Raw genomic sequence first — 144,179 nt, 5'->3', positions numbered from 1 at the left:
AACAAGACAATAGGAATCAACGATGTAACAAGACAATAGGAATCTACGACGTAACAAGACAATAGGAATCAACGATGTAACAAGACAATAGGAATAAACAGTGTAACAAGACAATAGGAATCTACGACGTAACAAGACAATAGGAATCTACGACGTAACAAGACAATAGGAATCAACGATGAAACAAGACAATAGGAATCTACGATAAATGAAAATATTATAATAAAAAACGGCATTTCAACTTCTTTTTCTTATTGATCAATAATATAAATCTTCATCCTGAACAGATTTTCTTTTGCTTTGCCTTTAACCATATCCCTGTTTATCTATATTCACGAGTCTAATCACGCAATGATTTTTTTTTTTTTTGAAGCGCTGTCTTCTAAACTAACTTTTATTGTTTTACTTTGACAAGGACGTGGCAGCCAGTCAGTAACGATTGTGTTACTTGACAGTGATATATCACGTAGACAATTCCGTGAAACACCACAGCAAATTCTTATGACAGTTTTACTGCTTTCTTAAGTGACACGTTGATTTTCTGGTATTCTGATCTATTTGTTGTGATTTTTCTATCTGATGGTATCATTAGATGGTGATGACTAATTTTTCCACCGATTGCTTATTGGGAATTATTTTATTTCCCTTTGGGAATGAAATGCTCGATGTTCGTTGTCATGCCGCCTGGTGATGCCAGTTTTTATTTATTCACTTTTCGTTTTTCTTTATTTTAATGTCCGTCATTACTATCGTCTGTGGTGCACGAACATGAAAAAGATCATTATTTAACACGCCGTCACAAGTTTAAACATGTTTGAGTTGCAAATGCAAAGTACCTTAAGTCTTAGTTATAAATTGTTTCATTGATGTGATTAATTTATGTCGTTAATATTTTATATTTATTGATCTTAGTGTAAATGCTTTTCTTGCATATTTAATTGTTTATACTTTTATTGGTTAGTCCGCCTTATTGTATCTAATTCCTAATCATGAAATACAAAAAAGGCGTAAAACAGACATTAAGGATAACTTAAAGACAAACAACTGTATCTGTTGTCTGGTTGACAATATATCAGGAACGATGACTTATTTGTATTCAACTCATCAAAACTTGAGAATTTATTTTTAGACAAATAAACTATTAAGTAATAAATGTATATCGCATAATTCAGTACTAATGCATATGCAGAGTCATTATAGCATCATCACGAGAATTTCTACTTATAAATCAACAGTGTTATTAATGAGGAAACTTATAGATTTTATAGACATATATATATATTTTACCCAAGGTATAGTTGTAAATAAATATACAAATACTTACTAGTTCATTTTGTTGCTGTTCACAATGATATACATTACACTGTGGAATCTATAAATTTCCTCTTGTCATCGGACGGTGCACTATACAAGTCAATACAGACAGATACCAAGTGAGTCTACCTGAACACAGTGAAAGAGTGGACGCAAGTGTGAAGCTTCTGCTTTTCTCACGAGTCGAGGGCCAACTATCGATCGAACGGTTGCATTGCTTCTCAAGCTCTCCGAAAGCAGGCGACGAATCAAATTTGTATCCAACTGCTCAAAAACGTAAATTGAATGTCTGCATTGAGCCATTGTGATGAGTGGGAACCGCGTTGTACTCTACTAGTGACGGACTAGATGCGCCGAGGTTTACAAGCTCGACGTTTCAGAAAGAAAACTTTCAAAAAATTAAAGCAGGAAGTGAAAAAACAAATGCCCCGACAATACAGCTGATGACAGATTTACTATCTCTAACGAATGTAATGCCACTTTACTCTTTTACAACGGAAGGTGGATGTACTTAATCTCACAACTTTGTTTCATTGTAATGTTCCTCGGGTGACAATTAAATAATACAGGACGACTGATGTGTTAACGGATTTATTTTAATGCACCATGATCATTTTAATTTCAACAATAGATGTACCACATATATTCTGTATAAACAGTTGTAATTATACACCGCGTGAGTTGGTTTCGGGTAAAGTACTGCTATATATTAACTGAGTTAGATTGGGGAGTCTGTTGTCTACCCATGGGGGTGGGGAGGGATGGAGGGAGGTCGGAGGAGAAAATAAGAAAAGTTCTACTGACTTCTCTATACTGCCACTTAAATTTGTATTAGAAACAAAAACAATGATAAGCAATGATAATGTAACCGGAGTGAATTGAACTCATATTTGATACACTGACACTACGCTACAACCACAATGTAAATTACCTCCTGGGTGTTGTTTCTTTCTTTAATTGCGATTAGGATATATTTTGTACATAATTACATTCTTTCATATCCTGTAACCCTTGGTACCAATTGGCGTTTAATCATAACATTATGTCTCAAAGGGATATCAAAATCAGATGATGCCATTTAATGTTACCCATGTGCAATGATTGTACAAAAGACACACAAGTGAATGACTTCCAAAACATATGAAAAGTGAAACTGTGAAGTTTAGACAATTAATACCAGAAAAGACATCGCATATATATATATATGTGTGTGTATATATATATATGGTCTCAGCTCCCTGGAGTGGAAGGGACGAAGTCAAAAAGGGCAAATAGGACGGATTATCTGAAATCCTACTTTTCCTGTAAGAATGATTAAATTCTGTCCCAAATTTGGTCCAGGGCAATCTTGGGTTACGGGGAATCGATTTTGAATTAATGATTGGTTTCCTTCTCCTACTTCGTCTGTAGGAATACCTGAATGTTGTCCCGATGTGGTCTGACGCATCCTTGGATGAAAGGAAATCAATTCTATATAAACTATTGATCTCAATTCCATCAGTTGTGAGCGGGTTGGACCCAACAGGGGAAATTAAGCAAATTCTTTAGAATTATTCTTTTTCTGTCGAAATACCTAGATAGTGCCCCAATTTGATCCGATACATTCTTGAATGAATGGAAGAATTATTATTAATAATAATTATTGTAATGAACAGTGGATTTATGCTCCCCAGGGATGGAGTGGGTAGTAATAGTGGAAATAAAGCCAATTCTGCGATCCATAATTCTGTTGAAATGACTTAATTTTGTTCAGATTTGATCTGAAGCATCCTTGGTGTAGATTACCAAGTTTTATATACAAAATATTCACCTAACCACCTTGGGGAGGAGGCGTTGTTTTTTTCCTTTATCTTAAATTGATTAATTTTAGATAGCTAAACCATGAGAGTGGTACAGGCCTTCTGGATCTCTTTTTATCATTACAATCAATAATCTGTACAGTGTTGTTTGTGTTTGTTTTCGGTATTACTGTTGTGATTGTGATATGACGAACTGACTGTCCGCTAGTAAAATGGTTCATGTCAACTTGTCCAGAAGTTGTTACAGACGGGGTGTCATGACATCGCCTGTCTTCACTTTTTTTTCTATATTACGATATTACTAGCGTTTACAGTATTGTAATATATACAATACCGTAAACTTAGTTTTGATAATGTATACTGTGTTGATGGTATTACCAGTATTAGCGATGTTTACAGTGCTTTTTTTATTATCATCATTAACAATTTGTATATCATTTTCATTTTCAGTAATAATGATGTGTACAATGTTGCTTTGTATAATCTGTATCAATGATGTGTACAATGTTGCTTTGTATAATCTGTATTAATGATGTGTACAATGTTGCTTTGTATAATCTGTATTAATGGTGTGTACAATGTTGCTTTGTATAATCTCTATCAATGATGGTGTACAATGTTGCTTTGTATAATTTCTATCAATGGTGTGTACAATGTTGCTTTGTATAATCTCTATCAATGATGTATACAATGTTGTTTTGCATTATCTGTATCAATGATGTGTACAATGTCGTTTGTTTTTTGTGTTATTAGTATCACCAATAGAAAAAATATCTGCGGCGCCGTTTGTGTTATTACACACTCCACTGTGTTATGCTATATAGGCAAATATGCAGGTTAGCTACAGGATTTAACAACATACACGGGAGTAATTGCTGTATCTTTAGTTATTTCTTTATATCATACATCATTCGTGCATTCTATTCATGAAATTCTCATCAATGTGATATATAACTGTCCTCTACCACTTTTCACCTTTCTTTGAATATAAGCCTGAGAATAAAGCATTAGTTTACAGAATGTAACTTCAAAATACCTACATATATAGAGTATATTCATTGAACTTGGATATCTTGTGTTTGCACAAGTGGATGATTTGGATTTCTGTGAAGCTCGTCAAGATACATATGTTTCTTGGGTATACACATTGAACTTTACACTTCGCACTAAATACAGATGGATTTTTTTTTTTAAATGTATCCACTTGAATCACTGAATTTGATTATACATTGCTATTAACACCAGACCACTGACTCCATATGTGCGAGATGTCACATAATGACGACTAGCAAGTAAACGTACCTCAAAGCTATCTGGGAGAAAACCTTACAGTCGCTGTCTTCAACTTATTGAAAAACATTTAGTTGTGTGCAATAAAGTTTAACATTTGTGAAGCGCGTTTGTACTGCATGATGGTTTCTTTGTTGTTATGTTTTATTATCATTAATAAACGTGACATTACTTACTTGGATTGACCTACATTTACATGGCGTGTGTCGTAAATGATGCAAAATACGTTAACCTTTCCGGAATGCTTGTGTGTGTGGTGAGTTTTGTTAACTTGTCAACTTGCATTTATTCTATCACGCATATGTAACTAGCAAATACAGCATTTAGTGCTAAAAGATATTGAAATTGAAATTTTAGCTTCACCAGTTCATCTGTTCAAATTTAAGACTGGTATGTGTAGATGGGTTTTTTTATATGCTCTAAAATGTTTTAACAAACGTCTATCAATAGTGTTTGTCGTAAAAGCAACTTCATATCTATATATTTTTAAAGAAGTAATGCCTAAACAGATTTCCTGCAATGGGTCCCTAATAATCGCAATCTCATTCAAAGTTCAAAGACATGCGATTTCTTCCGTGTTCTTTCACGCACATGGAAAACCATAAAGAAAAAAAATCTAGATTTTAATATGCACTGGTGTGAAATTGCCATAAGATATACACTGTACTAAATGTATTCTGTATAAGCACATTTCCTTGACTGAGTGATTTAATCCCGTAACCTTACAAATCAGTACCCTCTCGGTAACTTGGCAGTAGTTCGAATGTAGCTTATGTATCCTTCCTACTACTTTGTCTCTCAAACTTTATAACAGTGTTAGCATCATTTTAAAATGGGAAAACTATCTATATTATCTATTTTCATTTTCTGTAACCTGTGGGTGTTCAAATAGCGTTATCAACATTTTTGTAAATATGACCTTATGCAAACGTAACATAAAGTTTGTGGCCACGCATCCGACAGGTTCGGTGTAAAGGTGGGGTTTGCAGCAATGTTCATTTTCAATTGAGGTCGACCTAAAGATTGTTTCATCCTTTGAGGTCACTCATCTATACGTTGCTTTGTGTCATCAAAGTTCGTTCCCTTGGCTTTACATTTCATTGTAGGTAATCGATGACGCACTTGCCTAATTAAGTAATTACATAACTAAATTACTAAACTTTGAACGCCGATTGTCACTATATAGGAAACTTTGAACAATAGACTAAATACCAAAATGCTAAAATAGTAAGTATACCGCCGATACTATTGGTTAAAAAAGTACGAGAAAAACATAATTTTTTAGTATAAATGACATTTTGTCTTTTATATTCAGTCAATTCAAAATTAATTGGTATGTAGATAGCCTTATCTCTTACCCTAGCCCAGCCCAAAGATCAAAACTTCACCATTTGTGCAAAGTTTTGATTTTTGCCTTTGATGTGCATCACCCCAAAAACTTGTTGAACGATAGTGGACATAGGAGACCACCCTGTTACACTCCAAACCTTTATGTAAACATGTGCCTTTTCTAATATATAACAACCCCTAACACGCAAACAAACAATGCCCACATGTCCTTGAATGACTATATATGTTAATTATAATTACAACGTTAAATGTCATATATCGTAAGACCGATCGTTCTCATACAAATCTTCCAACAACATATTATATACCCAATTAACACAATATCATCAACTGTTCTTTTGACATTACTTTCAACATTTTCTACTAAGACGGAGACTTTTAACACTTAATACAGAACCGTTCTCACAATGAGAGGATGATGTGTAAGTGCGGGTTGTAAAGTTGGTTTTTTAAAGAGACATAAAAACCAAGAAATCTGTTAGAAATATATGACTTTCCCCAGCAAAATTGGTTGTGTGATGGCAATAGCTATGCTGGTGATTAACAGATTGATATGTGTGCTAAGTATTTTAAGAATCAGCAAGAAAGTCAGAACCTGGAGGTCAAAACGTTGGTGTTGATGATGAAACGTGGCGAAACATCCCACTAGTACCCATAGAGGATCTTAATTATGGCTAGTCTTCCTACGCAATGAATAATTTCAATCACAACTGGATCACATTGCCCAAAACGCCTACTCATTTATCACCACAAGCTGTGTTGTCCTTGGTCCTCAAGTATTTGTTCCCACCATCTCATAGGGAAAGATATTAACTCTTACGGTGAAATCTGCATTGATGACTGAGAAATATTGACTTTACAGTTACTTCCAGAGCAAAGGAAACCTATTATCTTTTGGCATTATCATATACGCTATCAAAGTAGGACTCTTCTTTTACTCTGTGTTTCTCCTCTCTGGATGATGCAGATTGTAAAGCCTGGACTGTTGGACAAAAACATAATTTCTAAAGATTCTTTCTTATTGTTTTTCCTTTATTGGCACTGGGATTTACACTCCAAACCACGAGAATGCACTTCTGTTCTGGGAAAAAGTGAAGGCGGACATATCATGGAAACAGTTTTTAACTCGTTTTGATATGTCAATTTCCAGTATATCAAAAACATTTCATTCAATAGTAAAATCATTAGAAATAACCATTATCCCTTTGTTTCTTGGACGTGAACATTTTACAAGAGAAAATATTATGAAGAAAAACACTGTGTTATCAGAAGCATTACTGGCCGGCGGGCGACTGTCATATTTGACGGTACATATATCTTTATTTCGAAGAGTTCTTATCACAAGCTCTAGAAAATCTCCTACTGTGGCCAGAAGAACAGGAACTATTTGAAGTTCATGAGCATATGGTTATATTCTGGACACAGTTGGATTCTTTTTCCGGAAGCGACAATGATGCGAAGATTACCAATGCCATCATGGATGGTCATGTGGTTTGATAACAAATACGCCGTCTTATTTAAAACCTGGGCAAACTCCACATGACGACCTACAAGCTAACCTAGAAAGATCCGTAACTTAATCCGGATAGGTAGTGGAGTCATTTCACGGACGATTCAAGCAAAGCCTGGAAAACACAACTTTCCTCCAACTATTTCCTTGATGTCATTGAGACCCTCGTTAGAATAATTACAGCCTATCTCAATGGAATGCGAGGACTAATATATCTTAGAACACAGAACACTTGAGCGAGACGAAAAGGGCAGGCAGGCAGCCAACTCACTATTTGTCAAACTAGATGCTACTGCAGATAATTGTGACTTTCCAAAATAAGACATGGAATACCTTCAGAAAATATCCTGTGACACATACCAAATATCATCGTCAGCTGGCTATATAATTGAGCACCTCGGTGATGATGGTGACTTCGATATCTGGATGTATAGGCACTTACAAGACATTATACGGTGTCAGATCCATTCGAGGCATACAAGCAGTGTAAAGTACATCGTTTGAATCTGAATTCAGGATGATAGCTCCGACGCCATTTATCCAATAAAATTTATCATTGCTGGCGTACAACAGGACAGAGAACAATGAGGGTATGAACCAACGTAGCCAGTAACCTGTACCATTTAGGATAAATACATACATGTGGAAATTAGTAAGCCTTGGGATTCAAAAGTCAAAATGTTTAGTTATGGTTGACTTGGACAATAAGAACTGTATTACTGCATAATGAAGACCATCACTGACATGGCCAACCAGATTCTTGGACGAAAAAAAAAGTGTATATATAAGAATACTATGGATAAAACAGGCGACCGGTATCAGTTATGAATCTCTGAACCAAATCAAGAATAGATTTATTTATATTTGCATCAAGTGTATGAGATCCTTTAAGAAATGTATCAGTGGTAAGAGGTATAGAATCACTAAGAGTAGAAAGAGAATTAAGGGACAATGGAAAAAGAAGTGAGTGGAATCTTCAACTGGGTGGCTACAAGTACAGGCAGGGTTGTCTTTAAGGTGGGAATTAAATTAGTCAAAATTTAGATTACTTGCAGAGTTTCTTAGTTGACACAAGATTATGTTTGCCTTTCTGTTACCGTAATATTTAAAAGTATCGGTGCATTGTAAAAGAGGATTGATAACAGGTTGTGACAAAAATGTTTTTTTTTATTGCATAAATGGATGTCATTGAGGGAAACAGACAGGATGGGTCGTCCCATTCAGTCATGAGTTTTGGAAAGAAACTAGTGCTATATTGACGAGTTCTTGCAAGGGGCACATCAAACAACCGATTGTGTCGAAGAGAATAATGAGCAGTATTATTGTTGATAAAAGGCTGGATAGAATCAGTTACATGAGGAGGGCATCTGTTATTTAAAATATTTAAAAAATGGATATTTTGATGTAGGTGTCTTCGTTTAGCTAATGGTATTAATCTAGACTCATTGTAAAGGATAGCATGACTGGTGCCCCGTCTCAGACCAGTAATAATGTGTATTGCCTCTAATTGAACTGATTCTAAGATGTTGCATTCCCTTTTTGTGCAGTTAGACCAACAATATCAGCATATTCTAAAATAGGACGAATAAATGTAATATATATTAATTCAAGTGACTTTCTGTCAATTTTGTACGTTAACATTCTAAGAATATTTATTCGTTTATAAGCTTTCTCATACATAAAGCTTATGTGGTTTAATGTGTAAACCAACTCCAATCTATCATTTAGCATTCATGTTAGAATATTGATTTAGCAGTTGTAAGAACATTAAATGTTTTGTGGTTATAAGAAACAGGATTGCCATTTTGAAAATTGAAATTTCGTTTTAGTGGATTATTAGTGTAGGTAACAGTCCCTTAGTTCTAATAAAACCAAGTGTTAACATTTTATTGCAGTTCACTTAACAATACTTCAATTCAATTGCTCGTATTTTCCTTAGCAATTTTGTCAATCTCTTTTAATTACTTTGCACAAAATTCCTAATTACTATTTTTGAGCAATTTATTCCATGCCGTCTGAAGATGATGTTAAGAACATAATTACAAATGGACACCAATAGGATGTTGTATTTTTCACCAACAGAAAAACTCGTATAATGTAAAAAGAATATGTTCTTTCTCAAAATCTGTCACCTTTTTTATCTTCTGTTCCCAATGTATACAAAACTTTGACTTCTTGCTTTGCATATATGATATCTAACATGTTATTGATTGCATGTTTATATTTAGCTTTCTTAACAAAAGGAAGAAATGATATTGTAGCATTTTCCCCAAAAACCATACATTTTGTTCCATTTTTGGCACGAAAAGGTTGCCATATTCTTGCGGATGTACATGTTTGGCCTAAAATATATATTTGTAAACATACGGCCACAGAGGCTACCAATAAAATGTGAAAGTTGTTGTAGTTGGTTCTTATGCCTTTTTGAAATCCCACCTTTGATATAATCAACATCGTGTCAACCAATAATCCAGACAAGTAAATTCTATTTAAGATGCTGATCTTACCTACTAAGATTCATATTGTAACATCAGTTTTGTTTTGTCTTCTATAATTCCTTAAAGTGACTTGAAAGTGCCTTAGATTTGTTGTTGCTATCCTTAGAATCTATCGTAAATGGAGGGTAAAGAGTGGGGAGTTATTTGCCCTTTGCACCGGAAATGTGACACTTTATTACCTATTTGTGTATTCTGACTTCCACATTGTTCATTGTACTTAGGTAATCTGTATGAGAGTGACAGACTGAAGGTAAATTTATCATTGTAAAGCAAAAACACTTTACCGTTGATCGTCTATGTTAATGGCAAATGGGTCTGCGCAGTAAGGTAAAGCGTAAGACAACGTCCTCACAGAATTGCCGTTTGTAGCCGACACTTAGATTATTTTCTAATCATGGGTCAGTGCTAAGTTATAAAGGTCATCATCCCCCACATCGTCTCCTTTCTGGGGATAATAAGACCATTGATTCTAATCACAGGAGGCGTAATTTGATACCCATTTTTGTTGCCCTGGGTATATAGTTCAGGTATACGTTATTGGATAGCATGAGATACAGTTGATCACTGTACAATTAATTTACAAGCAATTGTAATTTTGATATTTGCTATCATCATTGGTTACTTCCATGACTTGCATACTTCAATTTCTATCAGAGTCTGGGTTTTTTGTATGCATGTTTATACCACCCTGGCTACAGAAAAAAAATCTCTTTTATTCGTGGTAGCACTAAATTATGTATCTGCAATGTCATTGGGAACAGCAATTGTAATATTCCTTTTGTTATAGAACGAAAAGTAAGTGGATTACTTAAAGATGAATCATGCATATAGAATAACCCCAAGTCTAAAACTGCTCAGAACAAAGACTGCCTCAATACTGATGTGGCCACCCGTTAAATATAGCTAACTTCATGTAGTAAAATGCTCCTTGCCTCTCGAGCAGCTAACAAGATGCTAGCAATTATTAGGAGAGAACACGGTAATGCCTTCACTGCGTCGATTTTCAAATTTTTACGAAAAAAAATTAATTTACACAACAAATTACGTTGACGACATTTTATCATAAAAATCTCTCTAATTTCGAGTTTTCGAACCCAATTTTTTTTTAATTTTTGAAGAAAGTTTTCATACAAGCTATCGGAGCAAGATTGTGCTCCAATGAAAGCTGTATGTGAGAACTGGTGAATATTTTGAGCTGGTCGATACGTTGTGTACGGAGCTGTCCCGACATAAACGTTGCTGCTGCTACACTAATACATGGTAAAACAGTAAGACCTAATATTGATTTATCTCATTTAGATAATTACTGTACCTCACGATGTTCATTAAGTCAAGAAAATATTTGTTTATGAATCGAAGTCACCACGATAATAGCTATACCCGGACATTAGACAATCTTGATACGATATCATTGACCATAGTGCGATATGAGGTTAGCCTCCTGCAAATCGCAAAGTTCTGTGGTTTTATAACGACCATAAATGCCATAACAAGACCGTACACATATTAAATTTCCTACCAATGTTGCTGTCTTATGGAGATTAAAGTCTGATTTAGGTTTTTTTCATTATCGACAGTGTTAACACATAAACGGAACCGTCATTCTGACAATATGCTGCCTACATACATGCTTTGAATGGTGGTTAGTTTAAGTATAAGCGGGGGAGAGGAAGCACGACAATTACAATTAACAACATTGCAGTCATGTGGTGTATAATTTCATTATTTTATTTTGGGTATATAATAAATCATGATATTGTTGACATTGTAAATATGTTGATACAGCATTGTTGACATTGTTATTAAGATGTCTGTCATGTATTTTGTGATTAAATAAAATGTCGTCACTGAATATATTTCTTCCTTGTTCCTGATATTAGATATACTAAAAAAACGTGCTTATCGGGATGGAGATTGTAAAAAGACATACAATGGAATAGGAATATTAATGTCAGATTTAAAAGTCAATACCTGCAAAAAGCAATTATCAATTGGATTTCTCCAAGTTTTTATGTAATTCTCCATTTTTTTTACTAAACAACACCCGATGTGTTTTCGAGGTGAGTGGGTAATATCGACATGTCTGATTGGGTTGGTAGGGTAGAAAAAGTATGTGTAACAAATGATCGGTTAATGCAATTTATCTTATCTTGTCTTGTATATCGTCTGATGAAACTTTCATACTTAATATCTAATAAGTCCATCGTTATCATCAACATCCTTCTAACTACACATATTAGTTTGGATCGTACTCTCATCTGGTGGACAGTTTAAGCTCACTCCATGTGATAAACCAGTGTATCTAGGGGTAGCGTTATACACCACAATCATAATGCTTTATTTGTATCAAGGTCAGAAATTTAAGGAGAGAGAATATTATTTACTTTTTAAACATTTTTTAATGGAAAAGTGGATCCTATTTCTTTTCTTTTTTATATTCTTTATTATTTTACATTTGCTACAAGTAAGCACTCGTAAAGTTATCAAAGATACAAGCTGGAACTTTTGTATAGCTTAGGTAAATCTGTCGTGTTCTTCTTTGTAATTTGATATATTTTATTACGACTAAAGCAGCGAAGTCAAATTAATTTTCTTCTCTCTACAGAAAAATCAATCTTTTCCTCTGAAGAACAAATGCGTTATAGCCGTGGTTTCTATTTCAATGATGGAATGGGATGTGTATTTTGAGAAAGGGCTCTTACGTTGGTTATTTTCCAATGAGCAAGTAATAACTAGTGAACTGATGTAGACGTAGCGATGATCAAATTATCTCAATATTCCGCGGTTTAGTTGAAGTAGTGAGTACTAATCTAGACAACCTATGGTTATTTCATGACATGTGGTGGGGTGCTCAGTAGAACTGCTTATTACCTCAGCTTAATGGCAAACTTTTAGAATCTAATGAACGTGCAAGGAAAGATAAAAGTACTGCAGTTAAATGGACATCAATGGCGAACAAATTTATAAATATCTTTTAACCCTTTTTATGATTTTTTTTATGAGAAATTGAATTGACTTAAGCGGCAATATTACTGCTCCTGTTGGGAGCAACACAAAATCTTAAGCAAAAATGCATTGCGTTTAATGGAGGAAGTAACTAACAGATACTCATCAATGTAAATTATAGGAAAATGTAACGGTAATCATAGTGATAGCATTGAAAAATCATCTATTTCTCTAGGGAATTTGTAGCTGGACGTGTTTGATGCTTGTTGCTTTCCCTGTCGATTCTGTTCTTGTATTCCTGATATTAATGCTTAGGTTAATCAAGATTTATATTGCCGATTACATCAATGAAACAGACGGTTGTTTCTCTTCCTTAATTAATATTTCTTTTGTTCATAATTTACTTTATATTTTATTGAATTCGAGTTTGGATTATGATTCTGTTGACGTGTTTTGGTGATTGTGTTTTTTGTTTTTTGTTGTTGTTTTTTTTTTTTTTTTTGTTGTTTTTTTAAGGATTGTACAAACGCTCAAGAGAGTAGCAACATAAAATGAGAAACATGTAAAGAAGACTAATCAATAAAACTGTTTTATACAGCTGGTTCCTCCTCCTAGAACACGTCGGTGATGATATCGGACAAAACTATTGAAACCGTAAGATGACATGGCAGCATTAAAAATTGAAAAACAATACCTAGATCAAAAGGAACCCAAAACTAATAATTTTCAATTTTCAGACGATTTCATGATATTATCAAGATCATGTGCATTGTAACCGTTCCATTATTAAGACGAATATCTAAAAATGTCCTAGTATGAAATAGATATAAAATTAATGAATAACTAGAAGCAGCTGCTCATAAATATCAGACAAATGATTATTTATGAGTCCCATTACAGCGCACTATAACGCAAAGTAGTTGGAGAATTTCAAGTTGTTGACAACATTTCCTACCGAAGTAATTAAGAACCACATATTCGGTTTGGAGTTATACGCCATAGTTTAATTGAGATCAGAAGTTTTCTATGATTCCATTTTTTGTTTTGTCAAAGCTCAAAGGACCTCGTACAGTAAAAGCCTATTTCAGCCCTCTCACTTGGTCATCTTTATTCCTTTTACAGGAACGCAACATGCTATCCCTCTTTTCTTTATAGCGATAAATTTTCCTCATAAAAATCAATAAATTCTGTGTGTAGGAAGTCCAGAGCAGAGCTTGGGTAGACAAAATCATCATTTAGGACAATCTTTTTACACTTCCGTTGGTTAACATATCATCTCACACACAAACACGTAGATGATAATGGTAAATGTTATATACAACATACGTAACTGTCCTGGTCATTGGATGAAGCGTTAACCAAAGTAGTAAAAGATAAAAGTAATTGTCAGGAATTCAGAAATATTTGTAAAATTGTTGTTTTTTACTTTCAGAAAAAAATGCAATCTTCATTAAGATGTTAGTTACTTGGTTGCATATTTTAGGACACTTAAAGAGCACAGATGTACGTTGAAAAAAACTGTTACTTGTAATGAACCATTGTTAGTTTAGATCTTCAGGCCCAACATGCCTTAATTCCACTTCTGGAGTAAACGGTATAACAGTTTTATAATTAGACTGTAACCGTAATTTGGTAGTATTAATAAAGCCAGGTTCTGATGCTATGATTGCCGAATAAGTATATGTTAGATCATTTTCAATATGATTCCATGAAATTTTGTGTATGAAATGAAATAGGGTTCATTGACAAACGCTAGAGATTAATACTTTTAGAGCTATGCCAGTTGATTTATGATATTTTGAATACGAGGTCATGGACTCCAAATCTAATTGTATTCTAGAGTTTGGAATACATGGTACTATAATTGTGTAAAGCTTGGCATGAATTGAAACTAGACCTATTTTGGCCCTTCAAACAATTGTAATAAACAGGAAATGTGTTGTCATACTGTTTTCACCAACAGGTTGCGTGGTAGCAGTGAGATAACTAAAAATTGTAGATTAGAAAGATGAATGGGAAAAGAACAGCATGGACAAGCACGTGAAGGATATAATGGTCATGATATTTATAAACACATTAATGATAAAGTAAAGGCCCACGCGTCACTTAATCTCCTCCAACTCCTATACCATTAGTTCGCTGTATGAACCTCGTGGAGGAAAACGTGTACGTAGGCGTTCTATATATAACTTGTGGTTTTCAGGCAACCTACTCACTTTCTAATTCCTTGAACGTTTTGTAGAATGACTCCCGGAAACCTTTCTATCACATGTCTGGGCACGTGTTGAGGTTAATGGTAAGTTCGCCTACAGACGAACCCCCTGTACCCCTCGAGTCCCTACATCGTACCACAAGTCTTTCACGTGATAAAACACGTGAGCGTGCACTGCTCCATTCACGTTTTCAGCCCACGTATAGAGGTAGATTTGAAAAGGTAGATGATATAATGGTGGATGATGTGGTATGATTTATCTATACAAAAATACGAAATAAGAAAAACAGTATGAAAATAAACAATGGAAAAAAAATTCCTGACACCTGTTTGATCATTCGACCCAGTAATAATGCATTACTGTAGTATGAACACATGCATGATTAATACTTTCCATAGATATTGTATTTTAAGAACTTAAGAAATTTAAGACTTCGGTTGATCCCTTTCTTAAGTGAAACATGAATATTTAAGGTCGTACTTGTCAAAGTGATATATTCCATAGAGTTTCGTACTTGATTTCAAAACTCATGTGTTTCCTGTTCGAACAATCTATCGTAATTTTGCAGTTAATTAGATAACGATAAAGATATCACTGCTATCCATATTAAGCTGAATTTTTTTCTTAACGAGGGGAACTTGTTGTATTGGTTTGTGTAGAATAAACACACGTCAAACTCCCACACGCTCCCTGCGGTCCAATATACATCAAATATCTTGACAGAAAAAGACCGCAGCTCACCAGTATATAAAATGTCTGTATTATCAAACATTGGCTTGGAGTGTGTCTTTCTAAGGTCTTTTAATATGTCTGTTCTATTCATTAATGATTAAAATACAACAAAGACATAAACGTAAGTGAAAATATAAAAATGCATTGTTTGTCGATTTCAGTGTCGTGTCTGTTAATACTACTTTGCGTAGAAACGTGTTTTTAGAAGAATATTCTTTCACTGAATGTCAGTTGTATAATTCACTGGCTATTGGAGTAGTTGGTTAACACTGTATGTGAACAAAGCTTTTACTCTCCGTGTAGTTACATCAGATACAGGATTTAACGTGATGACACTGACACAATACTATGTAATGGATACATCAAATCTTTACCAAAACCGACATCCGATTTTGATACCAAAATATAACTTGCAAAAGTTCATTTTATAAGATCAATAGAGAGAAACAAATAATATCAAATGTACTTTTCAACAAACTGTTAATTTTTTGATTGTTTGGTTCTGGGTTGAGGTGATTTTACTTTGACAATTATAATCTTTCGACAATTTGTGCGATAACTAATCTATTCAAGTGAACGAAGAAATGTTTGGTATAGAGATTATCCTAATTTGAGTGAAAGTCGTGAAAACATAATGTTTATTATAGTGAAAGTCCTGCAGATATCAAGTTTATTTGAGTGAAAGTCGTGAAAACATAATGTTTATTTGAGTGAAAGTCGTGAAGATATCAAGTTTATTTGAGTGAAAGTCGTGAAAACATAATGTTTATTTGAGTGAAAGTCGTGAAGATATCAAGTTTATTTGAGTGAAAGTCGTGAAGATATCAAGTTTATTTGAGTGAAAGTCGTGAAGATATCAAGTTTATTTGAGTGAAAGTCGTTAATGTTTATTTGAGTGAAAGTCCTGCAGATATCAAGTTTATTTGAGTGAAAGTCGTGAAGATATCAAGTTTATTTGAGTGAAAGTCGTGAAAACATAATGTTTATTTGAGTGAAAGTCGTGAAGATATCAAGTTTATTTGAGTGAAAGTCGTGAAGATATCAAGTTTATTTGAGTGAAAGTCGTGAAAACATAATGTTTATTTGAGTGAAAGTCGTGAAGATATCAAGTTTATTTGAGTGAAAGTCGTGAAAACATAATGTTTATTTGAGTGAAAGTCGTGAAAACATAATGTTTATTTGAGTGAAAGTCGTGAAAACATAATGTTTATTTGAGTGAAAGTCGTGAAGATATCAAGTTTATTTGAGTGAAAGTCGTGAAGATATCAAGTTTATTTGAGTGAAAGTCGTGAAAACATAATGTTTATTTGAGTGAAAGTCGTGAAGATATCAAGTTTATTTGAGTGAAAGTCGTGAAAACATAATGTTTATTTGAGTGAAAGTCGTGAAGATATCAAGTTTATTTGAGTGAAAGTCGTGAAAACATAATGTTTATTTGAGTGAAAGTCGTGAAGATATCAAGTTTATTTGAGTGAAAGTCCTGCAGATATCAAGTTTATTTGAGTGAAAGTCGTGAAAACATAATGTTTATTTGAGTGAAAGTCGTGAAAACATAATGTTTATTTGAGTGAAAGTCGTGAAAACATAATGTTTATTTGAGTGAAAGTCGTGAAAACATAATGTTTATTTGAGTGAAAGTCGTGAAAACATAATGTTTATTTGAGTGAAAGTCGTGAAGATATAATGTTGATTTGAGTCAATGACGTAAATGTCTCATGTTTATTTGAGTGAAAGTCGTGAAGATATAATGTTGATTTGAGTCAATGACGTAAATGTCTCATGTTTATTTGAGTGAAAGTCGTGAAGATATAATGTTGATTTGAGTCAATGACGTAAATGTCTCATGTTTATTTGAGTGAAAGTCCTGCAGATATCAAGTTTATTTGAGTGAAAGTCGTGGGAATAACATGTTTAGTTGAGCGAAAGTCGTGAAGATATAATGTTGATTTGAGTCAATGACGTAAATGTCTCATGTTTATTTGAGTGAAAGTCGTGATGATTTCATGTGTATTTCGAATTTTTAACAAATTACTGGTTACTATATTGCTCTAGCGAAAATGTATATATATGTATATTATATTTATGTATATTTCTAGTTTTTAGTGTATTTTTGAAGGATTGCTTTAACTGTTAATTTCTCTGTTTTGTTTTACGATAATATGTGTAAGAAATCATATAGAATCGATCTTATCCACGGCATGGTCTGTAAGCATAAGGTTACATTTCTGTGTATACTATTAGCACATATGTAGTAGTCAGACAAACGATTGCTTTGTCATCCTACATCTATAAAAACAGCTTTAACGATTGCTGTAATTATTAAAGAATATCAATCTGGTCTAAATACAGAAAAAACGAATGAAGGCAGAGGTTTAATTAAAGTATTTTACACATATTTGAAAATAATATAATGTAGAGATAAAAAGAGATTCATGATAATCAAAAATCCGTGGGCAAGTGAAGAAAAGTAATGTACTGCCGTTTATTGCTTTAATACAGCTATTGAATAATATCCTATAAAACATGGAGTATCCAAGTTCAAATCCCGTTTTGCGGGCAATACACATATTTTCAGGCAGAGAAAAATAAGCTAGTATCATCATATAAACTTAAATCCTATGCTTAAATATTGGAACAGGCGTCCATTGAAACATAACAATTAAACAGTACTAAAAATGTTACGAGCTTTTCGCTTTTAATTCCTTGCCATCTCAATTACGAGGCAGAGCAGAGTCTCTTATAACATGCTTCTAATTATAGTCATCACGTTCTTGTTCTGCAAGAAGGACATAACATCGGTTTAGATTTATATTTATCAACATCCTATCAACATCCAGGGTCAATCTAGGTAGGTCGTCTAATATATGCAACGTCAGTTCATGTGTATAGTGAGAGTGGTTTTGGGAAGCTGCGATATGTGTGCGTGAGATTTTCTGTGGTTGCACGGAAATGAAGCTGTTTTTATAGTGCTAACACACTGAAGCATACTGCCGTTCGCCGCGTGCCGGACATCCCATAGATTACATTATACTGGCAAAGGGCGTAAGATTGTTAGCTGCTTTCCCAGTATCATTTATCGTAAATTAAAAAAATTGAAACTTACTATTCCCCATTTGACTTTCAACTCATTCAGGAAGGCCTGTTTACCCTTTTGATGGTATAATGTGTTTTAGGACTTTAAGTGATAGCACTATAAAAACTTGCACTTGATTGACCCAATTATTTATGGACAATGGTTTTTATTTTATTTCGAAAAATGATAATAATACTCTTCGAGACGACTTTTATTTCCAATGCACATCCAATTTATAAGAAAAGATACCCAAAAATCATCAATTCTTTAAAATAGTTGACATACTTGTACTTACTTACATCGTATATCTATACCGCTGTCTGTTATCAGCAAGTATTGATATGTAAGTACGTACAGGTATCATTATTCAAATTCTTTAAGTTCAATAATAAAAGTAAGAATCGAATTATCATCATTTTGATCAAATATCAAGTTGATCATACCAAGATGTGTCGACATTAGTATAAGTGACATGTATGGACAGACATTAACATAAATGACATGTATGGTACATGGACAGACATTAACATAAATGACACGTATGGTACATGGACAGACATTAACATAAATGACATGTACGGTACATGGACAGACATTAACATAAATGACACGTATGGTACATGGACAGACATTAACATAAATGACACGTATGGTACATGGACAGACATTAACATAAATAACATGTATGGTACATGGACAGACATTAACATAAATGACACGTATGGTACATGGACAGACATTAACATAAATTACATGTATGGTACATGGATAGACATGTAAGTGACATTACGGTGATATTTTCTTCACACAATAAAGTCAATTAAACCAATTCGTCATTCGCACCATTATTAAATTTACAAATTTATGAATGAAATGGTTTGACAAATAGTCTGAATCTGATTTTGAAGATAATGCGCACCTGCTTTTTGTTTATGTATAATTCGCCATTTGACCATTTTAATCATCATACATAAATATCGCACTGTAAAATAAATCACATGATGAATATGCTTATTTTGTGGGCACCAAGGAAAAACGAAAATCTCATTTGCCTTAATTTCCTAAAAAATAATTGGATAATGTTATTGGCACGCGAAAAGACAACTCAACTGATAACAGGTTATCTCTCTAAAGAAATATCATTTGTGGTTCTTTATACTGATTTGATTTTAAGGAGGACTAGAGAGAGATTTTATTTATCACTTTGAGTAAATTCTTCAAGGTAAAAACTTAACTGACATTGCCGCTTTACATTACGACAATCCGCAATGGTTTGTTGCTATGAAGACCATATCATTTCAAGTAATTTACGTGATGCTAAATTTTACTGAAATCTATATTTAAGATAAATTGTATCATATTTAATAAGAAAATAATTTAAAAGTATCGTCTTTTTATGTCAGCAGAAGTGGAAAGGGTTGTCAATATTTCTTCCCTGGATTACTGTCATCACGAGTGAGTTTGAGTAAGGAACCATAAAGTAAATGCTCATTCCCAGTCTTCAACCAAGAGAAGGCCAGAAGTAATGCTATCAGTAAATCATGTTATGTAGACAATCTGAACGAAGGTTTTGTAAAAACAGAAATCACGAAAATAGAGCTCATAATCCAAACGTATCCATTGATTTAAACCAAGGGCATTCCTTCATGTCTACAAGATAAACAACTTTTTAACGGAATTTTTTGCGTTGGTGCATTCGCAGAGCGTAAATTGTTCTTTATCACCGACGAAATTAATAATTTAGAAGGCGATAAGACAAAACAAATGTTGATGGTAACTTATGAGTGACTTTCCCGTTTCGATTTTTCATTTTTTAATGTTATGATAGAAAAAAGACAAGATTTTGTAATAAATAAATGCATCACGTTATTATGAATAAACGTATGTTTTAAAGGAGGACTCCTGACTCTACCCTAAAGAACGTTGTCGGAAAAGGTTTATTCACAACAAAAATACAACTGGATCTGAAAACAAATGGGGGAAGTGTCGAATTTGTTCAGTAATGTGTACTTTTACAAATACATTGGACAAAGGTTTAAGCTTTTATCAGTTGAAGTTAATGCAAAATGTGGCGATTTGAGTGATTCTATTGTTGGTGCCGGTGATGATGGAAAAAGTGAAATTATTGTCAATAATATTAATATAACTATCATTGTATCGATTGTGGATTTTGTATATAGTAAATAGTAGAATTTTGTATGGTTAAAAGTAGAATTTTTATAGTAAATTGTAGAATTTTGTACAGTAGATAGTAAAGTACATAGTATTCTTATAGTTTATAGTAGAATTTTGTTAAGTAAATAGTAGAATTTTGTTTAGTAAATAGTAGAATTTTAAAAGTAAATAGTAGAAGTTTGTATATACTTTTGTAGAGTGAATAGTCGAAAGGGTACTCGAGACTACATATATCCATACACGAGGGAAGTCAGTGGTAGTTTTATTATGATCGCACATAAAATATAAAAAATACAGAAGATTTTAAAGTTTACCTGGTGTCTATTTTATGTGAAACATTGATAAAGAGGAAGATCCGGAGGCGCAGTGTTAACGCACTCGCCTTTCACCAAGCCGACCGGGGTTCGATTCCCGGAACGGACGTGAAAAGGTATACCAGAATTTTGTATTAAAACCCCTCGCGCGCTTATCCAACAAGAGTGATAACATAACTTGTTTCGCAATTGTTGTAAAATAAATAAAGTTTATTTAAAGAGGAAGAGAAGAGGGCTTATCCGACCACTTATAAGAATTTTGTATTAAAATCCAATTCACACTTAAGAAAATAACTCACAAGCCAGACAGGCCGTTTTTTTTTTTTTTTTTTTGTTTTTTGTTTTTTGTTTTTGTTTTTTGTTTTTTGTTTTTTGTTTTTTTTTTGTTTTTAAAACAATCGTAATTTGTCTGACGATTTTTTTTAAAAATTATGACAATGGGTTATTGTCTATATTGTCTATATCGAGTTTGAAGTATAACATCATATAGATACTGCTTATGAACATTTCCTGTCACTGATTAGGGATGAAATGGAAACCATACGTAACGGCCATAGCAATAATTGTCTAAGGTCGAACACAAAATTCACATGGAGTAAACATCATTTGACTTATATATAGTGTTTGTGTTATCCATCCGCTCTAAAAGAGAGGGAGTGACTTTATTTTCATGGTCTGTCAATATGAACATTGTGATGAATGTCACTCTCCTTTTTTAACAAAGAAAGAGGTGTAGAAAATGCCGTGCAAAACTCAATAAAGCTTCAGGTATTGGTAATTACGTTACCAAACATGTGTGGTTCATTGATTTCGTTGATACCTATCCCATTGCTAATATTTAGACCAAAGTTTATCCAAATGACTAATGATTTTCTAGCAGACAAAAATGCAATGATGCCTTGATCACTAATGTTTTATATTCCATTTGAAAACAAATGGAAAAAAACGTACGTGAACTTTTAAGGATAATAATGGAGCACTTTGGTATCCATAGCAATTCTTTAAAAGCCATCAAATTTGTGCCATGCCCAATCAAGCGTGAAAATCAATAGCGGCCTACAGAAGCCTTTAATGTAGAACAAGGTCTAAGACAGGGCTGGTAAATCGAAACTTTTCCTTGCCTCAGACAAAAAGTGGAATTTCTATATCAACCAAGAGAAATCTAATATTTTATATTTTAGAAATCCACCTGTACCTCTAACAAATTTTTATGTTAGACATGTAAAGTTAAACAATATTTGGGTTTATTTTTCAAAAAAAAAGTTTCTATGGTTACTTGGTCACAAGTTTTCCGTCTTCATGATTCCAACTGTGTCCAGGTATCGTCTCACCAACGAACGTCAGTGTTCTGGCGACATGAGGGGGCGACCTGTATCCTCCTCAGTGGGATGGAAACGTGATCGTGAGAAAATACTAGTTGTGGAAGACGACTTCAGGGCCTAATATTGCTCTATCCTAATGTTTAACTCAAGTCAACTCATGTCCAGAAGCTGAAAGGAAGAGTTTGGAGGGGGGCTATCTAGATTTGGTTTGTTTGTGTTAGGGTGATTTTGAAGTCCGTCTATTGCCTTTAAAAATAATTTTACAGTCTGACCCTATCCCTAGACCACTGAGCCGGCGTTATCAAGCCAAATCTTTTACGAAAAGCCACGGAGGGATCTTTTGCGTTCGAGAGTGGATAATCCTTACATGGGCTATCATTTAAAGTCCTGACATTGACTAAGCTACTGTATCACTTTACAAATGCCTATTGCTTTCTGTGATTCCACTCCATTCCTTCTGCATACATCTGTTCACTATACTTTTTATAATTATGTATGTGATTTGTATGAATGTTCTGACTTAGAAGACTATGAGAGGTTTCGGCATAAGTTACGTTGAAGTAGAAAGTGTAATGATAGGCTGATAGAATCTAAGGCAAATGTAAGTTTTTGAAAGGAGAAAGCTTCCTTGCGCATGCACAGGAAGGATGGTTGAATTATTTTATCCCATTCCCCTATCTAACATATACCACAAGCCAGAGTAGGAGACCCGAATCCGACAGCACACCGGTCAATAACCGGAAGTTTATTTTGTATTTAATCAATTCTGGACGTAGGGGTTTAAATGTGGTGAATCATATCAAATAAAATTGTGTAGTATTTGTAGCACCTTGAATGAAAAAGAATTAATTAAAAATGGTCCTTATCAAATTATTTGGCTCATTATCTGAAGTGCATACATTGAAAATATCAGAAAAATTGAGAACCGGTAAAATTGCCATTTAAAGGCTCGAGCAAAGTTACTATATTTCAAGAAATTGGAATGAAGTATTTTTATGGTGCTGAAATATGGGGACTTAATGAATCTAGGATAATAACCATCCTTCATATTTTTACAAACGACAGGCAAGTGAATAACATTTTCAACATGAATTTAGAATTCGTCTTTCTAGGGCTCGTCAGTAATAATGAGGGCTTAATGTTGCAGACGATCGAAAGAAAAGGTCAAAATCTTGTCGCAGAGGTACAGCAGCTACGCAATTGAATACATATCTAAATTTTTATATGCAATATAATTTTAGAATACGTCAAGTGCATGTGTATATTCTGAAGCGTGTCACTATTGGAATGAATCGAACCTGGTGTGCTGGTTACGGCACACCTCGGGGACTAAAAATCCGCCAAGACTTTCTACCACCTATTATTTCAAATATTGTACAAAAGACACACAAGTGAATAGCACCAATCACTTCAATAGGTACAACAGAACCAAACAATTAAGTAAATTTAATTAAATAACTTTTGTCTATTTCATATATAATATAATAGTACAATGTCAAGTAAGGCGTGTAGTTATTTCGGGGTTCCTCGAAGCTGCCAGAAATGCAAGTACTTTTCCTCTTCTAGGCGACAATGGGATGGAATCCATATGAAGTTTGTCAGTTGACAGAGGTCTTTCGATTATTTATATATATTTAGAATTGTGATGGTGGTAGATCGCTCCATTCAATTCAAAGATGTAACATTAAAAAGTCGCAGATAAAAGATTAAATAATGTAGTAAATGAGAATGTATCTCTCTATCGCCAACTGACTGACAGACCAGTAACACATGGTTTCAAAAGATGCATGGCGATGAAAATTATGGAAGATTTTTACAGTCGTCAAAGTGATATCATGAAGAAATATTCTGTTTCTTTGTGTGATATGACGTTGTTTTTGGTGCTCATTAGTTTGCCTGTTTGTTTCATTGTTGTATCGCTTGTTCTCATTTGAGAACGTGGCATTCTTTACTCAGATTGGCTAATATTTTACACTATTATTTATTTTGATTTTGGATTTGATTATGTTGACATATTGGTATTTTCTTGCAGTTTTGAATAATTAATATATAGAAAACTAGAGCACCTTTTGCAAACCAGTTTAGCCTTATGCGGAGAAGAACGATGTTCTTTCAAGAGTGTTTAGCTATAGATACATGTATAAATTCAGCTTTAGATATTCCAACAACTAAACCTTTTTTTCACGAATAAGGTGTTTCTTGAAAATGTTAACAATTCATATGCCATATCTTATAGCATGATAAAGTGTCTGGTTAGCCATTTTTGCCTGGCAAATTATATGATTTTATGATAAATACAAATGTATATTATATGATAAACATTCCTATAAAACAATTTGAGCATGAACTTGTACTTACAGGGACTGCGCGCGAATACTGCAACACCACAAATACTTAATGATTGTATCTAAATACGTGTTTGTTAATGTGGGAAATGCGGAGACTGCAATACGACAAATACTTAATGATTGCATCTAATTACGTGTTTGTTAATGTGGGAAATGCGGAGACTGCAATACCACAAACACTTAGTAAATATATTTATTTACTGGTTTGTTTATCTAGACGATGCGAAGACCGATTTGCAAGCGAAATATAGAGCAACATCTCATTGATAAAGTGTTATTTTCCACTTGTAATAAAAGTAACACATTTTGCAGACTTGTACCCATGCTAAGAGCAAACAAAAACCATCTTTAAAGATTGACAAACCATAAAGCCTGGTACAAAAACACAAAACCAGAAACCTGAAATGGTTGTTTACCATCAACACGACCTTCAATGTCATGGTAAAATATTTTATTTCTATGAAACTCAGCAAGCAATGCAACGCAAATTATTTTATCAGAGAGCAAACTCAATCCCAAATCGAATGTCTTGAATGTGGAGCTAACACGTTAGACGTTTCAAGAGAATTCATGTCATCAACAGCGACAGTTATAATTGCAGCCATATTTTCAACAGCGTAGTTACTTGTCAAAGGTTAAACTCTCCCTGAACGTTTTACAGCAAGTTTTGGCTGTTAGTGACGTTTATAAGTTATATATGAATAATATATATATGAATGTCTGCAAAGTTATAATAAGTAGGCGTGTGTCTATCTTTTTTTTTTTCGTAGCACTCGCACTGGTTGAAAAAATATTAGAAATACTTCTGAATTTTTTTATTGCTAAAGATAATTTTAAATATACTCTATATATTAAATTGGTTTGTTTATTTGGACGATGTGGAGACTGCAATGTAACAAAGGTATAATGACACCATGCAATTATTTGTTTATTTATGGACTAATATTCAACATCAATTACGTTGTACAATGGTGGTAAACAATGGTAGGTGACTAGTGAAAAAAAAACCGACATACCATTTGTAGTTTATGACAGGAAATGATGGACAAAACCTTCTCTACCATGAATAATGACTTGTATCTCTATAGTTAGACCAAAGCATCGACATTATTCACAAAGTCATAAGAAGAATTTTTGTCTTTTTATATACATCATAGACCATGAAGGGTTACGTAGAAATATGGGATAATCAACAGGTATATCGATTTCAAAGGGAATTCATTGGAAACGAAAAAAACATTGGAAAAGCAGAATCAACGAGTGTCATAAGGCCTGATTATATTTCAAACTTATTCTGATCCATGTCTTTTCATCATTCATCCTTTTGAAGTGATAATATTCCAAGAATGCGCTGATACAGACAAAGTTCCAAGGACGTTCCGCTAGTTGTCTTATTCAAATGTAAGTCTATGTCGAAAAAGTTTACAATACATATGCACGCATATATTTTCATATTAAATACGATTTATTCGCCTGTGAAAACAAACGAACGGACAAACTCGTAACACGAGGTTTCAAAATATACAGGTTGATAAAAATTATAGGAATTTTTTTTCTCCATACTGATTTCCTTAAGAATTATTCTAATTCCTTGCGCTATATGAGCCGGACATGTTTGATGTTCGCATGTTAGCATGTTGGTTCTGTTCTTAAATATTTTGTTTTCATCTATGAATATTACATCACTTACTTGAATCGACCAAAAATTACATGGCGGGTGCCTTCGATGAAGCAGAAGACGCTTACTCTTCCAGAACACCTGATCTTATTCTCCTTGAGATTTTTCAGAGTCTACGTTTTCATCTTTCTTTTGTTCATACCCTGCTTTAGTTTCCTTGAAGGGGGGATTTGAATTAACATTATGTTGACATGTTGATATTTTCTTTAATGCTGTATATAATATGTCATTAGTTAAAATTATAACCATACCGGTAGCGGCACGTTCAAAAGAAAGTTCAGTCATTTTTTACTTTTAAGTTTAACACTGATGAATTATCTTATCGTATTTTGTACTCAATTGCTGGATCAGCCAATACAATGGTTTGATTTTCAAAACGGTAATACATATCAAGACAATATGTCAGATAATTCACAGGTTGGATAATAACTCAATACTAAAAAATCGTTTATTATTTCAAACACCTGTTTCCACATTTGTAAGTTAAAAGGTACAATAAGCAAAAGGCTTCAAAATATTGCAATACTATTTACAGCGCTGCCTTATAAAACAGTAAAAGTTTTTTTTTCAACTGAAGTAGAATGTGTATCCGTTCAAAATTGAGTTTGGTAACAGTCTCCATTTCGCGAAATGAGACATTCTGGTTTTTAAATCACTAAAATGGTGTGGCCATTGTCACGGGAGTGTCACAGATGTTCAAATGTGGTTAAACTAGCCTTCCTGACAACGTATGATAGATAATGCTTGTCTTAATTTTGTAGTTGTGCACAATTTCTCCTCATTTATGGTAAGGTTTTGGATGATTTGAATTTATGTTCATGCTTGTATTTGATTTGACGTACATCAAACCTACAGTTGCTCGTATCGACCCACCGCTGTAAGTACGTGTAAGCATAGAAACTGCAACAACAGCGGTATTTGCCTTTTAAAAAAAGTGAAAATTAGTCGGTAAGATAAAAAAAAGCATTCCCAAACAGGACCATGGGGAAAGAATACTATGCGCGTACGGCTCAGCGTTCAGTGTACAAATGTTTATTTTGCTTATCTTCTTTATATATATTCATAAAAGTATCATTGTCCATACCAAGTCAAATACAACAACAAAAACGTTTTATAATGCTAATGCAAACCCGTCGAGCAGAGAAATTAGTATTATAACTAAGATTAAAGTATCAATGTGCCGGCATTTCTATAGTTATATGGTCACTCTAACCGAAACAAGACACACACACACACACACACACACACACACACACACACACACACACACACACACACACACACACACACACACACACACACACACACACACAACACACACACAAACACACACGCACGCACGCACACGCACACGCACTCACACACATATATATATATATGAAAAATAAAAACAATATACTGAATTTGTATCTTTTTGAGAGAAGGTTTCAAACGAAACAGATGAAAAAAATTATTACAATTTTTAAAATATACTAAAGATTCGTTAAACATCATACACGATTCGAGATTGACAGAAAAGTGTCATTTTTTTAAATTGGAAACAAAATGAGAAGTGTTGTCATGGTAAAAATGGAGATAGAAAAAAGAATTCATTTAAAAGCGATTCGACGGACTGCAAGTTATTTTCCCCTTGATCTGTCTTTGATGAATGTTTTCTCTGAAAGAGATGCAATAAAGTTACAAACTTACAATAAACTTGCCATAGAACCAAAATAAATTTACCATGATTCTTTTTTCGTAAACCGATATCAGACCTCCCAGCAGGACAATATCATTCTAGCGTGACAGAATTTAAGTTCTGTGGCAACATCGCAGTCACCAACTCATTGCGAATGAAGTAAGCGCTGAACAAATTTTGTATCTATTTAATGCATACACTAAATTAGCAGTGCCTTCAACAATAATTGCTAGCATTGGGAAACTTTTATTTCACCTAGTACTTACACAGAAAGGTGTCGTAGGAACAATAAACAGCGGCACATTTGAGCTATAAGTATAGAATTAACGTTTTTAGCAATATCAAATGTGTCCCGTAAAAATATTACAAGACAATTCACTCTAAATTTTAAACATACAGGGCCAGAGCCATTTGTTGTTTTAAATGTATTTCCATCATTCACTTTGATCAACAGCAAATGGTACGACATTTTTACAAGAACATTGCTGTGACATTCTTTAAACAACTTGCTTTTAACCGCTACGTGATATTGGCAACGGAGTTTTGTGGTTGAATTTGTTTCAGTAGTTGGTTTTAACATTCTTCTTATCTGATTCAATCAGGTTTGCAAGGACTCGTAGACACTTTTTCAAGACCCGCGTTATTTTGAAAGCACCAACATCTCAATCTATGAAATTTAACATCCCTTGTCAACATATTTTATTGATACATTACGACGAATACCTTTTCTCATCCAATTTATTTAGATATCTTCTTATCATCTTTGGGATTTTTAGCTAGACATATTGCTTTAATGTTCGTCTGACTCCAGCTGAGTTTGAATGGCTGCATTGTCATTTCCATTGATACCTAGTATTTGATGTAAACATTTCCATAGTTTCAGACAAAAATGTTCATCCTAAATAAAGCTGTTACTAATTATATGGATGTTTAGGATTCAGTTTTGTAGGTAGAAAAAGTAATTACTTTATTCCTCAAATGGGTTCAATTCTTCATGACATGAAATGTTTTTCTGCAAAACTACATATATATCAAAATTCTGATAAGGCCAATAGTTTTGTTTATATCAGTAGTAAGTGTATCTCGCATAAGATCGTACCTGATATCTAATGGAACCTTTCGTAATGTTTGCTATTTTGTGTAATTTTCTAGATAACAGTGGTAAACATTGTGTATACAAATAGCAGGTATTTACAAAACTCAACTGTTTGTAGTATCAAAGAGGGCGCTGCTCATTAACAATAGCAACTCCACAACATCCGCACATGAAATAGCCGATTTCATTAAAGCGTTCAACTCGGCTACCAAAACACTTCCCAGCATATAGATCCTCCTTGACAGATCATTGGAGAGAGAGAGAGAGAGAGAGAGAGAGAGAGAGAGAGAGAGAGAGAGAGAGAGAGAGAGAGAGAGAGAGAGAGAGAGAGAGAGAGAGAGAGAGAGAGAGAGAGAGAGAGAGAGAGAGAGAGAGAGAGAGAGAGAGGGGAGGGAGGGAGGGAGGGAGAGAGAGAGAGAGAGAGAGAGAGAGAGAGAGAGAGAGAGAGAGAGAGAGAGAGAGAGAGAGAGAGAGAGAGAGAGAGAGAGAGAGAGAGAGAGAGAGATCTAATCCGGCGAATATACTGGCCAATCCATTCGTTAATAGTCATCATGTAGATACTACCCACTCATCCTTGTTCTATGTGGCTTAGAGTAATATTCCATAGGGATTAAGTCAGGAACAATAGCATCAGTATTGGGCCTGACATAGGTATCAGGGATTTCATTACTGTAAATCAGGGTTGTAAGGGTACCATTCTGTACGAAATGGAGGTCAGGCTTATGTTTCTCAAAAACACCTCTGGCATAAAGACCATATTACAAACTTTACCTGGCTGGGACCACCTTACAGCTTGTATCCATACTCTGAAGCGGCTATTGATGAAGTCGAGAGAGAAAGGTAAAAAGAATCGGTTCTTATTCTTGAAGAGTTCAAATGCTGTGAGCTTAGAACCAAAGTAAAAGGTCTCTAACCTGGCGGGCAATTAAGGCCTTAAACCAGCATTATGAAGACGGTTCCGAACTGTTTGACTGGCTATCTATATACAAGAAGTGTTTAGGAGGTCATGTCCTAATGCTGTGGCAGTCAGAAAGCTGTGACGTTGTGACCATATGAGGGAAAATTGTTGTTGGCGCTGCTATGTAATCAATGCAAGACCTCCAGCTTGACGTCTAGGAAGGTTTGTTGTGACCTGATGTCAAGACAAACCAACTTGCAGCATCCTTCTACTCCTATTCATTTCACCATTATTTAACATTGGTCTGGTTCTTTTTTGGCAATATCAAAAACCCGCAAAGAATATGCATGAAATTAATTTTCTGTACAACACCTTACTTAGAGTACCTCAGGTTTGGAAAGTAGCGTGCCCGTGCCTTCATTGTTGTCAAATTTAGACAGCTAACATCTTCGGAAGTATTGAAACTTGTGTGTCTTTTGTACTATTTTCATTATTGAATTTTGAATGCATCGGCATTACATATCAACATATAGGGCAATGAGCTCATAAATATACGTAATATCATTACTGTGAAGACCAGAGAACTAACATCTTGTGACTCTTTTATCTAATTATATGTTATTTAACACTTAAATTAAGCACTTCATTGATTCAAAGTCTGGAATGTTCTGTACCTTTCAGCTTTACCCATAGATACTATCATTCCACACAACCTATGCGTGTGTAGGACTGAAACGTTTGAAGTCTTTCTTTTCTCTCGTTTTCCCAAATTATTGATCAATTTAGAATGTTGCAATTGCATACATACCTTACATTTTAGTAAAATGTATTACTTAAAGCAATATGAAATTGAAACTAAGCATGAACTACCTATGATATTTCATACTATAAAGTAAACAAAATACAGAATAGTTAATCGGGAACGAATAAGCAATTTAATGAATCAGTAATTTTAGGAAACCTAATATCCTCTTTTAATGTTGTAAATAGTCAGGGGGCTGTATCGTAAAAAGGCCGCCCTAGAAGTCTCCAATTAGAGTAAAACAAAAGAAGACGAATAACTAGTGGTGGCGAGTGACATAGGGTAGGAGACATTATTTTCTGCTCATACAAAACGTCACTATGCATGGTCAACATGCTTGAAAACAAATTTGCAAATTTGAAAAACCAATCAAACTGTTATCTTACAATTGATATAAACTGTATATACTATATACCCTTGTGTCTTTTGTACAAACTTCTAAATACATGATGTACGCCATCAATTAAAATGACTGCAAAGCTGAATTTCGACTACCTAAACACAAGTCACTCTTCCATTTGTTGGAATGTCAATGCTAAAACAATGATGTATTTTACTTTCAGAGTGTATTCAATCCATTCGGTCCATCGTTCTAAAAAGGATCTTAACTGCTTGAAGTCTTAAATAAAACAAACGCATATCTATACCCTTAATCCTGATCTCAAGACAACACTTGCATAAACCATAAATGACCATTTATTGCTCTTAACTATTTGCATAAACCATACATGATCATTTTCTGCATACACTCTCTGTGGTGAAAGTAAATGTTAATAATAAGGATACGAACCTTCCTCGATGACTGTGACCTCTACATCCAAGATAACGTATACCGAAGATAAAGTTTTGAGATTGACTAGTCTCTCGTTATCCGTTGATTCTGTTGATCTTTCGTCGACGGACAATTCCTTTTCACAATGGGAATTAAATTTTATCTCTCTTTGGTTGAGGTACTTTATTTTAGCCGATGCTAAACTTGTCTTAAAGCAAATCAAAAGACGTGATCAGACCTTGTGGACCCTTCTATTTCACTTTTACGTCCTCGTATCATTTTGAAGTACACCAATTGTATATTACGTACATGTTACTGTCAGTTTAAGGATTTTGTGTTACATTACCAGATACTGAACTTTCTTCATTTCCATTAACAGGTATAAAGATGCGTAGTAATCGTACCGATTTTTTACCATGCCTTAAATGGACTGAGTATGTTCATGTCTTTGTTTATATCGTTCAGTTTCCTTATTTGATATCTGAGATCTGAGTGCTGAAAGGTGTATAAAAATGGAGTTCAACATCTTATAGGCAGGGGGCTCATGAACAAAGCTTTATTGCTATGCACAGTAATGCTGTTTTAAAAAGTCTTGTAATCCTCGAAAGGGTGAGCAGCAGATGCAATCCCTGCTGTTCTATTGAAATTTCGATTCGATTGTCGTCATTTTACGCAAGTTGAAAGAATACATAAACAAAGTATTTCTGTTAATATACTATCTCCAAGCATCATAAATAAACCATGTCTCGTCTTTCTGCTTTTTCCTTATTATCTTATTTTCAAAGGTTTAAGTGTCGTGCACTTTATATTATCAAACAGAGCATTACTGAAGAGTTTACTGTGGCTTCGATAGTTCATAGTTGTGACGTCATTCGATCTACGTTTGACCAACAAATTATGAAATGTAGTGTCAGTGAGCCATATTCGTATTATAAGTATTAGGAAAAATTATCCAGGGATATGTTACAGACCGTCTAAGTTGCTATTTTAAGCAATATACTCTAAAACATGTGGGTTCCCCGTCTTCAAATGTTCATCGAGACCAAAACAGGAACATGCTCTGACAATTTGGAATCACCCTTTTCAAATAAAGTTCCGACAAGGTAAAAAATACCAAGTACACAAAACACTTGCCATTTGGTAGTATAAAATTGACATCGTTGTCCTTTGATTTCTACAATCATTTTCCTCTTTCATGATATACAACATGTAGGTTTTATATCCATTTTAAGTGTTAACGTAGCACTTCAGACGTTCTTGACTTGACTGTGCGGGTACATAACCTATAAAACAATACAAAGAATAATAGTAGGAATACGTAATAATTCAGCTCAAAACATCTGGCGGATCTCAACCTGTATCTTTTAAACTTTTCTTTCATAAGTACTAAATAAATCAAATGGATTTATCTTGGTTATAGAATTTCCGTTTCATTTCAAAGTATGTTCATAAAACCAAGAAAAAAGTATCATGTCAACATATTCATATTCCAAACTCAGTTCCAATAAAACTAAATAAATGAGCAAAAGAAACATTTAACGCGGAGACCCTATTAAGTACAAGGGGAATAATATCAGCTGTTCTGGAAGAGAAAGCGTCACTTGCTTCATCAACGACACCTACCATGTAACGTTTGGTGAACCTAAGAAAGCAATGCCTCGTTCTCAAATGAAAACAAAGTAGACAACAACACAACTAACAGCCAAACGAGTATCAAACACGTTCAATTTACAGTTGATCATATTAATATGTATATACCTCCTTTAAAAACGAAACAATTACCCCGAAAAGAATGAATTACGGGACACCCTATCAGCAAAACCTATCGAATATATTCACATGTGTTAGTGGTAGTTCGTCGTTGATAATACTCTTACATGCATTATCATTAATCATACTTAACCATAGCAAACTGAGATTTATTTCCTTTTATCACAGATTAGAGCCTAGTAACCTTGGAATCGGACCTAACACAAGATAATGGCATTCGTGAATACCTTAAATCATATTATAATAGAGAAAACACTTCCCGGGAGTCCCTGACACGTAGCAAATTCGAAAGTGTCTTGGTATTTTACGACTGTCGGATTAAATTTCACACACATCCGAAAATATAATATAATATGGCCCCTATTCTTCGCTGGAGCGTAAGACTATTCCCCTCTTGAGTATAAGATCATTCTCTACTTGAGCGTAAGACTATTCCCCATTCGAGTGTAAGACTATTCCCTTCTTGAGTGTAAAATTATTCCCTACTTGAGCGTAAAACTATTCCCTACTTCAGTTTAAGACTATTCCCTACTTGAGCGTAAGACTATTCTCTACTTGAGTGTAAGACTATTCCCTACTTGAGCATAAGACTACTCCTTACTTGTGCGTAAGACTATTCCCTACTTGAGCGTAAAACTATTCCCTACTTGAGTGTAAGACTATTCTCCACTCGAGTGTAAGACTATTCCCTACTTGAGCGTAAGACTATTCCCTACTTGAGCGTAAGACTATTCTCCACTCGAGTGTAAGACTATTCCCTACTTGAGCGTAAGATTATTCCCTACTTGAGCGTAAGACTATTCCCTACTTGAGCGTAAGATTATTCCCTACTTGAGTGTAAAACTATTCCCTACTTGAGCATAAGACTATTCCCTACTTGAGTGTAAGACTATTCTCCACTCGAGTGTAAGACTATTCCTTACATGAGCGTAAGACTATTCCCTACTTGAGTGTAAGACTATTACCCACTTTGGGCAACAGATTTTTAAATGCCCTGTCCCATTTTGAAATCATTAATGTCTCATATAGTCAATCATGCACTACTTTACTGTGACTGTGGCACATGAAAAAGAAGTGTATTATATACAGTGATTCCCGAAAGGGTAAACTATGGCGAGTGGGAATATCAAAAGTGTATTATACTACAATAATTTCCGAAATCAGATGTTTATTATATTACTATAGATTTTTTCAGCTTTGTTACAACAATAGGTCCAATGCCTTTTTCATTGTCGTTTGACTATTTATGCCATGTCGTACGTTGCCAATCAGTGCGTCCGTCATTCTCTTTATGTTCGTCGTCTGCCAGTAGGAAATGAGAGTCAAAACCTCGAATCCTCGAGTAATGGGTACATCATGTCTCTTTGTTGGCTTTTAAAGGAAACATTGATCCGTTTAACGTTGAATACGGCCACAATGGACGCCAGATTTTCTAGAAATAATCTAAGGGACACATTTCTTTAAAGATAAATAGGAACCTGGTCTGCATTAAAGTATTTCTCAAAATTCATTTAAAATTGGCAATCTTCTTCTGAGGAAAGAAGCAAGCACGGATAATTTCCTCGGGCCCATAAATAAAAAAGGCGCGTAGATCTGGAATGTTCCTTTTCATAACAAATACACCTCAATATTTAATTTGATTTGCCAATCAAGTTATTAGACAAAGAGTGGAAACCAATGATTTCTCACCGCAATCCTACACTAACAAAACTTAGCATATACTTGAAAGGATAAAAAAATAAAATAACAATAGAAACTGTGTTATGACTAGAATACGTATGATTAATTAGTTGGAAATAGTCATATCAGTATTTATAAGTTAATGACTTGAAAATTTCAAGCTGACAAAGGTACAATTTTGGTGCAATAAAGATAAATTGAAAACCGTCATTATCTCCTATTCGTTTTCAATGTTAATGAATATATGTGTAGATATTTCCTATTGTTTTGATATCCCTATCACATGTATTAAACATAAGAAACTATGTCACCTACTTTATATCACCAATACGGCAAGGTGTTCTTCTCAGATGTATTTTAGGTTCTGTATTGAATCTTACCATTAGAAGCACGTGCTCATACAATATGCATCTACTTTCGGAAAGCTATTGGTCGCGTCTTATCATGCAATATGAATTTTGATAATGTGTGACAAATTGATGTGTTATAGGATCAATCGGACTCTTTTCTATTAAAGCATGTAGTCTATTCATGAAAAAGGTGCTATTATTAAAACATGTTTTTCTTTCTATCTCTGCCTTTACTAAGAATATTATGCTTTATTTTGACGATATTATGAATAATGTTACCATTGTGATGACATTGAAGACATTGCCGGTCTAGTATTTATGGATTTTCACCCAAGCTTCCATTACAGATTATGAAGACACCGAAAGAAATTTCAGTATTGCATGTTTAAATGCAATAAATATTTTGTTGGTGCTGACATTTTTCGAATTTATATACCTTCTGGTCCTGATCGTCATTTTCTTTCAATATTTTCTATACTAGATATCCATATGAACACTGAATCCAACTCTAAATGATTTTTTTATTAGAATATTAGCAGTGTCAGTAATGAACGTAATCACTGTTTGCCCAAGATTTTGCCCATGAATATGATATGATATGCTCAACAGACCATGTTCCTCTGACGATTTGTGAAGATAACGGGTTCATCCTCCAATTCGGTTAGATAGAAATTTGTGGAAGGGGATTCTAGTATGTGGAAACGACAGTAAGTCGCTTGTCTGATCTTCTTAATTGGGATTTAAATGTTGCCATGTTATGTATTACTCCAAGGCACATTTTATCTGATATAATTTTGCCGTATAATGTTATTTAAGAATCATATTAGGCAATATCTACGTCAACGTCTATCTTATGTTCGACACGTTACATCACACCGATTCTTCAGGAGTAAGCATAGACAAGGATTGGAGTGATCATGACTGTAGTGTCTGTTCAGATACCTATGTAGTATAACCAGTTTTAAACGTTTGGAGATACAATCATATTGGTTATAAATAGTTAAATTAAATTGTATCTTTGTATTACTGGGGAGCTGATTTTCTGTGTGTAATTAGATGGATAGTGAACTACTCGCTAATAACGATTTTAGTTTTGCTTACATTTGTATTCCTTTTAATGTATTAATTTTCATAATTTGCAGTTTTCACCAATTGATATTTAAAATAATTCTTACCTACCTAAAAATGAAAACAATGAAATGAAATCGTTCTTTATTATAGGCTTACCAGTACCATTACCTCTGTTTCACCATCAATGGTACCGTAATAGAACAGGTTAGACTCTGATATAATATCCTCACTATCTTCCGATACTTATAACCTTTTAAGAATTTCTCAAAGATATTTATCTAATTATGGCTTTGTAGCCCGAATATTCAAAACTTTTGCACATAAAGTTGTGGTCTTATAAGATTGTACAAAAGACACACGAGTCAATAGCACCTTTTTATGCAAGTTTTGAGTTAGATACTCTAGCTCCAAACAATGAATTAAATTGCATCGTACAACTGTTACGTCCATCTTGGACTTGTCAGTAATACTAAGGGCATAATCCTTGAAGCCTATAAGGCGACTGAGAAATTCCAAAGTGACCGCAAAGTCCAGATCTACACAGGGAGGTGCACTAGCCCCATAATTAAATACATTTCCTATTTTTCATATATCAGATAACTTTAGAACATCGTCAGGTACATGTAAATATTATGAATCGTGCTGCCACGAATCGAATTAATTCAAACGTTGCAAGCAGGTTACGGCAAACCTCGGGAACCAGCGGGTTCACCAGCAGTGTATACTAACCTAACCATCAAATAATGATTTCTTCAGAGCAAACATCGTTGAACATTCCTAATGTAGATGTGGTGATTTATGTGTGAATGAATATCATTTATTTTTTAAAATTCTCAGTTATTTCACTCAAAGACGGGTAACATTTTAGTTTGAAAACATTTGAAAAAATACACATGGAGTGGTATATTATTTATATGACTTATTTTTATACAGCGCCACCTATCAGTAATTTGGAATGTGACTTAACCAAGATGAACTAGTTTTGAATAGCACATGCCCGACTTATGAAATTATTTTGCAATTTTTACATAATATAAAAAAGTCGTGGAAGACAGGGATACGTCTTTCGTCCTTTCATTTTAAATGATGCAGTAAATAAGACCATCAGTTGTATCTAAATCCCCAGTTACAAACAGTGAAATGTTGTAAATGCGCTTTCGGCATCCTTAGGATGGAAATATCAAGACAGTAGATACCTAATCAGTGAGGATAATATAACGATTATCTCCCCTGAAGCCTGAAAAACGATAGCCGCTTGTACCTTAGTGGGGACATATTTATTTAACCTAAGCATGAATATACCAAACCTAAATGAACTGGTTTTGAATTAATTGTTTCCGGGCTGAGGTTATGCTTCATAATTTGTATAGTATGTAGAAAGAGGTAAGATACATGGACACCTTTTCGTTAACTTGGTCGAAATGATTTAGAAAAAATGTAAATATTTTTAACATTCCTGTATACAAGTAAGTTTATGTCAACTACCCCTAAAATAAGAAAAAAAAAACAGTGGTCATTATTATCTTAATGAAGACATAGTTCCTACCTCAAGCATGACTATACATAAGTACACAAGTAAGTCAGAATTATGAAGATGTCTTGCAAATTGTATGCTGTACATAAGAAGGTGACAGAGATACTTTTCTAACTAACTTTGGTTAGTCTTAACATATTTAAAATTGATAAGAAAGTATGTCTAAAACTCCGAGTACAAGCTTTAAAATGTTTTCTTTTATATAACTGTGATAAAACATAAACGTATAAAAAAAGTAACACGCTGACCAGTGAGATGTATCATTCCTATTTCACTGTCCTTCACACTGACAAAAACATACTTTTTGTAATATATCTTTTAGACACGAGGACGAAATTTAATTAAATTTGGCATTAAAATACCTCTGTGAATTGTAAAAATATTCTTCAGTTAAAATTCAGCAGACCGTGACCCCACTCGACGCTCCATGCTCTCAGAATTTTTTTTCAAGGAAGCGTGCATCCAGGTACTCCTGCACCGTATGTGCTGTTAAATCTTTACAAATCGCACATTGGAACAGTACAGACCAGCTACACAGCATTTCTTTTCGAAGCGATGGTAGAGCGAAATGCCGCGATTGAGTGGTATGGCCATTGCTTTGATATGGTGTACATGAGACAACAATATCCCGTCAAATTGGGGGTCTCAGAGCCACAGGGAGACTTTGTGACTATTCTCAGTGTCCTTGTTCGAGTATACATAACTAGTTACATTGTACTTATCTTTATCACTCGTACCTGCCTATACCCATGTTGTAACAGTGTGCTTATCTGTACAAGACTTACTTGTTCATATTTGTGTAATTACAACATATTTATTTTCACTTTCACTTAGTTTATGATGTATGTAATTGCAATATTGTTTCCCTAACTGAGTTATATCTTTATATAATTTTACTTATTATAGTTGTATGCTTATATCCTTTTAAACACATGATCAGTGCCCGGACAGTAATATTATTTTTGTTACCAGCATTCCTTACCCAGCCAACAACGATCAGTCTACATTTGAGTATATGCCAATAGGAATACAGATGAAAACAACGTTGAAGTCACTGAACCAGAACATCTGTTGTTCGGATAATTTGGTGAAATATTCAATAATTCGTTTAAACATCAACACAAAAAAAAATCCACTGCTTTTCACAATAAATATCTTTCCATATTTTTAATACATTTTGTCAAAATTCTTAAAATGAATCTATTTTTTAAAATTTTGTTCTTTGCGTATGATAGACATTATCTATTGTGTGAATAAAACAGATAGAATGATAGGTTATTTAAAATCTACTTAGGTATTCAGACGAAGTTGTTTCATGTCATATATATTTTCATGGTTGATTTTTCAACAGAACAGGGAGAAAATTCAACATTTTTTTTTACTTTTTTCTTTTTTGTGAATCCTATTTCCTAATGTCGACAAATAATTGTTTAAGCTGTACTGTTTAAACATGACTACGTAATTTTGTTTAATAGACATTCTTAATTCTGATATAAAGTTTGGTCTGATTTTATACAAAGGCACTGATGTATTTTGAATTGTATTTTCAAGGTCCCTGTCAGATTCCATTGCAGAGCTGATAAAAACGTCTCCGCCTGCATGCTTTCCTTCAAAAGCTAAAAATCAGAGCAACACTAGTCATGAAAATTGAACCGTAATAGCTTTTATAATAAGGATTAATAGTAAAATTGCATGTTGTTTATGGTATTAAAAAGAGATATGCTAGTTTGAAATACATATTTAGATGCATTTAAAGTTAATGGAATATATATATATATATAGATATACTCGAGGGATAAGGAAACGCAGGATAAATTTTGAAAATGGTTTTAGGCAAGACTTTGAGCATAATATTCAATATTTTAAAGTAAGAATGAAGATTAATCCATACAGAACAAACTGTAAAAATTGTATCTGGTAAGTGATTTAGGAGTAATTGAAGGGAATTGAAAGATAACTCTGAAATCAAAATGGACTGATTGTAGGAGCTGGCTAGTAAATAAGGGGTATGTCCTCCATTCTCTCTCTCCATAGCCCAGACTTCATGAGTGAGTTTATCCTCCTCATTTGGATGTTTGTCCATTCTTCCAAGAGGGCTGCTCTCAGTTGCATCGGAGGATTTCATCTCTATGCCTAGCGGCAGTTAAATTACCCGCTACCACAACCAGTGGTGATTTAACTCCGTGTGAGATTCCTTCCCATATCAAAACCGATCCACCCCAAACCTATCCGTCTTTACTAAGCAGCAGTCGACAAAATGTTCTTCATGACGTTGGTTTACACGACGTCGACCGTCTGCTCGAAATAGAGTGAACCGAGACTCATCAGTAACAAGACAAGCCTCCACTTCCTCCATGGGACATTTGCCGCCACCCAATCCATATGACGCCTGCGACGAGCAGCGGTAAGGGGCAGATCTACAAACGGATGACGTGCCTGCACACAAACTTCCCGCAATCCTTATCGGTTTTGCATGTATAGGACGATTATGAGTGCCTATGGTATGAAGGGCAGATTCAATGGTATTAAGGTGCCGATTGCGCAAACGCGCCCATTTCCCTTAGACGTCTAACAAGTCGTTCTATAGTGCAAATATGGACACCGAAATGTCTGGCAACCTGTATTTGCCATTGACCTTGCATAATCACTCAGTGACCTGAGCCCTCTGAACTTCCGTCAGCCGTCGCATTGTTTAATGCTATAAGAAATGAATCAAAATATCGGAAAAAGATGGATCTCCATGAAGACTACCTAATGGTATTATGAGCAGTGTATTTCAATGTCACAACACTGACGTGCACGAGATTTTCCCGTTTCGTGCTTTCCAGGGAAGACATCGTCACGCAATACAGTAATGCAACATTCGATACCGGACCACGTGCACTGTAACATAGAGAGTTGCTTGGCCGATTTTCGTTGTTTTTCAAAATATGTTTAAATCAAAGTATGGTCGTTTTGCTAATTTTAACAGACTTTTCCTTTATATGTTAAAATATATTTGTATTGTACCTGAATGTTTTATTCTTGGTTTAGATTTCGTGAAGACGTGGAATGGGATATACTGTCACAAGTATACATCTTTCAAAAGTTCAGTGCCAAAAGTATCGCACAATCTGTCAGTGGTAGATTTGTTCTTCCTTAATATCATTTTGATATACCCTTATAAAAGTTCATATCACAAAATATTTTGTAATATAAGGTCATATTATGGAATATCGTATAACATGTAATTTCACATGCATTTTTACATATCATTCGACCTATCAATTGCAATATATCTGAAATCTTACAGAAGCAAAACGTATTCTTAATTTTAACAGAAAACAACAGAAATTAATATTCAAAAATGTTCCATATAATATTATTCATACTTTTTTCCTTTCAGATTCAAAATCTTTTAATTCATTCGTATGCAAATACATGGAATTCCTGGCGCTCCCGACAAATATGAGATCATGGCTATCATATCTTATTAAAAATCAGCATAGCTTCCTTGTTTCCTAAGCATATTTCTTATGAGGCTGTTATCAAATAGCACTTTGAATTCTTGTTTATTGATACAAATCGTCTTAATGATCCTTTATAACCTGCAGCGAAATGTGAAGCTGTTTATTGTTTCGGTGTTTTAAAACATTGTAAAGTTGATTGTGGAATGCTTACAGGGGTCTATATGCAGTATTTATCACCTGCCGTGGTTGTATTAACCACAGTAGGAGAAATGAGAGACACAGTTCAAATCACAGCGTCACTTAACAAGAATTGAAAGGTTTTGCTACAAAAGGAAACAAAATGGCAACACATTACAGAAAGAAAAAGTGACTAGTACATTAACCTTCTTTTCTTCATTTGTTCCAGTTGTTTCTGTCCTATTGCGCTGTTGACAAAGTTTGAGAGATTCGGTATTCATGTAATGATGATTTGCTATATTTTCACTGGTGAATTGACAATTGGTTTTGTTGTATCTGTTGTGTGTTGAGATTTTGTTTTGTTTGTCGTCTCTGTCTATTGACAAGTTATTGTATTATGTCAAAAATATTGCCGGATTTAGAGAAATTCCCCATGCATCTTTTGAGCTTACAAGTAGTTTTAGGAAGGTCGATTGAATGCTTTATTTTACCCTCGTGCGTTAACGATTTATCTATTATAGTGAAATTTATCTATTTTACAATGTGTTGATAGTTTACTGTTCAATTTTAATTTATTTTGATGACTTGCTATATTGATTCCATAACAATTTCAATCTGGGGTTGACAATTTACTATATCCCTTCATATGAATTGATGAAATGCATTTTTGTTCGTTTTATGGTGGTAATTTTCTCTGTATTCTGACGATATATGTGGTATTTGTTTTCTAAATGTGCGTTGTCTTTTGGCGCATTCTTTGCCTTTGTGTGTTGATATTTTATACGTGTTTTGTCGTTTTATATCGATATTTTATCCGTTTATGTTGACAACAATCAAGAAGATCGAAATCTTTGTGAAGCACTTCAAACGGAAATCCTACTGAAGCAAAACATCAACGTTTTCATTGTTTATGTTGACCAAAGGAACAACATAAGATAAGAAGAAAATTAAGACGAAATATTTATTTGTATATGAGAAAGACCACTTAAGATACTAATCGACTTTTTCGGTATAATATTATATAGCTAGGTATTCTAAAAAATCTAAGACAGCGATTGTATTTTTTAGATACATTGCCACCGATTTGCAGGGTTAAGTTTAAAAGGCCTACTACGATTACATATTACGAAATGATTTTTTTCTTGCATCGGAAAGCAAAAATAAAAATTAGAAGAGACAAGTTTCATATAAATTCATATGTAATAACAAAATTCATATCTAAATATGCTTTTTGCATTTATATTTAAACATTTACATTTTTTACAGTAAAATTGTGGAGGAAAAAAACAAACGGGCGACATTTTCAATCCATGGGGTAACATCATTGTCTAAAGCATGACATCACACTTATTTGCACAATTACTCAATGCATATGAATGATATTTACAAATGAGCATAACGATATACTGAAAAAAGCATGACCGAGACTGCTGACTCGATCAGTTCAGACATTTCGCTAAGGTTGAAAACCATTGTCATTGTCTCCCCTGTTTAGTTTAATTAAAACAAGGACATCTAGAACTATGCATAGGGAATACCAAAAAAAATAAAACAGGATCTGCCAAAGCTATTGCAATCTTGGATGTATGTAATTGAAGGAACTTAACGGTGTGCGACAACTGGCAATATAGTCGTATAACTTGTTACATAGATCTGTCGATATCCGAGTAAAGTCGAACAATGTAACATCATGCTGTCTTCTGGGAAGAATTACCGCTTTGTTATGAGGTAGGCTTACTGTAAACATTTAAACGTCAAGTCTATTGGGAAAATTTACTGGTTGTAATACATTTGTTGGTGATACGTCAATAAACGATCCCGTCACGTCTGTATGTCAAAACAGTTTATCAGATATTCGATCAAACCACATATTTTTATCCCGTAGGTTAGAAAATGTAGTTTTAACTGTAGCACCAAAGAAACAGATATACGACAACATGAGCCTTAGAAAAACATTTCATCAAGAGTTATCGTTGAGACACCAAAATATCTGGAACCTTTGCGAATCCAAAAGAAGAGCGGTGGAGAGACTAAAACAATTTTAAAATACCAAAATGGTCGAATTTGTGGAGACAAAGCCAACGACTTTAATGGAGAACTAATTGAAAGCACTAAAACACCACTAATAGCGAAGAGCGCCAAAGGAATAGGATTTTTAAAACAGCAAATGAGTCTAATTCGGTGATAAAACAACAAGAAAAGATCAATAACCTTTCAAACCTAGATCCAGACAGATAAAAACATAAACATTGTACTTACTGCTGCTGTTCCGGTTTTAACTTCAAAGAATCAGTCTGAACGGTTAGCTCTTTGTCAGTATGATATGAATTGCTCCCATGCCAGTTTGGTGGCATGCTTGAGTTCCCCAGTCATCAATACTCTGACTTTCTCGAGGTCGTTCAACAAACAATTTTGGATATGCACATCCTAGATTAGACTTTGTCAAGACAATATTAGGAATATATTTCTACAGTGTCTGCCATGAAGTATAAGGAAGATAATTAGTTAGCTGTGCCTGTTGGTATCGTTGTTGTATACCTTGCTCTCATGTAGGAAAGTTTTTAGAAATTATTCTTAGGAATATATTTATACAGTGTCTACCATGAAGCATAAGGAAGATTATTAGTTAGTTTTGCCTGTTGTTATCGTTGTTGCATGCCTTGCTTTCATGTGGGAAAGTGACAAACCTTCCTTGGATTGACCAAGAATTACATGGCCGGGGTCGCTGATGAAGCAGAAAATGGTAATTCTTGCAGAAAACCTGGTCTTATCCTCCTTGCAGTTTTCGTGTGGTAAAAGTTTCCTTTGTTCATATTTTGTCCCAATTTTGCTAGCATGTCGGTATTTTCTTTGTTTGAACGTTTAAACTATTTTGTATCCAATTACATGGTAAAAGCCATCAAATAAAATCAGTTTAATATACAATTATAGATCTGGCACTGGTGAATACTATCATTTATTGACTAGAGAAAGTGATATTTTCTGAGGCAGAAAAAGAGTGTAGGCCGAAAATTATTTTATCGTATAACATTCTCATAACATTTTCAACAGTACAAAATGGAAATTCCTTGTTACGGAAAAGGGCGAATAGAAACGGAAACTAGTGATCAACAGGAGAAAAAGAAAACTATACACAAAGAATAAATTCACACTAAATGGATAATGTAATATTGCTGAGAACACAGCGAAATTTATACAAGTGCAAATATATTATGAGACATGCCAGTGTGTAATACAAGTTCATTTTATTGATCAACTTCCGATTATAGCACAGTCGAAATTTGAACATTCTTTTTAAATAGAGATAGTAATCTCTAGCTGCCAATTTCAAAATGGTTGCTTGTCAACCATTTTGTTTTTCAGATCAGCTCCAAAATCAGATGGGAGCATATACGTATTTGAGAACGATCTATTCAGTTCTTCTCGGGAAATAGCGAAAATCAACTTTCATTGTCAAAACCAAAGATGTCCACTGTCACTCATACCGTTTGTCTGATCAACCCCGAAATCAAACGAGCTCAAGTAGAGATGAAGAGGAACATACACATTAATCGAAAAATGAATGAAACGCTTGTATTAAATGATTTCGTAGTTGTATACTTTCTAATCTGAGAACGTGACACTACTTACTTGGATTGACCAAGGTTTACATGGCGGTTGTCATCGATAAGACGCTTACTTTCCTGGAACAACTGGTTTAATTATTATTGTCCTTTTTTCAAGAATCGCTCTTTCTGTTTGTTCATATTTTGTCAGATGGACGGACCAGGGACTATGGATGAAGGGCGATTTGAATGGCCAACCAATTGATCATGAGGAATTCCTTTTATACTATATTTGTTAACGAACTTGTGCTTTTGGAGCGATGATTTTGGGTTTATAAGTGGGAATGCTCAGAATATGTTGATCAAGAAGAAGAAGAAATGTATTCTTGAAATACAGAATTTACATTTATGTAAATTAGTTTTCTTGCAAAACAAATACATAACTTATATATGTTTTTTCCTTTTGACCAAGCTCGTCAGTGGTGTGCTGCACTGTGAATTCATTATTGCTTTTCAATGTTGTGGAGGTTGATGGTAGATGATACTAATCAGTTAATTCCCCTTGTACTGTGTGTCATAACAATACATAACGAGTTCAGACAAAAAAAAGGTATACATTAAGTGAAACGATACATACATGGACGCCTTAAAGGACCAATCAAGGAGGAATCAAGTAAACAAGACTAATTTAGTTCTTTGTAACCGTACTTTATCGTTCCCGACTGAGTGTGTAGGTACTTAGTAGATATTCTGCTGTCCTTGGTATCTGCTACAGAAAATAAGTGGCAGTTCGTTTTTTTAAGTTTCATGGTTACTTATTGTCCTGGAATATATGTCCACAAAGCAATGAACTGTTTAAAATATTACATATTATGATTTCTTAAGATTCGCTACCAAACTCTACGGACTATTTCTTCTGTGGACAAAGTGTTAAATTCGATTATTTTTTTAACTCACTACCTTGGTATTACATGTTGTTTATACTACTAATAATTTAATTAGTATTTTACGAAGTGTTCAGCAAACTATAACTGGTGATATTCTGTCAAGTAACAATCATAATTCATTTCATTCAAAGTACACACCATACACTGAGGCAACAGCCACTAGCGAATCGTTCTTGTATGTTGCAGTACAAAAGTTATCTGTTGAAGCGTCCCAGACACACCGACTGGCCATCTGCATACTTTGATCATTGTGCTGACCAATAAAAACGTGAACGACGACCCTGTAACGTGCCATGTTGAGCTTCCTTACCCTGTTTTTAATCGTCTGCGAAATGTCGCACACCAGTCTGTTGCAGGTGCTTGAATTATACTTGACATCATCTAACGTTTCCTGCATCACTTCCTTAGCTATAGATTCAATTGTATTTTGTTGAAATGTTTGTCCGGGATCAGGGTGCATTTTATATGTGTTTTCCATTTTTTGCTTTGGTGTTTTGAACTCTTCTGTTCCAGGAATACTCAGTCGCGCTTTAGTTGATCTTCGTATTTGCAACAAGGACGTAATAGATGTTGCAATTCCTTTGAAAGTGGAACGCCTGCGATTGGAAACAACCGGCTTGGAATCATCGGGTGATTCCTTGGACATGATGGACATCCGTCGTTGTTTCCACTGGGTGACTAGGCTTTCACCTTCTCCAGATTGATGCTTAGAATCAGTACTCATCTGTGGTTAGACAAACGAATGATATGAATACACAACAAAACTGACAGAGCTTAGACGAAAAATAAGACAATCCGAAACAGTTACTTTTTAACTGGTGTGAGGTTGTAATATGAAACTTAGTTTGCAATTATCTATATACTATTTTATTTCATAACATTTAACGTTCATCAAAAAAAATATCTTTTTCATTCATATAAATAGAATTCAGGTCCAACTATTGACAAACAATGATATTTCTTGGTGCGTAGATCCTGAATTGACTGTATCAGTGTTCATATACGTATACATTTCTACAGGGTTTCTATATCAATGTTACCTCCACTTTCCGTGTATATATTACAGACGAATTACACTAGCCAATTATTTTGTCTTACACATTTTGTCATTCAGTTCTGATACGTTTTAATATGCGCAATATGTAGTTCGCGATTTTTTTAAACAACTGGATTTTTACATTGAGTTCTATCAATTTATTGGTTTGATGATATCACATCTATATATTGTTTGTTACGGTGCGTAATGATTTTTTAATTATCATTTATTTCTGAAATTGTCAGGTTTGTATACCAATTAGCGGGAGTGTTGATTTCAGGTCATATTATTGTCCCAGAACTGAGGTCGTAAACAAAACACACATGGGCACCAGACTAAATCACTTCATCCTCGGAATAGCCAAGTCGCACAAACTTTGGTTGTTGTACATGGTATTGTTTTCACTATAATCATTCATATAAAATTACAAAAACACTGGCAAAAGATCGTTTTTTGAAAAAATGATTAAAAGGAATAAAAGAAATACCACATACAACAACCACCTCTATTTAACACTCGCAAATTATTATTTCGAAAATCACAAAATGAATTATTCTTTCCTGTTTATTTTTGAACATCGAAAAGTTTTCAATACGTGGATGGAGCCTTGCTATTATCAGTGCTATTTCAGTAAATCCTGTGTATAAATATCTTATGACATAAAATTTGCTGAAACATGCACTTAAGATTATAAAGATTTCATTAATAAGTATGAATATATTTTTATGATCACTTTTTGATATCAAACGAATTTTGAACAGGACAAAGCATGTCCCCAATAACGGGTTTCAACTTTTCAAAAACATGTCATGGCTGAAAGGAAAGCACTTGATTTATGTACACATTACCTATTTAGAAAAAGGACACACAAAGACAAGAAGCGTATTAGTCATTTACACTAGTGAGATAAACGTATAACTAGTAACTTACGTTTGATGGTGATGCAGGGTACGCCATAATTTTCCTGGAAAATAGTTAAATAACATTTCAACAGTTTATTTAAGACAAATTATTTATAGCCTAACAATTAATGCGGCAGTAAAAGGATGCTAATTTCGAGCCAAATAACACGGTTACATACGCATTTCCTCTCCGACTTGTGGCATATGTCCTTTTACACTCATGAACATGTTTCCTTAGTTATAGATATATATGCGTGCGTGCGTGCGTGCGGGCGGGCGGGCGGGCGGGCGTGCGTGTGCGTGTGTGTGTGTGTGTGTGTGTGGGTGTGTAGGTGTGTGTGAGTTTACTCTTTCGTGTCCAGGGACTAAACTATAGACAAAAAAGTATAAACATCGTGGTCATAATTACAACATTTTCAGTATGTGTTGATGCTTTCCTTGCTCAGGTAATCTCTTTGTCAATATAATATTTAAGTAAACTATTGAAAAAAGAATTGACAACACCAGTTCAAAATCAATGGGTGGTGAGAGTGTTCTACTGAACAAAGACTTGAGAATGGGAAATGTTTAACCATAAAGAATGCTATGACGGTGAACACTGAGGCGTAAATCTTTTATCTTTTTATGGTCAATCGACAATTATCTACCAGTGCCACTAAATTTGATGTGAGCAATAAAAGGGCTGCTACGGTGAAACTTTAAAGCAAAAATGAGATAAAGGTAATTTTATGTTTATCGCCATGATATCTTGTATATGAAAGAACATAACAATGATCCTTTTCTCGCTACCATTTTAAATGTTTCATCTTCTTAAGAATCAATGCAGTTAATGATAATTTACAAACATACATGTATTAGTCTGTCGACATGCTCTTTCTTTTTAAAACTACTGAAACAACAATCAAAGTAATCATAATTGCCGCTGACCGACTCGATATCGACTAAGTCAATAGTGTCTCGTACGAGTCAATGGAATCAGTAATGCCTTATTCAAGACCAGTTTGGCTTAAGACTACAGATAAAAAAATCCTCAAACAGAAGGCATTAGTTATATCATTTTCCTCTAATAAACTTCGTTTTATCCTTCATCGTTTGACACTAAACACAACGTTCGAAGGTGAATTAGCATATGATCTTGTCCAGGCTGTGTTACCTCAGGTCCATAAGGTGATATAATCACATATACATTATAAACATGTATTTACATTATGTAAAAACGCATATACCATATCATTTTCCAGTTTATTTCCATCTGACATTATAAATGAGTGTGTGCAATTCTGCTATTCTTAAAGAAAAGATCGATTATCGGTAATTAAATAATGGATATTAAATTCAGCCTACAGGTTTATGTACTTCGTGGAAGAATCAGAATAAAGTTTCTGTCGGATTTGGACCGTCAGCCCGTAGTTGTCCAGACCTTATTTGTTTTATAAAGACAGACAGTCTGCTACTACAACTGATTTTACCTTGATCTGCCAATAATGTCATGACGCCAAGGTGCAACTGATGTAACTACAGGCAAAATTCCAACTTAATTGTCTATTGAATAAGTCATTGAATCATTGTAACATTATTACGGTTCCAACAAGTGATGTATATACATTGAATTATTGAATTAAGGGTGTGCATTGCTTCTGGTACCAGATTCAATTAAACCCAAGAGTAATCATACATTACATTCCTTTTGTTTAAGCGGGATACTGAAACAATTGTTCAAGCTTAGAACAATAGATAAAAGGAGCTAGGGAAAATATCAAAGTTTTAATAGTATTCAATATCTACTCTTGTTTTGTAGTCTATAGATGATCTCCCAAAAACCAATATTTGAATTTATTGATAAAAATATGGCGAGTAGGCTTACGCAATACAGTCTTGTCATTACTTTTTCAGTATATGAATGAGGAGTTTGCTTACACTGCATATCCATTGGTTTCTCTTTAACATGAACACGTCGTGCTGACATGTAACATGCAATCTACATATCTGTAATGGATCAATAAAAACAAGAATGTAATCATTTGCTCTTGAAATTATTTTGTCGGCTGTTGGCTTCGTCAATAATTCCGAAGTGTTGCCATCTAGTGCTACTATTATGATTTGACTGTTTGAACTAACCGCTGTTCTAATGATATATATAGTTACATATATGTTTTTATTTTCCGGGCCTGCGTGGAAATGAATTTGCATTGGGGTTACTGGCTGATCTGTGCTAGCCATAAACAACCCCTAAATAAAACACTAAGTCTTGTGAATGTTGTATTTACTTCATAATATTCTAAAAACTGTTTTTACTATTAAGCGATAGTAGTAACCAAGCACAAACAGTTTTAAAAGACTGCAAAAAGAAATTTCAATCTGGAAAACAGTATTACCTTCACAACATCTAGATATTTTTTTCTATCCTTTTTTCTTAAAAGTACCTAAAATTTAAAAAAACAAAAAAAAAAGCATGAAATAAGACAAAAATCAGCATTTTATCATTTTACTAATTGCACATTACACATGTGACAAGTTATTCTTTAAAGCAAGAATCTTTGTCTGTTATACTTTGTATATCTGCATCATACTTTTGTTTGTATGTTATACATGATATGTATATATTGTACAATTGTTTGTAATACATTTAAAATACTAACGATTGCCAGTAATGTAGAGTACATATTAGTCATATCATTGTGTGTCTGTAGAACAAAGAACATAGCCGTTATACAATTGTTTGCCTATTGTAAATGTTATGTATGTATTATGTATGACAAGGTTCTTTATTCTGCGTAATGTATTGGGTTAAATACAAACCATCGTGTACGATATTAATCTTTATCGGTATACTCCAATGTCTATGAAAACTCTTTATCTATTTAGAAATACAATATATATTGTAATTTTCTTTTTTATTCAAAATTTTCAGCAATATATGGTATTGATTACATTCATAATATATCATATTCACTCAGACATCACACAGCTCACATGTATGCTAACTGATGGAAAAAATACACACAAATTACCTTATTAAGAAAAACAGGAACAGAAGAAAAATGGAGGAGAAAGGCAAAGAAAGAAAAAAGAAAGACAAAAATTATGAAAAAATGGAAAAGAAAAAAAAACAGCCAAAAAAAATCTTGTCTTTGGACTGTAGCTCATCACTAGGCATATATTTGGGTATAAAATCAGTTTATAAATGATTTAAGAACTATCGTGCTTTCGGCCTTAAACAGGGAATGAATAGGTCTGACAAAATTTACATTTTGGGTTAAAATTGGGAAAAAATATGAGTTCGGTTTGCACCCATTCAGACAAAAAATAAATCCATGTTATAATAAAGGTAAGTTATAGTGTATGTTCAAACAGGAAGTTCAACTGTATGTTATTCAGATTAAGTATGGCAAAGGGACATAACTGTTAGATAAGTGTAGAGTAATAAGAAAAAAAGTAATAGCCCTTTGTTAGCTAAATGTACACACACATATATATATATATATATATATATATATATATATATATATATATATATATATATATATATATAGTAATTTGAAATAAAAACTAAGAAACAAACAGAGGGGTTGTATTATGTTTACAAAATTAAAGATATTTACTAATTTTCATAATTTTAATCTTATAATTCTAGGAGGGTGTTCTATTTTTCCATCCCCTTTCTGGCTTTCTTACAAAATTATCCCCCGTGCAACATGCAATATATTTTTTAACAAAACGATGATCTTTTATGGTATTAATTAAGGCATTTACTGATTGAGTATTTTGAAGGCATCTTGTCTTGTAAATATAGTGTTTGATCATGATTAAAATTTCGTCATCTAGTCTGTTACTTGCTCCTGGCTGTGGTACTATGCCAATGAGGAAATATGTCTTGTTAAAAGAAAAAGGGATAATTAAAGTAACTAATAATGTTTCAAAGCTGTAGAGGGAATTTTGGACAGTCCCACAGTGTATGAACTATTGTTTCCCTATCTAGATTACATAAAGAGTTATTTTTCGTCACTGATATCAAACGTTTCCCCCCATTTCCTCCTACCTGTTGGAATAACCTTAGTGTTAGAAAGTAATGCATAAAAGTCCCTACCTCCTTTAGTGTTTTTGTAAAAGATTTCTAAATTAAGAGGCATAATTGAATACACTTAATCTACCATGATATTATGCCAAGTATTGTTCTGAATAACATATCTTCTAATTACGGATAGGATACCATAATGTTGCACAAAATTGGTATTTATTTTGCATTTGTTATTAAATTCATCATGTGTATAGAAAGTATTATTGGTGTTGAAATATTTTATGATGTCATTAAGAATAGTAATTCCACATCTATACCATTCAGGATAAAAAAGCACATTTCTGGTTTATAGTTAAACTCTCATTATACCATAAAGGCTGTTTTAGAAATGATGGTTCCTTTTCCCTTAAAAGATCTTTCCAATCAAGTCTGTACTTCTATTTTGACATAGAGATACATATTCACTACCACAAAAAGAAGGGCAGTATTGATATACGTTTTTAATATTTCCAGCCAGTTGCCTTGTTTTTGAAGAAGCCTCCGTATCCAACTTAATTTTAAAGATTCTATAGATTACAAAGTGTACCATATTAAGGCCTCTCTCTCTCTCTCTCTGATTTTTAACAATATCTCGCTTAATTTTATCTATCTTTCCATTCCAAAGGAATTCATACAAGATACTATTAAGTTTAAGAAGAAATCTCTCACTTGGATTAGGTAACGAAATAAACAAGTGTTTGAATTGGGATACCATCCATGCTTTTATGATATGTATTTTACCAATAGGTGTAATAGATCTTCGTTTCCACGGACTGATGATAGATTTCAGCTTCACAAGTTTTTATCAAAGTTAAGTTTAGATATTCTATGTAAATCAAAATGAAATTCTACTCCAAGGAGCTTAAACTTTTCTGCACCCAATTGAAGATAGATTTACTTCTGGCAATAAAATGTCATTACTGTATTTCTTACTCCCTATCCATACTACTTGTGTTTTATTCAGATTTATTTTTAGACCATATATTCTATCAAAAGCATTCAATTCTTCCCTTTAAATTTGTTTGTTATTTCTGAATGGAATTGCTGATATTTCCGCACAAAGAATAAAAATATATGGTGCGATCGGATCGCCTTGACGACAGCCTTTTTTCACACTTAAAAAATTGAGAAAGATTCCCTCCTTGGTTTATAGCAGAAGTAATGTTACAATGAAAAACCTTAATCCAATTTCTAATGCTATTCCCAAATTTAAAGAACTGAAACACTTCATCGATAAATTTCCACGAGGCAGAGTCGAATGGCTTTTCAAAATCTATCATAAGTAACATCCAAGGTATGTCATTTTCTTCAGTATAATGCATTATGTCATATATTAGCTCAGTGTTTCCCCTATATATCTGCCAAACATCCCGTCTGATCTGTGTTGATGAGTTTTTGCAATACTGTTTTTACCGTACGTGCTATTGCTCCTGAAGTAATTTTGTAAACTATATTTGATAGAGAAATAGGGCGCCAGTTTTTTATGAAATGTCTATATTTATTATCTTTTGGTATGCAAGTAATGACACCCTGTCTTTGAACAATAGACAGTTGGCCTATTTCATAACCAAAATTGATAGATCTAACTACAATATCCCCAAGATCCAAAAACATTTAAAAAATTCAGTTGTGAAACCATCAAACCCTGGCTTTTATTATGTTTCATATTTCTCAATGTCAAAAACACAAAAACTTAATGAGATCAAAATCCCGGGAAATAACAATGAGCGACAACATAGAAAGTCTGGAAAAATAAAGGCAAATAACTAAACTTGGTAAGAAAATGTGGGAAATATTTATGAAATAAAGAAAAATATTATAAAGTATTCATCTAATTTTGTTTTTCTTACTACTATACTATACTATATTATACTATACTATACTATACATCGTTGCTTTGTCTACATGTTACCTTCCTTTTATCAAAATTTGAGTTTGTTTAATGGTTTTGTTGACATGTCGTTAATATTTTATTGTTTTCATATATCACTATAAATACTATGAAAAAACTACGAAATCCTAAGAATTGGGCTTAATGTGCTTTCTTCCTCAGATCACATTTTAATATTACATATTTATATCTTTAATATACTCAGTAAGAGACGCATATATGACATCATCCTCCTGTTGAGTATGTAATATGTTGGCGTATACTAGGTATGTCACTAGTGTAAGTTGTCCCTTGGGCGTTTTTCAGTGGTTGCATCAGTCGAAAATCATGCCAATACAGACCATGACATGACGTCGTGAATTTCAAAAGGCGCAAAAAATTACTCTTCATTTGTTTTTGTCAACTATCAACTTACTTAATAACCTGTCAAAGTGCTAGTTTTCTTTTCAAAAGGCGCAAAAAATTACTCTTCATTTGTTTTTGTCAACTATCAACTTACTTAATAACCTGTCAAAGTGCTAGTTTTCTTAAATACTAATATATACTCAAAGGAGGAGTGCCAATTTGGGCCTTCTGGCGGCCATGACCGATATTTTTTATTTCTTGTGTAGGAATTCCTTGGGGTTAGGCGGTCATGATATGACATAAAATTAAGGTCAGATCTGAGCCATTCATTAGTTATGGGGGTAAAGTGGGGGGTAAAATTCATAAACAGCTCCATTATGACAAACCTACATTATATTTTTGGATTTTTTCTTCTTAATTTTCATGTAATAATCCATATCAAAATATTCATTAGTAAAATTGATTGAAAAAAATATTCCATTGTTGAAAAGTAGGTCATGGTAATTAAGCTCATTAATTGCGAATTATATTAAAGATGAACTTAATTTTCTGCCTTAATGTACATAAAAACAATACCTTTATCATGTACCATGTTTTAATAAGAAATATTTTTGCATACTTTAAAGAAAACAAAGAAGAGGCGGTGCTTTGAATTTTAGTTCGACAACTTTGACCATATGTCTGTATCTAGTGGTTTTACCGAAGTATTAACACAGAAATGGCTAATGAAAGATATCAATCTTAACCTCTAGTGTTGCATTTCACTCCACTATACATACAATGGTCGTAGACATAGTTAGTTACTCATCGTCACTGTCAGACTCAGACCAGTCCTCAATCATCATTGCGTCATCAGCACAGCTGAGGTAGCTTGATGAGGCAGTTGGGTGTGCTATCCTAGGCTGGTGTCGCTCATAAGAAAAGTACCAGAGAACAGATGCAATATGGGCACAGCAGCCCACTACCCTGGCACCAACCTTACACTGGCAATACCAACCAGATATAGGAGTCAAACCAGGGGAATACTCAATCCACAGGTTGTACAGTTTCGAAGCAACATGTCTGGAACGAATCTGAACTTTAATTAAGCCAGGCTTTTCCCTGCATGCCATTAATTCATACCGGTCATCTTCAGACAAGTGCTCCATGGTATATGACTTTGCCTGCTTCAACTGATATACTCCCATGGTAAGATCTCTCAACTCCGGTTCTGTCAGCTGAGGAAAGTCAGGCAAACTGGCCTCATCAAGCTTGACCCATATGGCTCTTTTCCTAGCCAAACCTTCTTTTTCAACTTGAATTTGCAATTTATTGGGACATTTTGACAGAGCCAACATTCGCTCAGCAATGATGAGGTCATTGGGAGAATCAGAGGCAAATGGGGGGCGAAAAGCATTACAAATTGCACACACAATTCTCACAAAATCACCTACAACTGGAATGAGAGTGTTGGGCAAAACATGTCCCAAGGTCTTCCACTGCTTAATCCGCCCATTTGCCGACTCCACAACCCACCTTACCTTTGTTACAAGACGAGATTCGTTTGCCTCAGTATGTGTGTGTTGTTTCTGCCCCTTTGGCAAGAAAAATGGCATTTCTGTTTTGATGCCAGCATCATTCAACAGTTCTGTCACATCTCTGAAGCCTCTGTCAACGACAAGAACATCATCATCTTGAAACCAATCCTTGATGTTCTCAGTGTTAGTTTTCAACATGTGTTTTGTAATGTTGGCGTCATTATTTCGACCGTCTGCTAAATATGGGCCTAGGACAGACAGTATATAGCCATCTGAGGCCACAAGAAGCATTGGTTTCAGGAGAGGGCGTCCTTTGTGCATCGAAAAAGAGCGTCGTTGGAAAGTATAGTTGCTGGACTTTTCAACATAAATATATGTGCCATCAGCAACAGCCATAGCGACATCTTCACCAGAGGCAAACATCTTCCTTGCAAATACCGTTGTATGGTTTTGAATTACTTGTTCTCTAGTGATGTGTTGCAGGCCAAGGTGTGAAGGAACGAAGTGGGTCATCAATGCTTGGCGAGCTGAATGAATACATTTTCCACATATTCTCTTTGTCATGTTGAACAGAGAAGCTAATATTGATAAAGACATGCCAGTCCTCAACTTTACAAGCAGGATGGCTAATGCAGTCCTTGCGCTTCTGTTCAGTGTAGAGTAAAGAGAGGGATTAACTGATCGTAAAAGGTCAGAAAATTGATTTTTATACAGACCTGTGAGACGGTAGTAATCTTGATCAGTTAATCCATCTGAGGAATCAAAGTCTAAACAACTTTTCTTTGAAGCAGCTGCCCTAAGTGTCAAAAGGATCTCTGATATTTCAGAAGAATCCAGTTCAGTGTCTTTGCTGGAATATGCGAGTGAAGATAGACTATCAGATGGGAAATCACCATTCACTATGTGGGAAGAACAACATCTGCAGGTGTTTGGGACAAGGATACCTGTCTTAATAAAAATCTTTACTCGCATTTCTGTTGAGAGCATTACCATTTTACTTTTACATTCCTCTCTGAACATTTTACAAATGAAACATCTAGATTCACCTAATGTAGCCCGTGGAATGTCAAGTTTGATTTTTTTTGTTTTCAGGTGACTCAAGCTGGTGCTCTACATCGCTACTAGGATGTTCAGTAGATGAATGGTGATTGTAGTATCTTCCCCTGCATTTTTTACATACGGGGTCACCAAACCTTAAGGCATCATTAATATTTGCTTTCAAGTAAGACAGAATGTCTGTTTTATTCAGACAACAGAGCCTTACTTTATATTGTGCTTTACAACAAGCGCACTGCCTGTGCACTGGCATATTGATAAAAGAAAAGAAAACAGGGCATAAACTTAGAAAACACTCCTTATTAAAACCTTAATTTGGATGAACAAAATTATGAACAACAGTTGAATTAAAATTATATGTCTAAATTATATGTACAATATCACTGACAGTCAAACCAAGAAAGTATACTAAAATCGCTGAGGTTGTGAAGTGTAGTTTCCACGTATTAATTGTATATATAAGGGTATATGAACTGTCTGAGACAAGGTGCACATGTATACTCACCGGTAGACACAAAGATCCTTAACAAGGTATATGTCAGGGGATGGCATTATATCCCGCCATTTTAGCTTAAAGCTCAACCAGCCGTACCAAACTGGTTTAAATATCTCTACATTTATCAAGCAATTTATTTTAAACAGTTCTTAATGCAGTACAATTTAACATTTATTTATTAGATATTTATTATCTAATATAATTACATAAGACAACTCTGATATCAACCAAAAGTTGTCAAAAGTGTGAACCCGCCCCCTCCCATTAATTAATTCTCCATTTTCTATAAAGTATTCAAAAATAAATCTTACTAAATCATGACACATGATAAAGGTATTGTTTTTATGTGCATTAAGGCAGAAAATTAAGTTCATCTTTAATATAATTCGCAATTAATGAGCTTAATTACCATGACCTACTTTTCAACAATGGAATATTTTTTTCAATCAATTTTACTAATGAATGTTTTGATATGGATTATTACATGAAAATTAAGAAGAAAAAATCCAAAAATATAATGTAGGTTTGTCATAATGGAGCTGTTTATGAATTTTACCGCCCACTTTACCCCCCATAACTAATGAATGGCTCAGATCTGACCTTAATTTTATGTCATATCATGACCGCCTAACCCCAACACAAGAAATAAAAAAATATCGGTCATGGCCGCCAGAAGGCCCAAATTGGCACTCCTCCTTTTATTTTCATTTCGTATGAGATTTTTAAAAATTGTCTCTAAGATTTAATGCTTACTCGCTTAAGACTAACACAAGTTAAAACTCGGTTCCTAATATATCCTATGAAATGAAATTGTTATCTTTATATAAAGGGTTGTAATTCAGATGATGATAAATTGTTCATGTTATGATCTGAAACGATATCCTTTAAGTGTTTCAGGTAATTCAATATCTGTTTCGGTAATGTAACTAATTATTATATAGGTGACACATGATCATAAATTCTATTCTCTGTAGTCTTTCTTGTATTCGTTCTTTAAATTTACTGCGCTTTATGGAACAACAATACCACTAACGGACTAAATATAGAAATGATAATAACGATTTCAACAGTCAATTCAATATCAGCTTTTATTTGAAAGAAAATTTCTAATTCCCGATTGAGCACTTACTTCTTCAGGGGTCTTCCGTTATGTCAGAACATGTACCTCATGATGTAAGTGACCGTCAACCCTCGCAATTTACACTTACAATAATCAGACTATGAGAGTCGAGAAGATTACGTCAATAACCAGCTTATGGACGAGACAATCACGATAATTCAATAATCTGCTATAAAAGGTTACATCTGTAGCAGCTTAAAGGATTTACAAGTAGTTGTTAATGACGTAAGTTGAGGGCATTAATAGCGTTAAAACTGTACAGGCATTTCAAACCTAGCTTATTAAGTTATTAATTAGAATGACTGTCGGATCAGAGTTAAATCACCAGGGTTGTTGTACATAATACAACCTATCAAAATACAATTACTTTCCGTAAATTCCATTTAGCTAATTAAATGTCCCGCACAAGTAACACAGCTGGACTTATAACAATATTACGTTCTTCGTTACAATATCATTTAAGTTTACCTTTTATAAGGAAGGATTGTAAATCGATGTCTTTTTACGTGGAGTTAGCAAATTCGGATATCGCTAGCACCAAACGGATTTGGGGGAAAGCTAATGAGGTTGAAGTTTTATTTATTAAATGCTGCAGAAAAATCAAGATCACAGAATCTAGTAAGGAATATCGATGGTATGACCCAATATTGGTACTGGATCATAACAAACAAATGTTCGTTGGATGCATATTACTGGAATAGATATATGATCAATAAAGCAATAGCGACAGTACGGACACGCGAATTGTCAAGTCTTCGAGGCATCCTGTCCCTTTATCAGGTACAAATATTACAGCAATTACATCACATATGCAGAACATACCGAGACTGATATAAAACATTTTTGATATTTTAATCACCGTCTTCCATACAACAAATGGGTTGGATTTTTTTTGGTCCCTTATAAAGGGTCTTCGGCGTCCATATGCCGAAGGGATTATCAAGACACCTAAATTTACATCACCTCTCTCGATTTAGATTTATAACTTTGCAATTTTTTTTATGTTCTATGTATATGATGTAATTTAAGTAGTATGTGTGTCTTGATAAAGGGGCAGGTTGCCGTGAAAACTTGACAATTCGCTTGTCCGTAGTGTCGCTTCGTACACTTCAAATATATATATGTATATGTGCAACGGCGTCAGCTACCACTATGTCTCTGCGTGTATTTATATCTGTGTGTTCAAAAAGAAGGATTTAGTAGTTAAGAGCTCTCAGTACTGATTATTAAATATTTAAGGCTTTTTAAAAGTACTTTTTAAGTATAAGTATGTGCTTCGTATACATAGACTTGTAACGATGTCACTGTATTAAACCATTAAAGATATAGTGTATATAGAAAAATTATCACAAATATAAACAAAACACTACATCATTTGTTTTAATATTGATAGAAACTTTCTTTTGGAATTGTATCGTTTTTTTCACACGTATCAAACCATTTCCATTCGTGTAAGATAATGCAAAACCACGACGTTCTTTAGACTGACCAATTAATAACCCACAAAAAAGATACATCCCAAATATAGCTTCATATACTGTTGTCCTTATTTGAGGTTTACATGGCGGGTGTCGTCGAAGCAGAAGACGTTTACTCTTCCGGGACACCTTTGTCTTATCCTCCTTGTGCTTTTTTAAGAGTTTCCGTGTATTTTTTCTTTCATTCATTTCTTATTCTACTTTCATTAAAACTGAGTTTGGATTATAATTATTTAATCATGTTGGTATTTTATCATTATTATTATTATTATTATTATTATTAAGTATCTTACAATATCCTCGCTGTAACACTACGCATTCGAACATTTTCAAATGCGCCTGCTTAACAAGGTTTGAAAGCGTCGTGGGGATTTTGGTTTCTCAGATTCAGTTGAAATTCAATACAACCACAGCTACATCATTTTCACTTCCGTAAGTTACATTCGTCCTTGATGCGGTTTTATGACAGTTCTTTTTAAGGACTTGACTTGGCAGTTTTCGTGTTACATGCATTATTTTCATTTTTTCTGTCGCTAACAGAAAAATGAGACGCTTCCTGTTGTGTTGACATATGTAAATTAGCACCAGTCGAATTTACATTATCGTTTCTATTATTGTGTGGTACATGTATAACACCCACGTTTTGAAGCGGTATTATCATGAACATCACGCGTAACATTATCACACTCTTCTTTTTACAGAAAAGGGTAACAAGTCTGTGTATATCTTCATATTTTTTCAGTCTTTCTAGTCTATACATTCTAAGTACATCTAAAATACAATATCACTAATTAGATAGATAAATAACGATTGTGATACAAAGCGTTGTGTAAATATGAATGGTGACGTAGGAGTGATAATATCGAGATAGCAGACATTATAAGACATTATAAACGAAAGAATCAGTGTGATCTCTAACCTTGTCTTGTATAAAGTGCTTGTTGTAGGAAACAAACATTTTGGTGATAAAAAGGTTAGTCTAGGAATAACCAGTATTGTTTGTTATAGCGGTGCAGATACTTCATTTTAAAATCTTTGTTAATAGGGAGATAATTATATGTTTATGATTAAATCAACTTAAATATATTTCTAACGTGTATGCCGGTGTGGAATGAATGAATATATCCATACACATTAACCACACGAAACTGCTGATATTTTATGTAGAAAATGTCACAAACAAGTTTAACAGCTCACCGCTAAACGTGCAAGAGAGATATATATCAAACCAGACCAATTTAGTCACGCATGCTTCACTGGAGCAGTGTTTATTGAACTCTTTGTGTCAAAATTTCGCTCTTTCAAAATACTTCGTGATTTACTGGAAAACTGCCCATACGTTTACTATTCAGCTTAATGTTTTATACATCTGTGTTAGATAGTTAACGTACGCTTCATTGGTGATTTTCAAGAGAAATAGATATACTATGATTCTATTTTACATGTAACTTCACTCGTAAAATACTCATAACTTCACCACATGTCTGTAATACAGACGGTCAACTGCGCCAGATTTCTAATATAAATCCGCTTTACTAGTATCTATAATAAAACCTCCGATGCATATTCAGCTAGGCGCATAGTGAGATATCTTTATATCTAACACAATATTCTCACTTTCCACATCACTTAAAAGGCAAATATGTTAACAAACTTTAATAAGACGGAGAATACACCGATTCGACCAGTTATACGCGTTGTGCTAGCTATATATTTTCTTTGAGATAACATATAAATGTAATTTTTAAAACGTGAATAAATCGTATATACATACAGTACTGCTTGGTGTGAATGATACATATACACTTCGTCCTTACATCTAGTATTATACATACTCTGTATATTATTTCAACACGTCTGGCCATTCACGGGAAACAGACTAAATATAAGTGGTGTTGGTTGTTTAGGAAATTTAGGACGATATCCATGAATGATGAGGTCATGATTCAAGGACATTTCATAGTGCTATCACAATGAAACGGCATTACGTTTGCACGTCACATCCCATCCATCACGTTATAGTGATACTGACCTAACAGGGTTTTTTAAAACCTATGGCGGACTTTAAACACTACAGTCGAAAGCGAAATGTTGCCAAGTGAGTCGTTAGGACAAAAATACAGATTTGAAAATTAGTCTCTTGGTACAATTTTCACGCCCTACCCGCATAGCATTAATGAAATTACTTGCAAACACGCTGGATTATTGTGCGATGAAATGGCTGCTCCACCAGCTGGCTATCGTCGGCTGATGATAGAAGGTCGTTTATCTTAATACAGATCAAGCTATTGTCAACTTAAAGCAGCAACATGCATGTGGAATGTAAATATAAGCATAGGATTGTCAGTAGTCTGAACGACAGATTTTTTTCAGGTAAACATACCTCTTGCGAGCTTAAGTATCACTGTATGTACTAACTTCGTTTGTCAATTACAAGACACAACTAGCACCTGTGGTACCATTGCATCTGGTAATGTACGTAGGTGCTTGTTAGCCAGGGAACTTCGCCTATGTACTATTTTTACTATTTGGTATATGTTACTTGTGTACCAAACATACTGAGAATTGCTAAACCAAAGCAGGTCTCCAACCGGCCCCTACAAGCTATTACACTGTAATTTTCTAGAAATAGTAACACTGACCTTGACCTCTACCAAACCCTGAAACTCAAACCTGTCCAAAGTAATTTAATGTTTACTAGGTGTGTTAAGTCTGTTGAGCGCTGGCAAACTTTCATAGACAGACGGACGGAGAGGAAAGTTATAGCTAACCCTGTTTCACCCGTAGGAGACCAATAATCCCTGGGGCGTTTTTCATTAGCTGCGCAAGTCAGAAATCGATTTCGATGTACAATCACCAGGTGCAATGACGGTACAACATGTAGATCAAAATTTGAAAATGGAGCATCGAAATGGCTGTCTCCGTTTGATTTTGTCCTTTACATTTTTACTTTAAAACCTGCCAAAGTGTTACATTTCGGAATCATGTGATACAGGGTATCTTTAATTTGTTTTCATTTCAAACGAGCTTTCATGTCTTAAAAGTTTTAAATTTTTGCGAGCCTTCACATTTTCTCGTTCTGTCTAGCTTTGGAATAAACCATGGAGTCTGATTTGGTTGTACGATCAGGAGTAGCGTACAGAAAACCAGTCTATATATTTATCACCCTCGATAGTTTTGAGGTGTGCTACGTGTATACTTACCCGTATGGCTCTCGTGATGTAGCACATTGAAGTATAAATGTCTTCCAAAAAGTTCAGCTAATCAAGTTTGTGTATATGACGAATCCTGTTTAGGAAGGTGAACAAGTCCATACAGATCCGTTATGCATTATCTGTCGTGTTTTATCTTTACACAAAGTGACACCAGCAGAAAGAATGTTTCTGGAAACGCGTGCCAAATAAGATTATGGATGTATACTGACAGTAAAAAATTGGCGTTTTGAACAAAGTTTAAATAAAATCGAAACTTAAGTGTGCCAACACTAGCAATAACATATCACTGGCGAGAAAACCTACCAGCGAAATACAGGCCGACGTGGTTTTAATATCATATAGATTGGTTTTAAGTAGGGGCTTTCTTTTCTTCATCTTTTTTCGTTTCGTTTGCAACTTGTCTTTGTTCTTATAAGCTTTGGCAAGTGCAATTATAATTCTGACGTTCGCAAAAGTTATTTAAAGTTGAACATTCTCATCTTAACTATATATATAGTAAAATAAAAATTACCACGAAACATTATCGTGAATTACGCTGATACAAGAAATTCATATTAACTCAAACCAAACTCTATCAAGACCAATTCTGTCGAATTAAAATAGCACCAATCGAAAACACATTATCCATAATACAATAAACACTGGAAACCATGCTAAATAGAAGGAAAGCATTCTGATAAATGTTATAAGGAACAGAAATATAAAAAAACTGTTGTCCGTCGAGATTCTGATTCAAACCTTCTGCCTTTATTCAAACTGTGGTGTTTATCAATTTATTTCATTATTCAAGATTTTACTCGTAATAGACCTGAGAAGACGGACATCCCAAGAAAAAACACTCCTTTATAGTTTGATGCATCGAAATTAAAAATTAAACTAATAAAACAATATGATACAAGTGCAATTTCTTGGGCATCACTCTACTGTTCAGTATGTGATATATCTCCCAGTGTATATTGTACTGTTTGTAATATTGCTCAGATTTAAGACTGCTAAACTTGCTGTCCAATCCTACAGCAGTCTTCCTCCAGTTTTTTTTTCAAAATTCATAAAATTTCGTTAATAGAAACAGCATCACCATCCTTCTAACTCAATCTGTTGGTAAATTAAAAATGATTCGACACTGAAACACAAATATAAAGACATATAAGGCCAATGTCTTGAAATATAAGCTGTATTTTGCGGAGGGGGCAGAAAGACAACAGGGACGAGCTTCTGTCGAACCTCTTTTGTCTTTTGGTCCCGAGCCAAAACACAGCATACATCTTAAGATAACGGCCATTGATTCTATTTATCCTGCAACATTCCACTCTTCAACTATTTTGTTGTTCAGTCGCTGAATTTTGCCTGGTGACATACGCCAAAATAATTGCTCCGACCAGAAATATAATTCCAAACTTCAATTAATATGACAGCAATCTTAGGAATTTCGGAAATAATCTTGTTCAATAAAACATGTGAAATCGCTTATTTCAACAGTTGAATTAACGCACGTTCTAAAATAAACATGATTTCTGACACTGCCAAATACAGAAAAATATATACAATATAGATATGTATAATGTCCCCTTCCTGAATAACTGTATTGACACCGATTATAGCACACCTATTTCTACTGTCCCCTCCCTGAATAACGGTATTGACACCGATTATAGCACACCTATTTCTACTGTCCCCTCCCTGAATAACAGTATTGACAAGGATTATAACACACCTATTTCTACTGTCCCCTCCCTGAATAACGGTATTGACAAGGATTATAACACACCTATTTCTACTGTCCCCTCCCTGAATGAGTGTATTGATACACCGATTATAGCACACCTATTTCTACTGTCCCCTCCCTGAATAACAGTATTGATACACCGATTATAGCACACCTATTTCTACTGTCCCCTCCCTGAATAACAGTATTGACAAGGATAATAGCACACCTATTTCTACTGTCCCCTCCCTGAATGACAGTATTGACAAGGATAATAGCACACCTATTTCTACTGTCCCCTCCCTGAATGAGTGTATTGATACACCGATTATAGCACACCTATTTCTACTGTCCCCTCCCTGAATGAGTGTATTGATACACCGATTATAACACAACTATTTCTACTGTCCCCTCCCTGAATAACAGTATTGACAAGGATTATAACACACCTATTTCTACTGTCCCCTCCCTGAATGAGAGTATTGACATACTGATAACGCACCTATTTCTACTGTCCCCTCCCTGAATGAGAGTATTGATACACCGATTATAGCACACCTATTTCTACTGTCCCCTCCCTGAATGAGTGTATTGATACACCGATTATAGCACACCTATTTCTACTGTCCCCTCCCTGAATAACGGTATTGACACCGATTATAACACAACTATTTCTACTCTCTCCTCCCTGAATGAGTGTATTGATACACCGATTATAGCACACCTATTTCTACTGTCCCCTCCCTGAATAACAGTATTGATACACCGATTATAACACACCTATTTCTACTGTCCCCTCCCTGAATGAGTGTATTGATACACCATTATAAACACCTATTTCTACTCTCCCCTCCCTGAATAACAATTGACACACCGATTATAACACAACTATTTCTACTGTCCCCTCCCTGAATGACATATATAGTTAACACCTTTTCTACCCCTCCCTGAATAACAGTATATTGTAACGGAAATACACATGTTGCTCCCCTCCCTGAGAGACAATTGACATGCATGTTAAATAACACACCTATTTCTACTGTCCCCTCCCTGAATAACAGTATTGACAAGGATTATAGCACACCTATTTCTACTTTCCCCTCCCTTAATAACAGTATTGACACACCGATTATAGCACACCTATTTCTACTGTCCCCTCCCTGAATAACGGTATTGATACACCGATTATAGCACACTACTGTCCCACACTCCCAAAATCTATTTAACCGATTATCCGTTAATGATTCAATACAACCTCTTCAGGGATAATCTACCTGTAGAGGAAAGTGGGACCACTTGAATTGTTAATCCGGTATTACTTGTCGCATTAGTATTCTGTCCAGTCACGTGATGATAACGCAATATATTCATGGTTCAATTAGTGACCATTCAGTCACTAACATACTACATGTAGTATAAATTGGCCCTATCCGACACATGTTTAAGTACTATCTATTTCTACACGTCTTTTTGTGAAAACAGTTTTGACACACTGATAAGACACCTATTCCTACTGTTCTCTCGGTGACATACTGCTCCTTCGGCGATGACAGTATTGACACACCGATAACAGACATATTACTACCGTCCCTTCACTGAATAAGAGTATTGACATAAATAACACTTATATTTCTACTGTCCCCTCAGAGACGTTTAGAACTGACACAAATAACACTTATTTCTACTGTCCCCTCAGTGACGTAGAGTATTGACACAGATAACACACTTACTTCTACTGTACCCTCAGTGACGTATAGAATTAACAGTGATAACACACTTACTTCTACTGTCCCCTCAGTGACGTAAAGTATTGACACAGATAACACACTTATTTCTACTGTACCCTACATGATGTATTGTACTGACAAAGATAACAAACTTATTTCTACTGTACCCTCCATGATGTATTGTATTGACAAAGATAACACACTTATTTCTGCTGTTCCCTCCATGATGTATAGTATTGACACAGATAACACACTTATTTCTACCGTCACCTCAGTGAAGTAGAGAATTGACACAAATAACACACTTATTTCTACTGTCCCCTCAGTGATGTATAGAATTGACACAGATAACACACTTATTTCTACTGTCCCCTCAGTGATGTATAGAATTGACACAGATAACACACTTATTTCTACTGTCCCGTCAGTGACGTAGAGTATTGACACAGATAAAACACTTATTTCTACTGTCCCCTCAGTGATGTATAGAATTGACACAGATAACACACTTATTTCTACCGTTCCCTCAGTGACGTAAGGTATTGACACAGATAACACACTTATTTCTACTGTCCCCTCAGTGATGTATAGAATTGACACAGATAACACACTTATTTCTACCGTTCCCTCAGTGACGTAAGGTATTGACACAGATAAAACATTTATTTCTACTTTCCTCTCAGTGACGTATAGAATTGACACAGATAACACACTTATTTCTACTGTCCCCTCAGTGACGTAAAGTATTGACACAGATAACACACTTATTTCTACTGTCCCCTCAGTGATGTATAGAATTGACATAGATAACACACTTATTTCTGCTGTCACCTCAGTGACGTAGAGTATTGACACAGATAAAACATTTATTTCTACTTTCCTCTCAGTGACGTATAGAATTGACACAGATAACACATTTCTACACACTCTACTGCCCCCTCCCTGAATAACAGTATTGACAAGGATAATAGCACACCTATTTCTACTGTCCCCTCCCTGAATGAGAGTATTGACATACTGATAACGCACCTATTTCTACTGTTCCGTGATCAGAAAGCTATTATATAGTGTTTTGTGAAGTGGGTTAGAGTATAGAGCCATCTTACAAAGAGATACTTTTATCTTATGATACAATTACACGTTCAGAAATGTTGTCTGTACAACTTTCGTATAGATATATAGTTAACATTTACCTATGTATACTTGTGGAAATACAATGTTGCTCTTGAGAGACAAACATGCATTCTACTGTCCCCTCAGTGACGTAAAGTATTGACACATATAACACACTTATTTCTACTGTCCCCTCAGTGACGTATTGAATTGACACAGATAACACACGTATTTCTACTGTCCCCTCAGTGACGTAAAGTATTGACACAGATAACACATTTATTACTACTGTCCCCTCACTGAATAAGAGTATTGACACAGATAAAACACTTATTTCTACTGTCCCCTCAATGGTGTATAGAATTGACACAGATGACACACTTATTTCTACTGTCCCCTCAATGGTGTATAGAATTGACACAGATGACACACTTATTTCTACTGTCCCCCTCAATGGTGTATAGAATTGACACAGATGACACACTTATTTCTACTGTCCCCTCAATGGTGTATAGAATTGACACAGATGACACACTTATTTCTACTGTCCCCTCAGTGACGTAGAGTATTGACACAGATAAAACACTTATTTCTACTGTCCCCTCAGTGATGTATAGAATTGACACAGATAACAAACTTATTTCTTCTGTCCCCTCAATGGTGTATAGAATTGACACAGATGACACACTTATTTCTACTGTCCCCTCAGTGACGTAAGGTATTGACACAGATAACACACTTATTTCTACTGTCCCCTCAGTGACGTATAGTACTGATACATATAACACACTTATTTCTACTATCCCCTCAGTAACGTATAGCATTGACACAGATAACACACTTATTTCCACTGTCCCCTCAGTGACGTAAAGTATTGACACAGATAACACACTTATTTCTACTGTCCCCTCAGTGATGTATAGAATTGACACAGATATTACACTTATTTCCACTGTCCCCTCAGTGACGTAAAGTATTGACACAGATAACACACTTATTTCTACTGTCCCCTCAGTGATGTATAGAATTGACACAGATAACACACTTATTTCCACTGTCCCCTCAGTGACGTAAAGTATTGACACAGATAACACACTTATTTCTACTGTCCCCTCACTGAAAAAGAGCATTGAGACAGATAACTGCTGTTCCGTGATCTTAAAGTTATTATGTAGTCTTTTGTGAAGTGGTAAGAGTATCGAGACACAATCCTACAAGATACTTTTTATCATATGATACAGGTAGACGTTCAGAAATGCTATTTGCACAACTTTCCTATAAATATGTATTAAGTAATAATATCGTCTTTTGTGAAGTGGTTAGAGTATCGGGACAAAATTCTACAAAGTGATACTTTTTATCCTAGAATACAGGTAGACGTTTAAGAAATGTAGTTTGCACGACTTTCGTATAGATATGTAGTATATATATGCATGAGACCCGTAGATTTAGATGTACATCAATGTATACGAACTAGTTGTAGTATAATGTTGATTTAGAAAGACAAAAATACTTGTTAAATAACTCACCCTTCTGTGTATTATGTGTTGTTTAGTTTCCTTCAGAATAACTTCTTTCGTTTTGTATGTTTACTCGTCAACGCCAAAAACTTTTTAACCGATTATCCGTTAATGATTCCACACAGCCTACCAGAGATTATCTACCTGTAGAGGAAAGTGGGGCCACTTATAGCGTTAATCCGGCATTACGTACTGTCCAGTCACGTGACGATAACGCAAGATAAACATGATTTGATTAGAGACCATTTAATAACTAACATACTACAGGTATATATTGGTCCTATCCGACATACATTTAACTAATAAATGTGTTGAAAATAATTTAGCAGGAATGTTAGCGAAACCTGTCTGAGCTGTATGTAAATTTTCAAGGTCCGATGCACATACATAGGATTTACATTGATGAAACGAACCTATGTAAAAGTCTCTAAGCGTGGCTATCTAAATTCTGATGAGTTGTTCGACTTTCAGTTTCTTATTTCAATTCAGTCCTTTTTATGCTTAGTATATTACCACACCTGTATGTTACCATGGGCACCAATAAAGAAGTTGTCTTATATAGGATTCAATCCAGGGAGTTCTTTTTTACTCACATATCTATCTGATCTATACTGAAGTCGCCCAACCGATCGGTATATTACAGTTTGTATCCATCAGGGTTGCATGAAAGAAATACTCGTTAGTATACATATATGTACTTCAATTGTACCTTTCGTCTTGGACTTTAAACAGGATATGATAGAGAATGGCTCAAGTAGAATGTTCATAAAATTTTGTGTGGAAACTGAAAAGAATATACATGTAGTTAGAATATATGTAGTCAGAAGATATATACATGTAGTTAGAAGATATATACATGTAGTTAGAAGATATATACATGTAGTTAGAAGATATATACATGTAGTTAGAAGATATATATATGTAGTTAGAAGATATATACATGTAGTTAGAAGATATATACATGTAGTTAGAAGATATATACAAATAAAATGTTTTTAAGATACAGTCTAGTACATTGAAAGTTTCAATTTTAACCATTAGCAATAAATCCCTTTTTGGTCCCATAAAGATTATTTATCATTCAGTTTATCATTTTTATATGCAGCAACTTTACAATAGTTATCAGACATTCAGCTAAAAAGAGTTAATAGTTTACACGTTTAGGCTCAAATTACCAAATATGGTCCTTTAAAATATGTTCACTTTTAAATTCAGAATTGACATAATGCGACAGTAATGCTTCAGCTTGTCGAAGATAACTAATGAGTCCATATGTATATTAAACCCCTTTGGGCCCATGGTATTCAATATGTTAACAAAAACATCCCAACTGTAATAAAACGATGATCGTTCACACTTCTGTGTAAAAAAAAAATCCAGTAAAAATTCACCAAGTTCTTTTCACCCCTTTTTGGTTAAAATATCCGCGGTGGTGGAGTGATTTAGGCGTCTTGCTGTCTTTATCACCACTGATCCTAGCTGTTAATAGGACGTAAAGCGGAAAAAACTAAATGTAAAATATGGCTCAGCATGTTGATTAACAGGCATACTGCATATGAACTTTAAAAAGAAACAGGTAGCAAAAGGCTTTCTGAATGTAGTGACCTCGTTCTGATTAAAGTCAAATAAATCCATTTTGGGCCTCATGAATTATTCAAGCACTTCCTGACTGCGGCATTTCACTTCTTGTAGCAAAACTTTAACAGAGCAAAATACCAAAATTATATCTGCAGTGAAACTGAAATAAATTCACCAGGAATTAGCTGTGACATTTTCATATTATACGTACATTAAATCTGAATTTTAAAGCATCGATGAGATATTGCTTATGAATGTTAGTTATTACTTATTTTGTACAACTTTGATCAATATTGCTGAATTTCTTGTTTTCTCAACTAAACAGTTTAGCCTACTTTTAAAAGTACAAAATTCAAAATGATAATGAATGCTCCTATCCGATGCCTATAAGAATTTTAAATGTGATCTTTGGTCATTTAACTTTGTTCAATGACCGCTTTGAAATGATATGGTGTAAAACTTGTTGAGGTATTCTCAAGATATGAAAATTCATTTTTAACAGAACGGAAAACGACAGAACGAACGGACATATAACACTGATCCGCTAATGCAATGGTCAGTGTATTTCATATTTTTGGAAAGATTGTACGGCGAAAAAGCTTAGATCAATCAAACTTATATTGGAACCGGACTTTACTGAGGTCAAAGCAATATTAAACTCCTCGAAATATCAACTTCATTTAGGAAAATAAAAATCGCCGACTCATTCCTTTTCGGCGGATATTAAATGCAATAGTCATATTTAAGTTTGATCGTTAATTTCTTCTATTGAAATTGTTTAAGATTTCTAGTACGTTTTTATCTCATTATAACAGATAGAAAATATACGTTGTCGCTCAAGATAATTTTGATTCAATTAACAGGTCGAGAGTTCTTATCTCGTACCAAATAAAAGTTCCAGACGTTCACACATGTGCTTTTTGACCAATAACTGACATGGCGGGTGTCTTCGATGTAGCAGAAAGCACTTACTCTTCTGAAACACGTGGTCTTATTTTTGCACTTTTTAGGAGTCTCCATGTAAATTGTTCCTTTGTTCATATTTTGTCCAAGTTTTATATTATTTGGGGTTTTATTAAGGTTATTTGACATGTTGGTATTTATTGTTTTGTTTTATTTTTCACAGACGGTACCAGATATTTACCAAAAATAAATATAATATGTTATGTTGGCACAACAAAAATAATTAAGAAATACTTCAAACTATGTTTCCATATAGCTTTCAATATAATGTCATAGATATATCAAACGGTGTGCACTAGTAATGTACTTTTTCCGGATTTATGTTTCCGGTCCGTTTCTGACAAATAAATTTTAGTATGAAACTTCCTGTCCTCCCTGTATACCCACGTGGAGACCCCTAAGGTACTTCCTTTTTTCCACCATGGGTTTACAGAACAAGGTGCTTGTGAAATAATGCTGATGATTTTTTATGTTTTACATACCCTCAGTCTTGATAATCAATTAATTGAACACGAAGAATTCAAACTTTTCACTTTTCTGATATAAACCAACTAAGAAATGACTCTGTGTTACGATAAAAGATCTTGAAACACAATTTCGTACAAGTTTGCCTATGTCGACCGCCAATGGCAATGTACACGCGCTCGTTTATTACGCAAATGATATGAAGTTAATACTTATGTGTATATATATCTATATAATAATTTGGGATGTTAATATCGCTATCTGTAAAATTTACTGTGAATGAGAGGTTGTTGATGTTTCAAGCAGGCATACCTTACTTGATAACAGTTTATTGGGAGCCTAACAACATGGACCTGCTTAGATTTATATGAAAAAATAACGATAGATACCCATTTGCATGTGCGCGTGTGTAATTACAAATATATATATATTATACGGGTGTACATTTGTGTTCCTATAGCCTTGTATGAGACGTGTTCTAATACACACGTTCAGTCAAATTACAGGAGTATGCAGCAGTCATTTTAAAAAGTCCGTGCTCTCGTTAATGATACACTCGCCGGTGAAATATGCACAGCTAACATGTGTTACAGGCTTATATATAGTAACTTGATTTTCCTAATCAGTTCGATGCATCTATGGCCAAATGTCAGCAATACATACTTGCTAATTTTTGTATTTGAGAATACTTGATCACTGAAAATAATTCGCTTAAACTTAATATTTGGTTTTGTCATCTTGATCTAGTATGAATTTGAATAAATTTTGATAGTGTTAATCAGTATTTTGAATTCAATTATTGCTTTTTATTTCAGCCCATCATCATTGATGCCAGGGGCCATTTATTGGGCCGACTGGCAGCCTTGGTTGCGAAGACCATTCTGCAAGGTACTGATTAATTCAGGTTATAGTGCTTTGATTTAGATATGAGAGCAACTTAATGACCTTTTTCTTTGTTTTTATGAAATCAACACTTTAACAATGAAATTTTAAAATGAAGTTGCTAATTTTTTATGTGATATCAATGAACACTGACAAGTTCGTATTAGCTTTACCTCAGTAATTCATTTTTGAGGAAGAGATGGACTGCTTGTTCTTGGAAACTGTGTTTGTAAGGAGTAATATTCTAAATATATCCCTTATTTCATGAAAGAAATAAAACTCATCCTATTCATAATATAAATGACTGCACAAATATCCTCATCAAATATGGATCCAGTGATGCATATACATAAATGTCTGAACTTCTGAAATAAATTTGAAGTTACTTTTTTTGACTGAGGATCCAGTTTTAAAATAATTAGGGAAGGAAGTAAGATGGCCATACCACTTGTACAGGGGCATGGCAGTTTAATTGGTGGTAAAACATTCTACTAATGAATAAATGGTTGCTAGTTTGACTCTAGCAGTGATGCTGTGATGTGTCATTTGACAAATACTTTGCTTGTTCCAGTTGACTCAAATGTAATTGAGTATGTGGTTTAAGAGTACCAGAATTGTATTAAAGGTTTTGGTGATGAATGATAGCTATGGTTGTATGCTACCCAGAGAGCTGAGAAAGATCATAGCTGGGAGCAAAACATTCCATTAATCCCACAAATGGCTTTGAAACATGTTAAGACATTACTATCATTACAGTTGAAAGTTTATTGTCCCAGGAATTTGTTTAATATACCGTATTAATCCCTCAAATCAATTATTGATAAATTTATTGAGATTATACATGTATCAGTGATGTAAGAAAATGTTTATGTAGACGTGCAACTTTTAAGGTTTTTCTTTGTACATTTTCCCTATGTTTTCCTTTAATAGTAGGACTCACTCTATATATATATATGAATTATTCAAAGGTTTTTTTGATATGCTGCACTATTAATTTGCATCTTCAGCCGATTATCTTTTGGGTAGTGGGACATTGATTAGGCATCTTTCTCAAGCTAGTTGGTATGGATCACATGATGTATATCCTTAAATGTCTGAACTTCTGAAATAAATTTGAAGTTAACGTTTTTTACTGAAGATCCAATTTGAAAAATGTTTTCCCTTGATCTCGCTTAAAAGAAATATAACATAAATGTAATACTGTTTAAAGCAAATGTCAGTGTCGTAGTGGTGTAATAGTTGAGCAGTTGTACAATTTTCTTAGCTAGGCAATTCGGTGTCATAGATTTTGATGTTGAGGCCTAAACTGGGCTTTGGTAAATGATATCTGTGAAAATCAGAAATTTTTAGATAAACTACATCCATTTGCTCAATGATGTTTATTACCTACATTGTCTGATTTATGATTTAAGAACATTTCTGAGAGCTCTGGATTTAGTTTTATCATGGTGGTGTTTTTTGTTTTTTTTTTCTGATAAACATTTTGGCTCTAAGGGAAACAACCTTTTTCAGTGTAAAACAGTAAAATCACTGCACAGACATAGATATACCTGATATATCTAAATCCAATTCTTGTATTTTGATGATTTTTTATAAGTTGTTAGAAGTCGCAGTCAAATATGTATACAATTAAAGAAAATGCAGCATTGAAATGGCATGTTTTCAAAATGACATTTCCCACTCAGGTGAATGATGGATGCATAGTATCTTTTTAAGCAACAAGCACTTCATCTGTTCATGTGAAGATAAATGGTTAATATGGTGTGGTATTTTAAATCCTAGATATCTTGGTAACTTTTGTTGCTAACTTGTTGAGATCAAAGCAGCTTTATCACTAAGTTATAGTCATTATGCACCATTATAGTTTTCAGTTACATCATCTTATATTAAGGCTCAACTGTAGTTTCTTTTCATCAAGATTTGTACCTACAGGGCTAATTTGTGCTCACTTTCTTTCAGGACAAAGAGTTGTTGTTGTGAGATGTGAAGGTATCAACATCTCTGGAAACTTCTACAGGAACAAGCGTAAGTAACATCAAAACATGAATTCAGGATTCACAATTTAAGCTGTTTACATCAGAGTAACATCAAGTAAGGTTTTAGGGATTTAAAAGATTCACATGAACTTGATCCAAGTTGCATGCTGATTTTTCCTCAGTGTCCTTAGTATCAACATGGAGTCATTTAAGGTTTTAGGGGAACAAAATGAAAGATTCCCTATAAATAAGCTATGAGGGACTTCCTGCTGTCACCTCTAAGGTTTCGCAATTGATGCCCTTGTCATCAATGACAATAGGAGGAAAAGACTGTTTGATATAATTCATTTGGTTCTTCTGTATCTATTATAATTTTGTATTCCCAATGACCCCTGAATAAGGGCCAAAACCTCCAAAACCTGTGAAATTCCAGACTGTTTTTGAGGACTCCTGCATAAATACTTCTTTGATAGAGTATAACTCCAGTTTCAAAAATACAAGGAGGGACACTTATATTTGAAAGGTTCTGTTTTCTTAAAGTTGGTGGCCATTTTCTGTGTTTGATATCTTTAGATTCTGGTAACCCCATCTTATATTGACAGCACAAGTATGATGACCAAAACTTACCTACATTGTCTGATGTATCTGAAGACAGTATTGACTCTGATTGTGCTTGTTACAAAACATGATGAGGGACTAGTCAAATAAAACAACTAGAAAAAATTCCCAAAGTTGATGACCAAACAATGATGATCGGATATAATTAATCTTTGAATGAGCATGGTGATCGATATCTTGTGAACAATCATCAATACCTTAACATTTTACTTTGTTGTAGCCAACAATAAAGATGCTTATTGCCTAAACTTTTCATTATGGTGCAAATGATGGGTAAACGAGGCATTTTATTTTAGCTATAAAAAATATAACATTTCTACAAGGAGATTGCACTAATTGACTGAATATTGAGTTACAGTCAAATGATTGTGATTGAAAATAACTACATTGGAAAGCCTCAGTTATGGTTTTGCATCCGATATGTCATCTCTAGTTGGTGATAACTCACTATATCACAGCTCACTGTTACACTAATTATATAATTATGAAGATGACTTACCATATTTTTTGGATTATAAGCTGCAGCTTTTATCCTTCGTGGTCAGAAATATATTGTGGGGGGGGGATGAATGTTTCAGTACACCAGTACCAGACGGTAATGAGTTTTTACCAGTACCCATCCTCATGAGTTTGTGACTGAAACAGATAATCTTGAACCGTCATTTGCAATCGTATTTAGGATGATTTTAAGATAGAAGTAAAAATAACATTCTTATGGATTTCATAAATCATACCTTTCAACATGAATTAATATGATCTTTTGAACTTTCATAGTTGCTCCAGCAGAAGTTTACAATAGATGCATCCTGGGATCAGTTCAAATTCTAGAATGACTGCCATGCTTGTTTGTGATCAGAATGATTTTGTGTAACTCACAAGAAATAATATATGGGACTATTAGAATTTCATTGGCATGCAAGGGCTTTCTCTAATATGTAACAGTACAGGCACTAATAGAGATATTGTTAAGTAAATTGTACGTAATGTCGGGCCCTATATCTGTGCATAGACAATCTTTGGAGGCTTTTGAAATCTCTTTGTTATGACATTTAACTGCAAAGAATACACTTTTACATTTTTTGCATTCATTAATCTTAAGGAGTGTTGAACTTTTCTTTTAAGAATTTGTAATATGGTTCATCAAATCAAATCCTTGCTAAATTGTTCCCTTTAATTGTTGTGGTTGAATGTATGTCAACTTCACAATAAAGAGGATTTTGCCATTGTCACTGTATATAGCATGCAGAATGCCTCCTGATGCTTCGGCATCCTTTGGACCGTTAGATAAATGTTGCACAAATGATGACCAAAACTTACCTACATTGTCTGAAAAATATTGATGACAAACATACTCTGAATGTGCACAATATGAAATAATGAAAATTATGAATTTGATATTTTTATTATCTTGGGTGCATGACTTCAGGTGAATACATATTTAAGTATTTTTCTTTCATTTTGTTGTAGTGAAGGTATTGAAATACCTGAGGTTGAGGTGCAATGTGAAGCCAACAAGAGGACCTTACCATTTTAGGGCTCCCAGTAAAATGTTCTACAAGGCAGTGAAAGGTATTAAGGGAACCATTTGTTAAGAAAAACCTACAGAGATAATGAAATTTTGGACAAATACATGATGACATTTCCTTACCTACATTGATTTAATTATGAAATCAATCATCTTCTCTGATGTTTGTCCTTTGATATAATCGGTTAATTACATATTCAATTACATTTATTATATAAAAAGTTGAAGAGAAATGACTCTGCCCTTATCCTGCCGTATATTCCATGCCTTGCACTATGGAATTTTCATGTCAGTTTGTTTTGGGAGTTTTATCAAATATAGGAACATCATCCCAAATTAACTTTCATATTTATAGACATTTACTGCTATAACTTGATATCATTTTGCTTAGGAAGTTTTTTTTCCGTAAATCGATGAAGTATTTTCCAGATAGATTTAATGACCAAGCAGCTATATAGGTGAGGTAATGAGGACACTACATGTAAATCTGTTTGATATGAAAAGACATTAAAACTAATATTACAAAATTTATAAGAAAGCATTTTGATCGGTTTAAAAATATTTTGTAAAGAAAGGGGGGAGGGGTTCAATGTAGTGAAGGTATTGAAATACCTGAGGTTGAGGTGCAATGTGAAGCCAACAAGAGGACCTTACCATTTTAGGTCTCCCAGTAAAATAATCTACAAGGCAGAGAAAGGTATTAAGGGAACCATTTGTTAAGAAAACCTACAAAGATAATGAAATTGTGGACAAATACATGATGACATTTCCTTACCTACATTGATTTAATTATGAAATCAATCATCTTCTCTGATATTTGTCCTTTGATATAATCAGTTAGTTACATATTTACATTTATTAGCATAAAAAGTTGAAGAAAAATGACTTTGCCCTTATCCCCCTGTATATTCCATGCATAGCACTATTGAATTTTTATGTGTCAGATTGTTTTGGGAGTTTTCTCAAATATGGGAATATCATAGCAAATGGGGCCTTTACAAACAGTTTTTCCATAATTATATGACCAACCATCACATTTGTTAGACCATCTTATCTTAAGGAATCCTTTTACAACTTCTGTATGATCTAGCACATGGATGTTTTTCCAAACTTGCATCACTGTCACTCTCTTCGGCAACAGCAGTCACCATCTTGCAGGCTTTTCTGATGCAAACATGAAATTTCCAAAGTAGATTCAATATAATTCAAAAAGGAAACAAGGTTAGCCTATCAGAATAGATATTAAACTTTTGGGCTGATCCATTGTAACTTTAAGAGAAGGATGTTACTATTTCAGTGCAAGAGTAGGTAATGTGCTTTAAAGTAAATTTGTCAAAGGGGAAAAGAGATTGATATAACTAAATATTTGACCTGCTGCTCAAACAACAATGATGAAACCTTACCTACCTTGATTATATAGGAAATAATTTTTTGATCTGATATTTGTGTTGTAAAAAAGTTTTGTGCTATTGGTAATGCTGATCATGTGCTATATGACATGTTAGAATATTTCAATTTCAACTTGAGTTGGACTCTATGCAACAACCAAATTTAGCTTCTTTCATCTGTCCATTTGACCAGATTAATATTGATGGTTCTGTGAGGGGAGAGTACCCTTGTTCGATGATAAATTTTAAAGAAAAGTAATCAAATTTCTTGCAGATTTGCAGACTGCGTCATATTGTCAGAAGAGCAACTCAATTCATAGCCCCATAAAATCAACTAAAACGAGGCTTGATGATTAAATGAAATTTATTTATAGGTATGTTGCCCCACAAACTTGCAAGAGGAAAGGAGGCTCTCGGCAGACTGAAGGTGTTTGAGGGTATCCCTGCTCCATATGACAAACAAAAGAGGATGGTTGTTCCTTCTGCCCTTAAAGTCCTGAGGATCAATCCATGCAGAAAGGTACCAAATGTTATTTATCCCAGAGGGCTCTCCCAGTAATAAATCTACATAAATGTACTAGAGTTCATGACTTCAAAACAGATCATTTTCTATCACACTTGGGTTTCCTGGCTATTTCTTCAAAGCAAATTATCAAATTCCATGAATAGTACTCTAATTCAAAACCTGGAGTCCAGGGATGAGATGGATGTTTAACTAGGGTAGATAGGTGTTATGGAGCTTATTAGAGCTGTTCGCTTCCAACGGAGCTGTTATTTACATTTGTCAAAACTTGTATCTTGTTTAATTCTTAATATATGGTTGGAGGATCACTGTAATGGTGAATTATGACTCATGTCACTCCCTGACTGTCAGTGTTGAGGTATGAACTTATTTTATTACCAACTTAGGTTAGTGTACCTTTCTGGGTACAATCTTCTCTCATACTTTCATTTCTACAAGGGAGATGATATTTTCCTTAGTTTCCTTATTTACTGTTTTGATGGCTACATCTTTGAACCAGAAGGGGATTATTGATTCATCACAATTTAACACATTGATCTTGTTGCTTGGAATTAGAAATTAACCTGGTCGATTCATGTTGAATGGTTAGGTTATGGTTTTTACAGCACTAAGCACTTTCTTGTATATCCAAGAAGTAAGCAGAAATGGAATAATCTTTCTTTTATACCATGTTGCTAAGAAATTGGTAATCAGATGTGAGTTATTTATTTTTGTAAAACCATAGATAAGTTGCAAGATATTATGTTTGAGAATAACATTTGATTGTTGGTAAGCACTGATCATGAAAACATTACTACACCAAAGCAATGCGGCAGGCTAAGGTTTAATGTTTATTGTCCGAGGTTGGAAGAATAATCTTTTAAGTTGTTAATGTCTCCAAATTGTGTCTGATCTGCCATGAAAATAGTATCATGTATCAAAACAAAGCACTGAAAATGTGAGATTCTTAAGAAGAAAAACGTATGCTTCAGTCTGGTACCAAAACATGTGATAGAATACAAAATTGAGACAAAAACAATGACTTATCATTTAGATACCGTTTCTCTGCAATTGTAAATTAGAGATTTAATTGATGTATCTTGTTGCATGGAGAGCATTATTTCAAATTGTGAGTTGAAGTATCTTTCTTCACTACCCTTTGCTTGTTGATGATGAGAAACCATGTCACCGAATCACATTGACATGTCATGAAACAGAATCATGTACCACCAACTGAGGCAGGCATTGGGAGATGAATATTTGTGTATCGTTTAGTATTTTGTTGTATATTTCAGACATTTGCTCTCCATGACAATTTGAAAATGATTTAGAAAATTTTAAACCAAAGCAGTGATATATATATATAGGGTGAACTTGCAGAAATATAAATTGATGTTACATTGTTAACATTTTTTAACCTAAAATAGGATGAAGTAGTTGGATTTGTTCCTTTCACTTCCTACATGTGTATTTGGTGATAAGTAAATACAGCAGTCATATTGATGAGTCAAACCTCATTTTACATGTATTGAATCTTGGCAGACAAATATGCACAAAAGTATTTGAAATGCGACTTAGGTATAGGTAAATGATCAGTTTGTTTTCTTCTCTTATCAGTATCTTGTGTCTACAGGGAAATTTGTAAATGAAAATCTTGAACATACTGTTACTATTCTTAATTTGAATTAAAAAAACATACTGTTTCTACCCTTTGCTTGTGGATGATGAGAAACCATGTCACCGAATCACATTGACATGTCATGAAAACAGAATCATGTACCACCAACTGAGACAGGCATTGGGAGATAAATATTTGCAACATGGGGAATGCTGTCATTTAGGTGTATTTCAGACATGATACAACAGTCTGTTAAAAAACCGATCGTATGGACTAGATTTTTCATTGTATGATATCTTGAAGCTATAACAAATGAAAATTGTTTAGTTTATTAGAGATTGAGTGGATAACCTTTAGCTTGTAATCTGTGACAGATTTCATGTGGTTTCTGTAGTATTGTACAGGCAGCTCTTTGGCCAAAACTCCAGATCTGTTTACTGTTGCTCAAACATCAGGGAAGTGTTTACGTCTTTAACATACTAAAGTGGACACCCAAGTATTAAACTGTTGATATATGGTGCTTTTATATTTAATCATTTTTAGTCCCGTTGTTATAATTTTCACATTAATGCCTGTTTATGATGAGAAACCATGTCACCGAATCACATTGACATGTCATGAAAACAGAATCATGTACCACCAACTGAGACAGGCACTAAAGGTCTATTGCTCTAGTTTCCTCTCGCAGTAAGACATCTACACTTTCTGTTCTAATTCAGGCAAGGAAGATCAATTGAAATTTCAGCAGCTTTTTAGTTTCACTTAATTGTTGTAAAAGAAAATCTGAACAAACTTTTAACTGTATAAAACTTCATTTAGCCACCTCCATTTTCCTTTAGTCAGTTATTACTAAACCATTTATATCTTTTGATGAAAAAAATTCACAAGAGAACAAAGTACACATCAAATAAAGTATATTTGTACGACTTCTGTATATTTTGTGCACATGCTTGTTAATGATGAATGAATTCACCGATTCATTTTGCGATGAATATGTGGCCATTGTCTTCTACCACCAACTGAGGCAAGCATGATCTGATAATGTATCTTCAAATTTATGTAAAGGCTGTATTATTTAAAGACGAATTGCCCAAGTATTAGTATGAAGACTTTTGACAATATGTACAACATATTTGTCTGTATAGTCTTAGCACCATAACAATTCTCCTGTAACCACAACTCTCATGTAGTGTGTACTGCCCCAAACTTCCATTAGTTTTACACAGATTAACATTGTTGTGTGTGTGTGTGTGTGTGTGTGTGTGTGTGTGTGTGTGTGTGTTTTTCTCAACGATGTGTATTTAGGTCGATAGGTCATGGGACGATTAATACTTTTTAAATCAATGCCTGTTGATGATGAGAAACCATGTCACCGAATCACATTGACATGTTATGAAAACAGAATCATGTACCACCAACTGAGGCAGGCACTAAAGGTCTATTGCTCTAGTTTCCTCTCGCAGTAAGACATCTACACTTTCTGTTCCAATTCAGGCAAGGAAGATTGATTCAAATTTCAGCAGCTTTTTAGTTTCAAGTAATTGTTGTTAAAGAAAAATAAAACAAACTTTAAACAGTTTGTATAACACTTTATTGCTATCCTTAAGTCACTTATTTCTTATAAATATATATCTTTTCATGAAATAAAAAACCAAGAGAACTAAGTACATGTCATATAAACAAAGTATATTTGTGCAACTTCTGTATATTGTGTGCACATGCTTGTTAATGATGAATGAATTCACCGATTCATTTTGCAATGAATATGTGGCCATTGTCTTCTACCACCAACTGAGGCAAGCATGATCTGATAATGTATCTTCAAATTTATGTAAAGGCTGTAGATTATTTGCAGCCAAACTGCCCAAGTATTAGTATGAAGACTTTTGACAATATGTACAACATATTTGTCTGTATAGTCTTAGCACCATAACAATTCTCCTGTAACCACAACTCTCGTGTAGTGTGTACTGCCCCAAACTTTCGTTAGTTTTAAACACAGATTAACATTGGTGTGTGTGTGTGTTTTTTTTTCTAAACGATGTGTATTTAGGTCGATAGGTCATTGGATGATAAATAATTTTCAAATCAATGCTTGTTGATGATGAGAAACCATGTCACCGAATCACATTGACATGTCATGAAAACAGAATCATGTACCACCAACTGAGGCAGGCACTAAATATTTGTCCTTTAAATTAAAAAGATTTTTTTAGGTTGTGGGATGGGATGTGTTGGATTATTTTTTGTTAACCAGTTGTTGCAAAAGTAATATATAACATCTTCTGCTCATTTTCAACTTAGTACAAAGAACTGCCATCATAATTAATATGCATATTAATTTTTGAAGGCATTTCATAATCATTTGCCCAAAATTTTCAAAACAAAATTCAAATTTGAAATTATCAATATCTTTTAGAAAAGACAGCTGATTGCTTCTGTCTGCACACATGCTTGTTAATGATGAATGAATTCACCGATTCATTTTATGATGAATATGTGGTCATTGTCTTCTACCACCAACTGAGGCAAGCATGATGATGGCATTTCGGATAACTGAAAGAAAATATTCGGATTTCAAATTTTTAACAAAGCACAAAGAATATCTTTTTAACATTTTTGATTTGGTGACTATTTCTATTGTCAGTTGTCAATTTATAGACTGATTACAGTCAAAGTGGCTGCCAATCATCCATCTTAAATTCAGACAGTAGACTGTACATGTGTGAAGTAGGATTCATCTCAGATTTCTGCATAAGAAGGAATCAATGTTGGATATGATTTTCATGAAGCTTGCTCCCTACGCTTCTTTCTTATCCCTTTCTTCAGGCTTATCAATCTTTCACACAATATCTTAACAACTTCAGATTCCATCAAAGTGTAGCAAGTTTACAAGATAGTGAACAGGACTGTTGTAATTTTATTGACTGACTGCGTCCCCTACAATTTATCTTATGGAAATAATTATCTGATTTTGGCCAAATGGTGGTTGTTTCCTGCTTATACATTTGTTCTACTGTTCTGTGAATCCTCCACTTGTTTGATGCCGCTGTCTTGTTCTTCAATTTTTATTGCACATGGTACATTGTATTTGGTTTTGTTGCCTAATGGCTATAGATAAACACTGCTAGAAACATATGTTAATACTGTGTATTGCAATGATGTGATATGCATTTAAGAGGGAAAAAATAGCAAAATTGAAAATAGAATTAAAATTGCCAAGTGGGGGGAAAACATGTGACTTATAACAGGTATGATAATAGAAAGCCAAATCTTTTCTGATTTTCTAAAGATATGTTTTGCATTTTCAGTTCTGCGACTTGAATCGTCTGGCACATGAAGTTGGATGGAAGTATCAGTCAGTGATTGCTACCCTGGAAGCCAGGAGAAAGGTCAAATCAAAGCAGTTCTACGAGAAAAAGAAGGAAACTGCTGTAAGTTTCTGAAATATTGTTAGGGTCCTTGATAGGGAATTGTTTGAAATGCTATTTATCGAATAATTTCTTTGTGTTGATCAGTTGGGTTAAAGTGATGTAGTTATTATCAGTGATGGTGATCATCACATTCAGTAGAAATTTTTCTGTGTTAAAAAAATGGTGATAAGATTGGGAAAATGAAGGATATTAGATTGAGAAAAAGAAAAGAAAAAAACTTGGACACCTGTTTTTGTGTCAAAAGTCGTTTAAAATACTGGTGACTGCTGTTACTGTATAACACAAGAAAAATGGGGTTTTAGGTTACCTGAGACAAAGTCTCGGAGTGACCTATTGCGATCCCCTTTTGTCCGATGTCATAAGTTGTAAACTTTTAACATTTTTTACTTCTGGAAAACTCCGGAACCAATTTCAATGAAATTTTACAGAAACCTTCCATAGGTAAAGGCACACCAAAATTGTAAATTATAAGATCCCCAATTATCAGGGGCCTGAGGGGCGGGGCCGAAATGGTCAAATTGATCGAAAGTTCAAAAAACTTCTTCTCAAATCCCAGGTATGGTAGAATCAAGTACTCTTCATGGATGGAAAGAACTTGAGATGCTATCTCAAAATTGTAAATTTCATGACCCCAGAATCTCGCATTCCCTTCCCTCTCCCCCCCCCCCCTATAGTTTATATAGGAAAATCATAGTTTTCAACATTTGTTTATTTTTCATTGGAAATAGTTAAATCTTATTAGAAATATTAGTTTAAGATGACAGCTAATGAGATGCAGGGGCTGATGGGCAGGGCCAAAAATGGGTCAACTTGACTGAAATTTCAAAGATGAACTACTATTCGTTGATGGAATATTTTGAACAGAAAAATTTTAATTTTGAGTGTAATTTCTATTAATTCAAACTTGGTAAGAAGACTTAGCATGTGAATGCAGTTAATGTATACACATTTTACAAGAAGCATTGTGACTCGGGTGACTATTAAGTCCCTTGGGTCTTTTGTTTAATTTATCATTAACGGTGAAAATGCTTTTTCTCTTTAAAGGTGCTGAGAGCCAAGGCTAGGAAGAATGTGGCATCCAAAATAGCACCATACCAGAAAGTGATTGAGGCCTATGGTTTCAGTTAAGCAGTGCATTATACATTAATAAAGCCTGTGGACAGTGATATCTAGTTGTTGATTTCTAGTGTTACCTTCTGAATTGTGTGGAAAATTATCCACACAACAGATCTCGTACGCTTACTCTAATTGCTCTGGAGGGCTTGTCACAGGCTCATAATACTTGTATGTTGTTATAATTATTGCATTAGCAACCAGTCTTACTAATGCATAGCCTGTCTCATACCAAGAGAAATGCATTACTGTATAATCTAACCAAAATGACACTGAGAAGTCATTATCATAGCGCCTACCAACTTTGAAAGTCTAAGGGATTGCAGAGAAGATCTCGAGACAAGATCAAAAAACCTTTCAAAAGCAATTGTGGATGATTCAGTAATTGTATTAAAAATTGTCCATTCAAAATGCTACACAGAAATCTGCTTTAAAATGCTTTAAATATGGATTGAAATTGTTTGAGAATATTTGGACATTGAAATGATAACAATAGAGAACATCATACTTTTAACTTTGGAAATTTGTGAAGCTACCGAGGAATATCCAAGACAGAAGGTGCACTAGTCCCTCCATACCGATAGTTACCTATACTCAGCTTTCAGATAAACTACACAAGACCGATATAAGACCAGACAAGCTCAAACTGGATAATCTAGGAAAGCTTGCTCTGGTTTCTTTTATATTGGTCCATGATCTGCCAATTTTCTGTCCGTTCTTAAAACTCTTGTTACCACTATTTCTTGAAGTACTGGATTGATAGATTCTCCGATATCACATGAAGGTGTCTCTTGTTCTGTTCCTCAGCATTACCCAGTTCATGACTGATTTGAAAAACAAAATGGCCAATCTCTTCACTTCATTTGTAGGTTAATAATTATTCTTTCTGCATTTTTCATTTTGGGACTGGAAGAAAACAAGATGGTTGACAGGCAGCCATATTGGATTTTTAGGTCACCTGAGTGGAAGGCTCATGGTGACCTATTGCCATCATGATATGTCTGTCGTCGTGCGTCGTTAACTTTTCACATAATATTCGACGACTTCTCTAGAACCACTGAATGGATTTTGACCAAACTTGGCACAAAGCATCCCCATGGGAAGCCGCTTCAAGTTTGCGAAGAAAAAGGGCGTGGCCCCAGGAGGGGGGGGGAGGGTAAAATTAGTTAAATCTTTAAAAATCTTCTCATGAACCAACAGTCGGATTAAGTTCATATTTGATATTTAGGGTCCTTATGGCAAGGTCTACAAAGTTTGCAAATGGAAAAAAACCGGTCCCACTAGGGGGCGCTCAAAAGGATAAAAAATTCAACCATGACGGATTTCAACCAAATTTGGTAGAAAGCATCCCTTAGTGAAGGACATGAAATTAAGTTGAAAAAAGTGATTATATCCCCTTTGGGCCCATAAGGTGTGTAAAAGGGGCCATATGTAAAAACCTTCATTAAATGACGACTTCTCAAGAACCAGTGGATGGATTTTGACCAAACTTGGCACAAAGCATCCCCATGGGAAGCCGCTTCCAGTTTGCGAAGAAAAAGGACGTGAGGGGGAAAAGGGGGTAAAATTAGGTAAATCTTTAAAAATCTTCTTCGCATGAACCAACAGTCAGATTAACCACTGGGTTTATCATGTCTAAACTTGAAACGAATGTTCTTCACAATGTCCTGGCAAATGTTTTAACTTTTTGGGGCGGGACAAAATCCATGATGGCCACCCTGGCCTCTGTTTGGCTAAGACATTTTGGACTTCCTCTCAAGAACCACTGGGTGGATCATGTTCAAACTTGGTACAGATGTTTTACATACGGTCCTGCACAAGTGTTGTTACATTTTTGCAACATTTTAAAATCCCCAGATTATTGAAATATATTCCTCAGGTGACCGTTAAGGCCCCTTGTCCTCTTGTTAACATTAGTAATTTCTTTTCACTCTTTCTGAGAGATTGTGGATCATTCTCAAACGTTGAATGCAAGTACACATATGTATTTTGTTGTGAATTTTCGGATTTCTTCTCAAAAACCAAAAGGTCTAGAAGCATATTTGGCCGATAGATCTCTTACTACCGATGAAGGGAAGGTGTGAACGTTTCAAGTACTCTAGTACTGAACAAAGTATTGATAGTATTGTACTGAAGTACTTCACCAATCGAATTCCTTAAATTTATGCAACAAGCTCTCTGATTGGCAGAGCCAAGTCTAGATCGATTGTGGGTGGAGCCAGGTGAAAAAATCCGTGCAGACACTCGACTGTCGCGAGAGGTTAATTGGAAGAGTCCAAGTCACAGGTGGCTTCAGATCAGACCTAATTGGGTTGTCCCATTTGTTTCGTTCTACACCCAATGATACCTTGCTTTTCCATCGATGGTACAACGAGAAAACGAAAGTTACTCAGTACTAAACTAATTTACGTACAATATATATATCAACAGGTTAGATCACTGGGACCGGAGAATTCATAACATCTTTAACAGTGAATATAGTCATATAGTCATTCTCTACTAGATTTTGTGAGAAAGCAAAATCACAAGTGTTTCCTTTTCGTCTCTCAGACGACCCAGTTTTTTTTTAAGGTAACTGTCATTCTGCGTCGATCCACAAATCCCCGAGTCGGATTTTGCTGCATCCGTAACGTCAATACCGGGACTACTAACAGTGTTTTCAAACTTCAGCCGTTTAGGTGGATGTGATGCGGCCGTGCCGGCATCTGCCTTCATTTTCTTTTTAAATGCACTTTTAGTTTCTGGCGTTTGCATGTTAATGATCTTATCTATCACCATTCGTTTGTACACCTGTGGCATTTCCATGGAATTTACCTCACTTGGTAATAAATATCGCAAGGTATTAAGATTGCTGACATCACATTTCTTGAATTCTGACGCATATTTCGCCAACCCTGGGTCAATCTGACGTAGAAAATTTTGCGTACTGTTGCCGTCGTCGGACATTTTTCCAGCGATTACTTCGTAATTGTTATGTAACTGATAGTGTACATTAACTCCGCCTACCGGTACAAATTGGGTGTCAGATCAACTATTCAGGTTGTCTAAACTCCGCCCCCGACCAATCACAGAGGTCGTTGTATACTTGACTCGATTATTTGAATACTTCAATACAATAGTATCAGTACTTTGTTCAATACTACAGTAAGTGTGTCGTTCACACCTTCCCTTCATCGGTAGTAAGAAGTCCAACAAAGTTTGCAAGAAGAAATTACCTTGAACCTGTGAAACCAGAAATCCGAGAAGCAGATTAATATCCAGTGGAAATGTGTAGATCAAATCCTTACGAGTCTTGGAAAATAGAAGAAAAAAAAACAAACAAATGGCATTTGCCTGTAATTCAGGTATAAACTCGTGTTCAGAGTCGAATGCTAAAAGCTGGAGTTTGTGGGGGAAATTTGGGAAAGGGCAAATTCATTAAATCCTGCTCCTAGAGGAATGATCGGGTTTTGCCCAAGTTTGGTCTAAAATATCCTTGGGGATCTTTATGCCCACAATTGTTTGTTCTTTAAAGGGTTGGATCTCATCCATTCTTTTCTATTCTTTCCTCTGATTTTGCTCTCAATTTAGATATTCATATCTTTATTCCTCCAAGTATTAAGAGCTAATGAAATACATATTAGAGAGATGCATAAGACATAATGATAAATAAGGTTGACTTGACAAAAGATAGTGTAATACAAAAAAAATTAGATACACCAACATATTTACTGGAAGGTTAGATGAGAAGCGTTCTCTGCATAGATGCAGAAGTCTCGTCCAAAATACAAGAAAAAGTTGATGTCCTCTCCAAAAATATCTTGAACAAGGTCAGGAGGAGAAACATGAAACATGGCTATTTGGATATCCCAAGTCGCCTAGTTCAGAGTAATGTAACTTAAAATTGAGCACATCGATCTCTGTTTTATTATAAAAATAATTCCGAAACATTTTTCTATCAAAGCATTAAATCCTGAAAACGCTGAATATGTTTGTCCAAGGGATAGGATGTAGGAAAACCAATTCCATGTTTAGGTTGCTATGGAGATTTGCAGTAATCAATCACATTGGAAATTTGAATTTGAGATTTTATTTATTCTTATCCCATTTCTCTCTAATAGAAAGAAAAATTGCTGTAAACAAAGATTCCCTCGGAAAAAACTAAGAACACTTATTCAAACACGCACACACACACACAAAATTCTTGTGACACATATTCTGACGCCTGTACAAAAAGAAGTGCAGCAACATAATATTGTTTTTTCTTTAAACTGCCAGATGTACACGTGGTGGTTATTGCCAACTGGCATAAAAAGGGAGAGAAATAGTAGAAATCATATAAAATTGTAGTTGTTCCATAGTGATGTCGACTTCAACTTTATAGTGAAATTAGATCTAACTATATGAAAATACGCAACTACAACTAGATCATTCAGTATAATTTTGTGCGCATTTTTTGCGTAATCTTTTAAACGATAGCTTTGCTCAGCTAAAACCCGGAAGTCAAATGTGAAGTTTAGACGGAGTTGTGTGTTTTCTTACGAGTAGACGTATTTTCACTTCCATCCTATTAATTTGCGTATTATGCCAGCTAGAAAGTGGACATCACCACATGAGCATGATATAATTGTTTGATTAGGAATCATCCAAATTTAAAAAGAAATGTTCATCAGTTGGCAACAGACAAAACGCACCAGGTATGGTGCTAAGTTGATTTATATATTTCGAGATTACAGGAATTGTTGTTTACTTTTTCACCCTAGAGCCAGTGTTGAATAAACACTTATGCATAAAAATTATCGAGAGCTGTTAATCCTCATTGCCATACCTAACAGTGTTCCATTTGCTACAAGCCAGGGTAAAAGATCCGAATCCGACTGCAAACCAACGCCCATGACCGTTGTACCCCGAGGTTCCCTTTATGTTTAATCTATACTGGACGTAAGACCTTAATTGTGGAGGGTTTTTTGGTGTATTTTTCGTCATTATTAGTCCTTTGTTTAATAAATGCTTGAAGGGGTGTTTTGTTTATTTGTATGTACATTTTTGGCAGCGGGCATTCCGCTCGTAAAAAACCCTGCCTTCGCTATAAGTGTAGACTATTTTACAAAAGTGAATGCGGGGGATTGGACTCCGGGGACTCAATGAATGAGAGGGTCAGTAGGAATACTCTCTGGTAATGTCTCTCTGGGTATCCTGGGAGTTGTCTCCCTTCGACTATTCTGTTTACCGTTTGTATTTTATCTCAGTAGTCGATCTTTCTTAGGAAATCGACGAGCAATCTATGCAATTATCTTTCATTTCCATATAATGTTAAAACCTGACTGATGGATGTGTATTGATTTTTTTATTCTGTTGAATTTGGCAATTATATTTTTTTCTTTCTTGATTGAATCAGGGACGTATAGATCTGTCATATACGTCCCTGATTGAATCTATTGTAATGTTGAAAAATGATGTATTGTCTCTTCTGTTTTACAATGCGTACAATCTGGTGAGCTACCTTTAAACAATACATTGATGTTACTTTGGACGGAAATGATAAGCCGAAATGGTTATTCATGTCTGTGAAGCCTTAGCTAAGGTGAAAGTAGGTCTACTCATATGAAAATACGCAACTATGTCTAAGTCCACATTGGACTTCCGGATTTCAGGTTAGATATCAATGGGCACAGCTATCGTTTTTGAGATTCAGTCTCGCACCTGTCAGATCCAAACGCACAACTGATTGCGATCGACTGTTTGGTAAACATCATGTCGGACGCAGGTGTGAGGAAAATCTGGGTGGAACTTAAACGCCTGGATCTTGGTAAGATGACGATTGACATGATGGAGATATGTTCCATGATTATAACGATTTGTAGATGTATTGATAAGCATAAAAATGTATTTTATAGTAGAAAAATCTTTTGTCTCCGAACAGTTTGACATGCTTACGCCATTTGCTTGCAATGGAGATCATAGATATAGAGCAGTTAATCTGTATTTCCATTTGAGTCTTGAATATGATACCGGTACAATGTCAATACAATGTAAGGTATTGTCTTTAGCACAAAGTACTTAACACATTTAGCATGTCACATCCTAGCTGCAATGTTGTAGTTCTATTAAAAAGATAATGTTGCACTGCAGATCTTTCATATAAAATAATTAATAAATATATGTCAGTACTGTGTTTTCATTTCATTTAATTAATCAAGTGTATTCAACATTATTTTACAATTTGTGTTGGTTGTTGTTGTCTCTGAAACCATACTGCTGTGACTTAGGTTAAGTAACTTCCATATTTATTTGTATTTTGAGCATGTACTTATCTCTATGTCTGTGATTTGGAGTTAGCTTTAAAGCTTTCTGTCAGCCAGTAAGATTTCTTATATTTTGTGTTGGTGTTTGCGAACAGAACCAAACAGTTTGACAGCAGTCACTAAGCATAATTCCAATCTTTATACACATAACATCCATGGTTTGCTTTAAAGTGCTTCTCATTTGACTTTTTTGTCTCTGACCAACTAGTTGTCAAAACCTTCTGACACTTAATCAACAAAATTACTCCTTCTCCCAGCTATAACTTATACTTGCTTCCTTTTATATTGAAGTTCTGTGGCATTAAAGGACATTTATACATGTGACTGAGGCAAAGTTCTGTGGCATTAAAGGACATTTATACATGTGACTGAGGCAAGAAAGACCTTTTTCTATCCAACATCCCAATAAGAACTAAATCTGGGTCAGAAAAAATGCTCTCTATCATCAGCTCAAAAATCTATATGTATAACCCACATGAATCTTGTGCTCCTTTTATATATATGGAATTGATGTGTTTAAAATTTGAAGCATTCGAAAGTGCATTTATTTCCTTTTTCAACAAATCAGTAAGGAAAGTGGAAGACTTTTGAGATTTTGAAGTCGTAAGAAAGTAGTTTGTGCTTTTAAAGAATTTGGAGTTGTCTCCCTCCAAGTGAGTTTGGCAAACTTGCTGTTTACAAGGCTTTATTTTTGCATGCAGATCGTTTTGCCTATATTCATGATGAAAGCTGAACTTGAACATTGAAATCGTGAATTATAATGTAGACACAACAAGTTATTTGATGGATAGTTTTATACGTTATGTATTGCTTTTCTGACATTCAAATTACATTGAGGAAAAACCTTTGGCTATGACACTGTTGGTCATGTAAACTGATAGCTAATTGTGATCATTATATAATTGTAGCTCTAGATACAGACCTTGTTTTCAGATTTTTTTTTGTTTTAAATGGAAATAGTTGCTGGTTAGTATCCCTATATTAAGATGCCAGATAATCAGTTAATCATTTACACATATTTACTTTCTCTGTGAATGACATTTTGCTATAACTGTTTCAGAAGATACCCCAGAGTACAAAGTTACCCAAAGTATACAAATCCGAGAAGATTACGGATCAGATGAGATCAGGTCCATCATCAAGGATACTTTTCAATTGCATGATGATAACATGGTGTTGAAGGTAAGTCCTGTCATGTTACCAATAATTTCGTGGTCATTTTGGGAGGGATAAAGTAACCAAAAGATTCATATATTTATTCAGTGAGTACAAGGAATTTTTTTTCAGTGATGGTACTACTAAATTTTCTTTGGTGGGACTGTTAAATTTAGACATAGTCTCTGTTACATTTAGGCTTTAGAGAACAAAGATTAATCATATTAACAATTAGCAATATAGTACTTCAGCTTATTACTTACTGACTGACAAAAACGTCAGCTAAGTCTAAAATCTAAATAGTTGCATTACTTTTTAATATGGTTACATAAACAAATGTAATTCATAAAGTGGTTTCAAGTGTGGAGATTCTTTGTCCTCGAAATTTTATAATGGAGAATTGTTTAGATTCTTTCCTGATACAAATATAGGTGTAGATGTAGGGAGATACCTTAACAGTTCTGAATTCTGAAGGTTTAGTTCAGATGGTTTGCTTACATGCCCTCCACATACAATGTGAAACACAATTCTGTGATGGTTGGTGTGAATCCTATAAATGTAACTTTGTTGTACTTCTGTATTCATTAATGTTCTGGAAAATTTATTCTAATTGTTGATGAATTGTTAAAATCAATAATTATATTTCTAATAGACTTTGAGCCAATCAATTCAATTGTTACCATGGTTACCAATTGAAAATTGATGACTAATATTGAAGCCAATTCATACAAATATTTCCATTACGAAAAGCTTTCACTACACATATTAATTTCAGATAAAAAAATATCACTGACAACAACATATTGTATTGAGCATTGAGAGTTTGATACATACTAGTATTGATAATATCAGATATATTTGTTTTTGAAAAATCATGACTATATGGAATAAATACCTTTTGGTTTTGAAGATAACCTTATGTAACCTAATCCCCTGCAAAACACATTTGTGAGGTTATTAATTTCAGGCATCTGTACATACATCCAAGGGCCTTTTTCTGGCTATAACTTCTAAACCGTTCAACTCAACTTCACAAAACTTTCTGTGTATATTTGGTTAGTGCATTCTTTGTGCCTTTTTCTATTGATGACATTTTGTTTTTCATATTTTTTCTGTTATCATTGAAACATAGTCAAAAATTAGTGTTAACTTTCCTTTCCGGACTACAACTTTGGAACCATTCCACTCAACCGTACAAAACTTTTTGTATATATTAGATTAGTGTCCTAGTTGTGCCTTTTCTTATTAGAGACATTTTGTTATTTAGCTTTTTTTCTTTTACCATGAAATTTTTCGATTTCTTGTGACTTCTTGTATTACTCCAGAGTTTATAGAGTATTACCAACCTCTATTCAAATATCAACAGTCAAGCACACAGGAACTACATCAAGATATAAGCTCTTACTATAAGGTTGATATATAAGATAGACATATATACAAGATGTTGAAGTTGAGGAGATGAAAGGAAATTTAATTAATCAGTGCTCCAGATAACTTTTTGACATGTGGGGTTTTCATAGACCTTTATAAATTGAAAGACATCACAAATTGTTATACTGATATATATATATATATATAGAGAGAGAGAGAGAAATATTTGCTATGCAACTGGTTTATAATCACAACCAAATATATCGCTTGTTACGTTTTCAGGCCTACGGCCATCTTCAGGTGATTACATTACATGTACACTGTACATTACTTAGTAACCTACATTGTGACGTTATGTTATTGTGATAATTTTTTTCCTAGGGGAAATTATGTTATTATTGTGCGTGAAAACGCATTCACGCAGGCTATCTGGAGCACTGATTAATAATTGATAAAAGAAGCCATTACGTATTAGATCTTCAGGCGATAGAAGCACTACATAATTGAAAGACATCACAAATTGTTATACTGATATATATATATATATATACATAGAGAGAAAATTAATCACTTAACATGACAACCAAATATATCACGTGTGATACCTGCTGGTATACAATATACCCAGGTGTGATTACATTGTGATACATGTGACACTGTACATTACTTTGATAACCTGGTGTGATACCCATGTTGATACCTGTGATAATAAATATACCCAGAGTTGATAATGCTTATTAATATTCCCAGGTGTGATACCCAGTGTGTATAACTGCTGGTATACAAAATACCTTCAGATGATTCCTGATGTTGTATATAATATAATATATGCTATATAATATACCCAGGTGTGATACCTAGGTGTGATACCTGCTGGTATATAATATACCCAGGTGTGATACTCAGGTGTGATACCTGCTGGTATATAATATACCCAGGTGTGATACCTGCTGGTATACAATATACCCAGGTGTGATACCTGCTGGTATACAATATACCCAGGTATGATACCTGCTGGTATATAATATACCCAGGTGTGATACCTGCTGGTATACAATATACCCAGGTGTGATACCCAGGTGTGATACCTGCTGGTATACAATATACCCAGGTGTGATACCCAGGTGTGATACCTGCTGGTATACAATATACCCAGGTGTGATACCTGCTGGTATATAATATACCCAGGTGTGATACCCAGGTGTGATACCTGCTGGTATACAATATACCCAGATGTGATACCTGCTGGTATATAATATTCCCAGGTGTGATACCTACTGGTATATAATATACCCAGGTGTGATACCCAGGTGTGATACCTGCTGGTATACAATATACCCAGGTGTGATACCTGTGAATATGTACAAAAATATACCTTTGTGAGATGTGTACTTCACACATATTCCCATGCTGGTGTGATATATGTAGATGTATACCTGTATGCATATATTTAAATATGATGTCTGCCAGTGTTTACACACTCATCCCCAGGTGAAATGTAAACCTGGCAGTATGTTCCTACACTCAAAGTGTGATACTTGCCAGTATACATGTTGTACAGCTACACACATATACCCAGGTGTGATACCTGCCAGTGTTTACCTACACACATATACCCTGGTGTGGTACCTGCCAGTGTTTACCTACACACATATACCCAGGTGTGATACCTGCCAGTGTTTACCTACACACATATACCCAGGTGTGATACCTGCCAGTACGCACATACATTCAGGTTTAGCACCTGTTAGTAGAAACCTTCATACATTTTCCAATATGTGATACCTGTCAATGCTTACCTACACACATATACCCAGGTGTGATATCTGCAGATGTATGCCTACACACATATACCCAGGTGTGATACCTGCCAGTGTTTACCTACACACATATACCCAGGTGTGATACCTGCCAGTACGCATAATACATTCAGGTTTAGCACCTGTTAGTAGAAACCTTCATACATTTTCCAATATGTGATACCTGTCAGTGCTTACCTACACACATATACCCAGGTGTGATATCTGCAGATGTATGCCTACACACATATACCCAGGTGTGATACCTGCCAGTACGCACATACATTCAAGTTTAGCACCTGTTAGTAGAAACCCTCATACATTTTCCAATATGTGATACCTGTCAGTGCTTACCTACACACATATACACAGGTGTGATATCTGCAGATGTATGCCTACACACATATACCCAGGTGTGATACACATTATGTATACCTGTACTTTCACAGTATCTTTAACAGTACACAAACCTTGATTAACATTGGTAATACCTTGTATATATTCTGCAATAAAACTTAATTGCTTTCTGTTATTTAATACAGAACAATAGAAATATCCACCATAAAATGTACACAATCTGGTGATTTAATTCCCTTCAGATTAAGTTTTGGATTCCAGCCAATCTTCTTAGTCTGTGTACTTGTGTAGATCTGAAGCTGAACCCTGAATAGCAGAAATCAGATTACAATACATGTTGGGTTACTTATATAGGGGATTGTTGGCATGTAATGCAAATCTCTTAAAAGAAAAAAAATGTGCACATTTAATCCTCTTAATTCAGTGAATGCTTTTTGCTTTTGTAATACTTGTGTAAAATGTTTTAACGATAATAATACATATCTAGATCAGTAACGTGAAGATGTAGACCTTGTATATATAATGGCATGTTTTAGTCGATATAACATTACTATAGAAGTTAACATTATAACATAGTAACAAGGTAATAAATTCATTTCAGAATTCTCAAGAAACACTAATTATTGCTGCATATTGTACTGTGACATAAAGTATGATAAATAGATAACCATGACAAAATTTCTTCTGTATTGGAACATTTGTGATGCATATAAATGCAGTTATCTCCCTTCAGCTGTCACAATACCAATAATTTAATTTAAACATCTTGGGATTGATTATTGAATGAACTCAATGGTGCCCCTGCATGATGAACAAAATTTTCCATAAAACAGACTTATTTAAAATCACTAATTTTTATGATTGAAGAATTAATCATTCTTTCAAACGTTCACTAATCATCTTTCTGACTTAACTACATAATTCTTTCAAATGCATGGCGTGATTCATATTCAGCTTGCAACATGCACATTTATTAAACTAAAGTGAAATTTGTGAGTCATACCATGCATGTGTAATTGTACTGCTGCACCTTGATAGTGATATCTAATCTAATCCCTGAATAAAATCCTTTTTTTGTATGAATACATGCTAGACTTTTTATAAGAGATTAGGTGCCTGACAACACGTGAAGGAGGGAAGGGAGGATAAATGTTTGTGACAGGTGCATAGTGAACACATACATTACAGTTTGTAGAATATCAAGGGTAGACGTGTAGTGAGGAGATAGAATTGTTGTCAAGCCTTTCCTTTGCCTCTGTCTGGCTTGCTACACATGTTCACATGTAATTTATTTAACTATTAATTATTTGCTACTTTAAAAATATAGAATACTGAAAGTTTTGAAATACGTAAGTAAAAAGGTAAAATTACTATTAAATCAATTTACTTCCAAAATCTGTGTAAAGCTTCTATGTTTTTCAGTATATAAAGACAATGTATATAGATATAATGCTGATGCAGTACATACTACAATGTTCAAATTTAATATCAGCGCAGAGGTTTAACATTCAATCTTAATTCAGTTCTTTTGTATGACCTTCAAAGATTGAAAATCATGGCGAGAAGAAATGGCAAACATGCAGAATTACCAATATGTTTACAGTAGGGATATCCATTTTATTTAAACTGGAGTTTAAACTTCTATAATATATGCCTCTGCAGGCATTTAAAAGAGATGTAAGTAATACATTTGTAACACATTAGATTACAATTGTAAATAAATCCATTTAATCCTGGCTGGTACAATATAAAACTGGTCGCTGATTAATTCAAGGTCAGATTAATCCAATGTCACATACAGAATGAGAAAGTCACATTAGGTGTAATATTGTAGAGGTAATATATAATTAGCTGTGGAGCAGTTTATGTTGAGGTTATTGTACATGTGTTTACTTAGTCCATCAACTCACGAGATCAACAAAGCAAGGTTCCATCCTTATATAATTGTACTGGTTTTTGTAATATATGAAGCACATATTTACATGTCCACCAAACAGGTTGTCAGAAAGTAGGTTTTTAATTAATATGTCAAGATAGTCAGAAAAACAAATTTGGTGACAGATTCATACTGGTGAAAAACAATCATCTGAAATTCACAGAGATGTTGGAAATCTGGGCAGATTTTGTCTTTAACAATTCAAGTTTGGGTAGAAATTGAAATATTACAGTTCATTCTTGTCCTGACAGCATTATAGAAATTTCATCACAGTTTACCCAAATGACATGAAATGTTGATATCACAGTTTACCTAAATTACCTGTAATATTGACATCACAGTTAACCCTAAATTACCTGTAACATTGACATCACAGTTAACCTAAATTACCTGTAATGTTGACATCACAGTTAACCTTTATGACATGAAATGTTGACATCACAGTTTACCTTAATGACCTGTAATGTTGACATCACAGTTAACCTAAATTACATGTAACATTGACATCACAGTTAACCTAAATTACCTTAGGATCAATTTATTTATTTCAGATAGGTCTACAGTTATTTTTCTCTTTATTTATTTCAGATAGGTCTACAGTTATTTTTCTCTTTTATTTAGAAGATAGTATGCTTGTTTTTTTGATGCAGAAGAAAGCGAATCAGAACAAATAACAAAGATTATTATCTTCACTCTCTCCTTTTCATATTTCAATAAAACACATTATACATGTTGTTTTCATGAATTTCTCCAATGTTGAGATTGATCATCCGCCTCAATAGTAAAGACTGCTAGCTGCCATATTGGGGTTAGTATAATCTTTAGTAAGTATATTTAAGATTAGGTCATGAAAATTATCCAATTAGAAAATGGGTTATGTAGCCATTGTTTTAGAATGTTTGTTTTTCTGTTAATTTACTGTCCAGTTAATGTCCTATTTAAATCTATATTATTGTAAATCTCAGGTTCACTCTATAAACATGTAACTTGAATCTTGATTCACTTGTACTTAGTACAATGAAGGTCAACACAACCATTCTGCATGCTTTATCTAGAACACAAATATTTATTTGCAAATATAGTTTAAGGTTATGTAATGATTTATATATATATAGATTTGTAAAATATACTTTGTGGGATCAGACACTAGCAGTAACTTTAAAACAATTGATTATGTGGAATGGAATTGTACTATTCCTCCAAGTGGAATGAGGTAATTATTAATGAAACATGACATATGTTTGTTCCTGTTAAGTGGAGCTCTACTGAATTGTGTGAAGTAGATGTTTTCATTTACTGTTTTAACTCAGCTACCTTGTACTGGGATCACAGCTGTATTCCATCTCATCAGCTTTCCATTACACAGCCTCCAATTCTCAAAGTCTGGTTATTAAACAAATGAAGTAAAAAAAAATAAAACAAAATTGTTTTACTATACTCTTATGTTTATTGATATGATATAAAAAATGCTTTTAGATAAAGGATTAAAACTCGATATCAATAATATTTCTGGCATTTGTTTTGATCTTGATAGGTTAATTGAATATTAGGAAAGATGAAATATTCTAAATTAAGCTAACAAAATGGATAAGATTTGGCCCCAGATGTTGAGTTCATCCACTGATGGTTCTAGCATCTGCAAGAAAATTCCAACATAAAGATCTCTGAGTGATTTGAATGAGATTATCTGACACATAGCTAGTGGGGGGATCTATATATAGATCCTGCATCTTATGTAATAATGTAGCAGAAAACATCCTTCTTTCTTAGAGTTATAGTAGTCTGTTATATAGACAGACATGAGGGAAAAACAAATCAAATGTAACATGTTAAAATGAGTCTGTGTGGCAGTTGCTTCATATATGCTGACTAATGAAATCTGTAATTTTGAAAGAAAAAAATCAGACCAGCGAAGTTTAGACAATGAAAATATTGATTGAGTCTTTTTTTGTCACCAGTCTTTGCAAGTGTTCAAGATACCATATTTCACCACAAATAAGCCCCCTTCCCACTTTAGTGTTTCTTTCAAGAACAGGGGGTGGGGGGGGGGGGGGGAAACAAGTTTGTATTATGGTTTTAAGTCCATCCATTTCTTGCTGGGTCATGGATATTGTCTTTTTTGTTCTGTAAGCATTCTTAATGTGACCTTAACTAATTCTTTATCTTGATCAATGTATTTTTAGTGGTCGAATTACAAATGTATTGGTGTATATGTGTGTCCGGTGTATTCTTTGACATTGTGTAGATTTGGTTGTGATAAATTGCCTCAATGTACCCCATATATTTTACCCGAGCTAGTTCACATGGCTGGTGCTAAGCATTAGTCAGTGGTCTTATATAGTGGCCACTCATGATCACTCATTGATTGGCTGACCTTCCTCTTGATTGGTCTTCAGTTAATTCAAACCTTAGGGTTTTGTCTGTTGGATTGAGTTGTGTTTGGAATTTGCGACCTTTATTCTTCACATACGTATAGCCTATACTATATTTATTATAGGCATGGAAACAAAATGCAAAAAAAGTTTATGTTTATAGATTTCAAACATTGTTATAATCAATAGAAAGTAACATGTTGCAATGAAATAGGGAAACAATCCAACAAAAGATGTCTTTCAATACATAAGATATACAGTTAAACGTCAATTGGTGATAGCACACACCTTCACTAAAATCCTTGTGTACAGACCTTAGCACACTATATAGGTCTGGTGTATTCTGTTGAGGGCGTCATATTTAGGTCAGCATTGCCTTTTTATGTGAGAAGGCCTGTTCAAGCCAAATCTCGCAATAAGTTTTCCCTTTCGGAATATGCAGCTGTGTAATGTGAATTAGATCACTAGCTTTTCCTTCAGGGTTCACATGGGTAACACACTTTTTTATTAATATATATAAAAATCAATGAAAAAGTCCTTGGATTTCTACAATCAAACATGCTTCTGTCAAATAAAGTTCATCAATAAAGCTTTTGAAAGATGATACTTACAAAATGTTGTAGGCGCTTTATTAAGTGTTAAAGTTATTGTATTGTGGATATTAAACCACAGATACAGGCAGTATATGATAGATGTTAACACATTTCAAATGTCACCATGTTATAGATGTTAACACAATATAACAGTCACAGTGTTACAAATGTTAACACAATATAACAGTCACTGTGTTATGGATGTTAACACAATGTAACAGTCACTGTATTATGGATGTTAACACAATATAACAGTCACTGTATTATAAATATTAACACAATATAACAGTCACTGTTTTATAGATGTTAACACAATGTAACAGTCACTGTATTGTGGATGTTAACACAATATAACAGTCACTGTATTATAAATGTTAACACAATATAACAGTCACTGTTTTATAGATGTTAACACAATGTAACAGTCACTGTATTGTGGATGTTAACACAATATAACAGTCACTGTATTATAAATGTTAACACAATATAACAGTCACTGTTTTATAGATGTTAACACAATGTAACAGTCACTGTATTGTGGATGTTAACACAATATAACAGTCACTGTATTATAAATGTTAACACAATATAACAGTCACTGTTTTATAGATGTTAACACAATGTAACAGTCACTGTATTGTGGATGTTAACACAATATAACAGTCACTGTATTATAAATGTTAACACAATATAACAGTCACTGTATTATAAATGTTAACACAATGTAACAGTCACTGTATCATGGACAAAAACACAGTATCAGTATGTATATTACACTAATGCCAGTAGTATCGTAATTGTTAGAGTAGGAGAATTAGCACCAGTACACAGGATACTTAACCCAATAGTGAACCATTAGTGAAGAGTTTTACAACTAGAACTCAGTTTGGATTGGCTTTGTGGTTTATCAGCACAGTCCACTTGTAATGTTGTAAATGCTTATTTCTGAGTGGTGTCTATTGAACTTGACTTTTATTTGTTGTATCGGTGGTGAACGTTTTCTTCAACTTTAATTTTTCAGTCACAACTAGATTGATATTGTTTTTCAAATATCATTTTCTTTACCGTAATACCAAAGAAACAACTTTGATATCTCCTTAGTTTACCAAGCTACAGACTCATCAGTAAAATTAATGCCCCCTCCACCTGTTCAGCTAATTTAAGAGTGTCCCAGTTTCCCCTCCATCAGTATAGTTATTTATCAGATGTACTAGTGCCCCTCAAATCAGTACAGTTAGTTTAAGGGAGTACAAGTGCCCCTTCAATCAGAACAGGTAGCACCAGGATGCTCTAGCAACCCCCCTCCCTCCATCAGTACATTTAGTTAAAGCTAATCCTACTGCCTCCTTCATCAGTACAGTTAGTTAAAGAGTGTCATAGTGCCCCTTCAGTCAGTACAATTAGTTAAAGGCTGTCCTAGTGCCCTCTCCATCAGTAGTTAGTTAAAGATTATCCTAGTGCCCTCATCATCACTACAGTGAGTTAAAGGCTATCCTAGTGCCCTCTCCATCAGTACAGTTAGTTAAAGGGTGTCCTAGTGCCCTCTCCATCAGTACAGTTAGTTAAAGGCTGTCCTAGTGCCCTCTCCATCAGTACAGTTAGTTAAAGGCTGTCCTAGTGCCCTCTCCATCAGAACAGTTACTTAAAGAGTGTCCTAGTGCCCTCTCTATCAGTACAGTTAGTTAAAGGCTATCCTAGTGCCCTCTCCATCAGTACAGTTAGTTAAAGGCTGTCCTTGTGTCCTCTCCATCAGAACAGTTAGTTAAAGAGTGTCCTAGTGCCCTCTCCATCAGTACAGTTAGTTAAAGAGTGTCATAGTGCCCCTTCAGTCAGTACAATTAGTTAAAGGCTGTCCTAGTGCCCTCTCCATCAGTAGTTAGTTAAAGGTTATCCTAGTGCCCTCATCATCAGTACAGTTAGTTAAAGGCTGTCCTAGTGCCCTCTCCATCAGTACAGTTAGTTAAAGGGTGTCCTAGTGCCCTCTCCATCAGTACAGTAAGTTAAAGAGTGTCCTAGTGCCCTCTCCATCAGTACAGTTAGTTAAAGGCTGTCCTAGTGCCCCCTCCATCAGTACAGTTAGTTAAAGGCTGTCCTAGTGCCCTCTCCATCAGTACAGGTAGTTAAAGGCTGTCCTAGTACCCTCTCCATCAGTACAGCTAGTTAAAGAGTGTCCTAGTGCCCTCTCCATCAGTACAGTTAGTTAAAGGGTGTCCTAGTGCCCTCTCCATCAGTACAGTTAGTTAAAGAGTGTCCTAGTGCCCTCTCCATCAGTACAGTTAGTTAAAGGGTGTCCTAGTGCCCTCTCCATCAGTACAGTTAGTTAAAGGCTGTCCTAGTGCCCTCTCCATCAGTACAGTTAGTTAAAGGCTGTCCTAGTGCCCTCTCCATCTGTACAGTTAGTTAAAGGCTGTCCTAGTGCCCTCTCCATCAGTACAGTTAGTTAAAGGGTGTCCTAGTGCCCTCTCCATCAGTACAGTTAGTTAAAGGCTGTCCTAGTGCCCTCTCCATCAGTACAGTTAGTTAAAGGCTGTCCTAGTGCCCCCTCCATCTGTACAGTTAGTTAAAGGCTGTCCTAGTGCCCTCTCCATCAGTACAGTTAGTTAAAGGCTGTCCTAGTGCCCTCTCCATCAGTACAGTTAGTTAAAGGGTGTCCTAGTGCCCTCTCCATCAGTACAGTTAGTTAAAGGCTGTCCTAGTGCCCTCTCCATCAGTACAGTTAGTTACAGGCTATCCTAGTGCCCTCTCCATCAGTACAGTTAGTTAAAGAGTGTCCTAGTGCCCTCTCCATCAGTACAGTTAGTTAAGGGCTGTCCTAGTGCCCTCTCCATCAGTACAGTTAGTTAAAGGCTGTCCTTGTGTCCTCTCCATCAGAACAGTTAGTTAAAGGCTGTCATAGTACTCTTCCAATTAAATACTAAGCTAAGGGAAGGATGTCCTTGTGCCCCCTTCATAATTAGGGTTCTCAGACCCTATCCTTACCTCTACCCTCCAGTCTAATTTGTAGCCCAAGGAAGTTAAAAATGGTGTTCGTTGTTTATGAGTACACTCTGATTTTTGTGGTCATCAGTATAAAGTTAAAGGTTAAAGGTCACATTGACTATTTCTCAAATAAAAGCTGGTGTACAATATACTAGGGGATGAGTAAGTGAGTATGTAAATGAACCTCTGCTTGCTTTTTTTGTTCCAAGCTAGCCTGGTACAGTTCAGAGCAGTATGCTGCATGGTGAAACTCAATCAATAGGTTTTCCCTCTCTAATATTCCCTGAAGTCCTAGGACCACAATGTATATGTTGTTGTGTGATGGTTCCCAGTATCTGGTGTGTAGCCTCTGCTACTATCATGTGATATTCTACAGATCTGTAATTCACTCAGTGTAATGTTGTACTTTAAGATCCAATGCTATTTAAAAGATTTTAATATTGATTTTAATTCATTTTCAACTGTTATCAAAATTGAATTGAAGCTAATTCAAAATCAGGTTTCTATACAGAATACAAAGCAAAGTGCTGTACAAGTTAGGGCAATGAAAGTTGGACATGCATATTAGATAAATATACTATAAATAAATACATTTTGGCCTTCACTGACCCAAGCTATACTGTCTCTGTTAGAGATGTGGATGTATTCTCTGCATCCTTTTTCATTTGTTTCCTGAGTAGTATGAAACATTTCCAGTCTGAAAACATTTAATTGTCAATCCACAGATCTAGACCATACCAGGCTACATGGTAGCAGCAAGTTGTGTGTCAGCCTACTGATCAAGAATCGTCCTTTTGTCAGGTTTATAGCATCAGCTGAAATTTGTTCATTCTCCAAAAGTTTATGTTGAAATTTTGTAAGAAAACTAATATACACTATTGAAAGATTTTTAGATATTTTCAATAGATGTGAAGACATATAGAAAATGTTCATTTTTTTATAATAATCATTTATGTAAAGAATTTTGAAAGAACTAGACATTGTGAATGAATGAAAAATATGGATACCTTGCTCCTGAACTGCTACCATCTAATTTTTGATAGTAGGGAACTACATATATATAACATTTTGGCTGTCCACTTCCTACTAACCAGGGGCATGTCCCATCCATTCACAGGTCCTGTCCACATTCTCCCTACTGTCCAGGGTCCTGTGACCACCTGTCTACTGTCCAGGGGCATCTCCTGACCCGAAGAGGACCTGTCGGCAATCTCCTTACTGTCTAAGGGTCTGAACACAGTTTCTCTAGTGTCCAGGGGCCTGTCCTGTCTCATACTTTACCTTTGCATAGTCTCCCTTCTGTCCATGGACCTGTCCACAGTTTCTCAACTTGCAAGGTGTCTGTCCACAATTGTCAGGACCTGTGCAGTCTCCCTTCTGTACATAAGGACCTGTACACAATACATTTTGCTTATCTTATTTTCCCACTTGGTCTGTTCACAGTATCTCAACTGGCAAGGGGCCTGTGAACAATCTCTCTACTGTCTGGGGCCTGTCCATAGTCTCTCTTTGGTCAAGTGGACTGTCATGTCTCCCTACTGGTCCTGTTTACAGTTTCCATTCTGTCTAGGGTCCTGACAATAGCCTCCTTTCTCTCTGGAGGTGTTCTTTCACAGGATCTGTCTACAATCTCCCTACTGTCCATTGGCCTGTCCCATCCCTCCATAGGGTTTGTTCTGGCCAGTTCACTGCTTTGGAGCCATCCTTAATATTAATTTCTGTAGATCAGTTGAGATATGTGTAGGGTTAAGTCATGTGTTTTGTATAAATGAGGTTCTTTTATGGTGTATAGAACAGCACACCTTAATTAATTTTATTATTCTTTTTATCAAGGTATGTGCACAATTCATGATCAATACATCGTAGAATATCAAATTTTTCTATACCTCAACTGAAAAATTGAATTAATTAAATTAAGATTTGATCAATTAATTAGGCACATTACACACCTACCATTATCAGCTAATTTTACGTACCTTGTTATGCATCATCAATTTTTAGGGGGAAAAGATATATGAACAAGGGATTGCCATGAATTTTAGTACAAGTAGTTGAGTTCATTGTTGCTATTTCATGAGAAATTCTGAATATATATTTCTGAAATTTGATAATTTTGTATGTAGGTACTTTCTGCCATGTTATGCCTATTCAATTTTGGGACTGATAGAATGGCCTACAAGTGGCCATCTTGAAATTTGAAAGTTAAAGGTTTTTGTCACTACTCAGGTCTTTCTTAGGGCATATTGAATAATTCTTTCTCATTTTTGATTGTTGGCTCTTTATGGTGTTTTTATGGTGATCAGAAAAACAAAATGGCTGACAGTATTTCTTGGATGTTGGAGGGTTGTCCATTTTGGATTTGGGCTCTTGTATGTTGTTTTAACAATATGAACTATTTTTATATGCACTGGATGGACATTTTCAACATTTCATAGTGTTGGTTTCTCTTATTCAATGATGTTACCATTTAATTAATTCACCTGTCATCACAACAATAAAACAAACAGTTATAAACAAATGAGAAGGAAAGAAGAGAAAATATCAGCTTCTGTAGAACCTGGTGTTAAATAAAAAAAAATATACAAATAAAACAATGTATTCTTTAAAAAGAAGTGATGTTTTGGGATTTAATGACATATTTTTTAACAGGTGTGAACTGACAGTATACTGTTATTTGTAGGTATAGTCAGCTGTTTTTGATAGTCATTGTCTGTTTTGTATACTTTTACATATGGCATTCATTACCTGTGTTTCAGTCCCATGACATAATCCTTACTGCTAAATGGCTTGGAAACAGTTCTACTGTGTAGTAGTAATGTGTGGTAAATATTCCATAGAAATACCTCTACTACCTCCTGTAGTATAATGTTATACAGAAATAGGTTCCCTTGTAAAAATTCCAATGGTACACTGCACCTCAGATGACAGATTACAAAGATCATCAGATTTAAGGCTGAGTTGAAGCTTGTTTCATTAATATTCTCAGAGGAACTTCATACTTTACCTACACTTTACTACCTTTCACATTGACCTATAGCAATAATGCATGTCATATGTAATTAGCAGACTAAATGCTATTGTATATAATCATATTTTTTCTGTCTCCCCAGCTGAGGAATCATCGAGGGTCTCTAATGCCGATCAGCTCTAACATAGCTAGCAACTCAAAGTCTGTGTAAGTAACTTTAGTAATATAACCAGCTACTCAAAGTCAGTGTACCAAATCTGTCAGAAAGTCGCCCAGTCAATAAGCCACTCGTGGGCGGTAATTATAGTTAGGTGGTTATTTGGGGTTTAAAAATTTCCAGATGCTTTCATGAGTTTCCAAGTGCACAAGAGTCATGGCGATCCACGAAGAGCTAAAAATCATGAGTTGTTAACATTGAAACTTTTGTTCATCAAATGTATTTATTGTTTTGTGTACACTAACATTGTAATACATTGCCTACCTGTCATGTAAACTGAAACGCGAGATAATTCAATGAGTCGTTTGTTTCAAGCAAGAACAGAAAGTGAAAATTTGTTGTATTTAAAAGGTGCTTTTAAAAGAAATGTTTGTTATCAAACGTACTTGAGATGATGAAGAATATGGATGGGTCTTCTTAAAGTTAATTTCTTGTTACAGGATTAAAATCTTTACAAAAACACAAAATAAAAATGACACTTGTAATAGATTAAAAAATTATTGATATTACTTTTTCTGCACATGACTTGTTTATTCGCAGAAATCGGTAATCTAATGGAATTTAAAGAAAACATTGAGTCTGATTTCTCTACTGAAAGCCTCATAACTATAAAGCTAATGACAAAGCAGCACTCAAGCATGAATTAGCTCACATGTCACATTTAACAGGATGTATGGCTGCAGTTGACTCAAGATTTGTACACTAATAAAAAACAAAGTCGGAAATTATTATTCAATGCTTTCACTGGAAGGTACAAGGGTTGCCTAGATGCATATGCATACATCAACCCTGACAGCATTAGGCAAGCATAACGTTACTATGTCTACAGGAATCTGACATTCTGTATGTGAAACATAGCTATCATTATATATCAAAAATAGCAGGATTAATAGATATGAAATTCATATATATCATTCTAGCTATCTTAAAGTATAATGGTTATATTTCACATATAGAATGTCCGATGTTTTACATTGAACATCCAATCCTGTTTTATACTTCATAGGCTTATGGTCAGTTGGCAAAGTCAAAGAAAACTTAACCATGATAATCGCCGTGGGTGCTTATTGTGTCCATATCTTTGTTAATTTTTTCCTGATTTTCCATTTAGCTGCCCTGGGCGGCTTTCCAATAGATTCCAGATGTAACTACAGTAACATACCCAACAACTCAAATTCTGTGTATGTAACTTTAATAACATAGCAATACATCAATGAAATTAAGTATCATCTGTGTATGTTTCACTGACGATTTTGATAAATTGCCCTCTGTCATCTGTTATATCAACAAACTTTGATTAACTTAACAGTTATCATTTCCTAAGAAAGGGTGTAGCTTTTATTCTGGTACAGCTTATATACTGGTGCAGCAGCTTATATACTGGTGCAGCTTATATTCTGGTGCAGCAGCTTATATACTGGTGCAGCAGCTTATATACTGGTGCAGCAGCTTATATACTGGTGCAGCAGCTTATATTCTGGTGCAGCAGCTTATATACTGGTGCAGCTTATATTCTGGTGCAGCAGCTTATATTCTGGTGCAGCAGCTTATATACTGGTGCAGCAGCTTATATACTGGTGCAGCTTATATTCTGGTGCAGCAGCTTATATACTGGTGCAGCTTATATTCTGGTGCAGCAGCTTATATACTGGTGCAGCAGCTTATATACTGGTGCAGCTTATATTCTGGTGCAGCAGCTTATATACTGGTGCAGCAGCTTATATACTGGTGCAGCTTATATTCTGGTGCAGCAGCTTATATACTGGTGCAGCTTATATTCTGGTGCAGCAGCTTATATACTGGTGCAGCAGCTTATATACTGGTGCAGCTTATATTCTGGTGCAGCAGCTTATATACTGGTGCAGCAGCTTATATACTGGTGCCGCTAATATGTAAATCAAACCGAAAAAAAAAAATTAAAAATTAGCTCTGCGGCTTATATGCTGGTGCAGCTTATAACCCAGAAAGCTAATCAAAGTCTGTGTATGTAACTTATTTACAAGCCTGTCACTTCCAGGGCTGCAGTTAACGATTGTGGCTTTAAATTGATTGAGCATCCACCTTATTCACCTAATCTCCTTCTGTCAGTGTTTCATCTATTTCCAAAATCTAAAAAGGCCGTTTCTGGTGGCCACTTTCGTTCAGATGATGAAGTCAAACATGCAGTAGAGGACTTTCTTAATGGTCAAGAAAAGAACTTCATTAAAAGGGCACTGAGGCACCTAAAAATCACTGGCAAAAGTGTATAGATATTGATTATGCTGAAAAAGAATGTAATATGTGTGGCAAAACTCAAACCCTTAAATATAAGACTCACAACTTATCAATCAGCCCTTGTATGTGTAAGTAATATTGTGACTATATATATTATCCAACCTCAACATGAAGGAAAACAATTCTTTGACTCCTGCCATATCTGGGCCTCAGAATCACGATCTACAATTTGGTACCGTAAACCATGAGTTTGAGGCCCGAGTAGGGCACAAGTCAAAAATTGTCTATCTTCATCAGTTGTGTTACCATATTAATGTTTATATTAATTTTGTGTATTAAAATACTATCTTATGTGTTTGTTCCAGACCGTATTCATTAGAGGTTGTGCAGAAATATCAAAATGGTAAGTTTATCTAACTAACCCTAATGATTGTAGACTAGTTATTGTGACTTTGTAATGTACTATGTAGAGGATCACCTCAAGTTATGAGGCTGCCTTGTTGCTGTGGAAGGCCACAAGGTTGTGAGCTAATTTTACAACTCCTAACAAAGCACAATGTTGAAGATCATGGTATTTTTCTTGTTACTTTCTTTGATACAGGGATATCTGATGTATTCACATCAACGATCTCATTCATCTTCTATATCATATTAATGTAGCAAAGGAGCCATCTAACGTTTTCCCTTGCCTTCTGAAATACCAATTTGGCTATCAAGAGTTCTTTTATCTTCTCAACAATTATCGAAAGATGGTTGCAGTAATTTCGATCTATAGAGTAATGTTGTTTCCAGGTTAATGTGTTGGGAATATTTTTGGGATAGTTGAGGATCGAGATATTGCTATTTCACTGGTAATAGTTTTGTTCTTGCTGTATAAGATGTGTCAAGGCAAGTATGTATATTGTTTAGGTCTGTGTGTAACAAATTATTTCTCTAAAACTAAAAACTTTCCATTTCTGACATGAATAAACGCTGATTAAGATTAAATTGATAATCTTGAGTTTTATCATACCCCAACCCCTCCCCTACACAATACAATGTACCGACCTACTCCTCCTAAACTACTGAATTTAATTCAACATTATTTACTGACTGTGATCCTTATGCATTGTAGATGCACATGATCTATATCATGTTAAGTTATCTCCCCTTTTTGGAAACTTATACCCCTTTGGGAAACTCAGCAGTGTACCATTTGTTCCTGTATTTCTAAGTGGATTATATATATCCCATGTCACCAAAGTTATATACCGTTTTATTCCACTACAAATAAGTTTACCACTATATAAAGGTCTGAGTGCGTTTTTCTGATGACTTACATAATTTCCAACAGTTTAACATAAATTCAAAGTCTGAAAAATGTTTTAAATATTGTCACTACTCCTTACAGTACCATAGCTTTAACTTAACACAGAATCTAGTGTCACTACACAGATATAGGTATGTATAATTATATCAACTCTCCAATCTCATGAAGCTATTTTTCTATTTCTAAATAACTCTATCACTGGGATAAAACTAGCAAGGTTTAATAATTGATTTTCTCTTGTTAAGATTGATGCCCTGTTATGTATTGCTAATAGAGACAAGCTCCTGTCAGAATGATAGCACATAAATAACTGTTGTTGAGGAGCCAAAATATATAATCAAATGTTTTTTATGTTGTTCTCCCCACAAACAGTGTTCCTCACTCCCCCTCCCCCTCAGTGATTCTGTAGCAGCAGGAGGTCTATATCTATTATACAACACCACGTACAGGTGAAATCTGCATTCCATATGTGTCGTCATGGAAACCAGTTTGAACATTAGGATATAATCAACAATCTCTCGTGGATGTCTGAGTTTTGTGAAAAACATACGAACCAAACAAAATTCCTTCCAACAATTAAGACTGAATGTGAACCATGTTGGGGGTTGTTATACCACAGGTAGCTGTGTTTCACAATGGCCTTTGGAGGTGCTTCCAAGGTTTTTAACAGATCCTGGTGTGATGATACCTAAACTTGGTGGGCTGGTATAGCCATACCCTCCTTGGCTGCTGTTACCTATATCCCCCTGACTTGAAGAGCTTTCTTGGGTTACAGAATCAAAAAGTCACTGACTCCTATAATTTCATCATTCTTTGATGCCCCTGGAAACAATAGCTGGTTAATATAGTTTTTATAGTGTTTACTGTGTACTGGTAATGAATATATGGGACTTGCAGACTTACAACAATTTCTAAGAATGTTTATGCAAGGAGTTTGTTAACATTCGCACAAAAGGCCTTTAACCTCAGTGCATATCAGTTGTCTTGCAAAGCCTCTAAACCGAAATTGTCTGTAAATATTTCATTAGTTTTCTCACAAGTAACCAGACAATTTCCTATTGACGATATGTCTCAGGGAACTTTGTAATAGGGGTTCATTTGATGGTTATACAATGTCATTTTATGAAATAGCTGACTAATAACAATACAGCCTGGTTAATATCAAACTGAAAGTAACTTTAACACATAATTTACTCCTTTATAAATAATGTATGTTTTCATCTCCAGAGTCTTAGCTCAGATTGATAAAGGACAGCTATAATTTGTTGACAAAAAATTACTGATTGAAAGGATTTTATCATTGTGTGAAACCAATGACATAGCAATGAATAAAAGATACACAGTAAAATTTGTGTCTTGAGAAATCTGGTGATGTTGTGACCACAGTACAGGGAACTGCTGGTAATTATAATATAGCAGGCCATTTTTATCTCCATGTCTAGCATGGACAAGAAGATTCAGCCTTTGGTGTACACATACAGTTACTTCGCAGCCACCATCTTCATATCAATGGAATGATGCCAAGAACACAATCTATAGCAAGAAAAAAAAAACAATTACAACATGATGCCAAATTCTATTTTACCAGGAGATTTTTTTAAACACAGTCATTTAGAAAAGAAAGTCCTCCTAATAACTTGACGTCGTGTTTTACGCGACTGTTTAGGTTTCGATTCAGTATTAGTTCTCTTGCTCATATATCTGTATACATATAAAGCCTTAGAATTGATTTACACAGTAACCCAGTTTACTAGTATGTTTCCAGCAGCAATTTTCAGTGTTTGATGTCCTCTATATTGTTTGCTTTTTTGATTGGTCTGTCCATCTATCCATGTGTTATTGACTCCATTGCTCTGATGATAATATCAAATGTAGGTCACTGTGACCTTTAGTTTCTCCTTCAGTCACTATGGATTTACATTTCAGTTTTTATCATTTTTCCTAGGTTTGATATATGCCGTTATATTAAAGCAGAAATGTTGACTTATGTTTTTTTTACATTGCATTATCTATTTACTACTACTACGAAAAATGTATAAACATTTTGTGTACACCAGTTTGACTATTACCTCTGGTATGTTACTTCAGACATCTGTCCATAGCATGTGTAGAATAGCAACCATTTTAAATCCAAAGAATGGAGAAAAAAAATTTAATGATAATTTGGAAGGAAATGGTCTTGCTTCTGATATTAACACAATTTTTTAAAGAAATTGTTTCTACATGGAACCTGTGTTGGATGTTTACTCTGTAAGAGGACTGATCGTCCATTACATGTACGAGGACTTACTGTTGGCAGCAAACTTCTGCATTTGTAATTATTTATGGTTACATTTCTTTTTAGTCAAGCCGAAAGCTAGAAGTGTAAAGAGGGACCGGTATAATGAAACGATGAAGAAGAAGATTGCTGAGATTCTTGCGAGGGTAAGTGCATACACATGGACCATTTTGTGTTAATATTTATATTGAGTTTTATACCTCATGTCAGGTTTCTGTCAGACTAATGTTCCATCCAATATCAGCAAACTCAGATCCCAAAGAAATTGTATTGTAATGCTGAGAGGAAGCATTCAAGGATGTGATATATGAGGGTGTCACTTAGGCAGTGTGTTACACAGTCAGATCGTGTCATGTGGGTAAGTTATAGGCAGAGTGTCACAGAGGAAGGGTATCACATGTGGGTTGTCACATAGGCAGTGTGTTACACAGTCAGATCGTGTCATGTGGGTAAGTTATAGGCAGAGTGTCACAGAGGAAGGGTATCACATATGGGTTGTCACTTAGGCATAGTGTCACAGAGGAAGGGTATCACATATGGGTTGTCACTTAGGCATAGTGTCACAGAGGAAGGGTATCACATGTGGGTTGTCACTTAGGCAGTGTGTTACACAGTCAGATCGTGTCATGTGGGTAAGTTATAGGCAGAGTGTCACAGAGGAACAGTATCACATGTGGGTTGTCACATAGGCATAGTGTCACAGAGGAAGGGTATCACATGTGGGTTGTCACATAGGCAGTGTGTTACATAGTCAGATAGTGTCATGTGGGTTGTCACATAGGCAGTGTGTTACATAGTCAGATAGTGTCATGTGGGTTGTCACATAGGCAGTGTGTTACATAGTCAGATAGTGTCATGTGGGTTGTCACATAGGCAGTGTGTTACATAGTCAGATAGTGTCAAGTGTCATGTGGGTTGTCACATAGGCAGAGTGTCACAGAGGAAGGGTATCACATGTGGGTTGTCACATAGGCAGTGTGTTACACAGTCAGATAGTGTCATGTGGGTTGTCACATAGGCAGTGTGTTACATAGTCAGATAGTGTCATGTGGGTTGTCACATAGGCAGTGTGTTACATAGTCAGATAGTGTCAAGTGTCATGTGGGTTGTCACATAGGCAGTGTGTTACATAGTCAGATAGTGTCATTTGGGCAAGTTATAGGCAGAGTGTCACAGAGGAAGGGTATCACATATGGGTTGTCACATAGGCAGTGTATTACACAGTCAGATAGTGTCATGTGGGTTGTCACATAGGCAGAGTGTCACAGAGGAAGGGTATCACATATGGGTTGTCACATAGGCAGTGTGTTATATAGTCAGATAGTGTCATGTGGGCAAGTTATAGGCAGAGTGTCACAGAGGAAGGGTATCGCATATGGGTTGTCACATAGGCAGTGTTTTATATAGTCAGATAGTGTCATGTGGGCACGTTATAGGCAGAGTGTCACAGAGGAAGGGTATCACATATGGGTTGTCACATAGGCAGAGTGTCACAAAGGAAGGGTATCACATGTGGGTTGTCACATAGGCAGTGTGTTACAAAGACACTAAGGCATGCAGTCAGTGCCACATACTCAAGGGTGTCATATAGGGAGGGTGTCATACAGGGAGGGTGTCACATAGGCAGAGTGTCACAGAGGAAGGGTATCACATGTGGGTTGTCACATAGGCAGTGTGTTACAAAGACACTAAGGCATGCAGTCAGTGCCACATACTCAAGGGTGTCATATAGGGAGGGTGTCATACAGGGAGGGTGTCACATAGGCAGTGTGTCACAGAGGAAGGGTATCACATGTGGGTTGTCACATAGGCAGTGTGTTACAAAGACACTAAGGCGTGCAGTCAGTGCCACATAATCAAGGGCGTCATATAGGGAGGGTATCACGTAGGTTGTTTCACATGGGCAATTTGTTCATTACAAGCAGAGTTTGTTATAAAACAGGGTATTGTATAAGAACACCTACAAAGGGTGACACATATAAAGTGTGACACATAGACAGCAGTGTCACATAGCAAGGCTGACACCTAGGAAAGGTGTCACAAATGCAAAGTTTCACATTGGGAGGTTGACACGTAGGTATAGGACTACATAGGAAGGTTGACACCTTAGGAAAGGTGTCACATAAAGACAGGTTATCACACTGTTGTTATTTTAGATACGTTTTGGCAGGATTTCCATGTGACTGTATATGTGACCCCTACATTACAATAAATATCAATGTTTTGTCAACTGCACTATGATTCATATTAGTCAATTGGTTTATATTGTTGGACTGTATTCATTCATTTTTATGCTTTAAAAGTATAAAACAGTTGATGCTATTTGAATGTTAAATCATCATTGTATTAGGCCTGGTGTACACTTATGTATATGTAAGTGTTGTATCAGGTGGTAGGTACTCTACAACAAGTCAATATTATGAAAGAAAAGTTGGCAGGATTTTCTTTACACATGTATAAACAAAGTTAACAATTAAATACTCATTGAAATATTTACAGTTTAAACAATATATGTTTGATTAAACTGTCCACTATTTCTTAGAAAAGCTCACATTTTGTAATCAAAAGTAGGACCAGAAGCACCTGGTATTGCATGTAAAGAATGTTACAAAGGGATGATGTTGCATGGAGGTGACGTCATGTTGAGAGGGCATCAGATGTGAGAGGACATGAAAAACAGATATGTTCAATAGGGCAGGGATATACAGTTCTAAAGGAGCTTCATGACAATGCCGTTTCTCATTTGAGGTTAGATAGGCTAGGATATCAGAATCTTCTCTGGCAGCACATCACAATTTGTCACTCAGATAGCTTATAACAGTAAATAATTATTATAAGTCTGAGGGTATTCATTGTTAGCCTCTACACTATGTACAGGGATATTATGCTAGAGATAGTGTTGTTTTTAGGGACACCACTGTATTGACTTGAGGAGAATTGACACCCAGACATCGTTTGCCAAGACACCAGATGGAATAGTGATGTAGAATTCAAAACTACACTGCAGTGCATGCTCTGTAGCTAGCCTTCCATACTGGTATCTGTTACTGTAACTCTGGCATTTAAGCCTTAAAGTTGGGCATCATTACAAGTACATTCTGTAACCTCCAACATCTGACCTGAAGTTCTGATCATCTACAAGAACAAATTATTGGTCAACTTGTCAGAGATAGCTAATTTGTGGCCAGTGATTGTCTTCATAAGATAATAGATGAAGGCGATATAAAAAATCACTGGGGTGCTCCAAATTCATTAATACTATTCTCCCATGGTCAATTTTTCATGCATCTGACAATTTTTGTACCTCAGAAGAAACCAAATTAGTCAGGCATTTTCCCTAGTGTGTTATGTAGAAGTCCTATATATATACTGAGGAGTTTTTAGCTTACAATCAACACTAATAAAGCAGCCAGAATAAAAACACAGTTTAGATATGGTTCATCATTCATCAGATATTTTTATTTACACGGAATCCATCAGTCAATCATCAACACCTTTATTAGTGTTACTCAGAATAACGACCATCAGACCACATGTCATTGTCAGACATCAGTCTGTCCATCCATCTGTCCATCTGTCTGTTCTTTAACTTTAACTTGTTATCTTTAATTAACTTCTCCTGAACGAATGATGCTATAGAGAGAGAGAGGACCTTCAATTAGGACAGGATCCATTATCAGTCGAAGAAGAAATTAAAACCCATTTGATGCATCTTTCAACTTAATGTTTTTGCTCTCTGAGTATAGAACAACATGACAGAAGACACGTTAAATTACACTGACCACCTGTAATATATTGGAGGACAGGACAACAGACACATTAAATTACACTGACCCCCAGTAATATATTGTAGGACAGGACAACAGACACATTAAATTACACTGACCCCCTGTAATATATTGTAGTACAGGACAATAGACACATTAAATTACACTGACCCCCTGTAATATACTGTAGGACAGGACAACAGACATATTAAATTACACTGACCCCCAGTAATATATTGTAGGACAGGACAACAGACACATTAAATTACACTGACCCCCTGTAATATATTGTAGGACAGGACAATAGACACATTGAATTACACTGACCCCCAGTAATATATTGTAGGACAGGACAACAGACACATTGAATTACACTGACCCCCTGTAATATATTGTAGGACAGGACAACAGACACATTGAATTACACTGACCCCCTGTACTATATTGTAGTACAGGACAACAGACAAATTAAATTACACTGACCCCCAGTAATATATTGTAGTACAGGACAACAGACATATTGAATTACACTGACCCCCTGTACTATATTGTAGTACAGGACAACAGACATATTGAATTACACTGACCCCCTGTACTATATTGTAGTACAGGACAACAGACACATTAAATTACACTTACACCTGTAATATATTGTAGGACAGGACAACAGACATATTGAATTACACTGATCCCCTGTAATATATTGTAGTACAGGACAACAGACACATTAAATTACACTGACCCCCTGTATTATATTGTAGTACAGGACAACAGACCCTCTGTAATATATTGTAGTACAGGACAACTGACCCCCTGTACTATATTGTAGTACAGGACAACAGACACATTAAATTACACTGACCCCCAGTAATATATTGTAGTACAGGACAACAGACATATTGAATTACACTGATCCCCTGTAATATATTGTAGTACAGGACAACAGACACATTAAATTACACTGACCCCCTGTAATATATTGTAGTACAGGACAACAGACACATTAAATTACACTGACCCCCTGTACTATATTGTAGTACAGGACAACAGACACATTAAATTACACTGACCCCCTGTACTATATTGTAGTACAGGACAACAGACCCCCTGTAATATATTATAGTACAGGACAACAGACATTTACATTTTAATACTGATACACTTCAAACCTGACCATTTATTTCTATATCTTTATACATTGTATATCAATTTTATTTTTACCTGGTACTTGAACTAAAGATTTCACTGAATGAAAAAAAAATTGACCAACATTTATCATTTTATTTGTACAACAAGATTAAATCTTTTTGTGTTGTGGTTTACACAGATAGAGAAGTTAGAAAATGCCACACCTGAGCTGAAACAGCGACAGAATAAGATCATCACAATGGTATGTACCAGTAGCTACTCTACCTGTCAATTAATAACAAACTGTTTCCTGCCTTTATAATTGTAATGATATGTCTTACTGTCAAAGCCTGTTAAACATGCTAGGGTTTCCTGGAGGATATGAACTATAATTACATTCAGAACATTCTGTATTATTTATATTTACATTACTTACAACTTTTTGGTCAATATTGATTAGCTATCCTGGTTATATATTGGGAAAATCCTCGTCTTATACAATGGAATAAGTTCAGTTATGGGGACACCAAAAACAAGATTTAGGATACCTGTACACACATACAACAGAGATGGAATACTTGTACATGATCAGTTCCCAGCCCATCCTAATGTTTAGGATACCTCTACACACATACAACAGAGATGGAATACTTGTACATAATCAGTTCCCAGCCCATCCTAATGTTTAGGATACCTGTACACACATACAGCAGGAACAGATTGCTTGTAACATATTACAAACGAGTCCCCACCCTCAGGATTAGGGATACCTGTACCCACATACAACAGAGATGGATAACTTGTACATAATCAGTTCCCAGCCCATCCTAATGTTTAGGATACCTCTACACACATACAACAGAGATGGATAACTTGTACATAATCAGTTCCCAGCTCATCCTAATTTTTAGGCTACCTGTACACACATACAGCAGGAACAGATTGCTTGTAACATATTACAAACGAGTCCCCATACCAAGGATTAAGGATACCTGTACACACTTACAGCAGGAACAGATAACTTGTAACATATTACAAACGAGTCCCCATACCAAGGATTAAGGATACCTGTACACACTTACAACAGGAACAGATAACTTGTAATATATTACAAACGAGTCCCCACCCCAAGGATTAAGGATACCTGTACACACAAACAGCAGGAACAGATTGCTTGTAACATATTACAAACGAGTCCCCATACCAAGGATTAAGGATACCTGTACACACTTACAGCAGGAACAGATAACTTGTAACATATTACAAACGAGTCCCCACCCCAAGGATTAAGGATACCTGTACACACTTACAGCAGGAACAGATAACTTGTAACATATTACAAACGAGTCCCCATACCAAGGATTAAGGATACCTGTACACACTTACAGCAGGAACAGATAACTTGTAACATATTACAAACGAGTCCCCACCCCAAGGATTAAGGATACCTGTACACACTTACAGCAGGAACAGATAACTTGTAATATATTACAAACGAGTCCCCACCCCAAGGATTAAGGATACCTGTACACACTTACTGCAGGAACAGATAACTTGTAATATATTACAAACGAGTCCCCACACCAAGGATTAAGGATACGTGTACACACATACAGCAGAAACAGATAGCTTGTAACATATTACAAACCAGTCCCCACCCCGAGGATTAAGGATACCTGTACACACATACAGCAGGAACAGATAGCTTGTAACATATTACAAACTAGTCCCCACCCCAAGGATTAAGGATACCTGTACACAGATACAGCAGGAACAGATAGCTTGCAACATATTACAAAGGAGTCCCCACCCCAAGGATTAAGGATACCTGTACACACATACAGCAGGAACAGATAGCTTGTAACATATTACAAACCAGTCCCCACCCCAAGGATTAAGGATACCTGTACACAGATACAGCAGGAACAGATAGCTTGCAACATATTACAAAGGAGTCCCCACCCCAAGGATTAAGGATACCTGTACACACATACATCAGGAACAGATAACTTGTAACATATTACAAACGAGTCCTCACTCCAAGGATTAAGGATACCTGTACACACATACAGCAGGAACAGATAGCTTGTAACATATTACAAACTAGTCCCCACCCCAAGGATTAAGGATACCTGTACACACATACAGCAGGAACAGATAGCTTGTAACATATTACAAACTAGTCCCCACCCCAAGGATTAAGGATACCTGTACACACATACAGCAGGGATGGATAACTTGTAACTTATTACAAACGAGTCCTCACATCAAGGATTAAGGATACCTGTACACACATACAGCAGGAACAGATAGCTTGTAACATATTACAAACGAGTTCTCACTCCAAGGATTAAGGGTACATGTACATACATAAGCTGTTAGTTACATATTGACAATTTACTTTACCTACACTCAAAATACAGGAATGCATAAGATTATACTTTAAATGTGGGACAAAGTTGGTAAGGATTTACCACTTTTCTTTTCTAAATCATTTCCATTCAGTCACTGCCATGCCAATTAGTATAAATACTTTATATATGTGCTTTGTACCATCACAGCTTCAGGGCAGGTACAGTAGATACTCAAACAGTTTTGTGCGATTTTAAATCACATATTCAAAAAGATTTTCTTAAAATTGTCTTTTTTTCCCTGTGTAGTTACAAATTCAAGAGTTCTTGTAATCTTCTGTAAATTAATGATATCATTAGTGGTGGGTTTGTGATGTTTTGTTGTTTGTACAGGATATTTACCACAGGTAAAAACATGCTGATCTTGGCGTGTAAAAGAAATCTTATTGATACTTGAAGGGATTTAATTTAAGGTCATGGTCCTAAATGTAAACCTATGGCCTACACTGACCAAGTCTATAGCTTTATATGTTACTTAAATTGTCATTTGTTTCCTAACATAGGAACTTTGGGTGTTTGCCAAATTTGGTTGTAATTTGAAGTTCAAAAGAAATATCCCTATTTCTGACAGACAAAACAAATTTTAACAGGTGATAAAAGATCTTCCTTTCTTCTCTCTGTTATAACTTCCTCCCAGGTACTGCTTTGTATAAATTCTTCTTGTTTGGTGTATACATTGGAAAACATTCACTTCTTGGAGTATGAAGAGACATTCTGAATTTGTCAAAAAGAAGATGCCTTGAGACATAATGTCACATTTTATAAATTATTTATCCTCAGTTTTTTTTAAACTTAAATTTATCAAAATTATTGACTTGTTCAAAGTTTGTAAGAAATACACTAGTACTTCATAATGAATTAAATGTCGCAAACACAGGGATATGTTATGTGTATGTCACAAAACATAAGTATATATTACAAGTAAATATTATCTAAAAACATACATATTTATCAAAAATACAGTTATGTATTATGTTTTTATCCTGAAAATAGGAAATATTTATTGGCTAACCCAGTCCAGTGGATTAGTGATTAGCTTTCGACATAGTGCGATGTCCGTATTCTTGTATCAACTTATTCATTTAAATTGCTACTAGTCATAGACAACTGGGCAGGACCACAAGGCCTAGAATCTTGATATTTGATTAGTTTGGTTTCTGAGATGAAGCTTGTCAATATTTGCAAAAATAAATATTGTAAACATACATATTCTATTGCTTTTCATGCTGAAAGCATTGCATTAAAATATGATTGTGCTAATTGTCACCTCTGTACATTGTACATAGGAAGTAATTGTTACTAATACCCAAATTCGTCATTGCACTAATTTGGCAAAATGTGATAATGCACTAATATATTAATGTGCTTAATTAAGTATGTTTACTGTAACCTTGAGCCATATTTGAGGTCATAGAGGTCAAATTTGCTGACACCTTCAAACAATTCCTTTCTTTAGCAAAAACAGTGAATGCTGTTTGATGTGAAATGTTACTGTATTTGTGAAAGTTTTGGATACCAGCTGAGCAATGAAGGCCCATTGAGCCTCTTGTTGCATATGTATTTATCACAAACACAGGCATCTTTCATGTCTTTATCACAACATTTTACAAAGCTGTTTATATTATACTCAAGGTTTGTTTAAGTAAACATATGTGGCAGTGATTGACCAGTCTTTAATCTCTATAACTGATGGTGACAAGTACTTCGATTCACGAATCCTGTGTACTGGGGCTTATGTGTACGTGACGATTCAGTTGTCTGCAATTTCACTCGATCAAGGCAGATGAGAGTAATCACCTTTTTTTCTACACAGGGCTTATGTGATAAAGATACATGTACCTTCATGTCTGGAAGTGATAGTAGTGTACAATCTTACTGTTATGTGTGAGACCACCAAATATTTAAAGCACCAGACTAGTGCCATATAGAGCACCGGACTAGTGCCACATAAACCACCAGACTAGTGCCATGTAGAGTACCAGACTAGTGCCATGTAGAGAACCAGACTAGTGCCATGTAGAGAACCAGACTAGTGCCATGTAGAGAACCAGACTAGTGCTAGGTAGAGAACCAGACTAGTGCCATATAGACCACCAGACTAGTGCCATGTAGAGAACCAGACTAGTGCCATGTAGAGAACCAGACTAGTGCCATGTAGAGAACCAGACTAGTGCCATGTAGAGAACCAGACTAGTGCCATGTAGAGAACCAGACTAGTGCCATGTAGAGAACCAGACTAGTGCCAGGTAGAGCACCAGACTAGTACGAGGTAGAGAACCAGTCTAATGCCAAGTAGAGCACCAGACTAGTGCCATGTAGATGTAGAGAACCAGACTAGTGCCATGTAGAGAACCAGACTAGTGCCATGTAGAGAACCAGACTAGTGCCATGTAGAGAACCAGACTAGTGCCATGTAGACCACCAGACTAGTGCCATGTAGAGAACCAGACTAGTGCCATGTAGAGAACCAGACTAGTGCCATGTAGACCACCAGACTAGTGCCATGTAGAGAACCAGACTAGTGCCATGTAGAGAACCAGACTAGTGCCATGTAGAGAACCAGACTAGTGCCATGTAGAGAACCAGACTAGTGCCATGTAGAGTACCAGACTAGTGCCATGTAGAGAACCAGACTAGTGCCATGTAGAGAACCAGACTAGTGCTAGGTAGAGAACCAGACTAGTGCCATGTAGAGAACCAGACTAGTGCCATGTAGAGCACCAGACTAGTGCCAGGTAGAGAACCAGACTAGTGCCATGTAGAGAACCAGACTAGTGCCACATAGACCACCAGACTAGTGCCATGTAGAGAACCAGACTAGTGCTAGGTAGAGAACCAGACTAGTGCCATGTAGAGAACCAGACTAGTGCCATGTAGAGTACCAGACTAGTGCCATGTAGAGAACCAGACTAGTGCCATGTAGAGAACCAGACTAGTGCCATGTAGAGAACCAGACTAGTGCCATATAGACCACCAGACTAGTGCCATGTAGAGTACCAGACTAGTGCCATGTAGAGTACCAGACTAGTGCCATGTAGAGTACCAGACTAGTGCCATGTAGAGAACCAGACTAGTGCCATGTAGAGAACCAGACTAGTGCCATGTAGAGAACCAGACTAGTGCCATGTAGAGAACCAGACTAGTGCCATGTAGAGAACCAGACTAGTGCCATGTAGACCACCAGACTAGTGCCATGTAGAGAACCAGACTAGTGCCATGTAGAGAACCAGACTAGTGCCATGTAGACCACCAGACTAGTGCCATGTAGAGAACCAGACTAGTGCCATGTAGAGACCAGACTAGTGCCATGTAGAGAACCAGACTAGTGCCATGTAGACTAGTGCCATGTACCAGACTAGTGCCATGTAGAGAACCAGACTAGTGCCATGTAGAGAACCAGACTAGTGCCATGTAGAACCAGACTAGTGCCATGAGAGAACCAGACTAGTGCCATGTAGAGAACCAGACTAGTGCCATGTAGAGAACCAGACTAGTTCCATGTAGACCACCAGACTTGGTGCATGTAGAGATACTGAATTGTGCCATGTAGAGAACCAGACTAGTGCCATGTAGAGAACCAGACTAGTGCCATGTAGAGAACCAGACTAGTGCCATGTAGACCACCAGACTAGTGCCATGTAGAGAACCAGACTAGTGCCATGTAGAGAACCAGACTAGTGCCATGTAGAGAACCAGACATAAACCACCAGACTAGTGCCATGTAGAGAACCAGACTAGTGCCACATAAACCACCAGACTAGTGCCATGTAGAGAACCAGACTAGTGCCATGTAGAGTACCAGACTAGTGCCATGTAGAGAACCAGACTAGTGCCATGTAGAGAACCAGACTAGTGCCATGTAGAGCACCAGACTAGTGCCATGTAGAGAACCAGACTAGTGCCATGTAGAGTACCAGACTAGTGCCATGTAGAGAACCAGACTAGTGCCATGTAGAGAACCAGACATAAACCACCAGACTAGTGCCATGTAGAGAACCAGACTAGTGCCAGGTAGAGCACCAGACTAGTGCCAGAGAGAGCACCAGTGCCAGGTAGAGAACCAGACTAATGCCATATAGAGCACCAGACTAGTGCCAGGTACAGAACCAGACTAATGCCAGGTAGAGCACCAGACTAGTGCCAGGTACAGAACCAGACTAATGCCAGGTAGAGCACCAGACTAGTGCCAGGTAGAGAACCAGACTATTGCCATATAGACCACCAGACTAGTGCCATGTAGACCACCAGACTAGTGCCATGTAGACCACCAGACTAGTGGCATGTAGAGAACCAGACTAATGCCATATATAGTACTAGACTAATGCCAGGTAGAGCACCAGACTAATGCCATATATAGTACCAGACTAATGTCAGGTAGAGCACCAAACTAGTGCGATATAGAAAAACAGGCTAATGCCAGGTAAAGTGAATGAAAATCAACACAAAAGTTTTCAAATTAAAAATGGCATTTAACAGAGGTTCCCAGTTTTAGGTATGCTTTCATATCTTAACGTATTGTTTCAAAAATTATGTTACAGGAGAAACAATATTTACAAGGCAATGATTATAATATACCAGCCAGTAAATTTCACAAATTATTTCAAGGATGTGCTTTTTAAGATCAGTGCAGTCTGGGTTCGTTTGTGTATTGTCTGGTGAACGGAGTGATTTTGAGGCAGGATCTCCTGGTAGTAGCTGGATAACAGCATAATCAACAGGAGGCCCATCACATGCCATGTAGGACAACATGGGTAAAGTTTCTTGTCCAAGGACACAACAACATCAGCACAGATTGATTTGTTTCTCAATTTACTGAGAATTACAAACCACAACCAGTAGGGAGCATCAAACTTTGCACCTTGGATCTCAAACTGATGTTACTTATACCACTGCCCTAACTGACAGAGCTATCACCTTGGATCTCAAACTGATGTTACTTATACCACTGCCCTAACTGACAGAGCTATCACCTTGGATCTCAAACTGACGTTACTTATACCACTGCCCTAACTGACAGAGCTATCACAGCCCCTGACTAGTTTGGTAAAACATAACCAGCTGTCAATTATTAACTACATGTTAATGGTATCTAAAATTCCTTAGCTTCAGTAAGGGACTGACTTTAGGATATACATCACTTATTTCTGTTGAATTGTTTTTGACTTAAATAACTTACGAAGCAGACATTAATGCAGTCATAAAAGAGCTGGTCAGTTTTTCAATATCAGGTAAAATTAAGCCTTGAGTACTATACATGTAAGCTGTCTGGTAGTAGACCTAAGAGGATTAGGTCTCTACTTTGAAATATCTACCATCAGAGATCAAATCATAGGCAAATGAAATCCTACATGACCAGTTACATCAATAGTGTATATCTTAGCCCAACACTTAATGTTATAAACACATTTAAAAAATGTTTTGATTCTATAACATTTATTTCTATTATGTAACATTCAGACAGACCTTATATGAGTATTTAGTCAATTAATCCTTATTGTTTGATTTACAGTCTAAATAATCTAAAAAGTATTTGTTGATATTCAAAATGAAGGCTGAATAATTGAGGTTTAAGACCCGTTATGATATGGTTACCTGCACTTTTATATTCACAAGATTGTTTAAGCAGTAAGATGCAGAAAAATATTGCAATATGTACTCTGATATATTTAGATAGTGTTAAACATTAAGTCCACAAAAGATCTGTTGTTTAGAAAACTTAATATGTAACTACCCATTGTTACTTATTACCACTGTCGAGGATTTGTAATTTCCTGGTGTTTGATAGATGTTATTATGTTGGTTATAACATATCTAGCAAATTTGATGATGGGTTATTCAAATCAGTCGTCTGTCCATCCATCTGTCCTTAAACCATACTTATTACAGCTGTTTCTTTAGATGTACTAGAATATTATTTCCAAATTTCGTATGTAGATTATGATCCCTTTAAGGTTTAATCAGAAAATTAAAACGACTGCCATCTTGGAATTTGACAATAAAAGTAGATTAGAGCTCTTAAAGAAGTACTGGATGGATCTTTCTCACCTTTGTTGTACCTTTCAGTTTTGGGTTGATTAGAAAAACAAAATGGCAAACAAGTGGCCATCTTGTTGCTTTTTCTCCACAAGTGCTAGATGGATCTTTACATGTGCTAGTTATATTTGGTAATTGATCAGAAAAAAATGCTGAAAAGGAGACTTTTTGTATTTTACAATTAAAGATTATCATCCTTATATCTTCATAGAAATGTTCAAAGTTGCAGTGTATGATAATTTGTGTTTCATTTGGACATCTGGGAATGGGTTTATCTATCAGACATGTATTATGACACGTTCAGACCACTTCGATTCTGCCACCATTTTTCTGGTGTATTAAAAAACCATAGCATCACAGTCTCAATCAACAGTGGGGATGAATTAACTTAATTCATAAATAATGTTAGATAAATTCTCTATATTATCAGAACTTTCAATACTTTTATTGATGTAAGTTAAATGTCTGATATTTGTAAATTAACATTTTATATGTGTATGAAAATATCCATGTATTTCAGGAAATGGAAGAACTGGAGAAAAAACTTGGATTCCTGACAAAACGATTTCATGAGGCAGACAACACGACATGGAAAGGCATGTTTAAGAAGAATCCTTTGTGGTGATTCAAGGACAAAACATTCCATTAGTCTGAATATGTCACGAAAGTTCAAAATCATCATCAGTCAAATGCTTTTTAAGAAGATAGAGAATGAAGCTGTGATAGAGCTTAAAGTTTAAGCTGATAACAATATGGTTGTGACAGCAATAGTTTTTGTATCCGTAATAATTGTAACCAGGGAACAAGGCATTAGATGTGAGAGGAGGTGTGTTCTCATCTATCTATGGTCAGGAGGTGTTAAATTGACAGTTCTCATGTCATACATGTTTAAGGCTTTCTCCTTCAACATAGTTTGGTGCCCCTGGTGTGACTGTCCCAAAATTCTACTTCTGCTGTGTAGTTGAAGGATGAAGAGTATATACGCAATGTTAGTGTTGAATGGTCACAGACATTCATATGGAAACTCACACATTGTCATATATATATATAGATATCAAAAATTATTTTAATTTTCTGTCTATCATACAACTATTAGGTCCTAAAAGACAAAACATCACAAGGAAAAAAGCACAAATGAAGGTAAATTACAGGTATCACCAGACTCCTCAGCATTCCTATACCTATCAGATGGTCTATTGAGTAACCAGCAACAGACTGTAACTCTTACAAGAGATAACTGGAATTTGGTTGTCATGACAATGTAATCCAAATATCATATGCAGATATTTTCTGTGATAGAGTAAGGATGTACAACCAAGTCAGCTTAATACACAGAAAAATAAACAAGAAAATACAATGTTTAATATTTTCAGGTGAAATAACTTTTAAGGAATAAATGTATAATAGTAATAAATTGTAATTAACCTACAGCAAAACTTTAGGTAAAAAACAGAGGCTACCTCAGAAATGTTATAGTTCAATGGTAAAACAAATTAAATACATGTAGTATTGAATGTCTAGATAAGCTAACAATGCTTTGTTCCAGTCAGACATAATATAAGTCTGTGTGTGTGTAGACTATTATATAACAGTGAACCAATGCTGGTTATGAATCAGTTCCAAGTGGTCTCTGATTCTGTGATATTATCAGACTTGTACAGTCGTGAGGTGAACAGCCCTTTTGTAGAACCTTGTCAAGATTAAATGACCTGCAGACCTTGTGAGTCACAATAAGATCTCAGTGAAATGACTATATTGATATTTCTTATCAGAACGACACCTCTATGTAATTTGCTACTTTATGTAGCAGCTGTACTATTGTACAGTTTTACACACACAGTTTCACTCTCTAGTCAATCTTTATATATACTCTGTCTTTTGGTGCATATTACTTTCTACACAAGTTTTTACATCTTCTGTACTACACATTGATTTGTAGATGTATGGTACATGATCAAGAATTTCATTGAAAGCAATCTAGCAAGTCTAAGCCCATTGTTGTTTTGTTACGTTAGAAATATTCATTATAAAATAGAATGATATATTCTGTCTTCAATATCAAACATGTAACTATCTTTTGATATGATATGTTCACTCAAAATATAGACAATGGTGATGACATATATTTTATTTCATATGAGATCTTATGAAGCAAATCTTAGACAGTTTTATTTTTGCAAGCCTTAGCAAGAAAAAATGAAAACTTCAAGCCAAGTTTCATAAAACCTCATATATAATGAAAACAAATTTAAGGTAGTCCATATCAAATAACTCAAATGTTACGTTTTGAGGGGTTTTAAAGTCAAGATGCAAAGGACAGAGTCAAATGGAGGCAGCTATATTGTTTGCACCATTTTCCATTCACAATATTGTCCATATTATAACATAACAATCAATTTCTGACAGACAGTGGATTTTACACTAATAACATATACGCAGAAATATAATGTGTTCATTAGTAAAAAAAATCATTGCAATTGAACCAACTAATTTTCATGATTATTTTGGGGGTTATTTCTAAGTTTTAGCCCACTTTAATTTTGGGTCTGATCAAAAACACAAAATGGCCGACAGGTGGCTATATTGGGTTTTTATAAAGAAGTTTGTTATGGCTATTCTTTGAGAAGCACTGGATGGTCTCTCTAAAGTTCCATATGTAGGTTTCCCTTGGTCCCAAAATGGCTGACACTTAGCCATCTTGGATTTTGACTTTGAGAGTTTATCTCTGTTTCTAAAGAAGAACTGGATGGATCTATGTCAAATTTTTTAAGCAAGTTCCTTTTGGTCCGTAGTTGTGTCGGTCTTTGGACTGATCAGAATATAAAAATGTCTTCCAGGTGACCATCTTGGATTTGGTAGTTAAAGAATATTATCTCTATCTCTGCTAAAGACTCATTATCATTAAGAGCAAAAAACAGTGAAGAGATCAGAAGGAAAAAGATTAGATTTTCCAAAAACAAATAAAGATCAATAAATGATGGGCACCAAGATCCCTCTAGAATCTCTTGTTTAAAGTTTAAATAAAACTTAGAAATATATAACCATGAAAATATGTTAATATAACAGTGATGTCAGAATATGCCTGTATAATGATCCCTGTCTCATCTATGTAAACTTGTGCTGACAGTTGATAAGTTACCTACAGATTTACGCATTAAGAGTTTTTATTTTTGATGACACATGTAGATAAATATATGTAGTAACAGACTGATAACATGTTTTAATTTTGTATGAACCAATGACACACACTGTATATGATTATGTGTAACTTTAGCTCTTTTCTGTACTGTTCTGTACCAGTTATACCTTCAATATTCTAATTATACTATGTCTTATAAACATTGTAACCTTTCCAATCTGGCACAAGTTAAACACTAATTTAGTGACATTATTCAGATGTGAGAATAAGCAGTTAATAGATACATTTATAAAGAAAGCTAGATAGACATTTTATGTTATGATTATGTTTCAGTAAAAAGACTTTAAGACAAAATAGTGAATTGCTATGTTTCGTGATGGTTGATCTTGAAGTCTTTTATGGTATGGTATAGTGTATAACTCCACAGGGCCTGTAACAATGTTTCTGGTTCATAAGGGCTTGTTTGGTATTGTATGGTATGGTATAGTATAATTCCATAGAGGCCTGTAAAACGTTTCTAGGGTATGAGGGCTTGCATGGTATAGCATAACTCCACAGAGGCCTTTAGTAACATTCTGGGCCATGAGGACTTGTATGGTATACTATAACAAGCAGGTCCTTGTGTTCAGCGCTGTTAGTCTGTGATGAATTGTCCTTCCTGTAGGTATTAGTTATATGTTGGTATTACTAGAGTGTTGTCTGGTAGAAAAGTTATATATATATTATTCTCTAATTTATATTACTACAGCAAATTATCTATTTTTCTTGTTTTTGTTGTATATGAATTCAGCTGGTTATATTAAAACATATTTATATCACTTCAATGTATGTGTGGTGTTATTCTTTAAGTGACCTGACTTAAAGCCTTAGTGCTTCCTCAAAGTCAGTTCACCATGCCTTAACTTTTTACATCTTAAACTTCTTCTCAAGTTCCATGAAAGTTATTGAAATGAAACATGCCTGAAATGATCCTGAGATGGTCCTGGGCAAGTTCTACTGGTGCCATTGACCTGAACATTCTGGAAATGTTAGGGGAGGGAAGCAAAGAAAGTGGGATTGTGTTTTTCGACCTTGTCACAAAAGTTGATTATCACAGCCATGGTATCTGTTTTGTAACATGATTGCACATAGTTTCCCTGAACAACACCTACTTTAAACTTTTGCTCGCATTCCACCTGTGGGATTTAGGCAAAACCTGAAATTATCCTGAAGTGATCCTGACCAAGGGTCAGTCCAGAATCCATTATGAGTGCCATCTTAAAAAAACACATTTCAAATGTCTTCCCAAGTTTTGTTTGAGCTGTTGAGCTGAAAATTGGTGGTGATGTTAAGAAAGGGAAGCTTGCAAAGTGTTGTTATTTTTCAGCCTTGTTGAAGTTCATATGGTAGCTGTGATGCCCAATGTGTAATATGATTGTGGAATCATGGTTTGAACAATACCATTTTAATCTTCTTTTGAAGTTCTACTCATTGGATTATGTTAAATGTTACCTGATGAGATGATCCTGACTAGGTGGTGTTAATTTTAGGGCGAGTCAGAAATCCAATATGGCAGTAGCCTTTAAACATATAAAAAAAACTTCCCCTCAATTCCACTGGTGCCTTTGAGCTGTTAAGATGAAGATTGTTTTTTGCCTTTACTGCTGAAATATTCCAGAGTGTTATAACCTTTTAATAGCTGTCTCTACTTCTGCATATAGGTCTTTAAAGTTGGATGACTGTTAAGGCCCATGTGGCTCTTGTTATTTACAAGAAATGTATGATATACCAGAGAGGGTCCAAGTGGTGACAACATGCAGCGGACACAATATATAGGTCAGCTTCCATTATATCTTGGACTTCACAAATTTTAAAGTGTTCAAAGAAATCAGATGAGGTCGTCATGCTTGATAAGTCAGATTGTCAGACTAATTAGGGTGTGGTAGAGCAGGTGTGAAGTGTGACTTGTCTAAAAACCCAGAAATTGTTTTTATAACAGATTTAACCCTCCATCATCAGATTACAGTTACTCGAGAGGAAATTTCAACTTACTTACAATGAAGAGCAAAAACAAATAAAAAATAGTGAAACGAAGAGAAAAAACAAAATAAAGATCAAACCATGGCAGGCACTAAGATCCCTCTGTGACCTACCTCTTGTTCAGAACAATACAACTCAGAGATTTCAATTATTTTGCGGTGGAAAACTTGAAATATTGGTGTATTTCGAAAGAATGATTTTAAAAACATGAAGATTGAGTTTTGCTCACTCCTTCCATAGAAATGTCATTAAGTATGTTTTCTGGTTTTTTGCTCATTTATTCACATCATTATAGAATTTTCATGTCTATATGTTATTTTTATCTGGAGCCAAATCACTTAGGGATGTACATTACCTTAAATATACAAGCTGTGGTTTGTGTTTAGAATTATCTCCCTTTGAATTTCACTTCATCTCCATGTTGTCTTTTTGAAAGTATTGCCACATAAATATATCATTGATTAGTTTGTCAATTTCATATGACCTTCATAGCTGATATTTTGTTTGTTCTTATTGAATTTGAAACACCTTGGAAAATGGACTAGTTACCGTAAAGGCATGCATCTTTAATGTCACAATTGACAATGTAATAATTACATTGCCTCATAAGTTATTTTAGTATCCTAGTGAGATTTTACAGATTCACAAGGATGAATTGGAATTCCCCTGCTCTACCGCGTATATGGTACAGAACATCCTTAAAATAGATCCGTGTATGGTTGATATTTAGGTTTGTGATGTGTTTGACATTTAAAATTATTTTGGTATTGTCAGATTTGTTTACATTTGTAGATGTTAATGCGAACATAGCAGTCATGCAATGCCCCAAATAACAAGAATATTTTACAGGCATTTAAACTACAATAGTCCTATTTCACAGAACACAGTATATTAGATACACCACTCAAAAATGTTAATCATTGGATTAATCATTGAGGTCTTGATTATCATGTCAGTAAGTATTACAAATGACCAAAAATATATGTGTTATTGGGTGTCCTCCTTCTCATCAGGTACACAGGGGTTAGGACAGGTAATCTGTGATAACCTACATTTGTCAGACTACCTGCATGGTAATGACACTATTTCTGCAGCAGATAACTCACAGTACAGATGGTAACAAACACATCATTGTTAAACATGTTTATGCCAAAATTATTATGCAATGTTGGTTTATATCTTCCCAGATGTCAATGACATGTCAAGGTCGTACAGGTCAACTTCCTCTCCCATATAATTAATTTGTATGATTCACCTAACAATTCATTCATAAATTTCTTTTTTAAGCTAACAAAATTAAGATATTACAATAATAATGAAAATTAAATGGGTATTGCAATTATTTTTAGCATTTATTATACTCTAAGATGACTAACAGGTGTGGAACATTTTCATGCCATTTGGCCTTTCAGCACATCAATGTCAGATATTATTTATAGAATACATCTCAACAAAGTGTCTTGTGGTTTGGCCACTGATGACTAACTGGAGATGAAGAGTGCATTATGGATTTTATTACAAGACATATGAATTAAATAGGGTGATTGATATAGATGTTGAAGCTGAACTCCAGTCATTGGTAGTGATGTTGAAGCTGGACTCCAGTCATTGATATAGATGTTGAAGCTGGACTCCAGTCATTGATATAGATGTTGGAACTGGACTCCAGTCATTGATATAGATGTTGAAGCTGGACTCCAGTCATTGATATAGATGTTGAAGCTGGACTCCAGTCATTGATATAGATGTTGAAGCTGGACTCCAGTCATTGATATAGATGTTGAAGCTGGACTCCAGTCATTGATATAGATGTTGAAGCTGGACTCCAGTCATTGATATAGATGTTGAAGCTGGACTCCAGTCATTGATATAGATGTTGGAACTGGACTCCAGGATATAGATGTTGAAGCTGGACTCCAGACATTGATATAGATGTTGAAGCTGGACTCCAGTCATTGATATAGATGTTGGAACTGGACTCCAGTCATTGATATAGATGTTGGAACTGGACTCCAGTCATTGATATAGATGTTGAAGCTGGACTCCAGTCATTGGTAGAGATGTTGGAGCTGGACTCCAGTCATTGATATAGATGTTGAAGCTGGACTCCAGTCATTGATATAGATGTTGGAGCTGGACTCCAGTCATTGATATAGATGTTGAAGCTGGACTCCAGTCATTGATATAGATGTTGAAGCTGGACTCCAGTCATTGATATAGATGTTGGAACTGGACTCCAGTCATTGATAGAGATGTTGAAGCTGAACTCCAGTCATTGGTAGTGATGTTGAAGCTGGACTCCAGTCATTGATATAGATGTTGAAGCTGATTGATATAGATGTTGGAACTGGACTCCAGTCATTGGTAGAGATGTTGGAACTGGACTCCAGTCATTGATATAGATGTTGGAACTGGACTCCAGTCATTGATATAGATGTTGGAACTGGACTCCAGTCATTGATATAGATGTTGGAACTGGACTCCAGTCATTGATATAGATGTTGAAGCTGGACTCCAGTCATTGATATAGATGTTGATATAGATGTTGAAGCTGGACTCCAGTCATTGATAGAGATGTTGGAGCTGGACTCCAGTCATTGATATAGATGTTGGAACTGGACTCCAGTCATTGATATAGATGTTGGAACTGGACTCCAGTCATTGATATAGATGTTGGAACTGGACTCCAGTCATTGATATAGATGTTGGAACTGGACTCCAGTCATTGATGTTGGAACTGGACTCCAGTCATTGATATAGATGTTGGAACTGGACTCCAGTCATTGATATAGATGTTGGAACTGGACTCCAGTCATTGATATAGATGTTGAAGCTGGACTCCAGTCATTGATATAGATGTTGAAGCTGGACTCCAGTCATTGATATAGATGTTGGAACTGGACTCCAGTCATTGATATAGATGTTGGAACTGGACTCCAGTCATTGATATAGATGTTGGAACTGGACTCCAGTCATTGATATAGATGTTGGAACTGGACTCCAGTCATTGATATAGATGTTGAAGCTGGACTCCAGTCATTGATATAGATGTTGAAGCTGGACTCCAGTCATTGATATAGATGTTGAAGCTGGACTCCAGTCATTGATATAGATGTTGAAGCTGTCCAGTCATTGATATAGATGTTGAACTGGACTCCAGTCATTGATATAGATGTTGAAGCTGGACTCCAGTCATTGATATAGATGTTGAAGCTGGACTCCAGTCATTGATATAGATGTTGAAGCTGGACTCCAGTCATTGATATAGATGTTGAAGCTGGACTCCAGTCATTGATATAGATGTTGAAGCTGGACTCCAGTCATTGATATAGATGTTGAAGCTGGACTCCAGTCATTGATATAGATGTTGAAGCTGGACTCCAGTCATTGATATAGATGTTGAAGCTGGACTCCAGTCATTGATATAGATGTTGAAGCTGGACCCCAGTCATTGATATAGATGTTGAAGCTGGACTCCAGTCATTGATATAGATGTTGAAGCTGGACTCCAGTCATTGATATAGATGTTGGAACTGGACTCCAGTCATTGATATAGATGTTGAAGCTGGACTCCAGTCATTGATATAGATGTTGAAGCTGGACTCCAGTCATTGATATAGATGTTGAAGCTGGACTCCAGTCATTGATATAGATGTTGGAACTGGACTCCAGTCATTGATATAGATGTTGGAACTGGACTCCAGTCATTGATATAGATGTTGGAACTGGACTCCAGTCATTGATATAGATGTTGAAGCTGGACTCCAGTCATTGATATAGATGTTGAAGCTGGACTCCAGTCATTGATATAGATGTTGGAACTGGACTCCAGTCATTGATATAGATGTTGGAACTGGACTCCAGTCATTGATATAGATGTTGGAGCTAGACTCCAGTCATTGATATAGATGTTGAAGCTGGACTCCAGTCATTGATATAGATGTTGAAGCTGGACTCCAGTCATTGATATAGATGTTGGAACTGGACTCCAGTCATTGATATAGATGTTGAAGCTGGACTCCAGTCATTGATATAGATGTTGGAACTGGACTCCAGTCATTGATATAGATGTTGAAGCTGGACTCCAGTCATTGATATAGATGTTGAAGCTGGACTCCAGTCATTGATATAGATGTTGAAGCTGGACTCCAGTCATTGATATAGATGTTGGAACTGGACTCCAGTCATTGATATAGATGTTGAAGCTGGACTCCAGTCATTGATATAGATGTTGAAGCTGGACTCCAGTCATTGATATAGATGTTGAAGCTGGACTCCAGTCATTGATATAGATGTTGATGTTCATTGATATAGATGTTGAAGCTGGACTCCAGTCATTGATATAGATGTTGAAGCTGGACTCCAGTCATTGATATAGATGTTGAAGCTGGACTCCAGTCATTGATATAGATGTTGAAGCTGGACTCCAGTCATTGATATAGATGTTGGAACTGGACTCCAGTCATTGATATAGATGTTGAAGGACTGGAGTCATTGATATAGATGTTGAAGCTGGACTCCAGTCATTGATATAGATGTTGAAGCTGGACTCCAGTCATTGATATAGATGTTGAAGCTGGACTCCAGTCATTGATATAGATGTTGGAACTGGACTCCAGTCATTGATATAGATGTTGGAACTGGACTCCAGTCATTGATATAGATGTTGAAGCTGGACTCCAGTCATTGATATAGATGTTGAAGCTGGACTCCAGTCATTGATATAGATGTTGAAGCTGGACTCCAGTCATTGATATAGATGTTGAAGCTGGACTCCAGTCATTGATATAGATAACTGGACTCCAGTCATTGATAGAGTCATTGATATAGATGTTGAAGCTGGACTCCAGTCATTGATATAGATGTTGAAGCTGGACTCCAGTCATTGATATAGATGTTGAAGCTGGACTCCAGTCATTGATATAGATGTTGAAGCTGGACTCCAGTCATTGATATAGATGTTGAAGCTGGACTCCAGTCATTGATATAGATGTTGAAGCTGGACTCCAGTCATTGATATAGATGTTGAAGCTGGACTCCAGTCATTGATATAGATGTTGAAGCTGGACTCCAGTCATTGATATAGATATATTGATATAGATGTTGAAGCTGGACTCCAGTCATTGATATAGATGTTGGAACTGGACTCCAGTCATTGATATAGATGTTGATGTTGGAACTGGACTCCAGTCATTGATATAGATGTTGGAGCTGGATCCAGTATTGATATAGTGATGTTGATGGACCCCAGTCATTGATATAGATGTTGGAGCTGGACTCCAGTCATTGATATAGATGTTGAAGCTGGACCCCAGACATTGATATAGATGTTGAAGCTGGACTCCAGTCATTGATATAGATGTTGAAGCTGGACTCCAGTCATTGATATAGATGTTGAAGCTGGACTCCAGTCATTGATATAGATGTTGAAGCTGGACTCCAGTCATTGATATAGATGTTGAAGCTGGTCATTGGTAGTGATGTCCAGTCATTGATATAGATGTTGAAGCTGGACTCCAGTCATTGATATAGATGTTGAAGTGGACTGATATAGATGTTGGAACTGGACTCCAGTCATTGATATAGATGTTGAAGCTGGACTCCAGTCATTGATATAGATGTTGAAGCTGGACTCCAGTCATTGATATAGATGTTGAAGCTGGACTCCAGTCATTGATATAGATGTTGAAGCTGGACTCCAGTCATTGATATAGATGTTGAAGCTGGACTCCAGTCATTGATCATTGATATAGATGTTGAAGCTGGACTCCAGTCATTGATATAGATGTTGAAGCTGGACTCCAGTCATTGATATAGATGTTGAAGCTGGACTCCAGTCATTGATATAGATGTTGAAGCTGGACTCCAGTCATTGATATAGATGTTGAAGCTGGACTCCAGTCATTGATATAGATGTTGAAGCTGGACTCCAGTCATTGATATAGATGTTGAAGCTGGACTCCAGTCATTGATATAGATGTTGAAGCTATAGATTGTTGATGTTGGAGCTGGACTCCAGTCATTGATATAGATGTTGGAACTGGACTCCAGTCATTGATAGAGATGTTGGAGCTGGACTCCAGTCATTGATATAGATGTTGAAGCTGGACTCCAGTCATTGATATAGATGTTGGATCTGGACTCCAGTCATTGATATAGATGTTGAAGCTGGACTCCAGTCATTGATATAGATGTTGGAACTGGACTCCAGTCATTGATATAGATGTTGGAGCTGGACTCCAGTCATTGGTAGAGATGTTGGAACTGGACTCCAGTCATTGATATAGATGTTGGAACTGGACTCCAGTCATTGATATAGATGTTGGAACTGGACTCCAGTCATTGATATAGATGTTGGAACTGGACTCCAGTCATTGATATAGATGTTGGAGCTGGACTCCAGTCATTGATATAGATGTTGGAGCTGGACTCCAGACATTGATATAGATGTTGGAACTGGACTCCAGACATTGGTAGAGATGTTGGCGCTGGACTCCAGACATTGATATAGATGTTGAAGCTGGACTCCAGTCATTGATATAGATGTTGGAACTGGACTCCAGTCATTGATATAGATGTTGAAGCTGGACTCCAGTCATTGGTAGAGATGTTGGAACTGGACTCCAGTCATTGATATAGATGTTGAAGCTGGACTCCAGTCATTGATATAGATGTTGAAGCTGGACTCCAGTCATTGATATAGATGTTGGAACTGGACTCAAGACATTGATAGAGATGTTGAAGCTGGACTCCAGTCATTGATATAGATGTTGAAGCTGGACTCCAGTCATTGATATAGATGTTGAAGCTGGACTCCAGTCATTGGTAGAGATGTTGGCGCTGGACTCCAGTCATTGATATAGATGTTGGAACTGGACTCCAGTCATTGATATAGATGTTGAAGCTGGACTCCAGTCATTGATATAGATGTTGAAGCTGGACTCCAGACATTGGTAGAGATGTTGAAGCTGGACTCCAGACATTGGTAGAGATGTTGAAGCTGGACTCCAGACATTGGTAGAGATGTTGGAACTGGACTCCAGTCATTGATAGAGATGTTGGAACTGGACTCCAGTCATTGATATAGATGTTGAAGCTGGACTCCAGACATTGGTAGAGATGTTGAAGCTGGACTCCAGACATTGGTAGAGATGTTGGAGCTGGACTCCAGACATTGGTAGAGATGTTGGAGCTAGACACGATCATTCATTGAGAGCTTGGAGTTTAACTCCAGTCATTACTGTGTTAAAGGCTTATCGAATTTTTCTTAGATTTTTCCGGATACTGAAAATGACGTTTTCTTGTATAATTACAGGGTCTTAAAGGCAGTAATGAAATGACAACGCCATCGTTAGATATTCTCTGTACATATTGTGGTTTTTAATTGAAAACCCAAATACGCATTCCTCTTATTAAAAACACATCAGTAATATCAAGTTAGCATAAAAAACACACTAAAGACACAGTTAACATCAATATAAACCCCTCTAATGGCTCTCCGTTACCAAAGAGCAGAGCGGAAATTATCAGAGAGAAAACCAAAAGTCAATATGATCACTGTCAGCTGTTTCTAGCTCAATTCAATCCGTCCATGCTAACGACACGGCGATTCCTATGGCAGTAAAAGTCCGATATTACTAGGGTATGCTTTTATTACAGACATTATTATCTTCATTGCCGAAGACTCCAGGAAATGGTTAGACCTTATTACTGGTCTGTCTCTCCCTCTCTTCACCAGATATGTTGGTCACAAACATAAATATGTTGGGAACCATGAAGATGATAAAACTGAAGTTTCATGATTGTTTTGCCTTCGCGAATCGTCTGGAAAGAATCAATATTAATAAAGTGAATTTCAGTACGGGGTTTTGTCGGTCATTGCATTAAAGTGACCAGTAAGACATGTAGCTCGGAGAATAATGCCCCAAAGCATTGTCAGGGATGTGGACTTATTAAAGACACTTGTGTGGTTCATAATTTCCTTTGGTAAATGTGGGGTTTTTCTGTTTTATATATGTATCTATTTTTATGAGATCGACATATCACTACATCCTTTTGGGCTATGGAGGGATCGATCCAAAGGCGCGCCTGGATTATTTCCAATTTCAGGTCTGCCATTTTTGTCTGTGACTATGGACGCAGCAGACGCGCACGGATGTAAAAAAAAAGGAAGGAAAGCCTGGAGACAGTTTTATTAATTAAGGATTCTGGGAATGTGTAGACATTAATCACACTTCAACTAATTGTTTTATTGGCAGTTAACCATTCCACTCATAAGTGCGTCATCGGGTGGACCACAAGATAATGTTATAATTAAGTGGCATTTTAATACAGAGCAAGTCCATAAGTATTTGATACGGATACTCGTGGCGGTTCGTTACAGCAGACGGGAAATAATCTAGTCGATTACTGGTGGGTTGGTGGTACCTGTGAGTGATAATTCAATCCGACACATCTCTCTGTCTTGGACCGCTAGGACCAACAGAAACATTCAATATCAGACGATCTTTGATTAATTGCCTGTTTGTGAACATGACGTTGTTAGTATGGCGGAAACAATGAATTTAGGTCTTTCGATGTGATAATATATATGCGTCTAAACACGATGTTAACAGGAAGCAATGCCAACCTCCTATTACAACAAGTTTTGGTAGACTGGTATCAAATGACCGTTCAGTCATATGTATATACAGCTATTTGTTTGTATGTTGTTAATTCATTAATATATAATATTACAGTTGAATCCACATTCTCTCACATATTTAATCTACTCTTGGATTTTGTTCGCACCACGGTGCTGATGAGGCTCAAATGTCAGAAAGGTCGTACATATATGAAGGATTCATTACACACTTCGGTAAAACTATTACAGCTTAATGGACCAAAACATGAAGCACAAATTTCTCAAAACCTCAACACTGTAAGTCAATACCGGAAGCGGAAACAGAAGCTCATACCCACTTCAGGATGGCACCCTAATAATTGACTGAAGGAATAATTTGTTGACATAATCTTATTGATTTCATCAGTGCAAATTTTAATGGACTTAATTTATTTTACATTAATTGCGAAACAAATTATTCCAATATATATTTATAATTCTTGTTAGCCAGGATGGGAGGGTCTTACTATGGGAGGAAACTGTAGTCCCCGGTGGAAATCGAAACTATATTTATACAACAATGGAACTGTTGCTTGGGACAGGTTCATTCATATTGTTGAAAGTCAAAGACATTTTTGAGATGAAATATTTGCTCTCTATTTCGCATGATAAGACGTTTTAACTCCAGTTTGTACATTACCATAAACAGTAGGTTTCCTTGGTAACGGATCTGGGATATTTCCAGTATTGATGTGGACTCGGCACGGTTCAACGCGCAACCTTGCATCAGCCGCGCACTGCGGCGCTATATCTATTATTAGCAGATCAAATGAACGGGAGTTGGCTGTGTGTAGACATGTTGATTCCGATGTATATCCGACCGGAAGGCTCTTCGGAACAACTGTATTGATTGTCCCCGACGATCCGACGATTGTATGTAAACATATTCAACACTGGTTTCTTGATGTCTGCAGGGTATTCTAGAGAAACCAAACTTATTTGCAAGAATTTCATTTCTGCAAGTATCTCCTTACAAAGTTTCATATTCCTTTCTTTTTTACTTAAACTATATGAACAAAGCTGTTCCAACCAACAGCCCTTATTTATTCATTTTCATTTATATATTTTTTAAACTTCAGCTGGTTTTTAAATCACAGAACCACTTTGGGAAAGCTGTTCACCAAGAATGAAATAAGAAAAAGAAATTAATGTACACCAGATGAAATGGAAAACATCAAGGGACCAGCGTACACCTGATCAAAAGGAAAAACATCAAGGACCAGTGTACACCAGATCAAAAGGGAAAACATCAAGGACTAGTGTACACCAGATCAAAAGGGAAAACATCAAGGACCAGTGTACACCAGATCAAAAGGGAAAACATCAAGGACTAGTGTACACCAGATCAAAAGGGAAAACATCAAGGACCAGTGTACACCAGATCAAAAGGGAAAACATCAAGGACCAGTGTACACCAGATCAAAAGGGAAAACATCAAGGACCAGTGTACACCAGATCAAAAGGGAAAACATCAAGGACTAGTGAACACCTGACCAAAAGGGGACACATCAAGGGGCCAGTGTACACCAAATCAAAAGAAAAAACATGAAGGGACCAGTGTACACCTGACCAAAAGGGGACACATCAAGGGGCCAGTGTACACCAAATCAAAAGGGAAAACATCTTGGGACCAGTGTACACCTGACCAAAAGGAAAAACATCAAGGACTAGTGTACACCAGATCAAAAGGGAAAACATCAAGGACCAGTGTACACCAGATCAAAAGGGAAAACATCAAGGACCAGTGTACACCAGATCAAAAGGGAAAACATCAAGGACTAGTGAACACCTGACCAAAAGGGGACACATCAAGGGGCCAGTGTACACCAAATCAAAAGAAAAAACATGAAGGGACCAGTGTACACCTGACCAAAAGGGGACACATCAAGGGGCCAGTGTACACCAAATCAAAAGGGAAAACATCTTGGGACCAGTGTACACCTGACCAAAAGGGAAAACATCAAGGAACCAGTGTACACCAGATCAAAAAGGAAAACATCAAGGAACCAGTGTACACCTGACCAAAAGGGAAAACATTAAGGACTAGTGTACACCTGACCAAAAGGGAAAACATCTTGGGACCAGTGTACACCTGACAAAAAGAGAAAACATCAAGGACCAGTGTACACCTGACCAAAAGGGAAAACATCAAGGACTACTGTAGACCTGATCAAAAGGGAACACATCAAGGACTACTGTAGACCTGATCAAAAGGGAAAACATCAAGGACTACTGTAGACCTGATCAAAAGGGAACACATCAAGGACTACTGTAGACCTAAGCAAAAGAGAAAACATCAAGAGGCCAGTGTAGACCTGACAAAAAGAAAACTTTCTTGGAAACCATCACCATCATCGCGAGCCAGTGATGTTCAATACGATACTCCCCTTATAGAGATCGGATATTGATCGTTACTGGTGGAAGTTGGAGGATGAACCGTCACCAGAACTCTGTGTTTACACAAGAATCAAATCGTTGTGTGTGTTGGAATTTTTTCATCATAAAGATGACTTTTTCTGTTCTAGATCACTATCATTCAATGCTGGGTAATCGTTGTTAACCTCGACTTTTCCTGTGATTGTTATGGCTTTTCCTTCAGTTAATTCTTTGCAAACAAATTATGTCTCAGGCGTCACAGAAATCAATACTACATCATTCACGATTCATAAATGCTTTCGACCATGTCATGTGTTTAAGAACACTATTACTAAAAACGTGCTGTGTGTTTGGTAATAGTATAATATTGAACTTTCACCTCGCTAGTATATAACGATAACAAAAAACAAAACAAAAAAGAAACAAAATAGGATTGAGTCTTAGTTGGCGGCAGCCTGCCAATGCAATGTAGCAACTCCAGCCAAGCTAGACTCGGGTTTCGAAAATGTTTACGGAATTGCCCGAGTTTGGATGATTGACGGTTAACTCTGTTTGCCCTTTGCAGCTAAGAGAAGTGATAATCGTAGTATCTGTGTTTTCATTAAGGCTACAACATCTGTCAAAAGTCTTATCATTCTACGCCAATATTACAGCAATAACGATTTAAATGTGTATTACAAGACACTCAATAGCTCAATAAAGATTCAAGCATGTAATGACTTTTTAGCGTAAAAATATGTAAGATTGAAATCATGAAGCGCTATTTCCTCCAGGATACTTGTGTTTAAGGCTTACCTTGATCGTACAAATACCGATACTCAAAATACATATCGCATTCGGAGAGATTGTAAGGTCAAGTCTGGTATAGGTCCAAAAACATAATTGTGTACGTGAATACGATCACTGAACTCTATACTGTTTATACAACATCAAGGTCACTCAAGGTTGCCAGACACACTCTTACGTGAATAAATTTACAACTTGCAGTTGACATTTTTAGAACATTTATTACGACTATACAAACTTTAATCCATATAAACGAGTCATTAGTCTCGGGTTCTTTTATCACAGTAGAAGTCTACTCAGTTAACTGAACATCCAAAAACTGTATCAGCAGGAGGGTTGGCGCAAAAAAAGGAATTAAAATCGATCCTTGTCGATTGTGCTCACACGACTACAGTTTGTGTAAATATTGATATCAAAACATTGACAAAGTTGGGCACGTTGTGCATTTTACCAAC

The 144,179-nt window shown here is 35.3% G+C and overlaps 4 protein-coding genes across 4 annotated transcripts; 2 read left to right on the top strand and 2 right to left on the bottom strand.

The window, feature by feature from the left end:
* Window positions 1-46,452: 46,452 nt before the first annotated feature.
* LOC132561340 (dynein light chain Tctex-type 5-A-like) lies at window positions 46,453-48,324 on the bottom strand. The gene is made up of 2 exons (XM_060226063.1): window positions 48,298-48,324; window positions 46,453-47,055 (listed from the first exon to the last, which is right to left on the bottom strand). Exons 1-2 carry the CDS (start codon window positions 48,322-48,324, stop codon window positions 46,453-46,455), a joined length of 630 nt encoding a protein of 209 aa, XP_060082046.1.
* Window positions 48,325-72,455: 24,131 nt separating this feature from the next.
* Window positions 72,456-85,624, top strand: LOC132561315 (large ribosomal subunit protein uL13-like). The gene is made up of 7 exons (XM_060226039.1): window positions 72,456-72,489; window positions 73,331-73,403; window positions 75,357-75,422; window positions 77,459-77,560; window positions 79,279-79,424; window positions 84,336-84,458; window positions 85,503-85,624. Exons 1-7 carry the CDS (start codon window positions 72,472-72,474, stop codon window positions 85,584-85,586), a joined length of 612 nt encoding a protein of 203 aa, XP_060082022.1. The 5' UTR covers window positions 72,456-72,471; the 3' UTR covers window positions 85,587-85,624.
* Window positions 85,625-88,007: 2,383 nt separating this feature from the next.
* On the bottom strand, window positions 88,008-88,596 carry LOC132561329 (uncharacterized). Its single transcript, XM_060226052.1, has one exon. It carries the CDS (start codon window positions 88,515-88,517, stop codon window positions 88,071-88,073), a length of 447 nt encoding a protein of 148 aa, XP_060082035.1. The 5' UTR covers window positions 88,518-88,596; the 3' UTR covers window positions 88,008-88,070.
* A 2,613-nt stretch (window positions 88,597-91,209) lies between these two features.
* LOC132561346 (uncharacterized) lies at window positions 91,210-130,705 on the top strand. The gene is made up of 7 exons (XM_060226072.1): window positions 91,210-91,359; window positions 92,916-93,037; window positions 107,528-107,592; window positions 110,182-110,219; window positions 113,470-113,549; window positions 118,498-118,560; window positions 127,263-130,705. The coding sequence occupies exons 1-7, from the start codon at window positions 91,305-91,307 to the stop codon at window positions 127,365-127,367; spliced, it is 528 nt and encodes a 175-aa protein (XP_060082055.1). The 5' UTR covers window positions 91,210-91,304; the 3' UTR covers window positions 127,368-130,705.
* Window positions 130,706-144,179: the final 13,474 nt, after the last annotated feature.

Source organism: Ylistrum balloti, unplaced genomic scaffold (genome assembly GCF_031769215.1).
Source record: "Ylistrum balloti isolate Yb309-2 unplaced genomic scaffold, AGI_CSIRO_Ybal_v1 Utg371194, whole genome shotgun sequence".
Lineage (NCBI taxonomy): Eukaryota > Metazoa > Mollusca > Bivalvia > Pectinida > Pectinidae > Ylistrum > Ylistrum balloti.
Note: the sequence above shows the minus strand (reverse complement) of the source record. Positions and strands in the feature narration are given on the sequence as shown.

What these genes read in the sequence shown, in the direction of transcription:
- LOC132561340 (XM_060226063.1), bottom strand. Translation starts at nt 48,324, where the DNA reads ATGGCGTACCCTGCATCACCATCAAAC. An exon ending in ACCCTGCATCACCATCAAAC is followed by an intron (nt 47,056 to 48,297) that starts GTAAGTTACTAG and finishes GTCTAACCACAG; the next exon opens with ATGAGTACTGATTCTAAGCA.
- LOC132561315 (XM_060226039.1), top strand. An exon ending in TGCGAAGACCATTCTGCAAG is followed by an intron (nt 73,404 to 75,356) that starts GTACTGATTAAT and finishes ACTTTCTTTCAG; the next exon opens with GACAAAGAGTTGTTGTTGTG. An exon ending in AAACTTCTACAGGAACAAGC is followed by an intron (nt 75,423 to 77,458) that starts GTAAGTAACATC and finishes ATTTTGTTGTAG; the next exon opens with TGAAGGTATTGAAATACCTG.
- LOC132561329 (XM_060226052.1), bottom strand. Translation starts at nt 88,517, where the DNA reads ATGTCCGACGACGGCAACAGTACGCAAAATTTTCTACGTCAGATTGAC.
- LOC132561346 (XM_060226072.1), top strand. Translation starts at nt 91,305, where the DNA reads ATGTCGGACGCAGGTGTGAGGAAAATCTGGGTGGAACTTAAACGCCTG. An exon ending in ATGATAACATGGTGTTGAAG is followed by an intron (nt 93,038 to 107,527) that starts GTAAGTCCTGTC and finishes CTGTCTCCCCAG; the next exon opens with CTGAGGAATCATCGAGGGTC. An exon ending in TTGCTGAGATTCTTGCGAGG is followed by an intron (nt 113,550 to 118,497) that starts GTAAGTGCATAC and finishes TGGTTTACACAG; the next exon opens with ATAGAGAAGTTAGAAAATGC.